At 45.6% G+C, this 144,179-nt stretch overlaps 1 protein-coding gene across 1 annotated transcript; it reads left to right on the top strand.

The window, feature by feature from the left end:
* Window positions 1-25,111: 25,111 nt before the first annotated feature.
* WNT3A (Wnt family member 3A) lies at window positions 25,112-111,984 on the top strand. Its single transcript, XM_052791595.1, has 4 exons — window positions 25,112-25,661; window positions 75,110-75,351; window positions 108,509-108,774; window positions 111,505-111,984. Exons 1-4 carry the CDS (start codon window positions 25,591-25,593, stop codon window positions 111,982-111,984), a joined length of 1,059 nt encoding a protein of 352 aa, XP_052647555.1. The 5' UTR covers window positions 25,112-25,590.
* Window positions 111,985-144,179: the final 32,195 nt, after the last annotated feature.

Below are 144,179 nucleotides of genomic sequence, written 5' to 3'. Positions count from 1 at the left end.
AGATCCACATAAATGAGTATTTCAACCCCAGACCATTTTCCAACAGTTAAATTAGCTGACTATCGGATATCACACAAATGGCTGCAAGCTGACATGCAAAATTCACTCCAAACTCTTTAAAGCAGCAAGTCGGATTGAGAGCCATCACCATTCAGGATTTCAGAGTCTCAGTAGTATCTCTTATTCTGATTGCTTGAACATCATGCAACTCTAGCCTTCCGCATCCCAAACTTGCACATCCCACCCCTGCGCCCTGTGCTGTCTGAATAGATCCAGCAGAGATGTTGTGGACCTCGGAGTCAGGTGGCCAAATTCTACTCACTGATGTCATTTTGGAGGTGTCTCTTGCTGGGACATGTCTAATATAGAGGATGTACCACTACTTTAAGTCTTGGAAGCACCTGGAGTCATCCAGATGAGAAGTCAGAGCTTGTCAGGGTCAAGGCAGGAGTCGCTGGGTCCAATTTTCTGATTTACTATATTCAGGCTATCAAACTGTGTAATTACATCTTGACCTAAAAATCTCTATCTCTATGTGACAGTGACAAATATGCATTTTAGCTGGTTAAGGGTAACGATTTCACTCCAAGCTCCCCTAATTTGACAGGAGTTTATTTCTACATGTAGTCTAAACTAAGCACCCACCCCCACTCTTTTGAGATGGTCACTTCCAGAGCATGATCTGTCCCTTCCCAGACAAGTGTCTATGAGTTGATGGAAGGAAACACCAGCCACCAATATGCTGGGGACATGTCCTTTATAACTACCCTTGATACATTCCTGTCCCCCTGAGTAGGATGCAACGACTTTCGTATCTGCTAAAACACACCGCCAGACAACCCAACACCGAGAAAGCCGCTAGATGAAAAAAGACACAGCTCAGACAATAAGGTCTAACAGACCATTCACAGGACTCCCCACAGCAGTCTTGAAATGCTTGTGACTAAGTATGGTCAATACACTTCAAGTCCACTTAGGAACAACGGCCTTGACTTCATGTCATCATCTAGGTTGGTAAGAGGTAATAGAAGAATGGTCTACAAACACTTGGAGTGTTTGTTCCTCCCCGGCGGATACTTGTCATTTGGGAAGTACTTCCAGCCTTCCAGGGCACGGATGGGTAATCTTTGAAGTAAAGGTCCCCTTCCCATCTGGAGAGGCATGCCAACACCACAGCCTCACTAGATGTTTTTGTCGTTAAGCAGTGAGCATTGCACTGGATGATGGGGAGAGGTCATGACGGCCAGGTTAGAGAAGAGGATCAGCAGTAGAAGTTAGTCCCTGTCTCCAGGGGCAAAATGTGGTTAACTCGCTTCCTAAAACCAGGGGAAATGGGGCAGTCTGTAGTTCCTCCACAAGAAAGTAGACTGAGATAAACACAGACAGCCTGAGCTGGCATGGATATTTTTGCCCTGGTTTCAGGCATGAGCTCGTCCACTTGCCCTCGTACCAGAGGTTTTTTGCTCTCCTGGAGGAGCTAATGGACCAGTGCCCACAGCCCAGCTACTCCAGAGGATCTCACTGCCTTGGCCGAAATAGCTGACCCTACTGTGGGCAAAGATTAACAGAGACGGACCTTCTTTTGCTCAGGGACAGTGAGGCAGAGCCTTTTCACCCTGTGGTCCTGAATTTGACCTGTTTCAGGACCCTATCCTCATCCCAGCACGGGAATCCACACGTCCTTCCTAGCAAAAATAAGCCTTGACCCGTCTCAGGCTTTCTGCTGCTTCGAGGAAGGATGTGTCCCCTCTAGAGAGGATCACAGGACAGCAACTAAAATGAAAAGAGGTCTCAAAAGACGACCTGTGAAGGGCAATGGAGGAATAGACTTGTTTCGTGTGGGGGAGACCGAGAGGTGATGGGGTCAGTGTATCTACTTGCACTGCTGGGAAAGGGAGGGAAAAAAATGCTCATCTAGAGAGAAGGCAACAACGGGCTCCGAATGCAGTGACACAGGCTGGAGTTAAACATTAGTGCGACCTGTCTGCAGGCCCGGCTGGCAGCAACATGGACCGGGCTCAAGTGTGAAGGGGTCACTCAGAAAACACCAGCCTGGGCCTCCAACCCCAGGAACCTGAGGACATCCAGCAAAATGCACCGATGCCCAGTGAGCTAAAACTGCCCCGCTCACCAAGACAAATAATTTAGTTCAACAAACAGTATTTTACTCAAGGGAGAAAAGGCAAAGCTAACAAGATAGAAAAGCAAAGTAACACACAAAATATCTCCCCAGCACAAAAAAATTAACCTATGTAAAATAAACATGGTTCACACCTGCCTGTCTGTTCCCCCCTGTTTTAGCTCTCTCCATCCAATGCCAACACACCCTCCGGCCTTTGGGATCTTGTCCCCATGGATGAGTGGTTGCTTTGTCTCTCAAGCCTTGGCTACCAGGCTTATGTTTGTTAGCTGGGAATCCAGTTAAAGCCTGGAAACAACCTGCCTGTGGAGGTCCTTAAGGGCACATTCCTGCCCGGGGTGGTTTGGGCAGATGCAGTGCTGTCTTGGGGCAGGGCGACAGGGTAGATGAAATCCCCAGGACCTTTTTCCAGTCTGTCCAGTTACAGCTTTGTGAGAGCCACCCCTTCCTTTTCCAAGGGCCCTAACTCATGCAATTCAGTTCAAATTCAAATCCCACCTCGTTTTCTGCTGACGACATCTGCAAAGCACAGAAAAAATAGGCAATCGAGCCATGCGTCAGTCATTTCTAATAGCATACCTGCCTGCAGATTGCTCTGCTGCTTCTTGTAGCCGGTCTCCAGTTTCCCCATCTCACACTTTCAAAGCTTGCTCTCTCTCCTTTGCACTGAAAGAGTGGAAACTGAAATGCACGGCTATTCCAGGGAAGAGAGAGGCTGATAGTCCCCCCAAGAATGCCCAATGCAGATCACTGCAACGCAATGCAAGTAACCAGTAAGTCTCTCCCCACCCAGGCTTCTCTTTCCAACAGATCCAAGGTGTTTGCCACACTAATTGTCAGCTAAATAAAAAGCTTCAGAGTTGAAACTTCCATTCCTTTATGATGTGATTGCTCTTTACAATGTCATTGCTGTAAAAGTAGCCTGGGTAAAGCTATTGACATTGATCCTCGGTGGTTTCCCTTCTGAATGTTCCTGTAGCAAATGGCTTTATTTTATCACTTCCTAAGTGCTCTACATGAGCTCTGGGGCTGACAGGTCTATGGCCAAAGACAAGACTGGCAGCAGCCCAGGGCAGCTCACTCGTAGCTAGCTAGGAGAGTGCTGGTGAGAGAGCTTATGCCCAAGAAAACAATGCAGGGGGTGGTGACCGACCTCCAGGTCCCAGTTGCTAGATATTCACCAGTTTGGCTGTTTTCTTCTCATTTGCCACTGCCTTTAAAGCTCTCCTGACTGTTGAAAGCCTTCGGATTAACCTCCACCTTGAAAGAGCCATGAAAGTGGGATTTGGCTCCACATTAAAGCATCTAAATCTTGGCGTCTACATCTGGAGGCACAATCCAGTTGGTTAACTGCAGGTACCTACTGCCATCTAAAATGCTCTGTGGGATGCTCACCAGCCTCCAGCTGCCACCCCACCTGAATGCAGTCCTCCGAAAGGTCCTATGTCCTGCAGGCCGGGCTCGTGTGGATGTCTTAGATGCCCCAGGGTGTCTCAGTGCTGGACACTTACATTGAGGCATCTGATTCAAGCTTTGGGGTCTCCATTTGAGTGGATATCTAGGTTCCCATTATAATCAGCGGAGATGCGATCAGTGGGGACTGTGGAGGGCTTCAGGCAGCCGTATGCTGGTATCTCTGAGTCTCTTGTTTATACCAGCATGAGGGAGAGCAGCCTAGACTGATGTCAGTGAAAGGGGCTCAGCTGCCATGGCACTTGCCACCATCACAAAACACATGGGCAATCACTCAGCTGATCTTGGCAGACGTGCAGCAGCTGCCTATCTCCTGCTTACGTGCCTGGACCCCGTCGAGCCACGTGGAATGACCCAAATGTAAGGAAATGTTACCTGAATTGGCTGGATTCAGCAAAGCCTTTTTCCAGGAGGTTTCTGGAACCCAGAGGTCCGTAAGTGGCAGGTTAACTTGCACATCATTGCCTGATGCCCTCAGCTTTGACCTGGAATGAGAAGCAAATTTTGACCTTGGAAGGAGCCACAAAACAGACTGACTGTGGTTCTGCATTTGCATCCTTCCCTGCCTGCCAGGGAGGTTATGGGAGCCCTGATCACTAATTTCCAGTTTACTTTATCTCCTCGTTGCTTTTACTGTCCTTCATATTCTGGCTTTTTTGAATCAGTGCCGGGTTTCCGAGGACGAGATAGTAGGAAAATGTTCTGCTGTGTGCACTGCAGATGCTGGATGCTCCAGCCTGTTTCTTTATGTTGCTCCAAAATAGTCATACCACAACACTGGACCATGTGCATGAGTCACAGGCTGGGTGGTTTGCTTGGGAACATTTGTCCAAGCTTTTTGTTGTTGCAAGAAACTAGTACATGTGTATATCTGGAGGAAACGGTCAGAGTATTTATGTATATGAGTAAGTAGTTTTTTGCTGGGCACTCTTATCTTCGAGTGAATTTCTGGGGAAAATGTAATTTTCCCAGAAGCCAGTCTGGGGCAGCCACCCTACCTGGAGGGGGACACCATGCAGGTAGCTGGATGTGCTTTGTGCCATGCTGCTTGCCCTCAGATGTAAAGAGCATGCTCCAGCTTGTTTTATCTAATAGCACAAATATTGCCACAGGGTCCTGGATCAGACCTCCGGTTGTTGGGCAAACACGGGCAGCATTGCGGCCAGCCTGGCATACACGAGTTCAAAATGCTGTGTGCCATTTAAAAATTGCTGCAGGCATTCCCATGTGATGGGCAGGGTTCACCCCAGGTTCATCCTGCAGCCGATTCCCCATCACTCATCTGCCCTCCCCTCCTCTCCCCAGTTTTGGTTATTGCTAAACCTCAATGCGGAGCAAGAGGGAAGCAATCTGCTCTTCCCCCTCGCCTTGTAAAGCTGATGGCACCGGACCAGAGAGGCAGAACCTGTCCCATGCCAGGGCACCCCAGGGGATGGAGGGGAGTGCATAGCTGCCAGCATGCAAGGGCATTTCGGCACCTGTGAGAGTGTGTGTGTGTGTGGGCATGCAAACCGCTCCTGGCCTGTAAATCATTGTCAGCGTTCACACATATTAGGCCATAGTTCAGGGACTAACCAATGAAGCATCCACTCTCAAACATGCCATCGTACCGCTGATTTACAAGCAGTCGCAGCACAACACTCCCAAGACGGTTCCTCATGCAAGTTCAGAGGGGTATCAGGCTTTGGGGAGCACGAGACACTTTCAGGTGCTCCTGTGGGCGAGAGGAGGTGCAGCTCTGTCACATTCAGATGCCTCACACATGGAAAATGCTGGTTTCACCAGCAAAGAAATGATAGAGCGCACCTACATCGCCTGTCAAGAATGAGCCCACTTGACCACCACATGATCACGCTCTCATTCTTGTGATTTGTGTGGGTAAGGCATGGGCAAAGCACGGTACACCACGGTCCATCGGCCGTATGCCATGGGTTTCCTTCAGGTTATCTACTGAGACATTTTGTGCTTCTTAAGCACAATGTTGATTGTTAACGTGAGCTGGAGCCAGGCAAACAGCAATGCGGATGGAAAACACACAGATCATCACGGTCAGCTTACATAAGCCTCTTTTAATCCCCTTAACCTTTTTATCAGCCCAGGTCTTCTCTTTCTTCCATTCCGACATTCTTTCTGCATCTCACGTCCAGGCCAAACAAGTGTCTCCCATCCATCTCCCCACAACGTCTGTCCCCACCCCTCACTCAGCCAGACATCTCCTGAGATCCCTTCCAACCTGAATGATTCTATCCTTCTGCAGCTGACATTAATTGCAGTCCTAACCCCCTTCGGGTAGGACAAGGTTTCCATGCACCACGATGGGTGTCTCGGTAGGTCTGTGCGATCCCACGTTCAGGGAAGGGTGCAGCAGTTAGGTTTTCTGCAGAGAGGAGTCTGCGTGCCCTTCGTTCCCTCCACTGTGGTGTGTTAAAAAGCCAAAAGGCATGTGCAGTTTCCAAGTGCGTGTTTCTGCTGGCCTTTGCTGTTGGGCAGATAAAAGTAATTCTCATCTATTTTAACCACTCACTTTAAATCCTCAAAAGTATGTATGAGTTGGCCAAGGTTTGTTGGCACTTTTAGTACAGGCTGGACCTAGTCCATCCTTCCTTCAGGTCCTGTCTTGAAGCAAAGTCATTCTGAAATTTGTAAGGGCTCACGCAACTGCAAGTTGCAGCAAAGCCTGGGACTGGCAGGCCAAGCTGGAAAGCACTGCAATAGGTCTACAGCAGCAGACGCTTTTATAATGAATGAAGGTTTAGCTGCTGAAGGTGGTCTTGATGCTGAAAGATGTCCTTGTAGTCTTGGCCAGCAGCAATAGTAGGAGCCTAGAACCTGGGAAGAGGCTTTTGGGTGAACTGGTTGGCCTTGAGAGAAGATGAAGGACATGGGGACTGATGGAAGAGAAGAACTAGGATAACACAGTATTAGTTATGGTGCAAAGTTTGGGTATTTTCTCCCTGAGAAGCCCAAGACTTGAATTTCCAGAGGGAGAGTGGGAATAGGTTTCTTCTTATTTTGGACAGCCAGGAAGACTCTTATCTCTAGAAGGTGGAAGGGTTTCTTTGAAACTTCACCTTCCCCTGTTCTGGAGGAGTGAATAAAGTTCACTCCTCTAAGAAGGGAGGGTTTCCTCAGTTGAACATTTATGTAAATCTGCGGTGTGCAGATATTCACAGGGCCTTATGGCATTGATAGGATGCCTGGTCTAACGGGTGCATATGGTGTACGTGCTGGGCCATCTTGTCCTGCTGAAATTTCCTTTCTGCTGGACACCAGTGCCACGTTCCTCTGTCTTCCTGTGATTTCTGAGCAACAAGAGTGAGGCTGTAAGGGGACACAAGGCTGGAAACAGAAATAATTCCACAGTGCGACTGGCGGTAACCCTGTAAAAATATAGGACTAGCACTCACCTGTGCCCCTGGATTACGGTTGGGTGACTCAGACATGCCCTGGGTTAAAACTGAAGCTTGTTGGGCTATTCTTTGATGTTGGGGGTTTTTTTGTTTGTTTGGGGGGTCTTTTTGTTCTCCACAGGACCTAAGTAAAATTCGAAGGTCCAGACAATTAAATCCACACACAGAATGGTAGCTAGCAGGCCAAAGCAAGTCAGAGCACCACTCTCTTCCACTTGGCCATTGCATCATGTCTAAGGGCAATTAATCAGCAGGAAAATTCTGCTGTGGGTGCCTTTATTTCTGCTTTTTACATGTTGAGGTCCTAATGCACAAGGGATCAAAAATGACTGTTGAAACTGGAATAAAAGAGGAGCTCCTATCTTTCTCTCCAACTAGTGTTTCTCCATTTTCCTTGCTTTTCCAGATGCAGGAGAACTGGGGTTTTCTACCATTCTGATGGATCTACTGCTGGTCCCAGATCCCAGTCTGGGAATCCTGTGATTCATGGGTGAGCACCTGACCTCTTCAAAGTGCCATGAGTCATTAAATTATTAATAGCTTCATTTCCTCAAGGCACAGAGAAGTCCCATATCACTACAGGAGGCAAGTTTGGGGACAGAGTGGGTGCACTGCCTTTGGCCCTGATGGGTTTGGAAAGCATTGGGAAAACCTCAGTGCTGTTCCCTGCTGAGCTCACCTGCTTTGGCAGGCTAGGAAAGCCTCGCTTCTCCTCTGAGGAACCAACGCTGCCCTCCAGTAGTTTCTCCAGGCTTTATTGGGAGAACCGGCAGGTTTTTATCATGGGGGAAAAATGTGGAGCAACAAGTGACTTACTCCTGCCTTTCTGCTGGTCTTTTGCAAAGGGAAGAAGGGAAGACCAAGCATCAACTTTTCCCCAACAACATTTCCTAGCCACATACATTGGAAGCCTTCGTACCACAGCCACAGGACCCACCTCCCTGTGGGCACTGGGAGACCCTGTGTCCTGGTTTCAGCTGCTCTGATGTTGCATGTTGACCTGAAGGTAGTAGGTGTGGAAATGGCCCCATCTATTGGCCATAAAACTGACCTAGAGCACAGGGACCTTCAAACCATGCTGAAATCACCCAAAACTGCTGTCTGCCACTGGGTAATGGCCATTAGTCTCCTGCTTCGCCCATGATCTCTGTGGGCTTCTCTAAGCATCGGCCAGAATGAGCAGATGTACATCTCCAGTGGCTGCCACTTAGCTGCAAGTGGAGAGAAAAATAGCAATTAATCTAAAATAGTCCTTGCCCTTGCCAAGCTGAATACACTTATTTCAGGTGCTTTTTCTCCTTAAGGAAGCGAGGCTTGGAGATGAGGGAGTGAAACAGTACAGGAAGAAAAAAGAGATGGCTTTTTAATATGTTCACAAGCAAGGAATCACCCTCTAAGTTCTGCATTTGTTACGTAGGAAGAGGTGAATCTCCAGGACATGGGCTTTGGCCAGGTGGGGATAAAGCTGCTCTTGTATTCCCAAAAATCCAGCAACCCGCAGGATCCCTGGGAGGTAGTGTCTTGGGGAAGGGCTTTAACCCAAGCTGAGGAGCAGGAGCTGCTGGGACGGGTGGGGATGCACCTGTTCCCACATGCAGCTCCATGGAGAACCAGTGCCATCTTCTGGCAAATGGGACCTTTCCCAACCTAGCAGCATACGGCCTGGGAATCGCTGGCCGGTCAATACTTAACACCAGATTTTAGGGTCGCTTTGGCCAGGGAGGTCTCCAGAAGATGCACTGATATTGGTTGTATTACTGTCACACTTAGCCTCATATTACAGGGGCATTTTGCTAGGCTGTGTGCAGATGTAGAATAAAAGGGTGTCCCTTCCTGGAAGAGCTGGAAATCCACCTCTTTTCCTTGTTATGTGATTATACAAGGATGTGCTAGCCCAGTTTTGGACTTCTCAGAGACAGTGTGATGGAGGGCAATAACACAGACTCGCTTTGACTTTCACTGTGAATGAGCCAGGGACTAACTGGAATTTCAGTTCTATTTTGCTAATCCACTGAGAGTGAGGCTGAAATTTGGGGTCTGAGATGTGGCTTGGGACTATCCTGAAGTAACTCATCTCATGGGAAGCTGAGGATGAATAGCTGGGAAACAGACCCCTTAAATCACAGGCCTTCCTAGAAGTGGGTGCCTCTTACGCTATCAATTAATTTAATTACTTTAACACTCTGCTGAGTGAAACTGTTGAATGCACTTTTGTGGCTCAGCTCTAGCTTGAGTGGAAGGCATGACTATAGAGCTGAAAAAAGTAACAGGTGCATAAATCCCCCCCAAATCACCCTCTCCATGGATAGGACAGCTTTGCTGAGGATATGAGCAGCTAGTTGAAGTCCCCAGAGATGGCAGCTATTAAGGATATTTCAGTGAAGCGCATTTTCCCTTCCCACCTGCTCAAGAAATATCAAACCAATGGGCAATGAAACACTATCTCCATGTTTAACCCTAAATTAGCCTCACGTACCTACACATAGGCTTACAGGTCGCTGACTGGTCATCTCCCTTCCCACCTCCCCTTGCAATTGCCCCTCAGGAAGCCAGAAAAGTTGTTTTCCAGGAGCTGTGAGCTCTTCCATGGGCACTAGATGGCAGTGACTGTTTACATTTGGCAGTTCTTGCCAGGTGAGGGCTAAGGGCGAGAAGAAATCAGTGTCACTTGGAGCAAAGGTTCTCAGCAAGGACATTTGGGTGGGCTGCGGGGACAGATGCTGACTGGTAGCCCACCGGGATAAGCTACCTAGTGAAACAGAGAAACTCCTTCTTCAGCGTTTAGGAGCAATTTTGGATCAATGCGTCACAGCACGTCAGAGCTGGGGGCTCTGCGCTCCTTCCCCACCTCTGGTCCTGGGTACCACTAGTAGCAGCGACAGCTACAGACTGCTGCCCACTTAGTGCTCTAGTGTGGATGGACTTAGCTTTGCATCAGCACAAGGCACAGGAATCCTGCCAGATGTTTACATCTGTAGCTCCAGGGGCTCTGAGAGCAGACGAAATGGAGCAGCGTGAGCTCGTTCAGCCTCTCTGCGGTACAGGAGACACAACGCTCAACCACATCCCTGAAAAAATCTTGTTTCCTTGGGACACGTGGGTTCACATCCCCTTCACACAGGTCGGACCTCTTGGCTGGTCTCTCGCCGGTGCAGGAATTGCAAGCAAAGCCATGGAGTTCAGCATGGCTGGTGCTGCCCAAAACCTGTGGGAATCCCCCAATCTCTGTCTTACACTAACAGCAAGGGAGGTAGCAGGGTATTTTGCTGGTGACCCCTTTTTCCCTGTGGAAATCCCACATTTGTAGTCACATTCAGGACACGTTTGTGGCTAATGGTTTGGGAACCATTGACTGAAAGGTTGCAGTGCTGTTCCGGACACTACCTGTGAGATGCTCCTATGCTTCTGAAGCCTTCTGAATTAAGGGTAAGTTTTGCCATACATCGTTCACCAGTGGAACTCATTGCTGCGAGATATTGAGGCGAGACGACTGCCAGTAATTTATTTCAATAGCAAAAGGGATTACACATTTATCCTCATTACAAAAGCATAGGAGATATAACAGCAAATGGGAAAAAACCACAAACCACAAAACATTGTGAGAAGGTGAGAAGCATTCTCATTCCAGGGCAGAAAGCAACCCATTACTGCTGTGTGTGAGCAGTCTCCCGCAAGATCATTCCCCAGAAGAGCCCTTAACTGGGCACAGTTTGTAGACAGCTATTAAGTGAGGTACACAACTAATCTGATCAATTATGGTTGGCCCAATGGTTGCATTCTCGCCATGTATATTTATCTCCTGAGGTAGAAAAGCCTCAGGTGATGTAAGGAAACCTTTGAGAATCTGGGCCTCAGGACACGGAGGAACATCTCTCTCCTTGGTTAACCACCATCTGACATCTTTGCAGAGCTGGGTCCGAGATGCTGAAGGCACATCCGAACATGATGCTTTGTCTTTCTGTTTGAACACAGAACATCAGTGGAGCGTGGGCATGCCCTCTCCTGAGTTTGTCCTTGGCTTGGTGTCTGGCACAGGTCTTTCCAGCTCTACAAGTGGTGGGGTTCCTCTGTGACCTCGAGTGGGCATCCCAGTGTCTCTGACAGTGCAAGAGACGGGGAGAAGAGAAGTCTGAAGCCATCTGAAGTCTCCTTCTCCTGGGGGATGGAGAGGAGGTGGGGGAAGGAAGGGATCTGCTCCTCATCTGAGAGCACTGCCCTTTCTTCTGCAAGGGCAGCACATGAGCACTGCAAGCCCGTGGTGGTGGCCAATGCCATACAGACAACCCTGGGCAAGGAAAAAAATGTCTTAAAAATAGGCTTTTTTGGACAGTTATAGAACATATATCCCATTCTCCAATTTCTCTTGAAAAACCTGAGACTGAGTTTTAAAAAATCATTAGAATCCAAAGAGCTATTGTAAAAAAACCTCCCTAGTCTGTCCCACAGAGTAAGGCTGTCATGGTGATCGGGCCTATAAGGGCCTACCCTAATAACAATGAGAAAATTTGTTTTTTTCACAAGATATGTCTCAAGGTGACTTTCAAGATGGTGGTGGATTTTCCTGTCCAAATCTCACCAAGTAATACAATTCTTAAAAACCAAACAAAAAGGGGATTGGCTGATTTGGTCTTGTTAATTTTCTAACTGAATAAAGGATTGAGATGGCTCGAGGAATTGTTTTACTGTAATTTTTTTGGGGGGGTGGTGAGTTCCACAAGCTTTTAATAGGAGCTGAGGCTGGACCTCACCGGGGGTACATGCTGGATGGGCATAGGACAGTGGGTGCTCATCTGGGATGGGGTTTTTTAATTTTGAATGTAATATCCATTAATATTCTACAATTACCCCTTGTATTCAACGAATGCTCATGTACCGGTATTGTGACTGTGGGAGGAAGAAAGAGAAATTTATTTGAAAGCTCACCTCCATTTAATCCGTATGTGTGATCAAGTGCCATCACTTTGAGAACCACAAAGCAGCCTCACAGATGCTAGAAGCCAGATCCAGTGCAAGCCAAGGTTGAACATCCTCAAGGGACCTCTAGAGAGGCCCAAAACACAGACTCCAAGTCATGCTGGAGGTGTTATTGCAACACTTCTCCAAAACATAATCTGGAATTATTTGATTTACCAGAGCATAAAACTGCTTTTTTATTTCTTCTGGGATTTTTTTTTTTTTTTATTTTAATCCTGCTAAATGCCTGTGCTGTCTTGTGGCAGTGAGTTCCTCAGTTTAATCATTAGCTATGTATATAAAAGCGTCTGCTTTTACTGGTTTTAATTTTGTTGCTTTTAATTCCATTGGGCTGGTATCATGAGTCAGAACAAATTATAGCTTCTTGACTGATTTCTATCCTGTTCATTATGTTGTACATCTCTTACTCACCACCCCTCAGCAATGAAACCCTGATATTTTTAATCTGCTTCTCTTCTCTCCTGGTCTTTCTCTTTTTTTTTCTATTTTGACAGAGGGTGACTGGAGCTGAATACAGTTCTCATATTTAGGCAATCTCATGAGGTACTCCTTGAATTATTCCCACTTTCTTCCTAGATAGATTCTGACTCCCTTTCTCTTTTTTTTTGAGCTCATTCCTGGACAGGGAGCTGTCCATCGAGGACAACAGCTTTTTTCAGAGCGGTGGCAATCCATGGAGAAGCCCCGCATGGTAACTACCAATCTAGGTTCTTCAAATGCAGCATCACCTGCTACCTGCACTGGATGTATCAGCCAGTCTCACTTGCCCAATGCTAATCAAACCCCAATTAGCCTAAACCATCACTAGATTTTTTACCACTTTTTTTGCCACATCCATAAGCTATTTTTTAAACTAATATGTTTGACTTGGATGGTTCCTTCTTCCTCCACCTTCTTTAACAGAAACTGACATTTTCCCTCCTGTCCACATGCTTTTACCTTTTCTTTTCCCTATTCTTCCCATGTCTTCATCTTTCCATCTCCCTCAGGAGAATTCAGTGTTTTCTTTCTGGTTTTGCTCTTTTTTTCTTCTGGACAGCTGCTGGTTTCTCCATGAGCTGTGCTCCCTCTGGACCCTGAGAAATCTATCCCATATTTCATAGTCCATGGTTTTGCCGTAGTCCTCAGTCTGAAGGAGGTGACAGGCCACCGTTTTACATCCAAGATGATGCAGAAAGCTTGAAAATGCTTGAGAAGCCTTTTTTACCCTTTGTTGGATGTTGTCCATGGTGCCAGGAAGATGTTGTGTTGTATCTGTTTAGGGATGCCATCGGTGATTAACTGCAGGGACTGAGCAATGATCGCCCTGTTTCATCATGTTGTCCATGATGGTCAACAGCATTGAGAAGGGTTATCAGGTAAACCCTAAAAGGCTGAGTTTAAAGTAGGTTCAAATGATGTGCTGTGGTGTTTGATGGTGCAAATCTCATGAGAGTGTATTTCCTCCAAGCATCCAAGGTAACGCTACATTTCTCAACCCACACAGGTCCAAGAGACCTCTCATTTTCTGCAAACCCTATACTGGAATAAGAGAAAGGTTTGAACCTTCTCTCGTCACCTACCTCTCCCTTGAAAAGCTGCCGATGCCCTTTCTTCGTCTGTAACCTTACACTGAGAAATACCCTCGGCAGCTTTAAACAAGGTCATTGGGGCCTTTGCTTTAGGGCATTTTCCAACTGCTTAACTGAGATGAGAACTTCCTTCTGTCGACTCTCCTAAAACTCACTGTCCCTTGTAACCAAGGGAGCTCCAGAGTTTGCCGTGTTCAAAACTGTGCAGTGAGTGTCAAGCAGACTTTGGTTGGGGAGGTGTGGCAAAAAGGCAATTTGGACAACGTGGCTTTTTGTCCTCTCCCACCAGCAGCCCTCCCACACCTTCCCTTAACTGGCCACACCGAGCTGGTGGGGACTTGTTCCAACTGCCCCTCACTCCCAGCTCTTCAAAAGAGCTTCAAGGAGATGTTAGAATTGCAAAGAAATGATGGGAGCTGCATGCAAATAGAATTTTCTTCAACAATAAAAATGTTTCCAAAAATTTGTGTTCTTTATGACCAGTCTTGCCTACCCCATCTGAATATACCTGTCACTTTCTCCATTTCATGTACTACTTCCCCAAATGTCTGTATCTCCTAATCAAGTTACCAAATATCTTGATGTTTGAAGGGATTTTTTGGTTTTCTTCTCAACACACCAGCTCCTGGAGTCATGCTGTTTTGTGCAAGCATACGTCAAGTTTCATGGTGGCAAAATATTTCAGAAAGCATCTTCCCCACCTATTTTAAAAGTTCAGAAACTATAAAGTAACTCATGGCTCCAAATATATTTGAATCCTCAAAACCTTACGAGTTCTGAGAGAAGAAAACAGAGGCAGAAAGAGCTGACTCCTGATGTCTGGAGTGCCAATGGTTTATTGCTCGATGTCTTCTGAATTTGCCGGTTCAGACTTGTGCAGCTTTAGCTCTGAGGGAGAGAGAAGGTGAGGAGAGGATGAAGAAGCATCTCGAGAGAGGACTCAGCAGCCATGAACTATCTGCAGGGCTTTCCTAGCAGGTGGCTGAGGATCTTACTCCTCTCCAGTACAGGCAGTATTACCACCATGGCCCAGGGATGGGAGCAGAGCAGTTCCTTTTCTAGCAAATGCAAGGTTGGGAACTGATGGGCCAAATCCTTCCAGGAGAGCCAGGGCTTTTGAACTGACTCAAATATCCCCAACACTCTGCAGCCCCTACTTGCCACAGGACAGTGGCCACCAGGTACCTCTCCCCTCCAGTCTGCCGGTCCCTGGGAAGTCCTGCCAATAAGTCAGGGCCGTGAGGAACCGATCGGAGCTCAACAACTGCCTAAAAAGAGAAATAATCTGTGTAGTGGGCCCCACTGCAGGCTCCAAGGTTTAACACTTGCCTTAGTAAGTAAAGGAATTTTCCAGACACTGGACCAGCTCATCCCTGGTGTGATACCAGCAGGGCAATGGCATATGTGTGACCCAGTGCCCTGTGAAGACCTAAGCACTTTTTCTACCTGACATGGTTGCAGAGAAAGAGTATAACCCTTTTTTCTTCTGAAAAAAAAAAAAAAATTGCACAGCTGCCAATGGGGCCAAGCCCTGCAGATTTTACTCCCTTCTTACTCCACAGAGCCAACGGGATTTCTGGGTAGGATCGAAGCCAAGTAGGGCTGTTAGGAGGCAAAGTTCTTCAAACCCTGTGATTTCCTTGCCATTCCCATGAAAAAACCAACTCCGGCAGAGCCCGGCTCTGCTCCCTTGCAGAATCCAGCCAAATACAACCCACATTAAGGGAGTTGCTCTACATTCATATTGAAAAGCGGATGCTTGCCAACGTTACGTGCCTTAAACTTCTTGTTTTAAACTCCTGAGCACTGGCCTGGGGAAAGGATTGTGTTGAGGAATATGTTCATACAGTGCCTGGCACTGGGGGGTTCTGGCTCATGACTGGGATTTGTAAGCAGCTCCTGCAAGACTTGTAAAGCGCTGTAATGCATTTGAAGTCTGGTTTCCTTGGGAAACTTGGTTTAGCTGATTATGTTGTGTGTCTCTATCCGCTCGTTTCCTCCCCTCCAACTTCTGAACCCCTCGGCCAATCCCAGCCCAATTTGGCAGAAAGATAAAAGTTTCAAGAGAGATTAAGTTGTATGAAAATAAGTGTACAGGTAAGGAAGAAAGATCTTAGTACTGCATTTCCCTCCTTTCCCCCTGGGAGAAAAGGGCTGCAATGTGAGCTCAACCTGCATTAAGCACCAGAGAGCCCACGTAAGAAGGGGGAAGGTACAGGGGACGCTGAGCATCATTAACACCGTTTCCCACTAAACTACTTGCCGCTTAAGCCACTTTGCTTCACGCCCAGGACTTGAAAACAAGCTTTTAAAGCAGCGTGAAGAATGGGAGGATCTGGGCTTAATTTTGGTGCTGCAAACCCGAGTTTGAGAGCAAACCAGAGGGATGCAGCCCCTGCTTTTGCTCCCGTACATCACCATGCTCCAAATCCTCTGGCAGAAATCCCTCCCTAGGGTGGCTCTTGGGTCTGTACAGCACCCAACATGCATCAATCACCCTGTCTGGGAGCACAGCCCTTCCTCAAATCATCCCGTGGACTTTGCAGACCCATGCACGGATCTTCACCATTGCTTACGCCGGAGCAAAATGGGCGCAAAGAACCTAACTCGTGGCATTTTGCCCCATTTTGACACGTAGACTTGCATGCTGGGCAAGAAACCATCTGCAGGTGTCACTCCTGCACATGAAGTAAACGCACCAGAAGAAAGTCCGGGACAGGTGGCCACCCGGCAACTACATTAAGACATCATAACTTTGACTAATTTGTAAACAGGCTGAAAGAACATCCACCCTCCCTGGAAGGGGGGGAAGTGTCTCTTTAAACCCTGGGGATATGACCTCTTGTCCTTTCTGTTTATAAGAGGGAGGGGAAGGGGAAAAAAAAGAAAGAAAAAAGAAAGAAAAAAAAAAAGGAGGGAGAAAGGGAGAGAAAGTCAGACTTGTTGCCGTGTTAAAACCTCCCCCCCACCATCAGCTTTTGTGATGAAAATGGTAAGGGACACTCTCCAGTGCCTGTTTTTTTCTCTTTGTCATTCAGGCTTTGCAAGGGAGAGCTCCTTTCTGTTTATTTATCAACTTGAATCCCTTGTCAACACCTCACTTGACTGAGGTTTTAGCACCTTGGTGGGGTTTTGGGGGGGGGGGGTTGTGCTTCTTTTTTAACTCTCTCAGCCAAATCTGTCCTTTTTCCTCCCCTGAGTGCAGGCAGATCTTTTCTTCCCATTACTTTTGCAAGAACGCATATTCTCTCGGCATGAGAGTCTCCTACAGCAAAACACCAGACAATGCCCCGTCCAGCCCTTGACAGCAAGAGTGATTTTTCATGCACGTGAGAGATATTGTTGCTTATTTCATTATTTCCCACTGCATGGCAAAGCTCCGGCCCAGCTCATCAGCCCTCCCACATTCCCCTATCACATACTGAGGAGGGCTGGTACCCAGTGCAATGCATCATGACAACTTTCCCATCGTGATATTTCATATTAAGCTGTTTTAAAATAAACCCAATGCCAAACAACCAAATAATCTAAAAAATCTTGACGTTCTGCACTTTTAAAACACATTAAAAAAGCTTTTGGAGACCCTGACCAGGGCACTATTGCAATACTAGACAGTAACAGGAATGCCAGTCTAGCAGATGCTCCTATGCTTTCAAATTGTACCCTAAGTTCCTAGTTACTAGTTTTGAAGTATCTTAATTAGCTTGCTCTGTGGCTGAAGAGAAGACACTCCAGTCTAGGTAGTTTTTCAGTCCAGTGCTCGTCAGCAGCATAGAGTAATCCCTGTTTAAAATGCATATTGATTTGCAAGCACAAGACTGAATCCCAACATTCATCTCGAGCGATAGTATCACTTCGGTTTCAAAGAAGGGTGTTATGAGTGAATTCACAAAGGGATAAAATTCTGGTTTCAATTTTAATTTTTTTCTTTTGTTTGCACCTGCAGCAGGAGTGTGGCTAGCCCTTTGAAAAGGGGTTATTTGAATTGTATGTTAGAATGGGATTAGAAAATTTCAGTATTAGTGCATAAATAACTGTTTCTGTTATTAATCTTTCTGTCTCACAAACATTTGGTTTTCCTCTCTTTTTTTTTCTTAATCCAATGTATATCCCCCAAAAACTCACTTCTATAAAGAAAGATTGGATGGAGCAGAGTAAAAAAATTACAATTTTAAAGCCAATCCTTATTCTGAGTGTGAATTTGGAGGGAATCTTCCCCAAAAGCCTTGTTCTGCTCCTGTGGTTTCCTTCTGAGACCAGCAATATTCCATTTGTCGTGATGCTCATTGCTGTACTGACTATTAATGCTGAGAACCACCTTGTTTGACTTTAGCTTTCTTGATTTCGGCATGTAGGTGAAGATAGCTGTCTAGGCAGTAGTTAATGAAAGGGGGGGGGGGGGGCAGAAAACAAGGACCCCCAAAGGACATTTCATTCCACGCATCGAAGGCACTTCACTTCCAAGGAGATGGGCTCCCTTTGGATATGTACCGTTCACAAGTTGTCATCCCCCTTTTAGATGCTGAGACTTGGCAAGATGGATGTCTCCAGAAAGGGATGCAGGGTTTGCCCCCAGGAACCAAAATACCAGACCCTAAAATGTTTCTCTCAAAGAAAGCAGGTGATTATTATTACTCTCGTGGAAAGATTTCATTGTGCTCAGTTATTAGCATCTAAGCCTGCATCGTCCTATGAATGGTTATTTGTATACATAATAGCAGGTTTGGGCCCCTAGAGATTATCAGCTTCCACTGCTGATTAATAGGTTTTTAATCTGAATCTCGCCTAGAGAAATTCCACATAAGCAAACACACATTACACACGCAGGGCTCAGGTTATGTATACATTTATTGAATTAGAGTCCTTAGGGGAAAACTTACACTGATCAGATTCTCCAGTTCCTGTTTTGGGTTATTTCCTCTATGTATCTGGAGTTCTCAACGTGCCAGAAAAGCAGGACTTCTCCTTACGTACTCAGGGAGTTAAGTTTGCCTTCAAATGGTCAGTTTGCCTTCAAAATAAATTGGGTTTCCCTAAATTTCATCCCGTAAGAAAGATCCCAACTTATCCTTCACAGCACTCATTTCTCAGAGGACAGTCTCCACAAAGTGACTTTGCAACAACCAGGCAACGGCTGGTGGAGACCACCTGGAAAAGTCTTCCTCGGCGTCAGCAAATGGACCTACCGAGCAGAGCACCGATTCCTCTTGCCACAACCCCGAGGGGCTGGGGGAGGCTCTGTAGAAGATGGTTGAAGGTGACCAACTCAGCGGGTTTAGGAGGAAGGGACAATGAAAGGAAATGTTTATCCGAATATAGACACGGCACTGACTTCTCGGCTGCTACTGCTGTCTGATAAAACTAGATACGCATGCTCGGTTCCCTTCTGTTGTCATTTATTAGGGGAGGTTTGGGTGAAGCCCGTGTTATTTCTAATTGCCGACATCACTCTCAGAAGATATTTTGCCTGCCTGTGTACCTACTCTTCAGCAGAGCAGAAGGCCAGGGGAGCTGGTGTCCCCACCTACCCTGTGCTGCTGAGTGTGCAGGGGACAAAGAAATATCTGCACGGTGGCACCGTCCCAGAGCACTGATCGCTCCTCAGCACGCATGGAGGAGGCAAGGGAAGAGGTAGCACCCACAGTTCATGCCTCCACCTTCCAAGGCAAGACCTTACCATCCTTCTCCTATATCCCTATGTCCCCACCAGGGACAGAGAGACAACCCCTTTCCCCATCTTGGGTTCTGCCAAGTCTTCTGCCGTGGGGAAAGGAAACCGGAGCCCTGGTGCTACAGATCCTTGTGCACTGGCCTCATTTTTGGTTGGTGTTTTTTTCTCTCCAGGTTCGTTCTCCTGCTGTACCACTAGGTGGGCCAAAGCTACACCGGTGAGAGTCCTACCTCTCCTGCAGAAGACAGGCGCCTGCCTGATCCCTGCTGGCCAGGGGACAGCCAGCTGAGGGACAGAAGATGGAGTGAAGGAACAGGGAGAGGTGTCAGAGAGCCCCAAGTATCGCCCTGAGTCTTGCTGTCATTCAAGCCCTAGCAGGAGAGGTGTTCTGTCCTAAAGACGTGACCATCGCAGGGAGAGCAACCCAGCTGGGACACGACATATGCCAGTGAAGTCACTTGCCAAAAGTCACGTCACAGACTGGTGGTAAAGGCAAGAGCAGGGCCCCCACCACCAGTTCAAGGCCTGGCCTTACCACCTACTGCCTTTCTAAAGCAGCTCACTGATGGCCAGGACATGCTCTTTGGAGCCTGGTATGGAAGAAACAGAGGCAGCACCAGTGCCTGCAGGTAATAACTGGAGGGACACGCAATATGAGAGAGGAACCCTCCTCAAATAACATTTTTCTCACCCAAGGTGAGGTCCCAGAAGATCCTGTATATAGAAGTCCAAAGGAAAGGATCATCACCCGTGACAGATCTGCTCTACTCTACAAAAGGTCTGGCACATTGCAGTGCAGCTCTTCGGGTGCTCTGCCTCTATTAAACCAAAAGCCATGGCATGTATCTGATCCCTCCTGCCCTCCTGGGGACATATGAGTACTGGATCTTATGCTTTCAGCCATCCTCCATTTCTCTTACGAGCACTGTGATCAGAGGATAACACCTTATATAGAAATGTTTTGATGGGAATCCAGCAGCAGCCAAAATCCCAGTCTGCCATCGGCATAGAATGACCCAGGCAGATTGAAGCCATAGCCAAAGGTGGTTTAGGCAGTATCAAATATACGCTGTTCCCTTGCAGTTGAGGACATCTCCTTGCAACCTAAAGAGCTGAGAACCCACCCTGAATGTGCTCCTGGTTTGTTCATTGCTGTCAGTGCCTCTTCAGAGCCCATGGAAGAGGCAATGGCCTGTAGGCATCTCACCCAACTTCAACTATCTGAAGATTAGGCACCAAGTCTAAACTAGATCCCAAACAGAGAGAAATGCAACTCCAGAAGCAATTCACCCCACCTACCACAGACTAGTATCTACAGTGGGCTGAGTTGCTCAAGTCTCCACTGTACCATAGACCACGGATGCGGCCAACATTATGTTAGTAGGATTTGGACAGCTGTAGTCAGGCAAGGCGAAACCCATGTTATTAGTATACTTGGCACATTTCTAAAAGCCCTCTCCACCTCCAACATTGGACCAACCTCCAGTTCTGGACAGCAGTGTCCTTTCTATGGTAAAACCAGCTGATCACAGAGAGACCTGTCTTGAAGAGGGGACACGAATTCAGCAGCAAAATCCGTCTTTTCACCAGTTCTGCCACTGAATCACATCACGAGCCAGCCATTACTCATCTTCTGCCTTCTTCTCCACATCTGACCAGATCAATATTAACCTACCTTGTCGCTATTTGTACTGCTATGACTCCTGGTGAAGATGTACAGATGACATGGATGACACGGATCTAAGTCTTCAGCAACCTTAAAAGGCACAGAAGTAAAATGAAAGAGGGAAGCAGAATGACATGCCACTGGCCAACAGGCCTGTGGCAAAGCCAGGCCTCCAGCAACCCAGCGCCAAGGCATCTAGGATCCCAGCAATTATATGATATTTTCCAAATATTAGTGGAGGTTTAGCACTCACAGCATGTTTTGATGTCTGGGTCTCCAGATACCTGTAGCAATTCCTACATGCTATTGGGGTTCCTCACCAGGGCTGGCTTTAGGGAAGGTGGGTTACTAAGCTGCGTGGTAGGGATTTACTGGTGCTCCCAGTATCACAACGTGCCACAGTATGGGCTTCTTGGCATAGAAGGCAAAACAGGCTGTGGCTTTCTCACGCTGCCATGGTGGCTGTACCCAACCATGGAGACCACTGTTCAGGGAGTGATGTGTGGGGCGGACAGTGAGTAAATTGCAAATGGGGAAGATTAACCATCTTCCAGCAAGAACTAGTTTCAGTTGCAATCTGCAAAAGCAGATAATGAATCAGATTTTACTAGTGGGAATTCCAATATTAAAGAGGGAAGGGGCAGAATGCACTTCTGTCCTCCACCAAAAACAAGCAAACCCTTCTGCCCTGCGAGGACCCTTCCCTGGCTCTGTGTTTGCTCTCGGCGAGGACGATCTTCCCATCCTGCAGCCATAACGAATCTTCTCCGTGTAGGGCAGAGGGGGTAGGAGAGCAAGAGAAGTGACACACAGAGTATTTGAGAAGTGTGACGGGCTGCACTGCCCCAGTCTGCCTGCCTTCCTGCCTGTCTGGATCCCTCCAGACCTCCTCCCCTTGCCCCTGATCTCTTTACATAGACTTCTCTGGGGTGGAAGCACCCTGGCCGTGCCTTTTTCTGAACATGGGCGAGAGCAGCTGTTCCCTCTTGTGACTAACTGTACCGTGAAGCAGTCATGTTTCTAAATCCAGCTCTATTTACACACTCAAGTGGGCCCTGAAGATGCCAGCTGGGCCATCCCCATGAGTAAGCAGGATAGGACCAGCCTGCAATGCCTTCATCAGGCATTCCAAACCCATGACGATGTGGCCTGCTCCATGTCCTCCCCATCCCCTTTTCCCCATGCCAGCTTGATAACTGAAGTTACCCCCCTCCTTTCGCAGCAGGCTTATGGGGGCTGAGGAATTGGCCCCATAGCTGCCAGCACGGTCAAGACTTTATTCTCCCTTCTGACAGTCAGGGTGATGGACCTTCACCTCCTGGGGAAGTCATGAACCAAAACTGGTCTTTACTTTGCTGGTGTAAGGATGGGCACGGTGGAAAATCTGTGCAAGGCAGGTTGCAGCTCCACCAGGACCGAGACTTGGTGTCTACCCCTGAGGATTCACAACCCTGCAACGTGGACTTCCCTCAGAACTTCTCCTTGGGCTCTGATGAGCGATGCCAAGAGCAAAGAAGCCAAAGCCGTGCTGCTGTCACCCCACCGAGGGCCAGATCCTGCCCATTGCAAAGCGCGTATCTGAATCCATGTCCAAATATTTGGAAGAGGGCTGGAAACCGTCGGACCAGCACAGATGAGCTTAGCCAGGTTTTGACATCAGGCCCAAAAACCAACTGTTGGGAGAAAGCGCTGCAGATTTGGGCAGGCAAATGCCAGCAGTCCCGCATCCATAAAGCGCATGGCAGCCTTTTTACTGACTCTAATGGACTGCAAAATCTGGCCCTTAAAAGGCTCCGGTTCAAAGGTAATGTTGATAATAGATAACTAATCTACAGTAGTGTTCCTAGCGATGGGAACAGCTATTATACACCCGACTACCTTTTTATCAGTGTAATTAAAAGCAGTTGGCGTCAGAGTAAGTAGCAATGCTGCCCGCTGAAGAAATCAATACGATCCTGCTTGTGTGTGCGTGTGCGTGTGTGTGTGCCTATGACAAAGTGGATTATCTCCATCCTCCCCAAATAGCAGCTGCAAAGCAAAGAGGAAAAGGGAGAGTGGCTGAATTTGTACCTTCAGGTAAAGTTGCCTGGTGTTTCCTGGTAGGAGGGGCAGAGGCTTTGGGGGATGTTTAAATCTCTCCCCAGGAACAAAAGGAGGGGAGATTAGCTCGACCCCTGGAAGGGATGTGTGTCCTGCCCTTTCCTCCCCCTCCATCCCTGGTTTGCCGGGACCCCCACGCCCGGGCGGGCGCTGGTGTCTGAGGGTCTGTGTGTGTGTGTTTGTGTGTGTGTGTGTGTGTTCCAGTCTGCAGTGTGAGCAATTTCACTTGAAAAGACAGAGAAATCCCCTCCTTTGAAAGTCTCAGTGTTTGGTTCTTTCCAGTAATGCTATAATTGGATGGGATTTTCTCTAATACAGAGGGAAAGTCCTTAAGATGATTTTTCACACACCACCACCCTCCTCCTTTTCCTCATCCTACCTTATGCAATAAAACTCCCTTCTCCCTCTCCAGCCTCTTTGGCTCCTCTGGGGTGGGGGAGCTGCTGAAGGAGGTGGGGGGGGTTGGATTTAATACACTCGATATAACTGCAGCATCAACACCGTGGGGATTTGCTGGGAGAGCCGGAGAGAGCATCCGTTCCTCCTCTGGAAGCGAGTGAGCAGCCGCTCAGATCAACCCGAGCTTGGCTACACGGGGCGATTAGATCTCGGAGCACTTGCCAGAGCTCACATTTGCAATCACTTGTCATCCAACCCTAAAGAAAATAATCAGGGCCCGACCCCTGCCAAATTCCCAATGATTTAAATATCCCCAAATGAACTGCATTTCTAGTATAATTTCACTAGAATGAATATATCTCTCCATCTAGCTAAACACAAACATATCTTTATATATATGCATATAAAGCTCTGTGTGTGTAAATAGAAATATTCCCTACTAAGGGAAAATATATATGCAGTTCTTAATGAGAAAGAAAAAGCATTTTGATTTGAGCTAATGCAAAGTTGCAAGCCTTCCTCCAACAAAGTCATTAAAAATTGTACCTCTCTTTGTTCCGTGTGAGCCACAGAGATTTTCTGATTCACAGATAAAATTAAAAAAAGGCAAATAAATAAATAAAATCTCATCCAGTGTTCTCTCTTTCCTAAAAAAAAAGGGGGGGGGGGGCAAAAAACAGCAAAAAACCCAACAGGCAGCAGCCACAACAACCAAAAAAACAAAAAAACCCACATAAAAGAGAATCATCGTTGTTATTCCAGGGAGAAAACATCTCCTAGCTCATCCAGTGCCTCCATCCCCTCGTTTTCGCCTCTCCAGCCCCCTTTCAAATGACCCAGGGTAAGGGGAAAGCCTGTCAGCTGGGTGACACTTGCTCACAGATACAGCAAGCTTTAAACAATATGTTCCAGAGGAGCAGCAAATCTAACCGCGTACCCAGTCTCGAGGAGCTACATCTTTATAATAATACTAATCATGATTTTTTTTTTTTTTCTTCCTCATTTCCACCCCACCGAAAACCTGCAGATTTTTTGGAACCACGCGATCCACCCCAACTCACCCCCCACCACCGCCACTGAAAGGAGAGAAATTGTTACAATATGTAGAGAGAGAAATTAAAAAAGAGATCAATTACTAGTGCCCTGTGGGGTGGATCTGGTGGATGAAGTCGTTTGCAGCAGCGCCTTCGCAAAGTCCGGGGCTGGGACTCCTGCAAATTGTGAGATGATCTGGATGAGCCTTATTGAGATTTGCATGGAAGAAGTTGATTTCTTAGCAGATGTCTTCAGTGGAGCTCTTGGATCGCTGGCTGGTTGGACTGGTGGGGAAGGGGTGTGCGTGTCTGTGGGGGTGTGCGTGTCTGTGTGTGTGCGTGCATGTCTGGGTGTAAATCCTCTTTTTTTTTAATGAAAAAAGGAGGAAAAAAAAAAAGAAAAAAGAACCAACTGAAAGTTTCTAGAAAGTTAGTTCAAATGCGTCCCGACCATCACTGTGAGGAAATGGGGATTTGAGAAGAAGACAGAATGGCAAGAAGGAGCAAATGAAGAAAATAATAATTTAAAAAAAAAAAAAAAGCTTCACACTTTTTCCCCTTTTTTTTTTTTTTTTTTTTTTGCATTTTAGTAGCTTCGACCCAGGGAGTGAAATCCGGGCAGGTTGTTATAGCTACCCAAATCCACAGGGGTCCCCCCTGTCTATTTAAACCCCCTAAATCTTCCTTCCCCTTTTTAAAACTACATTTTATCCCTTGGCTTGTGGGCCAACGTGCCCCCTAATGAGTATTAAAACACTATCTCCTTGCAATTAGCTCATTCCTGACTTCGCGCTCCTGATTGACAGAACAAGCCAAAGCATCAGAATTCTCCCTTTGGCAATAAGTGCTGATTGGGTCCTTTTTAAGAGAGCTACTTCAAACTTTTTTTTTTTTTTTTTTTTTTAATATTTGCCTTCAGTGTCTTGGCTGAGAGAAGAGTTTTTTACCTCTCTGAGATTTTTTTTTTCCTTGAGAGTAGTAGAGGAAGCAAGAGAGGATTTACCTGGTCGGGTTGAGTTCACTTCATTTGACTTTTTTTTTTAAATTATTGTTATTATTATTATTAAAATAATCATCCTGCCTCAGAAGAAAGGAAGGTTTTTGGCAACTCTGGTTAAAAAAAAAAAAAAAAAGAAAGACAACTTTTCATCAATGGCCTCTTTTGGATATTTCCTGTTTCTTTGTGGGTTGAGTCAGGCTCTGTCAAGTTACCCAATCTGGTGGTAAGTTTTATTCTTCTTCTTTTTTTTTTTTCTCTCATTTTCATTTATTTTTCCCCTCCTCTGTTTTCTCTGCAACCCCTGCGCTTAAGATGACTTGAAATTCTCCTTTCGTTGCCACTCAGCTAAAGAGGTGGGATTGTTCCAGCGCCAGCAAGTTCTTAGAACCTGCATTTCACCTCTTTTATTTATGCATTCACTTTGTTTATTTTGACTGGGTTATACCTGATCTCTCCTTCTCCTACTGTAAAAGAGAGAGAGCGAGCGAGAGCGATCGGAAAGTTATTTTTTTTTTTTAAGTGCTTTGATCCTCTCCTGTGAAGAACAAAAGGCGCTGCCTGAATTAAAGAGATAATGATACAAGTTGACATGAGCATTTCAAGGTGATTTCGAGCTAGTCAGGTGGAAGGAAGGGGGGGAAAGGATGAAAACTTTTTTTTTTCCCCCCCTTCGCTTTAAGGAATATTTAGGGGGAAAGAAAAAAAAAAAAAAGGAGGGAAAAAAAAAAAAAAGGAGGTAAGAGGAGGCTGAACAACCTGGGCTGGTTATGGAAAGGCAGAGCAGGGAGCAGAGACGGGGCTGGGGGAGATGTGCCCGGCGCTACCGCGGAGCTGCCCCGCGCAAGATCGGCGGGGACCTGCGCACCCCCCTTCCCCCGGGATAACGCACTTTTTTCTTTTTTTTTTTTTTTTTTTTTTTGGTCCGCGTTGCAGCTCCTGGGGTTTTTTGTTTGTTTGTTTGTTTTTTTCTTTTTTTTTTTTTTTTTTTTTCCGCGCTTTGCACCCTACGCCTTTAAGAGGCTTTTCTCTCTCTCCCCCACAAAAAAGCAAATGGTGCTGGGTAAGGCATGTAACTGCAAGATCTGCTCTAATTACCCCCGCGGAGGTAATTGGGCTCAGGGAAGCCCTAACGCAAGGAAGGCTCCTGCTCTGCAGGCAGCCGGCGGGCGAGCGCGTAAGAAGCGCGGAGCAGAAACCGCGCGGCTTTACGCGGAGGCGCAGGCAACCCGGTGGAGCTCCGCGCTTTGCCTCCGGTTGCGCGGGTGCGGACCCCGACACCCCCCCCCCAACCCTCGGGTAAAAAGCTGCCAGCTCCGCACCCGCGGAGGTAGAAGCCGGGTTGCGCGGACTGTAAATAACTCAGAAGCGTCCAAAAAAAAAAAAAAAAAAAAAACCAAAACCAAAGCGCATGGTAATTAATTATTTTTTTTTTTTAAGTGCGTTTAATCTCTGCCTTCCCCCCCCCCCCAACCTGACGAGGGGTGTTAGCGGGGTTCAGGTCCGGGCGGAGGCGAAGCGGGGTTCCGCGGGTGCGGTACCTCCCGCCCGCGGCCGCGTTGCCCGGCGGTGCAGAGGTGAGGGTGTTGAAGGCAGCCTCTCCAACTATTTCAGGTATGTCTGAAAGCAGGGAATTCGTTGGGATGGGAGAAAAGCAATAAAATGCAAATGGGTTCTTGGGAAGGCAGGCAGAAAGAGCACCTGGACGGGAGTCATTAAAAAGCAATCTTTTATTCCCAGCCACCATCTAACTTATAATTAGAAACTCTGCTTGCATTCCTGATTGGAGAAGGAAACGCATTCCTCTAATACCAACAGAAATATTCCCTTGTCACCCACCGAGGGGAGAGGAGGGCAGTCCGTCGTGTCCCCCCCCCGGTCCCCGCAGCCCCGGAGGTGCGGGAGAAGCGGCTGTCGGGGGGGGGCGGTGGTGGTAAAAAAAGCCAGGGAAAGAAGAACAGGAGGTCTTTTTCCAAACTGGGGCTTCAGGTGTGTGCAGGGGGAGCGTAGGGGTGACTTTGGGGGGGTTGGGGGTTTTTTCTTGCCCCCCCCCATCCTTTCCTTTAGCCGCCCAGCGGTTTGAGACGTTTCTTTCGCAAAAAGAGCAAGTCCCCCTCAGGCCATGGAAATGCAAAGGAGGGTTTGATTGGGGTGGGGGGCTCGGAGGAGAGGCCGGGTGCTGTGACATTGGCTGCCGAAATTCCCCCTCACCTCCTCTCCACCCTTTCCCTCTTTATTTATCTTCGAGCGAATTATAAACCCCATGGCTGGAGTTGGGGGACAGCCCTGGAGAGGGGTGACTGGGGGGCTGCAAGGGTCCCTCGGTGCACATCCCAGTATGGGGAGGGCAGTTTCTTTTCTCCCAGTCTGCTTCCAAACCAGCTGATTTAGCAAATGGATCATGCTTCTTTATTCTAATTTAATTTTCTTCTTTTCTTTCTTTTTGGGCGGTTTTGGTCAGTTTTGATTTTTGAAGGGACTACAGAGAGGGCCAGGAATTTTTTAGTCTGGTAGTTCAAGTAACAAACATCTTATCTCAACCATCTCTCTTTAAAGCCTCCCCTATATTACCTCATAGTGACTTGATGGCTTGCAGCAGAAAATCTGTAATTTACCATCCCCAAATTGTGCCCCCTACAAATAATAGTTTCTAATTAAAGCGTAAGCTCATCCTAAAGCACACAGAGCTATGGATACTTACACTGCTTTCAGCTTCAAGGCAATTTGAGCAAAAGCAGGGACTGAGAAACGATATTCTCCTGTAGGTTTCGGTTAATTATCCTCCCAAAGGAAAGAAATGAGGGGAAACATCAAGTGTGTATTTGTCAGGGGGAGCAAGTGGCATGTGTCTGTTACTGTAATTTCAGTCTAATTCTAAAGAAACCTCCTTACCTGGCTGAGCTGTTTAAATTGCTGTTCCCACCATGGTATAGGGGCACCTGTTTAAAATCAGGCCACGCAGTGCTGGATGGGCTCCGCGCAGACCCAGATGCGCGGTACCTTCGGAAAAAGTTCAGTGGAGCAAAAGGGAAAAGATCCCCCGGAGCAGTGATGCTCCCGCACTCCGTCCACGTCCTTTCAGCAATGATGGGGGGGGAAAGCTATGGAGGCTTCTTAAAAACAGAAAACTCCCAAATAACATATTTACAGGGAGGGATGAAATAGGCTTTAAAAATAATGGTTTAAAAATAATAGAAGAAGAGGGCGCCGGTTCCCATTGGGACTGATGCGGCAAGTTTTTAGGGATGCGCTGGCGTGATTTGTTGTGGTACAGTAACCCCATGGGACCTTCTCCAACGCAGCGCAGCATTGCGCCGCTCAACCTAAAGGAGCTACTGGTAGCAGCAACAGGCTCTTCCACACCCAGGGGGCCAGATTAAGAGCAAAAATGTGGGTTTTCTTTTCAAATGTTGGTGCTGTTCATTTTTTGGTTTGTTTTTAAAAAAAAAGAAGAGACAGGAGTGAGTGAAGGAAGAGTTAGGAAATTCAGAAGCAGAATTCATGGGTGGGGGAGGTTTAAATGTAACCTGTGCCCTGTCCCGTGGGGGTCTGGGGTCCATTTGGAGTCACAGTAGCAGCACGACCAAAATTAAAACTTTTTTTCAGCTAACTTGCACTATCTTGGCTGACTGCTGATGGAATGGGAAAAGCATTTTATTTTATTTTTTGATTAGTGGCATGAGGCCTGACTTGGTCTGAGGACAGCCAGAGTGCAGAAATGATTCAGAAGGGAGAAGGGTTTGGTTCAGCAAGAAAAAAAACCAGCAATAAAAATTAGCGCAGAGCTTCAGTGCTGGGGATCTTAACCTCCTGTAGCCCAGGAAGGTGGTACTAGGGGAGATGGTCACAGGAGGGAATCGCTGGGCTGCATTAGAAGTACAGGCAGACCTCTTCACCGTGGGAGAAACCTGCTGGCTGGCATCTCAAACGTTGTTCCTCCTGGGGTGCGAGGCAGCTTGGTGCATGTTGAGGGATGCAGATAGTTAAAACATGTGCCTGGAGGGGGGCTGGAGGAGGACATCTCTTGGGAGGAGATAGGCACCGGCTGGGACCTCACATGGTGGCATCCCTTTGGGCAGAGGTGTGTGTCCCTTCCTCTGTCCCGTTGGTCGTGGGGGAGCTCCTGTCTCCTCTGCTGCTCGCTGTCACACCTGTAGCACATCCTAAGTGGGGTGGGATGAGATCGGCCCCATAACGAACTGGGCAAGGAGACGAGCCATAACCAGTAGTGGCAGAGTGAATGCAGTGTTACTGGAGATGCCAGGCTGGTGTTTGGGAGGTGGACGTGAAGGATGTGTGTTAGGAATATTTTCCCGGCTGTGACCTGTGGGTGCTCTTGGCTTCTTGTTGCTTATTCCCCTCGACTGGTCACAGCAGCTCTATTGGTTGAAGCATCCATGTAGGATGAAGGTGGCCAAAGCCCATGATATCCTGCAGTAGCTACTTTACAGCCCATGAGGGCTGGAGAAAGCAATCTAAAAGATCTTTCCATCTCTATTTTTTTTGATTCAGGAAATGTAAGTGCGTGGGAGCAGGGTGGGAGGGAGCCTTGCCAACAGAAAGACAAGCAACCCAGTGGCATTACTCCCGCAGCACGCAGGTGCAACACTTGAACGTGTCCCTGTCAGAGTTTGATGGCATCACCGCAATAAGAGCACTGCATGGATAAATTCCTGGCTTGTGCTCTGGCTCAGGTCTCTCCTGGGATCTGTCCCCCTCGGGGCTGGTGGAACAGCCCCTGATTTACACTGGGGTGGGTGAAAGCCAAGCCAGGTTCTGGATCCCATGAGAAACCCGCTTCTCCTTTTGTTACAAATCCTGGAGAACCAAGCTGAGTCTTGGCAGGCACCGCAGTTGAGAAAGCAAACCTTAGGTTTGGCAGAGAGCAACCGTGTTAAGTGAGAGATGATCATCCCTCGTTAGCCAGGAGGGAGGCAGAGCCATGGAAGGTCACCCAAGGGACAGCGTGAGCCATGCGCGTTGGCACCAGAGCTCCTAAAACAATCTCTAGAGCTCGGAAATATGAATTGCATCTACCCACTTCTCCTCTGCTCGATTAGCTGGAGTGGAAGATTTTGACATTTCCGAGGCGATGGCATTCATCCTCATTGCCTCCGCTACTGCGGCGGGTTGCGGTGCGATGTTAAAGAGCTGTTGTGCTCCTCTGCAGAGGTGGCTGCATTTCAGCCGTACCCGGTGCAATCCCTGTACATGCAGCCCTCTCCCACCCTTGCCCCAAGGCTTGGGAATTGTCTTTATATACATGTATCTACGTTACAACAGCATCTTTCATGGCCCTGTTTTGCCAGGCAGCGTGTAATCAAGGAATGATGTTTTAGCCTATTCTCAGATAACAACTTGCCCACCAGGTTGGATTTTCCGGAGCACAGCGTGGGTGATTTGCACCCAAGCAGCAATGGGGATAGAGGACAACTGGGTCGAGGGGATCTTGCTGTGTAGGTGTAAGTGGTAAGAAACAGCCCTTGCCTGGTCCATGCATAGGGTACAGTGTGCAAGGGGTAAGGGAAGTATTTTCCCAGCTCCTTTTTTTTGTGGTAGGACTGGAGAAACAGATTCTAATGGTATTTATGTTGCTCCTGGCATAGTCCAGGCATGGAGGAGCTGTGTTGGTGGGATTAAATGACTGGACCGAGATTGCACAAGAAGCCTTTCTCACAGCAGGAACCGAAAATTTTGCAAGGTCTTTGCAAGAAGCCCCTGTTTCAAACACAGGGAGGGTGGGACACTCCCAGAGAGCACAGGGTGTGCTGAAGAACAGCCCTCATCTGCTCAGATTTTAGACTCATTTTATTAAATTGTGTGGTTCTGCTACATATTTATTGCTTTTTTTCTTTCAATTTTAAGAGGACTTTATTATTTAAGTTAACCTGAAAACCAGCAACTTGATATTCAAAGCATTGAACGAAGGCATTGCTTCAAAGAAGCAAGCCTTTCCTAACTAAGATAAGGAAAAGTGAATTATTTTGCTCCCCAGCCCTTTTCAGGCAGCCCCAGAGGCAAAATATGTCCTTTACAGACATTTGAACACCTCTAAGACTTCTCACCTGAAAACCCTTGAGCACCTACTAACATGGCTTAAGCTCTGATTATGTGCCCAGGAAGGGAGAGGATGTTTTTTATTCCTATTTTGCAGTTGGGTAAGCAGAGGTAGAAGAATTTAAAGGCCCTGCCCCGGACCTTGGAATAAACCTGCAGCAGGGCTGGGTGTAGCATCGAGACACTCGGTTGTCCGGTTCACCGAGGGAAGTCAAGTCTTTCCTTCTTTCTAAAGACCTTTCTGCACAGGCCCCATGTCCTCGGGTGCTATTGCAGTGCACAGCACCAGGGCAGGGTAAAGAAGTGTCTGCTTCAGGGGCAGTAGACATTAATGAAATTAATGAAAAAGGTGAGTCCTGTTCTCCTCCCTGAGCTCCTGTGCCACCTAGATGAGCCATTTCACTTGTGCACATGGCATTTCTTTTTCCAGACTCAGCTCTACAGCTAGGCCTGCTGTAGGTAGAGTAGTTGGAACAGGGGGATGGCCATAGCCCTGCTTTCTGTTGGCCAAAAAAGACTTTTTGACTGTTCCCTCTAAAGGGTCAGGCTGGAGGAGCTTTGACTTTTGCTGTGAGTCTGTGGGCTCTCCCAGGAAAGAAAAGTCAGGGATTACTGATTGTGCCAGGGGAAACGAGGCTGACTCACTGGAGTCTCCATCCCAAATCTATGGGATCCCTTTCCTGCTTGCATCCTGCTTCTTGCAGCTGGGATGAGCCAACTCAACTCCAGCCCTGCAGCAATGCCGCTGCTTTTCCAGACAGGGACTGCCAGTCTCTGCACCTCTTCCCTCATCGCTAGCGCTTAGCACGGGTGCAAAGCAGCAGGGAAAGGAGGCTGTTCTGTGCCAGGCCTCCCGAGGAGCGCGTGTTTTTGCTTTACGTGTATGGGAGAGCAAGAAAAGCCCAACGGGACAACCGTGACTTGATGCGCCCACTTCCCCCTTGCTCAGCATTTGCGCTTGCGTTCCTCCCGCGCATAATTCAAATAGCCCGGCCGCATTTCAAAGGGTTTTATTGGGCGTAATGACAGCACTTCACAAGCATTGCACAAGCGTGTCACAGGGGAAATCCTCCGGGCTCTGAGTCACAGATGCTCCATTCGGACAGCTGAGACGAACGCAGTTTGGCTGTGTGATGAGCAGGCAGTCTCATCCGCAGGGCCTCCTGCGAGCAGGGATGGACCGGTCCTACTCCCACCAACATCCGTGTTGAAATTTCCTTCCCGGAGCAGGACTGGACTCAGGATCTTACTCTGGATACCAAAGGAAACCCTGTGGGGCCAAAGAATGCAGCTGGGAAGAGGGGAGGTGGAGTGTGCAGGGGGTCTGGAGACCATTGCTGCAAAGAAGGGCTTTCTGGGCTCAAAATAGGCACCCACCGCCTTCTGGTGATGTGGAGCTCCGTGCTTTCTGCCCAGTCAGGTGGTGGCTCATGCTGGGGTGATGGTGCCAGTTAAAACCATTGAAATATAGTGGAAAGGAAGGGGAAATAGCAGGGGGGGAAGTATTGGCCAGAGCACGTATGTCTTGTCCACATGTTCAGCTAAGGCTGGATGGAGCACAGCCCCAAGGCTGCAGCAAGAGCTGTTCCCATCCTGTCTCACTAAACCCGACTCTGCTTTGCTGACTCCACTGAGAGCCAAATGAAGGCCCAGGCTCCGTAAGAGCCAAGATAGGTCAGTAGGGCTTAATACCGAAAGGAGAGGAATACTCAGGAAAGTCTGAAAGGGCAGGAGCCCTCCTATGATATAACCACCAGGGCTTTGCTGGATCAGGCCCAGGGTTGGTGTTGCAGAAGAGCTACTCCTGAAAATGTCTATGCCAATTGTTTCCATCTAGCCTGGGCCATTCATAATTGCTTCTTTCCCCTTCTGTCCCTTTAAAAGTGGCAAGGTTTTCTTTGAGTCCTGTTATCATCTTAGCACAACATGTAAAAATTCATCAGTTCATCAGTTCACTCCAAATTCTACCGGCACTCGCTATAAAAACAAGGGGAGGGAAGAAGAACTGATACATTAACTCCCTTGTTCTGAACTCCTAACATAGGGCACTGCTTTTAAAAACAGCCTGCAAACCAGGGGAGAGTGTTATGCATCACAAAGATGTTGTTTGCCTCTTTTCCTTGTTTGTCACCTGCATATTCACAGTCCCCTTCCCACTTGGATGTTGCTGATACCCAGAGATGTTTTGCATTTGTAGAGCCTGGGCCATCAAAGGAGTTCAAGGTGTCCTTGGTCTTCTCATCACAGTTTCTGTTCTGGTATAAATAATAGTCAGTTATGCTTTGTAGAGAGTCACTGGTAGAGTGACAATTCTTAGCAGGGATGCTGTTACTCTTTTCCAACATGGATATTCCTCCACACTCTATTGGTGTGAAATGCTTTTCTCTTTTCCTTTCTCACATCACAGGCCTCTCAAGGCATCCCAGGTGTCCTGGATGGTCATTTCTCCTCTTCCACAGGGGCTCTGTAGGCTCAAAGTGTGTTGGAGCAGGTTTGTCTAGAAGCCTTGGAGGGTGCCTCAGGGGTTCCTAGAGCTCAGATCATGGCAGACCCTCACATTTCTGGCCTGGCCTCATGTCTATCACAGGTTTGGAAACTCTCCTGGTTGCCATGCATCAGCCCTAGTGTTCAGTTAAGCCTGCCTTCCAGGAAAGACCACTAAGCCAAAAATGAAGATGCCCAGGTTCCCATCAGGAGCCCATGCCTAGGTTCTACTTCCAGTTAAGGTGCTTGATGGCATTCTGGTTGTCCTCAGAGGCCTGGCAGGGATTGTATACAATCCACTGATGACATTTCTCAGCAGCAGATGGAGACCGGTCAAGAAAACCCTAGAGCATCTCAGTGGCACTTGATGCCTGTCTGCAGGCAACTGAGCAAAGCCTTGGGGTGGAATTCATTTTACCCATTACGTGTCTGCAGTTTAGATGTCTCCATCCAAGCCAGGTGGTCCTGGTTCCTCTCATTGTTGGGGAGAAATGGGCACTTTCTTATGGTGCAATTCATGTCTCGGTCCTTTGACTGAGCTTGACTGGTTAAATCCTCTGAGACTACGGAGGAGTTAAGGCAACCAGCTCAGAGACATCTCCACCACTGTCATCCAGGTTTAGTCAGATTATACCGAAGACAGAGAATCCCCTTTGAGAGTCTGCTCATTTACCTATTTCCTAGCTGTTAAAATATGAGCTCTAATTCCTATTGCCTGGCGTAATTTCACATGGCTAAAATCAAGTCATGGACTTTTTCTCCATCTTCTTCCTGTATTTTAACAAGCTCCGTAGTGCACAGTGCTCATTGGTGTACTGGAATGGGTGCAGCCATGGTATGCTATTGCAGGAATGTGCATGCCATCCAGGCAAGTACTGAAAACCTCTAGGCCACCCCTCTCCTCAGCAAATTCACACCAACTTATAGTTTGTCATGTCTCAGCGTAGCTGCTGAAAGCCTAAGCAGTTTGACTGTTTTGCAACTTTTTCTGTAACATATTTAATCCTGCCTCTAATCCAGCATGCTCCAGAGCACAAATACATCCTCCCAGTGCTCCTTATCCTCAAACACATCCAGAGTCTCCCACCATCCTCCAACCATGTCCACAAGTCACTGAGTCAAGCTTGTAATAGAACTTCACCTCAAAACTTTTTAAAAAGAGATATAAAATGGCTTTCTTGCTTCCCTATCATGACAGTTATCTGAGCAGAGGACACAGTCACTCCTTTTGATGCAAGAGTTGTATTTGCATTTCGGAGAATTCCTCTGACCTTGTTTTACTTTCAGTTCTCTGAAATCAAACCCTTTTCTCTTTTCCCAGCCTATAGCTCTTAATATCACTTTCCAGATTTGTATTTCCTCTATATTTCTGTTGGAATATGCGGGTTTATGGCGGAGGTTACGCACATTCAGGTTTCCAAGGAAGTCGCTGTTATTCAACAGAGTGTACGTTGTGGGACGGAGCAGCGAGAAAAGGCAGAGCCCATCTCTGCTACAGCCAAGCCTGTGAAATGAAGCCAAACAGCACTGAGCAGAGCAGGAGTTTCTTCTGATTCCAAAAGGGTGCACCTTGTCTAATAGAGATATTTACTAAGGGGTGGGAAGGCAGGAATGAAACTCCTTGAACAGTTGCCAAGCCTACCATTCAGTTTGTCCCTCTGCCCCCAGAAGAACAACAATAGAGCCTGTTGCTAGACAGTGTTATGTGGCATGACAGAAAGCAACTCTAAATCTTTTGCAGGCTGAGGGACACACTTAAGGGAGCCTTTCCATTTTTTTACGAGCCTACAGTAGCCAGGAAGAAATGGGACAGTCTAAGCTCTTGCTGGACAGATTTGTAGAATTTAGTGGGAGACCCACAGGTCCTTTAGAGGCATAAAAATCTGCGTAATGCTGGTTTTGGGGAGATCCAGGTTTGATTCCTATCCCATCTGGAGGGAGAATCATCTTGCAACTTTAGCAGTCTCTAGCCAAGTTTCCTTCAGAGTTATTGGCGAGAAATAAGATGCAACTCATCTGACGTATGTTAGACATTTACTTTCGGATGAGATGAATCACATCCCAGCTGTGCCAGTTTTCTCACCATTGCCTGCAAGAGGATCCTGGATGACTAGGTCAGACTAAGATATCTCCTTTTAGACAGATGAATCCAGATTCTTTTTTTTTTTCTTTTTTCTTTGAATACACTCCTAAAGGCTAGAAGCATCTAGGCATTTTATGATCTACCTAGACATGTAGAATACTGAAAGAGGATACTTCCATTGGAACACCCTTTTGAAAATCCTGGTGGGTGTTGCTTTACATCTTTAGTGACCGAATTACCTTTAAAAAAACATTACTTGAAGTCCTGGTGTTGCATTCCACATATGGATAGAATAGCTGAGCAAAAATCCCATATCTCAGAAGGATGTTTGAAGGGAATTCTTATGAAGTATCAATTTCTTGCACATTCTTCCATGGGAAGAGCAGCCTGGATGCATTTGTCATGAAATAATTCGCCTTACCGATCCAGACCAGGAGAGCTAGGTACCTCATTTGATCCTGCACACCAAGTGCTGCCTCTCCTTGTGGATTGGCTTTGTAATGGTGGTAGAGAGCTGTCCTAAAGGCTCTGAGAACAGTACCCCTCTGAAGATGTGAAGATGGACTAAAGGTGTTTTGAGGTGTGTGTTGATATTGTCTATTATTTTCTGGCAGTGAGGGATCCAGGGACTGGGAAGCTCAGTCCAGCCTAGCTCATTCACCAGCTGGCTTGAACAAAGTCTGCTGATTTTTTTCAAGGCCTGGATATGCTCCCATTTACAAATAGTGTAAATCTACAGAGAAAGAAAGTGGCAGCCTGATCTCCAGGGCTTGAAAGCTGTTTTGCTGCAGCATTAGCAGAGGTGCGGTTTGGTCACCATCTGGAAAGATTTGCTGGTGGAAGTGCTCAGAGAAAACAATAAGAGACTAAAAGTGGAAAAGGACAGAAGTGAATCATAGAATCATAGAATGGTTTGGCTTGGAAGGGACCTTAAAGATCATGTAGTTTCAACCCCCCTGCTGTGGGCAGGGATACCTTCCACTAGACCAGGTTGCTCAAAGCCCCATCCAACCTGGCCTTGAACACTGCCAGGGATGGGGCAGCCACAACCTCTCTGGGCAACCTGTTCCAGTGCCTCACCACCCTCACAGGGAAAAACTTCTTCCTTACATCTAATCGAAATCTACCCTCTTTCAGTTTAAAGCCATTACCCCTTGCCCTATCACTACATGCCATTGCAAAAAGTCCCTCTCTGGCTCTCTTGTAGTCCCCCTTTAAGTACTGGAAGGCCGCTCTAAGGTGTCCCCGGAGCCTTCTCTTCTCCAGGCTGAACAACCCCAACTCTCTCAGCCTGTCTTCATGAGAGCCCTCTCCTATGGGCTCATAGGATCAGCCCTCTGATCATCTTCGTGGCTCTCCTCTGGACTCGCTACACATCCTTATGTTGGGGACCCCAGAGCTGAACGCAGTACTCCAGGTGGGGTCTCACCAGAGCAGAGCAGAGGGGGAGAATCCCCTCCCTCGACCTGCTGGTCACACTGGTTTTGATGTGGCCCAGGATACGGTTGGCTGTCTGGGCTGTAAGCGCACATTGCCAGGTCATGTTGAGCTTCTCGTCAACCAACACCCCCAAGTCCTTCTTCTGAAGTGCAAGACTATGTAGACACATAATTCTTGCTTTATGCCTTAGACTTATTGACTGCATTGCTACAACCTGATCAATTAACTGGTTTTATTGAGCTGCCCCTTGTTAGTGGATTGCAGTGACTGGTCCATGAATACACTTAGCTCATGCTGAATGTGAGGAAAAGCGAGTTAGCTCTGTTGCTTTTATTGAAGTGCTTATTTCTCCTCACATGTTGTAGAGAGAAGTTAAAGAGCACAGATTTAGCTGTCAAACTATTAGACACCTTAGGTTAGTTGAGCTGCATCCCACTGTAGGTTTGCAATAATAGGTATAACAGATTCTACCATCATTAAATCATTCAATCCAGAAACCATCTTATGCATCCTCATGTGCCCCAGGCTGGTTTAAATATACCTAAATCAGAATTGTGAAGAAGTAATGGATATAAAAAGTAGTTAGCACTGAGTCATTACTGACAGGAATATCATCTGGATAAGGAAGGAACTTACTGGATCACAGCCTTTTTCTAACAGGATGGGTCATGGATATTAGTGGATTGATTACAAAACCTAAAAGTCACTTACTTACAACAGAAGACTAAGGGCACAGTGGGAACAAGTTTTTGCCTGAAAGAGTATACCATCCAGACAGATGGGGCAAACAACTGAGTTGAAAGAGAATAGATAAGACACATTAGCAGAAGATTGGGAATCAGACAGGGAAATGCTAATTCAGTGGCCACTGAAATCCTTGATGCAACTTGCCCACAGGCATAAGGGAAGTCTGTGATAGAAACGAGCATTGAGTCCATCTGTCCTGCTGACGCAATGTGTCGTCTCAGGCTCCTGGTGAATGAAAGGTTCAAGCTCAGTCATAATACAGTGTCTTGTCAGTACAGCTTTCTAAAAGCTCCACTAAAATTACAATTAAACTGTCGTGTTTACCAAAACAGTCTCCGAACTGTAGTGCAGAAACTAATTCAAGGGTTATACGGTCTAGCATATATTTACAGCCACAGATATAGTGGTGGTGTCTTGCCACCAACAGTGATTCTAGGGTTGGCTTCTGTTGCCTCTGACACTGGTACTCAGACAGAATAAATTGAGAAATTCTGTCCTGCATGTAAGGTCCAGAAATAGGGCAATACAGGCTCTTGTTTGGATTCTTGCATGCAAGAACCCGGTTTTGTCCATCTCTAGTACAAGAAGGGTAGGGCAATATGCAAGACCTTGGCTATCTAATGATTGCAGCCTCTGTGATAAACCAGGGGAAAAAGATAACTCAGGGGCTAAAGCACATGCTTAGGACAAGGGACCTCTCGTCATATCCCTTCTTTACCCTCCACAAGCCTAAACAAATAGCTTGGTGATCTGGACAGATGAGAACCAGAAAGTTGGAAAACAAGACAGTTTCCCACAGTCTTTGGCGGAGGCAGGCCACACACATCCCATTTCAATGTACAGTTTGGGGTCATTGAGCAGAGCCTGAGGTACAGGAGGAAAAGCTGTGCTGGACTTACCTTTGACTCACTGTTTCAAAAAAACCCCAACACTGGGGTGAGGATAACAGCCAGGGCAGCTGGACATACGTGAGTCAGTACGACAGAGACCACGAGTGAAGAGTTTAGGTTTGTTCACGCTATCTAGAGATGTACATAATGTTTACGCATTGCAGCCATGCTGAGCAGGATTCGTCATACTCCATCTCAGAGCTGGACATCTCATCTGAGGTAGTCATCTAAGCTCCCTTTCTAGTCAATGAATGAAGGCTGACACTTCCTCACTATGATTCATCAGACCTATCTTTGATGTCAATCTTTGGATGCAATGACTCTCTCTGCAGCAGCCGGTCTCTCTATGTTGGTGATCAAGAGAACCAAAATGACTAGTTGGGTGCCTGACTTCTGGATGAACAGGGTTAGGTCAAGTGCTCTAACTCCATCATGCCCAAATCCTTACGTTCAACCTGCCCACAGCTGTGGGACCCCATAGACAAGGAATCTGTATTTCTGCAAAAGTCCATCCTTTTTGGTTTTCTGTGGTGCTAGCCTACAAAGCAAAGGCTGATTCAAGAAAAGTGCCCTTGCAGAAGCATAATTTGTGAAAGAAATACTCATTTGGACTGATCTTTGTAACCAGCAATGAGCTGCCAAGCGGAGGTACCGTGACAAAGACCACCCTCATGGCCAATCACGATTCTGAAATTGCTGCAGCAAAAGTCACCAATTCATATTGTCTTCTCCTGAGCTTGAGATTTTTATGGTTCTGCTGACCTTGCTGATAAGATCTGTGCAAATTTATTCACACACTTGTGCTGTCTAGTCCTCAAATTCCCAGACTGTTTCTGTTACTGTGAATGAGGAAGAGTTTGGCTTATCTCAAATTTCCTTGATCTTAAAGATGTCAGGAAAGATGCCTGGGATTTTCTTTGATGCCAGAAGGGTATGGTGGCATCAGTATAATGGAAGAGTGAGAGAAGTGATGTGAACATCCCTCTAAACTGCCTAAACTTCAGGTGTCTACATAGGTTTTGCTATTAAAACTGTCTGGGTGCTAAGTTAGGCATGAACTTAGCCTTAGGCACTACTATACTAAGTTAGACTTCATTATTAATATTAGGAGAGAATAGATGGAGACACCTCAGGTGTAATTTATGTGATTTTCAGCCAGTGTTGACCCCCTTCTCTGTGAAATTCAGGCCCTTCCAAAGTGTGTTTAAAATGCAGACCTGTGATTGTAAGGGGAGAGCTTGTGCAAAGGGACTGATGTCCCTCAGGGCATGTGCTTCTTGGCCCCGGAGGGCTTGGCAGGCTGGGGGCAGCGAGGGGCTCATGGAAGGGCTCTCAGGTACATTGCTCCTCTACTCCATCTCTTACAGCTGGTTTCTGCATGAACCAAGGCTTAAGCAATCCTGCTGCCTGTCTGTTTGTCCCCGTATTGACATTTGAACCTATCATCAGCCCAATGAGCTTCATTTGGCAGAGGTTCTCTAAGGTATTCGATACCCACAAGTCTCACAAAAATGGGCAGTTAAGTAGAGGAGAGGCTGCAGTGTGCGTGCATATGTGTGTGCGCAGCGTGTGAGTAAGCCTGCACATGTGTGTGCATGCATACTTGTGTGTGTACAATGTTCCCTGGACATCAGAAATCCAGACAGGAGGACGGAGAATTCAGTGCTCATGACTTTTAGTGCCCACAGAATAATTCCTTGCTCTCTCTTTTTTTTTTTTATCCATCCATTCATCTTGTGTTTCTTCCCCCTTCCTTCTCATTTTGACTATGAGATTCGTGGGAGGAAGGAGAACACGGAGGGTGTGGGCCATGCCATGAATCTCTTGACAGTCATATTGCGTTGTATGACTGAGGAAGAGATGAAGTGAGGGAACCTTCTCGTTAGGGTCAAGGAGGGTGGAGGGCTGCAGTTCTTGGAAGGTCCAAGCCACAGCTTGTCTCCCATACGAGGACAACACATACCACGTGTCCCTCACCTGGGAGGCACCTGACAGCATGGCTGTGCATTACAGGCATTTTGGTAGAGACTCACAAGATAAAGTGAATGAGAGCGATGACGTGTTTGTGAGAATGGCCAGCTTGTGTTTTGTGAGCACAGGAGCAAGACAGCTGCAGAAATACACCCACTTCCCTGGTGGAATGGTGTTAGTGGCTCCCAGTGACATGTCCCAGAAAAGTCCGGTTAATGACTACTTTGAGGATTCTTTGGAGAAAAGAAGTACCTATTATGAAGGAAGGTAGTTATATACATATATAACACATATGCCTATGTATATGTATGAATATGCATAGACAGGTGCATGCATATATCCCTCTCCTTAGCTTTAGCTTCTACTCCAAAGACAGGTCAAACTCAAGGGAAATCTTCCCTTGACTTCAGCAGACTTCGGAGCAATCTCTTTGTCTCGTGTCTTAGACTCTGAGCTCCTGTAGGTCTTGATCCTGCAAGTTGCTTCATACTTTGACTCTGGGCCAGGAAAGTGCTGCTTAGCCTTGTGTTTATCCTTAAATATCTGGGCAGTTTTGTTCATTTTCTATGCACAGGCACCAAGCTGGGTCACACAGGTTGAGATCAAGCCCGAGAGCAGGGAGAGTCTTTCCTGTGTTGGGCTGATACATAACACATTATTATACATGCTATCAGGGCCATACAGTAATAATGTATGTAAATTACAGGCATATCTCTCAGTCCCATCTCCTATCCCATTGCAGGAGAGAGAAGGAACCCAGTTAAGGCTTGTATATATCTGACAACATGCAGCAAAACCTGGCTAGGTGCTGGATGGGGTTTTGGGGCATGCAAAGGCAGAATTGCAGAACTTTTGTGTGTATCCTAATGGGCTTCAGCATTTGCAAAATCCATTCATATACTACCTATCCTGATCTGCACCCAGGTCTCAGACACTATGGGTGTTGAGAGCTTCTGCTCTGAGCTCCAGAGGTTTCTGGCTGAATCCCCTGTGTTGGCCAAGACTCAATCAATGTGAATAATTGATTTGGTAGTTCTGTGGAACAGTATAATCTGTTGGCTAGGGTGTGCTACCGAGATTTGAGAAACTTGGGTTCAAAACTCTGCTTCAAATCAAGCCAGAGGAAACTTATGAAGCTCTTTTTCCCATACCATGGGTAAGTGCCCTAACCACTAAGTTGCTGACTATGAGTATAAAGGGGACATTGCGTCCTCTAACTTCATTTTGAGAATGGCACCTTAGGGGATGGGCACATGAACAAATTACCACGAGGTAAGTTAGGGTGTGAACTAATAAGATGCCAGTTTTTCTGTGGTAACTGCCCGTGTGAATGCTCTTACCCTGCAATAAATAGAAGATGGTTCATATATACCAGAGGGTAAGAACATTCACATGGATGTTCATATGGCTCACACCCTGGTTTGACTCCCAGTAACTTGGGTCTGTGCCTTGAATCTCAGTAGCCTTGAGAATCCATCCTGAAAAAAAAAAAATCAAACTCTTCTGTTTTACAAAACGTCCAAGTCTGCCTTTTCTACATTTCCAATTATAATTATTTTAGTGCATTTTTGGTTTGCCAGAAATTATTTGCTGAGCTTGACTCCACTGCACTGGTTTGGCAAAGAACAGTTCCACCTGAGATCCTTGCGGCCAGCTTTAGCCAACATGGGCAGATAGTCTACCGATGCCTCACAAGCTTTACCTGCCTCCTAGTCAGAGACCTTCTGGGCACTGACATAATGTTAATATCCCCATTTCTCACAGCCAGCCCCTGAGCCCTGAAGAGGTTTAAACATGTGGAGATATGAAGTTAGGCACATAAACCGCTATTGAGCCATGTGGAGAAAAGGTGGTGTGGTTGTGAGATGAGCAGGGCTTGCAGGTTGCCTTGAGGTCACTGGGTGCTCGACGCTTTTACATGCACATCCCATAGGCCTGGGAAATGGCCACAGAGGAAGGCAGCAGCTCTGAAGAGAAGACCTTGATTTCATTTCTTGGCATACTGGTCTGGGAGCCTTCCAGGGTTGCAGAGATAGACAACTTTGCCTAGGAGCAGGCTGAGCATAACTGTGCGTAAGCCTAAGTAACTGAACAAGGGAAAATGCCTTTAAAATGTTCCAGAACTGGACCCAATGTTTCAGTCAAAAAAACCCCCCACTTGCTTATGGGGTGGGACCCTGTCTCATGATGATCCCATAGGCTGGCTGACTCAAGCTATCCTGAGGCATCTCCTTTCAAGTCAGATTGGGAAGATTCAATTCATCTTTGAGAAACTGTTCCCCCAACTGGGGACAAGTCTGTTTCGAAAACAGGGCTTTCTCAGAAAGTTTGAGGGCACCTTCTGTTTCCAGCATACAAGGAGTTATATCTGTACTCTATTTGGTGACAGCACTCTCCCCTAACAGACCTCTGGATGGAATTCACTCACTTAATTTTAGCCATGTAATGCTTAAGTATCCAAGCTAATCATCTTACCTCCCTCTAGAAAGATGGGCATCTTCTGAAGGAGATTCATCCTTCCTGAGATAGGTATCTTTTTAGTGGATGTGATGAATCACTGTCTGGAGTTGCCTATCTCTCCATCCACTCTAGAAACAGCCTAAACACCTACCTTTTAGACAGCTAAAGTTGGGAGGTATGACTGAGTGCCTGAACACCCAACAAATGTCATTGATGTGATGCCAGTTGGTGTCTGGAAGGTTTTTATCCCTATTTTAAGAGTGGCTGACGAGAAGCCTGAAGTGTTTGTCAGGTCCTTGACCTTCCTTGGTGATTTTGCCTGCAGATAAGAGGTAAAAGACCCAAATCCTCTCTGGTGCAAACAGCACAAGTCTTCCAATTTAAATGCATAAAAAAGCCTGAAGTAGATGCTGCTTTGCAGAGTTACTTCAGGAGAAAGAAAAAGCTTGCCATTAAAAAGTGAAAACTGAATGGGAAGGCAGGTCTACTCCAAATACCAAAAAGGCCTCAGAAAGAAGTGCGAATGACCTCCCTTCCCCTGGAAAGTGAGTTTTATATTCTGTCCTGAGGTAGAAGCAGAACCTGCCAGTTTTTGGCTTTGGGGTGAAAAACAGGATGTTAATCAGGGGGCAAACTTAACAAGGTTCAAGAGGATTTTTCAATAGAAAATTTCAAGGCAATATTTACAGAGATATTCCAAATATTCAGGATTGTCATAGTTAATGACAACAAATATTTGGGGGCTTTTATTTCTGGGCTTAAGGTGACATCTGGCTATTGAAGACCAGAATAAGATTCATGCAAGGAAACCATGTTCCACAAATGTCCTGTGCAGGGTACCTACATTTCCTTCTGGAGCCACTGGTTCTGGCCACTCTAGTAAAGGGTTACTGGCCTCAGGGCTGCTAATTCACATTATTCTATAGGACTGGAGCATTGTTACCAGCCTGGTGTGCAAAGTGCTAATCCATTTATGGCTGCAATGGGGACACCAAGATCTCTGCAGAGAAAATAGAAGCAATTTTTCATCACTGCACCCTTCAGAGGGTAGCTGATGGTTTATGACTGGCCAATGGTTCAGTATAACTTTGACAATGTTTTGGAGAAATATTAAGCTGCGTTGCCAACAGTGTGTGCTAACCACGCTGAAAGGTGATTTAAATCACCTCTCCCTCTGAACTTGCTGTTGAATTTCTTGTGTCTGTGTATGTGGCTCACGAGAAGGGTAGGATTCATTTTAGCAAGCTTCTGGCATCTAAAAATTAAACATCTAGTTTATGGCTTTCAGGTAGGCTCCTTTTGTAGGGACTAACTCCCCCAGAGGCAATTCAGCCCACCTATCCTAGACACCTATCTTAGGACAGAGCAACTTGCTCTTCTGAGGCCCTGATCCCTCTGTTACGAGGACAGAGGGGACCTAGGTGATATCATTAACTGGATTCCTAACTTTTAGGTGGCTACAGAGAGATGAGAGGAACTCTATTCCAGGTTACCAGCTTTAGCGTGAGCATTGGTTTCCACCATGAGCATGTGTGAGATTTCAGTCCTGGTGAATCGAGAGGGTTTTTGCAAATCTGTTGAAGTCCTGCAGCCTGGAGAACCTGTTTAAAGCTGAAATGGTGTGAACTGGCACGGCTCTATAGCCTAGAGGATGGGGACCGCAGCTGACAAATATCACACCAACGGTATTACAGTGCAGAGATGAAATATGAGGTCATTGTGGCTAGGAAGCTACGGAAGCTGCCTGCACAGTGTTATGGCTTGAGAAGTTTACTAGTACCTACACGTCTTTTCAGAGTCTAATTGTGCTAACACTATAGCAACCCTGACTCCAGGGAAGTTTTTAACCAAGCTATGAATCTCTGGAAGCTTCCTTCTTGCTTTGCTTCAAACCTCTATAGTGAGAAAATCTCTGTCTCCAGACTGATTTCATAAGCATAAACCTCGGCATTTCATTAGGCTTTTGTGGATGTGTATTCAGATGAGGCAACCTGGAAACGGGGAGATTTCCTCATAACATCCTGAGCAAATGAGAGATGTCATTGCAAATAATGTGGCTTTGCAGAATACAGGTCTGGTCTCCGCTGACCTTCAAAGTCCCATGGCTTTTTTTTTTTTCTTAATGCTGATTATCCCATTCTTACCGTTATGGCAAAAGTGGTAACAATTGAATTACTATGTAAATGCAAAGTTTCAGCTTTGCAAAATTTAAACAAAATTGACCTAATTTTTCACTAATTGAAATATTCATCTACTTTCCTGCAACTCCACTATCTCTGAACACCCTTCCCTTCACTTTCCTGCTCTGCACCGTGTTTCACCTAGGTTTTGAGAAACTCTTTCATTTGTCGGTACAGTGCGATCCATGCAAATGCATTATTTAGGAAGTCCGAGGGAATGGTGGGAGTAGCAAGCTCAGCTCTTTAGCATAACACTGGTCTGTGTTTCCAGGGCTTTCTTATAAATACTGAGAGCTTGGTCCCAGAGGTGACAGGGGACCCCTGCAGTCCTGGATAAATAAGGTTTAATTGCAAAATACTCTGTGCAGTGGATTCAGTAAAGCCAGAATTAGCCCTATTGGATATTTTTGTGTGCAGATGTCTATGTGTATATGTCTCAGTCTGTGAACTGAGTCCCATCCTGAGAAACTTTAGCATGAGGTGATTGATAGTTTGACCCATTTGAAAGTCGGTCTGGGATGTAAGGCTCTATGGGCTCATTTCTTAAGATGACAATGAGGATTTCACCACATTTTCCCCTACTCATCCAAACAACTTGTATTGGACTGAAATGCATTTTGGGGAAGAGCTTTCAGTTGTGATCTTGAAGCTGTCAAGAGGGAGGGAGAATCCATCGTTTCTCTTAATGGACTTGGTCAGTTGGGGACTCATCAACTTCACCGTGCTTCAGGTCTACATCTGAGATGAATTTGGCTGGTTTCAGTGAACCATCACTGGTTCCCATTTCACTGCTAGACTGAAAAAAACCCTTATGTAATCCAAGTATCTGGTTGGGAGTTTGTCCCCTGCTAAGTCATTTCAAGAGTGCCTTATGTACCACTGGAGGTCCGGGAAACAAGGGTTTCTGTGTTCTGTCCTGGGCTTGGTGAGGTGAGCAGGTCTTCTCTTATGTCGAGATTGCTGCTGAACATGTCTATCTTCTACCTGGGCAGCAGACAATGTAGATGGGATGGGAAAGGGGGGAATGGTCAGTGTCTCTCTTGAAAGATGTCTCTTCCAGCAGCAAAGAAGTTGTGTTTCTGACTTAGAGCTAGCTGGACTGTCATGGTACCTCTGACTAAGGACCTTCAGTGACCTTTGTTGTTTCCTGGCTCAGGAGCAAGAGTACTATTAAGTTATTTATAACTTAATCTATTTGTAAGAAATAAATGCATTTTATTGTTTTTTAGTAGGCACAGCTCTGTTACAAGGGATGCTGGCTGCCTCTAGTGAAATAGATTTGTTGCTATTTGATATGAGTAGCTCTTAATGTTTTAAGCTGGAAAAAGATTCAGAAATTTAGGGGTTCTTTTTATTGTTACCACTGTTAGATACTTCATTTGTGCAAAAATGGAAGGTTTTGGAGGAATACGGACTGACGCCCACCATGTCGTAGCACCTCCCAGCAGAGAGGGGTATTGGTGTGACTGCTCCCTCTTCTTAATACAAGTTTTAGTCAATTTTGTACTGCCTGAGGCTTTAGCAGAAATTAGAATCCAGGTCTAAGGGTTTGCCTGTGTGTGGAAGTTATAGCAAATTAAACTCATGATCGAGTTTCTGCGGTGCAACAAGTTACCACACATCAGCTGACCCTTGGTAACTGTCTGTGTGCTCACTGCTAGCCTGCAGCAAGTGAGGTAATTAGACTTTGCTTACCCACAATAAAAAAGCGTTAATTTAAATCACATTCGCTAGCATTTGCTGTAGGCTAGGAATCCACATATGTAGGATTGCTGTGGGTCAACTAGCACATAGTAATTTGAGCTTCACTTGCTTGACCATGAGATTGAGCCCTAAGCGGAGATCTGAATTTATCGTGCAATGGTGTCTGTGTACTGGTTCCTTCAGGAGGCACTCTAGGACATCCACATTCAGATATCTGCAACAGAGACATCTTTTTCTGTCTCCTCTATAGTCGATAAAGAGGAGAAATGGATGATTATAGTGAGACATTTTTCTCGCCCTAAAGATGTTAAAAAAAAAAAATAATTAAAAGAAAACACATTGAACTGGACCCTAAAATGGCATATTTCTCCTAACTGCTGAAAAGGAAATCTAGATGACTTGCTCAGATGTAGACCTCTACATTGCAGATGTCATCAGCTGGACAAATGTATCCCACCTCCCAGTGCACACTGAGGGATCAATTTTGTTTCAGGCCATAAGGGTCCAGTGCCATCCGAGGGGCCTCCACCTGCCCCTCCAAAAGGGCTCAGGTCTCCCAAAAGTCCTGCTGTGTCATATCTGCCAATCCCACAAGCACATATCGCAGAAACTACGTGCTGAAAGTGAAGTGACATGCCCCCTTTCAGAGAAGGAGTTACTTTTGAGACATTCCAATGTAGATTATTCAAATGCATGTACTGTTGACTCTTTGTATTTCATGGTTCGTGAGAAATAGGTAGCACTTAATGTATTTACAATCTAGGTTGCTATGCGATGGTGTCTTATGTAGGTAAATCATTAGTGATATCTAGACGTGTTCTATAAGTGTATATGATGACTCAGAGAACTGGAGATTCTCTGCAGCAAACAACTCCTGTCTTAATTTGAGCCAAAATAATAGGAGAATTGGTCAAATTCCAAGGTAGCTGGGTACCTGAGCCCACGAGAGATGAACAGAGAGGCTAAGAGTTGAAGAAATAGTGAACCAACCAAGCAATTTTTTTTTTTAAAAATTAGTATCTTTCAATAACCTTTACAATGCTGCAAGTTTCCTTCCCCAAACACAGATAGCCCTTTCTGTAATCTCACTTTTGTGATTCCTGATTTCTGGTACAATCTGAGCAAAGAAAAAAAAGGAGGACTTTAGTCATATGGTGTACATAGTGATTTTTCAAACTGAACAGTAATAGTCCTCACTGAGAGCTTGATACATTTGGCTAAACACAAGTGTCAAAAGCCATTTGAGAAGTCCCTGGAGTCGGTGTGCTGCTCCAGAAGGGTATGGGTCTCCCATAGGTCCCATGTCATATCTGCAAGCCTTGTGTAGGTATCTCGTATAGGGTCGTTCATGCAGAAATATTTAGGCAATTGAATTGATTCCTGAGCTTCAGATTCAGATATTTTCATTTGGCTTCCTACAATATAGACATCAATGCCTAGCTAGTTATCTGAGTCCCATACAGTCAGTGGAGATGTAAGGTTCCATATAGTTGTGTATGCAGAAGCGTGTGGTGGTATTCGGGATGCTTTCTGTCATCTGAGGTATCCACATGCTTTAGAAAGGCAGGCTGGAGCCAGGTGGATACTGTAAAGCACCTCAAATGATACTCAACACACCTATGCTTAAGCAATTGAATTCCACCCTTAGAATTCAACAGGTGATAAACTAAGGAAAAAAAAAATCAAGATAATTTCAAGCAGGCATATACAATTTCTCCCAAAAGGCAGCTGTCCGCAGGCTTGCTTCAGAATGTCTGTTTCTCAGCTAAAAGTGGTATTACGTAAATTATGAACTTTTATCCTGGTCATAGGAATGATAGAGGCCTGTTAGTCTGGCCATGGAGCTCTTGACTATAACAGGACATGCTGGGAATCATTGATCATGGAGTCAGTGGGATGTAACATGAACAAAAAAAAGTAACTGTCCTGTGGTTTTGTTCAGTTAATTTGGATCAGGTTTAGCCTATGTTTGGGGAAGTGGAAGTTCACTTTGCCAGCATATGTATGAAGATGAAGGAAGACCACAGTTTCCAGAATCTAGTAGTCTAGCACCAGTCACCAATTTTAAAATAACTTTACATACTTTTCACTTTCAAGAGTAATCCAGTAGTACTGATTTAGATCTGTGTCTGATTGCTGTTGAAGAAAATTAAGATGTTAGTCTCACCTAGAAGGATAAATTGTGGTGTTGCATAGGATAATCTTGAATTTACTACCACAGCAGCTGCACTAAAGTTAGACAGGTGGGTTATCAAAGCATTTAACTTCCTTTGGGATAAAAAAAATGCATCATCTTCAGATGACTGATTGCAATATAATTGCTGTGGCTCAACATGTTACCAGCCATCAACAGCACCACAACACCTATACATGACCTCAACTTAATCTAATGTCAAGGCGAAAGGAAGGGACTTAAGCCTGTATGTCTCCCAGTTGGCGTAGGCTAAGAGCACTCGCATGGACAGTTGCAGCAGCTCTGCTGGCAGGCAAGAACTTGTCAATTATTTGATCTCATTCATTGTGTGCCAATACCTTGCTTCTCGTCACCTTGGTGAGTAAACAGAGGGAGGTAGAGCCCCTACCTCCACATTTATGAAAAGCGTTGCCATGTCAACGTGCACAACTTCACATAGATAGACGTGAGCAGATCAGCTATGCACAGGCATGCATCCTTCAGCCTAAGTGTGAAATGCAAGGTGACGGGAAAGAAGAACCCACATGATCCACTGCACTGAGCCCTTGAATTGAGTTGATATGATGATATGGCTCCAGAGTGAGTGCACCTGGACTACTGTATTTCATCCCATGCTCATGCCAGGAAGATGTTGACAAACTGGAGGGTATTCAAAGAGCCAGAGGGCTGAAAGGACTGATGCTGATGAGCAAAGATTAGCAAGTACTAATCTGGGCCAAATAATGATATGATAATAGCCCTCAAACGTTAGTCAGGTGTATACAGTAAAGGAAAGCAAGGAGGAATCGTTCCACAGGGTACTAGCGGGCATAACTAGGAGAAGGAAAGAAAAGGGGATACCAGTTAGATATCAGGGAAAGCAACCTGTCTGGTATTCTAGAATGTCAGAGTGTAGAAGAGTGTTTTTTAAATGGTGGAAGTATCACCATTTGACTTACTCAACACGATCCCAGGCAAGTCTAATGAGAATTTGTGATGGAGGTTTCTGTTTTACAAAAAGGCTGGGTGGAACCAAGGTAAACCAGTAATTTTTTTACGGAATTCAGTGAAGGCTTATCTTCGACTGGTGTGAATCACTATAGCTCCCCTGACTTTGGTGGAGCTGTTGCAGATATCCGAAGACGAAGAGGCTACTGAAGAGCCAGAATTCAGGATATGACTGTATGGAGTCCCTAGGCAGTAATCTGTGTACTCAGCCTGAGGACTTGGACATTCACTTATTTAGATGTAAAATGATGAAATTGCCAATTTGTGGCTTTGTGTACCAGGTATAACATAGTGTGTAAACTCATAATTTCCTATTGACTCCAACAATTTGCTGTGGCCAGGTTTGTGTGCCTTCACAGTGTTAATCATGAAACATATCTTCTAGCCCAACAAGTAACTCTATTCCACAAATAGGATTCTTCTCACTTACATTATGATAACTCAGGTGTGGTAGGTGGAATTGCCTCCTGAAAGTGCTTTTTTTTCCATCAAATTTAGTTGGAACTGGATGAGTAGGTGAGACTAGACATCTACATTTTACATGGCTAATGTTAGGTGAGATGGGTCCTACCTGAGCTGCAAATGAGCATTTGAGAAGCTCCAGAGTGTATGAGAACAGATAATAATTTGTCAGAGACTCTAAGCTAAGGTCAATGCTTTGCTTTAGATTTTTCATAAGTGAAGATGAAGTGAAGGAGTGATCTCCTGCTGTGTGCTAGAGTAGTACCTAGATATTCCCCTCCTTTGGACACACTCTCAGTGCGAGATGGTCATTTTCTCATCTTCCCAGTCTTACAGAGTGTGTAAGGGCTGCACCTATAGCAGATGTAAAAAGACTCACAAGATCAAAACTATTTAAGCGCTGTGCTACTTCTCTCTTTAGCACCCTGCTGAAAAGTTGGGCAACCAGCATGCTCGTGCAGTCAGAGTTGGTGTTAAAGAAGAGGGTCCTCACAGGACATGTAAAATGGCCAAAGGAATGCATCTATATGGCGCAAAGAGTCAGAATTTAATGACTGACTTGACAAGATACAGATAGAAGAAGGGAATATGTAAATTGCAAACTCATCTGTGCTGAAGTTCCTGTATCCTATTAGTTGCCATCAATGCTTAGATCACTGTGTAAATGTCCAGGTATGCAGCTGGTAGGAAGGAGGAAGGGTTTTGTCATCACAGTCAAAGCGGGATGAGTATCTTTAGAGACAGACTGGCTGCTAAATGCCTTTAAGGACCTGAGTCCTAGTTTTCTGAGGGTCCAGGAGTGCTGCTGTTCGACACCACCTGAGGATCTGTCTTCCCTCAGAGGTGATAGCGATCACCGGATTTCAGCAGCGTTGTCATGTTACATTATGTACTGCTCCAAAATGCCTTGGGATGAGATTTATACAGAAAGCTGCAGAGGACAGAGTCTGGATGAATTATGTCTGCAGTGAGTTCCTTCCAGCTGAGACAAGCTCGGGAGCAGAATCTCACACTTCCCATCCAGCTGGCGGCCAAATACACGAACAGATCCTCCCCACCCCTTCTCCCAGCATTGGCTGGACTTCATGGCTCATGTGCACATTGCACAGAGACCCTCATGGTCCTTAGGCGGTAACTATTAGGTGAGTCAAAAAGGGAGCCTCCACCCCGTTGGCCGAGCTGTGCTGAACTTGTCTCAGCTGGAAGTCACTGTTTGCATATTTTACCATAGCTACTGAAATATGATTGATTCCAGGCTGAGGCATGACATGCAGGTTCCTAGCTCATATAAGCAAATTTGCCTAGTGAATTTGGATTGCCTCCCAGTTGCTGAATTATCCAAGAGAGATATATTTTTTTCTTCACCTTCGTGATGTTGTATTCCAGGATCTCGGGTGCACCAGGAGCCAAGATCTCAGACACCCAACATTTGGGTCTGAAATAATCCTTTTGCTCAGTATTGGCCTATCAATCCAATCTAACTGACCTAATGCCTCCTCTCACAGCCCGAGGTAGAGATTGTGTTAGGCACATGGCAGGAATTCTGCCATGCAACAGCATTCCCCAGATTCCTGGGTCATTAAACTGCTCCGAGAAGCTCCAAGGTTATTATCAATTATGTTAGTATCTAGATTAGTCCCTGCTCTGTCACCTTATCAGTAACAGAGTCGTAAAATTGGCCTTTGTGACTCTTATCTCTTCACTTTGATCAAATCCCTGAATCTTGATTGTACGCTAAGTTGATCTTGTCTGCACTGTATGGGTACCCAAGAGCAGTTAGCTGGCAGAAGCTATGCATGAGACTCAGGGTGTAAAAAGATGACCAAGATCCTGCTCTACTTTATCCAAAGCCCTGGTAAAGCTTTGAAGCCAACTCTTGCCAGGAAATACTGCTTTCACTCAAACCAGATTAAAGTGATGTGCATACAATGAAGGGAACGTCCAAAATGCCTTTCATTTACCATTCGTCAGGAGCTGAGCGCCTGGGTCAGATGAGGACAGTCTGTTCTGGACTTGTTTCTCCTGGGACAGTGTATGTGCCAGTTCTGGCCGCTTGAATCCAGGCTTTTTCCCAAGGGGCAGCTTGAGCACATGATTCCTTACCTGTCTCTGTGAAAAAGAGAAGAAATAGCAGAAAAAGCAACCTGAAATTGACATTCTCAAAAATTAGGGTGCTTGACTTGACTGTCCCAATGCTTTCTCCTCATGTAACCTTTAAAATAAATAGAAACAGAAGCTCCCAACTGGTTTTGAAGGGGACCCGATACAAGAAGACACTAAAAGTATGCAGGCCACACATAACAGTGGCTGAAGAGAGTTAAAGTATGAGAGCTCAGGACTCTTATCTGCATTGTATTTGTGTGATTGTCTTGAAGGTCAATGTCTGGTCAGGACTTTTGCCTTCAGCTCTGTGAGGTCTTAGACAACTGTGGGCTGCTGCTTCTCTGGGTTCATCTGAGCTTCCTCTCTACTTGTGCTTTGCAGGCTGAAGTTGGCCTCTTGGCCATCATTCAAGCAGAATCTGTAATAGAAAGAAAAGGTGAAAACATGTCAGTTAAAATATCCATTGTGCAAAGACACAAACATTCCACCTTGGTACTCTCGTTTCCTAACTCAGGCTACTGTATCATGCTTCTGTTTGGGCTCCCCTTTAAGCCAGCTTCAACCAGCTGCAGAGGCAGAGGTTTCCTAGAGGTCTCTTTATTGGAGATGTCTACTCAGCAGTAGTCTTTGGACTACATGGATCGGGCTATGGATCAAACCTTCCATCTAATGTAAGTGTGTGATGTGCCCACTTTTGTCTATGACTTCTAAAGTATCCCCATAGATCTTTGCTGCCTTAGTAACTGATATGAAGAAATAGTACCCTCAGTAAACAAATTTTGAATTAAATCCATAAATGGATGATTATGGTTGGCAAAGTAGATCTGAATATAGATTTATTGAAAGTTTTACCTGAAAGGTTTTTTTTTGCGATTTTTTGGTTTTGGGGTGGTTTTTTTTAAACATTTGAAGATTTTCATGCTTTTAAATTCTGAAAGTATTAATTTAAAACACAACATTAATTTCTTCAGGGTAGGGTCCGATGTAACAGCATCTGACACAGGAAAGCCTGGGTCATGCATGGGATTACTCACTTTCATTGCATTAAATCTAATCCTTATGAAAACTTTGGTTCAGCCAAACACTTAACCACATGTTTAAGCACCTGGGACATCCCGTCCTTACATACTTGCTTATGTCTCATTGATCCATAGCTCGGCTGGGGCATTGGGTAAATTCAAAACAAATATAATTGACCTAGGAGTGAGAGGAGGAAATGTCTGGCTTCCCACCGTCTGCCCTATCTAGTAAAGTGGCTTGAAAAGTTGAAAACAATAATCCACCAGTGATCAGACAAGGCTTTACTGGAACCGCAGAAAACAACTGCGTTTGGCGTTGGTCCGAAGACTGCAAGGAGAAAACATTACAGTTGAGGTGGGGCCATTCCTACATAGAAGTGAAGCCTCCCCCACCCAAAATAGTGTTCATAGGTGCTACAGTGACTTGGAAGTCAGGTTTGCATACTCTATCATACTTAGTGTTAAACGGTTGGTTATAGGCAGAGACATGATGTGCATCTTTGCAGCCCTTCTAGAAAAAAATACATTCAGTGATCCATCAGCGACCTTCTGTTCCTGTGGTTGGCATGAGACTCAGTTTACCACTGCAATATGGCTCATTTATTAATAATCCATCATCTAAATGTTAATGTCCTTTGTCTTTAATTCCTTAAATACATGGCTGTTTTCATGAATGTGTATGGTAATAGTATTCCCACTTCACAGATGGGAAATTGAGGCAAACCAAAATGCCTGATTTGCCTCAAGTCCACAGGGGATCTTTTGTGCAATGAGGTATTGAATCCACAGTCCTCTACCCGTGCCTTAATAACTACGCCATCTTCTCTCCTAATTAAAGTTAGTCACTGATATAATTGATCCATGTGCATGCTGAAAGGTTTATTATCTCAAATCTAATGTCAGCTCCATTAAGGACAGGTTCATAAATCACCTAATCTTTTGTTGTTGAAGGTTCTCCATCTCAAACAAGGGGGCTGTGAGGTTTCATTAGTCAGTTCTTGTGAAGTTGCTATCTGTGCTTAATCCAGAGTCATGAGTCTGAAATTATCATTCTTAAAGTAAAACAAAAAAAACTGGGGAAAATCTGCTGCAGTTCTGATTGGCAGTGTTTGATGATTAAAAACATGATTCATCCAAAAACAACCCACGCCTTTCAGTCTGTTCCCAGAGCTCTGGCGCCAACCAAATTCTGGGTACCGAAGAGACATTTCTGTCCTGTCACAGCAAGCAGCATAGAAATTGCAGCAAGGCAATTCCTTTTCTTCTGCTAGCACAGGGTGTCTTTCACAATGATGATCCAAACCGAGTAGAGTATCACTTACAGGGAGAGTCTGGGGTGCAAAAGCCTTTCTTGAGCAGGATGCTGCAGGACAATGGAACGAAAGGGCCACGACTGAGATGTTTCCAAACAGCGTTTTTAGTTTAAGACCTTTGCTGATAAGTGATTAGATGCTCTAAACAAAAAGGTGGTGCTAAAAGGATCAACAGGGAAAGTCAGTGCTGAGTGGGAACAATTTGCTGGTAAGAATCAACATCCTTATTCCTGTAAGGCTGAAGAAAGCTGGTAATTTCAAGGCATAAATCCCTTTGAGGCTTGCCACATCCTGGTTTCAGCCAACGCTGGGATGGGTTAAAAGCAGGAGGGGCAGCATTGTAAAGCCATGATCTTATCCAACTCTCATCCAACTAGCTATTTATATGGTCGTAGATATATTACATCCCATTGTCTAAGGCAGATCTTGGTACTCAGCCCTTTGAGGGCTTGTGGTGAATGCTCCTCTGATCAGAGAATTTTATAGCACTTGGTGATAGGGGACTTTATGGCCTGAAGCCATGGACCATCTTGGGCCTGATCATGTCAGATTCCTTACCTAAAACAATAAGGAGGTTGAGTCACTACTTGGGTGGGAAGCCTTCAAGGAAATCTTAGTATGATTCTGTCTCTTCAGGACCATTATGACCATGATGTCTGAGAGCTACACCTGGTCGCTCCTTTGTCAGGTCTAATAACTTGTATTGGAGCTAGAGCATTTAGAAAGCTCTTCAAGGTGGCATTTCCTAAAATTCCTGTAGTTCTCATTCAGACCACTATTCTTAGACCTTAGAGAAACTTATTGGTACACACTATGGCATCGGAGATCAAGAAAGTAATGAATAACTCAGGTCAAAACTCTAGCTCTCTCTGAGTCACCAGAAAGAAGCTTTGGAAATACTCAAAGCATCTCCTGTATGCGGCTGACTTCAACCCTGCGTCTGCTTTCTTCCTTGTCTGTAAAGGGAGGAATGATGTAGCAGCTAAGGACTGCAGATGGTATGAATCAGTTGTTCCTCTCAAACATAGTTGTCTTTCTGTTTCTCCGGGCCTCCTCCAGCTTTTCAGTACATCTGGATGTGGTATTTTGGTAGTGTCCTCACCAGTGCCGTGTACAGAAGTTACACCCTCCTCCTCAGTCTTCAATCTCCTAGCCAGCCCTGTTGTGCTCAGCATTCACATCGTGGGGGTCAGTCCCCAAATCCCTGCATCCTCTTGGAGCCTCGACACGGCTTGTGTCACTCCTGCAAGCCTGACTTGGCATCTGGGGCATGAAGATAGCTTTAGGTGGACACATCCTGATCCCTCACTTTGTGCTGCTGCCCTGTCGGTATCCTTCCCTTTCACTCCCCTGGTGATTCAATATCCTACAGACTTTTTCAGTAATGATGTGGCGGAGGTTTTTTTAGACCATTGGTAAGACAGTTAAATAGCACCGAGATGATCTCAGAGAGTTTCAGTTAGAAACAGCCCCATCTGATGACGATTGCCTAGCAGAATGATACTGGAGAGTTGTCAGCTGTGCATCTATTTATCGTGTACTATATTGATCCTATATATTACCACTTTGAATTCTTTATTCACTCTTTTTCTTTATATTCTGACAAGAATGCTATACCAACAGAATTACTTTTATCACCTGTGTTTAACAATCTCATTTAAAAATTGTATGAAATTAATTTTCCATATAACTGTGGTTACTACCACTAATTATATTACAACTCTTTCATTCTTTATGGGTTCAGTCTTGTATCATCCATTTCCCTTTTGGGCCAGATAACAGATTTACAGTTATCCATTGCTCTTTAACAACACAGTAGATTCCTAACCTATTTGGCATTCTCTTGTTTTCTATCATCACTTCGAGATTTATTACAAATGTTAACAGCAGTTATCCAGAAATATCCTAGATTCCCTTCATTCTTTATCTCCTTGTTTATCTACATATGGTTAATATATTATTAGGCACTATAAATGTATGTTTGTGCGTGTGAATATCTCTGTATATTCTCTAACAACACATTAAACAATTATTTATTGGTCATTCTCATGTTCTTAGCACTACTAGTCATGGATTATTCACTGATGGCTTCAGCTTCCCTTATCACTTATCTGCCTTACTTAGTCCTAATTTATGTTTGCTATGTTCACAATTTCCCACCCTTCTCACATTGTTTTTGGGTACACGTGGAAATGGAGTGAGTCTGAGATCCATGGGCAGTGCTATGAGCCGATGGATGATTTTTAACCTATCCCATGGGATTTCACGTACATTATCATTTTTTTTGTAAGAGCAAAGGTGTTCACTTGGGGATTTACATTCACTTTACCTAAACTTCTCATGCCACTCCACCTGGACAGACTTTTCTTTTACCCTCCCTGGCCTGGACTGTAGTTCAGCGCTTATGTGTCACAGCCCAGGTAGAGGCATTAATTTCTCTTTCCTGCGTACAGCCAGGAAATGTGTGCATTCTTTTGCCATTTACCAACCCAAAAAGCTTTCAAAAAAAGTTTAGAACTCTCCCAGCCCCTCTCAGTCAGTCTGTTGTCATTTCACATCTCACCTTTCAAGATCTTTCCAATTATTTATTAATTGCAATACATTAGCAGTTGCCAGTTCCGAGGAAGTCGAAAGGCTCCTTGTCCTAAGCACCGTATGCGCATACAGCAAGAGACAGTCCCTGCCCTGAAGCGCTTCAAATCTAATCTAAAGAGACAGAAAAAAAGGTGGGTGAAATGAAGAATTATTAGTATGGCATGATGTTAGCAACTCCTTACCCCAGATCCCTGGCAGCTTTCCAGCCCCCAAAAGGGACATGACTGCAGATACCTCTTCTCAAGGTAAGAGTAACGTAGGGGTTTTGTGGTGGAAAGTTCTCCACCCTGATTTTGCCACAGAGGAAGCTTTTTTCTGTGCGTTTGACGTACTTGGAGCAGAGCTCTATCAGCGAAGAGGCAATGGCAGCGATCAGACCTGTGTGCAGCTGCTAAAGGCTCTCCCACTGCTATGTCAAAAAAAGCCACATTTCTGCAGCTGGGAAATTCAAGGGAGCATTCCCCTTCTCCCTGCTGAGATTTGACATGTGTGGACACAGACAAGGAGCAGGGTTTGCTTAGGCAAGGCACCAGTGCTGACTCCTGCTATTCTGCTAACTGCTCTTCATTTTCTACTTACTGCTGCCTCTCATCCTACCTCATTCCTGGCCCCTTTTCTCTGTTTCGTTCACCCCTTCATGTCCTGCCTGAATGCAGACAATGAGCTTTCTACAGCAGGAATCGGCTCCTTGACATTTCTCCATCAAGCTCTTAACACAATGGGAGACCTAATCTTAGACTCAAGTTCAAGGCATAATAGTAATAATTATTGTTATTATCATTATAATAACAATGATGGAAAGATTTAGAGAAAGCAGGAAAAAAAATGTTGCTAACAGCAAGGGAAGATTATCCTGATCCTGGAAAGAGGTGTGTATCAGCAACTTTTATTCACCAGATAGATAGTCTTCCTCTTCCAGTGTGGGGTGATACTAGAGTCTGGGAGCTCTGGTCGTGCTCTGTGACGGAGCATGTGCTGGAAGCGGTATGAATGGGTCGATGAAGTTACAAAGAGGTGCAAGAAGCCGTTTTCCTAAATGCAGGTGCACAGAAAGATGGGGAATGGACTGCAGGCATCCATCCAGGTTCATCAGCAGACAGTGGCCCAGACCTCATGCAGAGAGAGGTCAATGTTTGGCCACTTATGGGGTACGTAGTACGGGGTTAACAGCCAACATGGGCATGTAGGGCTTTCTCCCTCTCTCTTATTTCTTCTGAGCACACCAGATAAATAGCTCGAGGTGAAGGCCTGCACATTCTTTATGAAGCAAAACGTGCTGTCGGTGTAAGAAGGCGAATCTGTGGCCCGGGGCACCATGTGCAATGTAATGTGTCTCGAGTCCCTTGCACGGGCTTGTTTGAAATATGTGTCAATAACACCAGCAGCAGCAGCAGCTTGCTGCTCGGAAAGTAAAAGGAGGTTAGCGTGGTGGGGAGCTGAGGGGAAAGCAGCATGGGGTGGAGGGGAGGTAGGTCCCCGTCCTCCTCTACGAGTCTCCTTAAACAGTGCAAACCTTCCCCTCCTCCCCACCACCAACTCCCTCTTCAGTTGGTGAGATCACCCTCATTAAAGCGAATACCCGGCAGAAGCACTTCCAGGAGAGATCCAACATATTTGCTTACAAACTCATTTTTCAGCAGAAGGAATAAGTGATCTCTTGTAGGGAGTGGGTGAAGCCTCTAATTATTATCTTTAAGGAAGTAAACCAAAACCAGATCAAAAATTATGGGGGACTGACTGTCTTCCCCTTCTTGCTTCCTATTCTAGACAGGATTCAGGTCTCACTGATTTCAGTGGAGTCAAAATTAGCACCTGCAAGGCCCACATCTGGAAAGCCATATTCCTTTCGCACAAGGCTCTGCACCGTGGTCTGTGATTGCCACCGCTGCCACAAGTGATTGGCTTCAGCAGCGCAAGCAGCTCTTACCAGCCAAGGTGGTTAGCACATCCCTAGGGGAACTGGTAGATCCCCCATTTCTGGATATCTTTGGATTGAGACTGGGCACCTTTCTGAAGGAGGTGATTCAGCAATGGCCAGTGGTATAGAAGAGACGAGCTAATGGGTAGCCTATCTTGGAAAGTATATACGCTGATGAATCAATGAGATTACGATGCTGTTGAAGAGAAACTAGACAGAATTCCTAGACTTTTGTGATTGCCTCTCACCAGTTCCCCTGCCCCAGTTGAGGAAAGCTATCTCACAGGGAGGCAAGTGAAGGGAATGGTGCTGAATCTTCTGTTCAGAATTTTGTGTCCCAGTGAGAGTTCCCCTGTCCTGGCTTGGGCTACAGTGGAAATCGCTGGATTTGGGTCTCTGTTGCTGTATTTGTTATACTTCCCATGGAGGGGGTTCCTACCTACTGCAACCCCCCTTCTCCTTCCAGCAAGTCTCTCTGGAGCTCCTCCAGAACCAGGTTTTTGTTTGGCCAAAGGGTTTGGTACAGGTGAATACAAACCTCCTGCTTATCACCTGACCACATGATCCTGAGTTCAAGGTGGAATTCATCTCACTAAACACCTACAGCGTCAGTAATTCACATCTGAGGTATAACTCTTTTAGAGGCAGTGGAGTCCAGTACATGACAACTTCATATTGAAACAGATATCTAAACTAGGCCAGATTACTTGTGTCCTAATTGTGCCTTCTTCTTTCCATTGGACACATGGGAAACGTAGGATGGCTAGCTCAGGTCTATGCTGTAGCCTTCTACAGGGTATTGGGCTGAATCCCACCCAGATGAGTGGGCCACATCAAGGCACCCAGAATCTTCTGTAGATTGCTGGTGGTACCCAAGACACTCAAGTAAGGCTGGCAGCTACCACATAGGTCCTACAGAAGAAGACCTGTGTGGCAGCTGAGAGCCAGGTAAGATTCCTAAGCATAGCTGGAAGGCTGTGAGATGCCAATGTACAGTCAACAAAACTGACTCTCCCATGTCTTGAAATACCTCCCCAGTTTGGGGAAATTTGACCCACCTACTTCTGAGCTTTTGATTTCCAAACGTTATTAGTCATTATTAGTGAAAAAAAAAAGATGTAAGAAAAAGTTCCTTGAGGGCACTCGAAGTTTCTGGTCGATGCTTTGGTGCACTAGAGCAAAGAAATTTTAAATTGTGCCTCCACAGACAGGGATGTGTCAATAGGTGTGTCTCTGAGTGGGTACACGCAGGAAGGGAAGGGAACAGAAGGCAGAAAACATCTGATGGTGGCATCAAGGGAAAACATTTTCTTGTGTTCGTGGTTTTGCTTCCGTTGCCATTTTCAGCCTTGCAGTTAAGGAATAGACTGTGTCTTCCAACGAAAGCTTCCTCTTTGCCCTCCTAGTTGGTTATAAATGGGCTAATGTCCTGTAGACAAAGTGCTTAGAAACATTTAAAACCCTGGTATCTTTATGCTGTCAAATCTCCAGGTGTTCCTGCTTTGTGTAAAACAGATGATGCCTTCTTATTTCTAAGCTCTGAACCTCAATGATAATATGTGAAACTGAGTTCCATTAATTAATTAGTTGAGCATTGTAGTAAAACCCGGAGCTGTGCAGGACCTTCTAAGATAGAGGTTGTAACACCTGTGTACCACTTAATATGTTGTTCTTGTAAAAATCCTTGAAAACTGAACTTTCTCTTTTCCAGGCAATATGGGCAGTGGGAAATTTCTTTATTTCTTAATCAAAAAAAGTTACCAAAATTCTGAATTATTTGTTCAGTTAAATATTTCTGGCCAGTCAAAATATCTCCATCGTATTTCTACTTTTCAATGTTCTAATGCATGCAGGACTATAGTAAAAGATTGTAATGCTAAAAGTTGTTTCAATGTGGAAAATAAGCTACTTGTGCTGCAACAAAACATGTCATTTTTTTACAGTAAAAAATAAAACCTTAGCAGGTTAAACCCAACAATGGCCCAGGTTTAGTGTTCCGTATACTACCTGTGCATCAGGGAAGAAAACTGCAAAAACAGACAAAAAGCTTTTGGGGGGCTTAGGCTATTGAGGACTTCAGCACTATAGCATCCAGAGCTTAAGGTTTTGATTAAGGGAATATTCCTGCAGACTTTCTGTCTCTGACCCTGCTACGAAAGGCATCGTTAGATATTTAGGATCTAAGAGCATGGGAAAGCTGAAAACTGGAGAGTGAGCAGTCTGGTTGATTGGTCCTGCAGCTCTTTGGTGAGACAGAGCTGATTCTCTTGCATGAATGAGAGCAGCTTTCTGGCAAGCAGTGAGCTCCTGCTGCAGAGGGCTGCCTGGTCCCCGTGGCTACTCGGGCTCCTTAGACCCCAGCAAAGTGCACAGGTTCCACGTGAGATCTATGGGTTCATTTGATTTTCTCCGGTGGAGCTTCCTTCCCACAGCCTCCCATTGTCACTGATCAGATCTCCTGTGAAACCTAATTATTAACATTGCATAATCCCCCAGATACATCAGTGCATCAGTTCTGCAGGTAAATGAGGAGAAATCCAAGCTGGAAGGAATCCATCTGCTAAGCCGAGTGACCCTGCAGCTTTATTATTATTATGAAGAGGAGGGCTCGTCTCTGGTTTCTAAAGTAAACACAGGCAGTATCTTGGCAGAGGAACATGCAGCAGAAAGCTGGGATTGCTTTCCCAAATTCTTGGCCGCTTCCCTCGCTGCATGTTAAAGCTGGTATCTTTGCCTAATAGTGATCACCCCTCTGCGAGCTGATCACTATCTGGCAGCCTGTCTGCATTTCCCCAGCCACTTTCAGAAAGAAATCATTAAGGCTCTGGTGTTGCTCAGAGAGGTCTGCAGGTGCGGCTCCTGGCTGCTGCCACCCTGTGAGAGTCCTTCTGCGGGAGACTTCTCGCCCCAAGCACTGAGGGGTCATTTACCCTCACCAACCAGGGCAAACGAGCCCATCGCTGTGGTTATTTGCTCTTCACCCAGCATCTTATTTCATCCTCCAGGTCAGAGATTTGGGTTAGTTTCTCCTGCTCCAAGGACAACTCCCTACCCACTTTCTTCCCTCCAAATCCTACTCCTCCTACACGCTTCCTCTCTCTCACCCGAGTTTCTTCCCCGTCCATCAGCCTGACCACCGCCAGCCTTTTTTCAGCCAGGCACTGAGTCACCAATCGCACTGAGAAGTTACCAGGGTGGAGAACAGTTATGTTTTTCTGAGGAACATCAAGGCACTGCATCTGCTGAGTCACTTGGAGAAGAAGCCCTTCAAGCCACGGCTCCCGGTGTGTGAACACCCAACTCCGGCAAGTTTAGGGAGAGGAGCCTGGAGAAGAAAGCTTGGTCCTTCTCTGCGTTGTTTGGTGATGCACACACGGTGCCGTAATTCTCCAGTCGTGTTGCAGGAAATCAGCCCACGTCTGTTGCTTGATCGCTCAAAAGACTGGCAGAGCTTTTCACCCAAATCACTTTTTTTTGACCAAGAGATCTGGAGACCCTTGGAGTGGGTGGCCTGTTACTTAAGAGTCCACAGAATATGGCTAAGAAAACCAAGCTGGTTGTGAAAATTCACATTACATATATATAGGTCTTCCTATCTCAAAACCAGATTATTAAACCTTGGCTTAATGTTAGGTCATTGCCATAGATGTAGGAAGCGAGGGGTTTTGCTTAGCAGCCCAAGAAAATTAAGCTGCCTTATGGCTGAAACATCCCTGCCTGTTCCATTCACACCAGAATAAATTTTGGGCTGAAGTAGACCCAATGCATCCATTTCAGTAGACAGGAGGTATCCGCAAATGATGGTAAAAGTCAGTGCTGTAAATCAAATTAAATCTTTCTCTGCTTTCTCTGCAACGGGTTTTATTGCTCTTGTTATTCTTTCTGTTGTGAGAGATGATCTTTGAGAGAGAATTTTTCTCTCTCTCAAAGTGTATACAAATGCCAGGACGTACACTGGCATTTTTCCTGTACCTTTGAGCGACTCATCAGTCTGTACCTCCTTAATTTTACTGAGATCTAGCTGAAACATGTCAAGGAGCCATGAGGATTTTTTCCCATGCAAAGTAGTTTCTTTGCAAAAAAAAAAAAAAAAAAAAAAAATCCAGTTGTTCCGTTGCAGCAGAAATTGCCATTTCATTTTTAAAAATAGTTTTATAAGCAGCAAAAAAAGTCTGAGCTTTTGTCTCATGGCAGTCTTGCAAGAGTTCAGCTCTAAATAAGAGATGACTTCCCTTTTGGTTGGGGTGTTCCTCATGGCCTTCCTCCATGTGGATTCTCTGTTGTCTAATAACAGGTCATCTTTTGCTGCAGCCCTTCCAAAACAGAGGGAAAAAGAAGTTAAGGAGGTCTCTGCCCTCTGCTGCTTTTCATTTTTTTTTCTAAAAAGAAAAATATAGACCTGAAAAGCTTCAGTGTATTTTTGGAGGAAAGTTCTTCCCTGACCACCTCTCATGTTCCTTTCCCACAGATGTTTGGACCAAGGTCCAGAGAAATATTCTCCTTAGTCCTAAGTCCATCCTGTGTACAGAAATGGTCCTCAAAGAGGGTATAAAATGTATTCATATCTATGTATGACTTCAGAACAGTTGATTCAGTATTGATCAGTGCTTGAGCCTTTCAGAGGGATCGAATGAGATGAGTCTTGTGACATTTCAGACCAAAGGAGGACCAGATTCTGTGATGAGTGGTTGATATGAAAGGAAGCACAACCATAATTTACTGCAAAGTACTTAAATGGTATTTTGATGGATAGTGCAGCTAGATGAAAAGCTCTTTCGGGTTTGGGATCTTTTTCTTTTTTTTTCAGTTCAGTAGTTCAAAATGCAAGCATCTTTTTCATGGTTGGAAAATCAAGCATTTGATCAGAAATTCTTTTTCTACAGAAATCAAAATACTTCACTTGAGTTTTGAGGTTCTGAGTATTTTAAGATAAACATAAAACATTTTTACACAAAGTAAAATTGTATGCAAGACCACCTTCTATAAAACTGTAGTTTTACAATGGTCAGAAAAACTAAACTTATTCTGAGTGCTTGGCAAATGTGGCAAACTACATAGATATGTGAAAAATACTCAGAAGATTTCAGGGTGATTATATATATATATATATATATATGCATTTTTATGGGAAATAGATTCATGTAAAAAAAAAAATGTGCCCAGTCCTAATTGGCAGTTTCAGCAGAGTAGATAAACTAGTGTAGGAGTTTGCTCTTCCTCAAATGATCAGGGTTTGGAAACAGTGACAATGAGAAACGGCAAAATTCCTGATGCAACTGGAACTGTGCTCTGGGTCTAAAAAGGAAACAGTCCCTGAGATTGCTCAATCAAAACCTCTAATTTAGTATTGATAATTTAAAAAAAGCACACAGAAGTGTAACAGAAAGTTCCTTACTGACTGTCTTAGTTCAATAAAAGCCCTTAAACACATGCTCAGTTTTAAATATTGATTACAGTGTTAACTTGAAGGACAGACTGAAGTGCTTTTCTAAATCAAGGCTTCCTGCATTTTCCTTAACAGTATTTTATGACCAGAACAAAAAGCAGTTGTAGGATTCATTAGAGGGAGAAGGGAAAAGAAAAAAAGAGAGAGAGAGTGCAAAAGGAAGGAAAAACAAAGAGGAGGAAACTTTATGGCTCCGTAAACAGCTGTAAGCAATGTCTCTGGTCGGGTCAGACCGGTCTGAGTTGACAAGGCAGTGTCTCCAATTATATAGCATGCTGTAGCCTGTAAAAATGAAATCAATTTGTTATTTTTCTGGGAGAACATTATAGCGTGAGTTCACACATTTGGTGAGCCTGATGACTCAGTGAAAGCCAAAGAAGGAACGCGCAGACGTGTGTGTGTGTATGTGTGTGTGTGTGCACAACTGAGTGAGGGTATGTGTGTGTGTTTAGCATGACCAAATGCATATTCAAAATACATTGTTGGAGGAAAGGGCGAGAAATATAAGTAACTTGCTGCATTAGAACAGCGGACAGTGAAAATCCTGTTGTTCTTATAGGGTTACCTAAACACCACAATGACGGAGCTTTCCATCCATGGTTCTCATTTCAAAATTGGCTTCATCACTAAGGAGTTTCAGGATAAAATTCCCCCAAGCACTTAAGCACTTAAGCAATTTAGAAGTCCAAATCCAATCTTCACAAGGATCTGAGGTCTTTGAGCCCAGTCCTCCAAGGTATTTAGCACTGACATAGCCCAGACCAGACCTCAATTCAGGGGGATGAGCTTTAATGAGAGGTTTGAAACCACAATACGTAATTTATATTGCTGATCATTTAAAAAAGATTCAAGTTGGGATGCTTTGGGGATGGGGGGAACTAGGAGGGTGAAGACTAGCCACACTCCTAATTATTATTGAAATTCATAGTAGGAGTCTAAATATCTTTAAATACTGTAGGCATTTTTCATTGCCTAATATGTTGCCTTCTCTCTTCCCTCCATTCCCCTGATTTAGCACACCAGACCCAGAAAATTTGATCTATTTTCATCTAAAACTTGATTCCAATGCCCAAGATATAGAAGCATTACACTGGGTAGAAAGAGGCAGGTTCTCTCACAGGCCAGCCAGTCGTTGCATCGCAAACACACATACATACATACTTTCCATTTGTCATGAAACCCTGATGGGATTAGGCTGGGAGAAGTCAGAAGTAAGGCAGCAAAGGTGTTTACATGAAACTTGAAATTACTCTTCTTTCATTTGCAAGTAACTGTTGTTCCTCGTCCCAGGTAAATTTATCCATCAGCAATATCATTAGATGAGTTCATTATAACCACGAGATTTACAGCTCTCATAAACTGCAGTGTAGGTGGCAGATTAAAATGTTAAGGCTTATACATCTCTAATACCCTGTGCTGCGATCCTGGCAAATCTTATAAGATAAATGGAGCTGGATGGAGGCAGATCTCAGCACGAGACCTCCAGGGAGAAGCCCCAGATGTAGGATGTGGTATGGAAACAACATCAGGGTCAGCGTGTCCTGGAGCCAGGCTTGAAAATATGGTTTGAGGGGCCATTATTCTGCTGGATGGGTTGTTTTTCAGATGACATGTATAACAGAGGCGTTAATTGCCCAGGGTAATTAAAGAGTTCCTGAGACTTTTTGCAAGGCACCGGGTTGTTAATACTCATATTCTCTCCTCTGCTATTCTGTTCCATAGATCCTAAGGGAAGACAAAGTCAAAGAAACATCTCTTGCACTTAGAGTGGAAGGTGCTGAGTGTTGTGGTGTGCCTTAGTTCCTGTGGGAATTCACTGTCCTGGCCAAACCTCAACTCAGATAATTACACTCTGCTTTCTTAGCATCCACTCAAAGTTGCCATTGAGTATGTTATTTTCCAAATCCAGACCCAAGCTACTATTGGGTGTTATAAATAAGCTGCCATGGTCCACGTTAGAGATAGCCGCCGTCTATCTCTCAGCAAAAACTTTCCTTGGTGCCGACTTTTACCAGCCCTCCGGGAATTTCTGAGATTCAGCAAAAAAGGGTGAGATTCCTGGTCCCTACCTTTAGCTTGCTAAAAACAAGGTGTCTAGTTTATGCTCATCACTTTTCCACAGCCAGTGCCGCCTCCTAGGCAACTCCAGTGATTCAGCCCACCTATCTGAGGCACCTATCTTAGGATGGGCTGAATTGCCCTCTGGAGATGCTGATCTTGCTCCACGGACTCTAGTAGACAGCTAACTTGGCCAAGATGCCTAACTTTTAAATGGTCAAAGTCGGGTGAGATGAGTCCCACGCTTAGAGATCCTCTGATGAAAGGTGCTAGAGAAATACAATGCTGCATCATCATCACCATCATTATTATTAATGCAGGGCAAGGGTGAGGGAATTATTCATGGGAGAAAAGTTACCTCCATGCCTGCGTGTTTGCAGGATCAGACCCAGCCGCAAAATTATGTACATACTTTCTGGGCTAGAAGGAAAAAGAATTTAAATATAGCTCTTGTGCTCTACTTTAGGATGAAATAAGAGATATCTAACAGGAGAAGTGGAAAGAACAGTTAATCCAGTGGGTTTCAGTCTTTTTTTTTCCAGATTGGAAGAAAAAAATTCTGGAAGGACAGACACCTGTGCAGTGAATTTGATCTGTCTAACAACAGGCTTAGATTTCTTAGTTCTTTTTGTGAACCTCTTAAGAATAGTCTGTCGATAGCCAGATGCTCAGAGACCAAAAGTTGAAGACTCCACAGCAATCAGTGTTACAGACACTCATAATTTCTGAATTAAAATATGTCACTTCTGTAATTAGTGTTAGACTGCTTAGGCCTACGTTTGATTAGTACTGGGCAATACACAACCAAAAAACCCACCCTCAAACTGAAAAAATATTTTCATGATAATCAGTTACTTGATTCATGTCTTCTAGACCTAAACCTATTGCGTTGCTGATCTATATTAAGGTGGTTTTCAAATTTTCAACTAGAACATTGATTAAAAATTTCATTATTGTCCACATTTTGTAATTGCTTGGGTTTGGGACAGTCTTAATGTCACAGAAGAAAAATCACTTCCATCCAGCAGGGACATTAGTTAGCAGAATGATTTCCTTTTCCATTTAAAATGATGGGGTTTGGCAAGTTCCATTTCCTTTGTTTCCATTCTAAAGCTTCTCCAGGTTTTATTTTCATTTTCTTAGGAAAACAGAAAAATAATCACAACATATGCTAGAATATTGGTGTTTTTCTGTGAAAAAGAATGCCATTAAATGAATGTAGATTTATTGATTTTTCTGCCTGTTCACCCACCTGGCCTCTGGTGGTTCAACTCTATAGAAGAGTTTCATGCAGATTGGGAACTGATGTATGCTATGGGAGTATAAAAGAAGACACAGTAGGCTCAGCTACATCTCCTACGCCTGGTCCCTAGCTCTGGTTGAGATGTTCTGGAGCATCCTTCCCAGCTTCCAGTTGTCCTTGTCAAGCGGGCACCATAGCTCTTCAGTCATGTATGCCAGCCCTGTGTGCTGAGGGTTTGTGGGTACTGAATCAAGGCTGACTTACCGATCCTATCCCATGAGTCTCTTGAACATTCAGGTGCCATTGGCCATTCACAGCAGTCTCCAAGTTTTGGAAACTTCACAGCCTCCTAGTAGCTCAGTTCTGCCCAAATGTGTTTTCAGGCATCCTCAGATGCGTGAAGCTCATGCTGCTCAACCTTAGCAGCCCATGGGGGATTATGGGTAGGGCACCCAAGAGGGCCTAAGTCTGATGCTGTAGGATGGAATAAGGGCTGCCCACTCATCACTTGCACGCAGCTTCCCTGTGAGACCTTCTGGCCTAGTACGAGGAGATGTGAGACAACCCTTGCTGGGTTTTCCTTATAGCCTGACGTGACCTATGAAAACTTCTCCAGCCGCCTTCTTCATTTCCATATCTTAGTATCATAATACCAAGGCTGTGTTCTAAGCGTGCATCTTTTTTAGATAAGCAGCTCTGCACAACTTGTCCCCTTCTTCATAGTGTGACTAAGATTCATCTCCAAAGAGTTAGAAGTGGCAACATCAAGAGGCAAAGAAAATGAGTGAGAAAGGAAAAGAGAGTGAGGTGAGCCTCTGGAGATCTGAACAGATTATGAGGAAGGATTTGGAGGAGGTGTGACATCCTCCTATTAGGGGATCCCATGCAAAGGGAGCAGCATGGAAGAAAACCTAGGGCATCTGCAAGTGAACATAAATCCCCTCTATTATAAGCAGGTGGACATCCTTTGACTTAACTTCTGCAGCAGGACTGACTGCCACCTTGCATCTGTATAAGACAAAGGGAACAAAGTCACTCCTATTGCTGTTCTCAATATTCAGTGGCAACTTAAGCTCTCTCTGGGTCTTATCCTGGGTCATTAGACAAGTTACACTCTTGCTGTACAACACTAATAAATGCAGTTGTTTTACCTGTGATGGGGACCCCAGAAGGACGTCCGCTGAGGAAGTTCTCAGCCACACTTGGAGCCAGCAAGAGGCCTCTCCAAGATGAATAGCAAAATAGAGCTCCTACAGGGTTCAAGAATAACAGAATTCAGGAAGAAGCAAGTAGGTGTACGTGCCTCTACCTGCTGCTACTGATGTGTCAAGGACTTTTGACAGCCATACTGAGAAGGTAGGGACCTTGAAAAGTCAGTAGAGTGGTGCTGTACAGCGAGGTCATCCAAAACTGAAGCCTTCTCTTTCTCTGAAAAAGCTATGAGCATATATTTCCTGCATATTTCTTCCTCATAAGCTGGCTGGGGTGTCCATTCCAAGAGGGAGGGTACATGTAATTTTTTAAGAGGGTGGCCAGGTACTTATTTACAACGGCTCTGCTGAAGGAGCAGATAGATTGAGATAAGGGAAATGAAGAGCTCTCTAGGTGTGTTGGCAAAGAAAAAATTCTCACTGAAGGTTGAATTAAACACTTCAGGGCATGCAAGGCTTAAAGATAAGCCAAGAACTTTGGCTGTGGACATACAGAACAGTGTTTTCATGGCTCCTCCTGAGCTAATGGGAAGAAAAAGCTAATTGGTTTGAAAAGAACAGCTCTTTGACCCTTTCCCTTGGTTCAAACTTGAGTTGTACCTGTTCTGGGGATGAGTGTTTTTGTAAATTTGAGTGCTTCATGAATTCTCCAGTGAAAAAGAAGAGGTTGGGGTCAATGCATCCAGGAAGTGTTGGTGCTTAAGAAATTTGAAGATGATACCTAGTTAGACCACAATAGATAACACCTGGCTCATTTCTTGACGCCGCATTTCCAAAATAACCCACATGCAGAAGACAGTTTAGAAGCAGATCACAGAAGAGTGGAAAATGCAAAATACAGGTTTAATCATTGGAAACAGTGAGGAAAATGAATTATAGGAGCTACTAGTGAATTGAGTAACACTGGAATGAGATTCTGATCTTTATAGACTTTCCCAATGTTTTCTACAGGTTTTGGCTGTTGGGTTGTTGTTGTTTTTTTGGGGGGAGGGAAGCGTTGGAAGGTTCATATCTCATGACCAATAAAAATGACAGGAAGCTGAAATAACTTGGTTCTCCTAAAGATAAATTGACTTTAGAGAGAAGGAGAAAGAAGGAGAAGACCAAAAGAGGGTGCTCTGATAGATGTTACCACACTCCAGAGTCTGCAAGTGAACTAGGAAGAGGACAGTGCTTAGCTATGTTTAACAGCAGAGGCACTGTTCGTGGCAAGATGTTTTGAGATTCCACCCTGTATCTTCAGCTGAAAGTCAAGTGACTACACACTCCTCCATAAAATGCCAAATTTGCATTACACTGTCTCAGTGCCTGATGACGCCTTGAGAACAAGACTCTTGCTGGAGATTGTCTTTTGCAGATTAAACTTTCCAGACTGTAACATAGATCAAAGCAAGGTGTGACTGTTTCCCTACTGTATTGAGAAGGGAGCAGTGTGAAAAGCAATTAAAAGTATTTCTACATGTTTTTGGTTGTTTGTGTTTTTTTTTTTAATCTTAGATTATCTTCCCAGCAATGGAAACGAATAGTTGAGGGCACCAACCTATAAACTCCTTTTCCTATTTTCACTCTACCACTGTAGTAACCACCAAAAAACAGACAGGCATGAGTTTGGCTGTTCACATAAATCAAAAGTTTATGAGACTGGAATCCTAAAGCTTCATCCAAGTCCTATTTAAATAGCTCAAGAAAGTCCTCCTGGCTTCACATGATGGATGGAGCCTACAGCAGGTTGATTCTATCTCAGTGGACACTTTGTCTTTGGTGGGAACTAGATGGGACACTTTTGAAAGCTTTGGGAAGGATGCTAGTGACTCTAGTTGATGTGGGAACAAGCTCTACAGATGTTTCCACCAAAGTTAACTTTAGATACTGCAAGTAGCCATCCTGGACTCCTTGTATAGTGAGTGACTGAACCACTATTCTCTGAAAGATGAGTCAGATCAACTGAGTTAGTGCTTTTCTCTGGAGGCTTCAATGAAGACATCTGTCTCTACCCATTGTTTATAGAGAAAAAGACCACTTAGCTCCTGAGCCTAAAGTTAGCATCTGTGAATACCTCCTAGCTCCCAGTCCTCAGGGGGTTGAATGGGTTGAGATTTGGAGATGTAGCACCCTAAGACTCCGCATTCCCAAAATGGCCACAGGGGCAACACACTCAACAAGCCCTCTGAAGGCTGAAACGATGTTTTAGGTGTCTTTAGTCCAGAAACTGTGATCCAGTGTTTTGTATATAACTTAACAATGAAACAAAAACATACGTAGTGCAGTCAAAATCAAAACACCCTTTGGCTTGGCATGGGCTCTATTTCACAGGTGCTTTTCTGCCACTAGTTATTCCCTGAATTAATCTAAAGCTTAGGAAAACCCACATCAAGCCACTCAGATAGGGAAAACAAGTTAACTGGGTCCTTTACTTGGTCTTCTCCTGTGGGTTCCTGCAGGCTCCTGCAGGAACTTGCCTCCGTTCTACAGCTGAGCTCTTTGCATGGGCTTCAACACAGCATTTAGCTTTCCTGGGTGGGAGTTCTTCAGGGAACTTAGCCATCCCAACTGTTAGGTATCATGGCATGATTCATGTGGAGACTTTTACAGTGCAGACATATCCCACTCAACCAGTCACTCAGGCTGTCTTGATAGCCTCGCCAATACAGTCAATGGAGGCAAGGCCATGATTCACCTCATCCCAAAGCAGACGTCTAAAATGGGGCAGATAAATTGTGCCCTAGAGGTACCTGTTTCTCTCCACTGACTGATTACAAAAGCAGGCTGGGGTGAGTAGATCAGCTGGAGATGTCCATGTTGCAGACGTCAGAAGGTAGGTGAGATGGACACAGTTCCTGGTCAATGTAAGCTCCCTTCCTCCCTCTTTTAATGCAAGGGAAGAGAGATGCTCTTCCAGAGGGCAGTTCATCTCCCTCCTTAGGGTAGGATGAATTGTCTTCTAATGTTAAGTGAGATTTATCTTCTCCCCAAATTGCAGCTGAGGTAGAAAGAGGCATCTAAGACTAGGAAATTAGCTGAAAATCCTTTTCTTTCCCAGGCAACTCCTACCTTGTCCACCTAAAGTTCATTTACTGGAGGGCACGTTCTCAGGTGAGCTGATTATCTAGTTTCTAGACTCCTACCTAGAGTCATTTGGGATCCAGAAATGGTTGTTCCTATGTCTCACTTGCCTGGAAGGGACTGATTTGTAAAGCCTAGTCTATGCACAGTTAGCAAAGCCACTGAGATGTCGTACCTGACCATCTGAATGTCCATCTCCTTTTCACTTCTGTCCCCTCTTGACCAGGTACCCGCCAGGAAAGGAGCTAACTGGCTGCAAGGACCCTTCTCCCATAAAAAAGACAGACACTTTAAAGCATTTTTTATCTAGCCTAGAGAAGTGCTAAAGTCAAGATAATTTTCTTGTTAACTCCAGCAATGATAGAATTCTTGTACTTTTTTTCAGTCAGAGCAAAAGAGTGAAGGCATATTCCCTGACTGCCCTGTTGATAATTCAAACACACCAGGCTGTTCCCAAATGAAAACCACATAGTAAAAATGAATGTAAACAGAAATACACACTGCCCAGGCAGGTTTCTGTTTGTCATTAATTCTGAGCAGAAAAGTCAATCAAAAGATTTAATTAGAAGAAAAGGAAATTATACTCTAAAAATCCCTTCAGTTTTAGTAATCAAGGTTATTATTAGAAGCACCAGTAAAAACACTAAAAATCTATCTAATTAGCTACATATCTGCTGATCTCTCTGCATAGCTGACTTGTTTGTCTCTAAGGCTTCAACCAACGTATTGGTTCATGGACACTCCTTGCAACAGACTTCCATTTGGCTGTGCGCAGAATTTGCACTCAAGTTTTGTTGGGGTTTTTTTAGTTTGTGTTTTTTCTTTTTATTTCACTCTCCTCACTTTAACCAAAGCAATTCACAGATTGATTGTCAAAGCAGACTTTCCACATCCTTATGACAATACAGCAAAGCTGGCATTATTTTGTGAAAATACAGCCCTACTTTTGAAAATTCCCAGATTGAAACTGGTGTGAAAGTAAAGTGAAAATGTGCTAAACTAATATCCGGAAGGACACCGACAACCATTTTAACAATTCGTTTTTAAAACACTTCAACCTGATTAGAAAGCACCAGTATTAAGCTTTGCAAAGCACATGCTTGGATTAAGCAGGTGTGGAAATGCTTTGTAAACAGTAGAAAATCTTTTCTAGACCATACTTCCAGGGTTGTTACCAACATGCCAGGCATGGCTCCCAACTTGCACGCACCTTTGCATGAATGTTTCTAGTAACATGAGTACAGTTGTTCACACAGGAGAACAGCGTTGGTATTAGACCCATATTAAGCCATAGGAGAGTTTTTCCCCAAGTCGTTTGTATTCTAGCAGGGCTACATTTCCATCCCCTTTCCTCTATAGCACAGGAAATTTAACTGTTTATGGTAGTGAATTTATATAGCACTCCTGCAGCATTTAGCTCAGAGTTGGGTTTTTTAAGTTCTCAGGGTCCAAACTGCTTGAGTCGTTAGGGTAAGTTCCAGTTGGTAAAGTTCAAGTATATAGAGCACACTGTTGAATTGTATGATGGTTGTCAATTTTTGGTGTTCCCCATCCAAAGACTTGGCGCGTGGTGTCTTCTACTGTTGGTGTTATTACTTTGTATAGCTCTGAAAGTGCTTTTGACTGTCTAATCCGTGGGCTCCCTCAGCTGCCAAGATTTCCTATAAAACATACCTGTCCTTGTATAGGTGTGCTTGGCTTTCAAAGAAAGAAATATGGGTTTGACACTCTGGTTGCAAAGAAAACTAGCTGTATGAGCTGAGCATCTTTGGGAAGAAGCAGCACAATGATGGATTAAGGCTTTGAGAGGATGAAGAAAAGGGAAGGAAGATATTAAAGGTAGAGTTGCTTGCCTTGTTGGGTCTGTAGGGAACTTCAGGAGAGAGATGATGTTTTTTTGGGAGGGATGACAGCACAAAGGATGTTTTCTGGCGAGGGGAATGCAGAAGAACTGAAGATGTTCATTTTCTGTCCCCTTTCTGTTGAACCAAGTACAAAGGTGAAATCCAGCCTGACAGAATCTCTTTTTCCGTGTTTTTCTTCCAGGTCCTTGGCAATTGGTCACCAGTATTCCTCCCTGGGGACTCAGCCCATCCTATGCGGGAGCATCCCAGGACTGGTACCCAAGCAGCTACGCTTCTGTCGGAACTATGTGGAGATCATGCCCAGCGTAGCAGAAGGGGTAAAGATTGGGATCCAGGAATGCCAACACCAATTTCGAGGGAGGAGGTGGAACTGCACGACTGTCAATGACAGCTTAGCCATCTTTGGACCTGTGCTAGATAAAGGTGAGTGCAGTGCTGCGGGTTTGGCGACAGCAACATCCATGGTGGAGTAGCAGCAGAGATCTTGAGAAACCTACTGTGAACTCCTTCGCTTCTGATAAAATGTCATGTAAAATGGGCTGCTGGAGACTTGAGCTTGATAAAGGAGATGTGCGACACAGGCAGGGAAAATTTTGTTGGCCCAGGACCCCATCCAAGCAGTTCAAACCTGACCCAGAAGGTCTTTTGTACAGAAAAGAAGATAATTAAGCTTTCTCATAGGAATAGCAAGTACATGTGTGCCTCCCCAGTATAAGTTGAGTGGTTACCCACCACCTCCATTTTACAGCCAACATCCAGTCACAGGTAACCATAATTTCTACCTCAAACCTCTACTGGGATTGTATAGGTGACCCAGAGAACTGGGAAGTGCCCCACTTGGCAATGCGCAGAGAGTAAGGTCATCTCTGACCCTGCTTGGAGCAGGAGGTTGGAGTAGAGACCTCCCAGGGTCCCTTTCAACATGAATTATCCTATGATTCTATGCCCCTTGGAAGGAACACAAAGGATTATTGTGTTTTCAGTGGTCAGGCTGGACGTCTGGCTCCTTTTCTGACCCCATGGCATTTCATGCCACATTTTCAGCTCCCTCGACAATTGCAGAGGGGAATTGATGGGCTGTTGGGGATGGTTCCTAGGGGCTGGACTTAGATAACATCAGTTTTGATACCTTAATGGGATACAATGAAGATCAAAGGCCTGAGGAAATCGCCATCAATTAATGGTTCTGCTTTCATTGGTTATGAAGGTGGCAAATTAAGACAGGGTGCTAATTCAGGCAACTAATTCTGACACAGCACCCATTGATATAAGTGAGAGCTCCTAGAAAAGTTTTGCCCTAAGTTGTTGAATGCAGTGGGATTTAAGCATCTGGCTAAGTCTGAGTATCTGGTCTTTTCCCCTATAAGTTGGCAGGAGCTTATTTTAGCCCATAAGAACTGTTTTATCCTTCTTTGCCCTTGTAGTATGCCTTTTAAAGTCCAGCCTTCTCCTGCTGATCTCAGTGAGTCTGGGTCAAGCTCTGCCTTTTCCTTTAGCACAAAGGGGTTCATCCAAGAGGCAAACTCACTTTGCATTTGATTCCTGCCCAGATCGTAAGTCCAGGTGCCCTGTGCAGAGCTGTGCAGGAGTATGGCTGCTTTCTCTTAGGAGAGCACCAGCAGAAGAGGCTTGGGAATCCTCTTTTCTTTCTTTCTTTCTTTCTTTCTTTCTTTCTTTCTTTCTTTCTTTCTTTCTTTCTTTCTTTCTTTTCTTTCTTTTCTTTCTTTCTTTCTTTCTTTTCTTTCTTTTCTTTCTTTTCTTTCTTTTCTTTCTTTCTTTCTTTTTCTGGTTTTGCAAGAGTAACAGTTACAGGTTCCTGATAGTCTGAGAGTTGGAATTACTTTGTCTGGAACAGTGGAGTAGCACCGTTTGACCTCGTATGAGAGAGGAGGGAGCATCTGGGATAGTTTCAGGGAATCTCCTGAGTTGGTGTATGTAGCTGATCTACACCCACCTTGGGGCACGTTCTTCCAGTGCTTGCCATCTGGAGATCAGGGGTTTGTTTGTTTTTCCCCTGCTTCATTACTCAGAAGATACTTGGGCATTTCCTTTTGTGTGAATTTTGAAAAATAGGGCAGCCAAGAGAAAGCAAAGCCTTGATTTGTATCATGGCAGGGCCTCCACCAGTGAAAACAGGCTTTTTACATGCACCCAGCAGGAGAATGGGTGGTTTCAGCTGGTGGGGTTATCCTGTTCGAGCTGGGGAGCTGAGGCACCATATTAATGCTAGTGTCACTATTTGGGTTTAGCAGTGAGAGATTATCCCAAAACAATTACACCTGTAAGATCTGCAGTGTGGGGTACTTAAGCTTATATCAAAGTGTCATACCACAATGTTTTGCATGCAATTAAAGCACCCTTTCTGGGTACATCACTCCTGGGAGACTGCAGCAGTTGAATTAAGCCAGCACAGCCAAACTGAGTATTTCTCCCATAGTCACAAGCCCAGCGTGACCTGCCCAAGACCATTCATGGGCACAGGCAGTAAGGGAACCAGATAACACAATTTCTTTGCCTTGTCATGAGGCTGGATGTCCTCAAGGACACATGGAGTACCTGGTGCTCCCAGATGGTCTTGGATTAGATGCTCCACATCTCCTGTAGCAATTATACCCCGTACATGAGGAAAGCGATCCTCACCTCCTTGCTGACCGAAGGAACTCCGATCCCACGAGCTGCCAAACACTCTTATCTCACAGCGATGTCGACACGAAGGGTCTGTCCCTGCTTGAGACTGCAGGCTTTCGGTAGCCGGGCTCAGGGAGGGAAAGAAGGCTGGGACGATTTCATAACTGAAGAATGTTGTTCCTTGAGGGAGAATCAAACCACCCTTCAGTTTTGCTTCACCTACAGCAGGAGGGGGGAGAAAAAAAACAGCTCAGTCGCATTCTTGTGCGGCAGATCCCCCAGGGTAAGAACATATTTGAGCTCCTACCCAGAAAGACAGAAGGAGAAAAGGAGAGAAAGAAAGCAAACAAGCAAAACTCTGTTTTGTAGCTTGGATTTTAAGTCACCCAAGATCTAACTGCAGCTTCTCATTTGAGTCAGTAGAGACCCCAGTCTCCCTCAGCACAAACCAGCATAGTCACTTAAGCAACTCCCTTTTACCTTACACTACTATCTGCAATTCTTTCATTGAAAAGGACCGATTTTAATGCCTTCAGGAAATACATTCTAGGCCCAAATCTCACTGAGGCCGCCTCACTGTCTGGGCTGCCCTTGCTGCTTCGGTATCTCATTGCTAATTCAGGGCTAGGCTTGAGCTGTGATTCAGCAGTGCCAAAGTGTCACCAGACTTTGGTCCTGTTAAGAGCCATATTCTGATATCTCTTCTAAAACCTGACTCTTTTTCCCCATCAGCCTGTTTATGGAAAGAAATCCCACATGTTTTAGCTACAACTATATTTATGTATATTTTCTTTTAACATTTCCATAGCCAGGCCTAATGAATCACATATTAATCAGCAATGGTACTCATGAACTCGGCTACAAGGGAATGGTGATGTTCTGGGGATCCAGACCTGCTGTTATTTGGAGGCAACACTTGACAGGCTTGGCCCTATGTCCTTCTAGCTCTTCATATGTCACTCAGGACATATGAACAGCAGAAATCCCCCATCCTATCCAGCTAGTAGATTACTGTTTTTCAGGCTGTGGAATAAATGTTCCCCATTCAAATGGAACAGTCACGTTCCTCGCTATGCTGTGCTACCTGATTGGGGAACGATTCAGGCATTAGCAGGAGGTGGAATTGCTACGGGGCTGTTGGAAGAGGGGTGTTCTCCTCCTTTGTGGTCTTGGGAGCATAGGAGCAGCTGTGCAGCTCCATGGAGAAACGTTCAGCTAGGTGCCACTGTTGGATCTTTCTTGCAAAGCACTAGAAAATAGGTGTCTCAGGTACCCTAGACTACTGGGAATGCAAAGAACAGGATGCCTATATAGGAAAAGAAGTGGGCCTGATCTCTTTCCCTCTACCTAAACCTAGCTTTCTGTTTATCAGTCATATATAAGAGGCTACCATTCATTTTCTAGTCTCATTTCTAGTTTCCCAGAAGTTCAAATCTCAACTACTGGACAGTGGAAGGAACCCCTCACTTGAACTTTTCTAACAGAGTAATTTCTAGAGGAAATAATTTGCTCTCGTTTGTTTCTTCACCTGTATTGTGTGAAGCTGTGGAGCAGAACATGGCCATAGCCACATGACCTTAAGTGATCACCTTAGTCACAGCTCATGCCCAGCCGCTTACCTGAGAGGTTTGGCAGTTTGTAAGGCAGTTGCTGCATCTTTCAGTTTCCCAAGGACAAGGGAAGATTTTTGAGTTGCTTTTAAAAATATACAGGATAAAACTTTGGAGGATGTAGTAGAGGGACATGCCGTCACTAACAACAGAAAGTGAATGGTGCAACCTAACAAGCGTTTTCCATCTCAAACTTAAGTGCCATTTATTGGGAATTGTGTCTTTCACCCTGGTTTTAGCTTTTGTGGACTGAAGACGCTGTTCATGTTTAAGTTGTGGTGCATTTGATAGTCTCTCAACGCCGTACGAGCTCTCTTTGAAACTCTTCTGGGCAGAAATATGAACCAATCTCAAGAGAAGTAATACAATAAAAGCTTATCATGGCCCTGTCTCTTTAAAGGACCCCAGCACATAATTAAGTCAAAATAAAACTTTCCTCCCTCTCCTCCCCCATTCAATAAAAGTAAATTACCTCAAACTATTTAAGCCCCCAGTTCGTTTAAATTTAAAAAGGGAGCCCTTGTCTATCTATTTCTTTCACTCACTCCCACCTCCTTCTGCTAAAGACTGGCTGGGGCTTTAAACCTGCCAGCTGGACTGAGAAATGGTTAATAGTTATTGTGGAGGAGCAGCTTTTAATGAACTATTGAAGAATGATACATTGATGGAGTAATGGGAGTTTAAGTCGCTCTGTAATGAAACAGGTTCTCAGCGCGGACCCATTGTGGTGTAAATACGGCACGTCTCTCCCACTGTTTGGTCAGGACTAAATAGCAGATGCCAGAGGGGGGTCAGCTTATGGGGTCTCCGCTTTAGTTAATCAATCTGATTGGATTAGGGTCACTGCGATCCCTAATAATGTCAAAGGTTACGCCAAACTGGATTAAATGCTTTGTTGGGGAGGGCTCAGATTCTTTCAGCTTTCGCCGATGGGGCTTGTTTATTAGAGTTTAACACTCATGCAACCTTGGGAAGCCGCACCGTCCCTTTTTGTACGTCGGGGCGTTTGCCGGCGTGCGAGGGGGTTTGAACGAGCTGGGGCGGGTGCGCGCACGTCCCGTTGCTTTGTCAAGTGTCTGCGCCCGTCGGATGTGCCCTCTGAGGACATATATCAAATTCCCCACTGGACAAATGAGAGCCTAATGGGTGATGCGGAGGCTCGGGGGCATAAATTCATTCCGGAAATAATCGTTGGCTGTCGCCCCTGCTAGAAGGCAAATGACGAGAGCCACAGAAGCGGTAGAGTGATCCACTGTTCGTGCCCCCCTGAGTTAACCGCATTCCTGTCCAGTAAAGAGATGTCCTTTTTGATACAGCTCCTGTTTGTGCGGTTCCATTTGTGCAGAATGAGCATGGAATGAAATACGGAGTATTCGAGACCACATGATTGCTTCATTATTAAACTGGGTAGATGTCTTGCCTTCCAGCACTTCCAACTCAAATCAAGCTGGGATGGGGTGGGGTGGGATGGGATGGGATCTTCCTGTCATCTTATCCAGGGAGACCATGAAGCCTAAAGAATTTCTGTTACCTTCACTCATGATGTTCCTGCAGATGACACTGTCTTATAGACTTGGCAGAGTGTTCTTCAGAAAATGATACCAAATAATCTCTTTGAAGGCTACTTGGCAATGGAAAGGGGCAGCAGTAACAGTGTGTTATTGGCAGAGATATGAGATCCCTGGATCTCAAATGCCTTTTTCCCTCCCACAGTATTGCACACACTGCACGTTTATAGCCTGTCAGGACTGTCAGATCATCCAAGCAGACTACTTGTGTGATGCAGACTGGAGAATTTCATCTCAAGACTTCTGGAATAAAACCAAAATCTGGATTTGACTATGACATCTGTTCCCAAAGGACATCTTGCATTGACATACCACCAAAAGATAGACAATCTATCTACCTCCCCTTTTACAAGTCTCATTTCTAATGCGACATGGCTGTGGTGTTGACAACTAGCCACTGTATTTTTCTTTGCTACATTCAGAGTAACTCTTCTAGAACAGAGCATTTTCTTTGCTAATTACATTTTATAAAAAGTTAAAATTGAGGCCTGCAGAAGAGCAGTGGGTCAGCAAAATTTTGGGTCCATTATGTCAGACAGCGAGACAGGTCGAGGGAGTTCCATTTGATGCTGGGGTCCTCTGGGGCATGATTCATCTGATGTATTCTAGACAGTTAGGATTAAATTATTCACACCCTGAAGTTTCTACATCTCTCCATCAATCACTGAGGGAATCCAGGGAGACCGGCTCTTGATGAGAAGATTCCTGCTCCCAGGGACCTCATGAAGGGCAGAGCAGGCATTTGCCTAGCTCATGAGAGATGTGGGATTCAAGCCACATCCAGTTTCATATGGGATGCTGCGCGCTGTTACCGTTGCAGCTAGGCTTATTTTGGATTAGGTTTATTTTGCAGCTAGGCTTATTTTGGACTTTAGATGTTTTGGGGATAAGCCCCATGTCTTGTCTCTCTCAAGAAAGCCAAAATGTAGCTGTGTTCATGGGTTGACTCTTTTGTCCCTGCTACTACTCTGGATGAGAAAGCTCATCTTGTGTCTAGTGAAAGGAGTTTTTCCCTGGGTTTAGCAAGAACAGAACAAGACTTTTAAATTCAGTTGTAATACCTCAGAGACACAAGTCTCCTCCGTATTTTTTTCTTGCTGTGTCGTAACAATATCGCTCCACAGGCTCTCTGATAGGCCTGATCTCATCTACCAAAGTTAGATGTCAAAATCTGAGCTAGTCACCCCAGGCTCCCTTTGTAGTCAGTGGAGAGCAATCGGCATCTCCAGAGAGCAATTCATCTGACCTATCTTAGACACGTATCTCAGGATAACATGAATCATACCAAGATGTTTATTTCTCTCCATTGACTATAGAGGGAGCCTAGGGCTACAGGCTCAGACTTCCATGTGTACTTCTTAGAGGCCCAGCTTGGGGGCAAATAGTTCCCACCCCCCCGTCTTTCTCCTGTTAGAAAGCAGTCCTGACATCCAGCCTCTGTTGGAGAGGCCATTTTACTAATGCAAGAGCATCTCACTGAAAAGGATCTCCTGGACCACTGAATTCAGGCTGTTCCTTGCTACTTCAGGCATAATACCATCTCATAATGTCTTGCATGATTTAAAATTAATATGTTTAGCAGACCTCATCATATTTTCCTGATGGCATTCTGGCATCTCAGTTGTCTCTGTGCCAAATGCTTCCCCCCCTTTCTCTGCCCTAGATCAGACTTCTCCACTTCTGCAATAAAGTAAGGCATGAGCAGAAAGCCACAAGATACTGATCCATCCAGGAGGTTAGTTACATGTAGGAGGTACTCTCTGCTCTCTCATGAAACTCTTCCCAAGAGGATCTGATTTCCAACCACACCCCGTCTACCTCTCCGCTAATGGCAATTTGGGCAGCTGCCCTGGTATCAACAACGGAGATCTACAAACTCTACCCTGTAACTATGGGGAAGGAAACTGGAAGGATCAGGATTGAAAATGTGACTATGCAAGCTCCACTCAGCCGTCAAGATGCATAAATACTGTAGGCCAGAGATTTGCCAGTGCTGCTGAGAAAAAGACTGGCAGATCCTGGCTCAAGACAGAAACATCAGTTGTGTTTAGTGTCAGTGGAAACGGAGCTTGGAGCTGGGGATTGCTGCAGGGGATGAGACAGTCATAAGTACCAGCATATTGCTCCACTGCCTGAGTCCACGTTCCAGCCCACAGGTACAGAACAGCCCATATTCACGGTTGCAGCATTTCTGAACTGGCTTTTACGTAGCAGCAGCTACACAGGCTTTTATGCAGCAGCCTCAGAGAGGACATGCAGTTTGGGGATGTCTAGATGAGCTGTAGCCACATCTCTGGTTTGTAGCCCACATCAGTACTGGGAGATTAGCAGCTTCCACTGAGCCTTGGCAAGAGCTGCAAGTTGCAGTGGCAGCAAACAGAGATGCTGAGGAAACTTGCCAACGTGTTAGTCCCTCAGCCGTTGGGAGCAGGATACCAATGAGGTGGCAGAGGAGCTCCTTCTGTTCCTGCTGGAGCTGCTGGTGGGGCCAGGTCACCATCAGAAGGGGTCACTTCAGCCTCTTGTGACTTCAGAGATGTTCAAGGGCAAGCACTGGGCAGCCCTCTGGCACACTGGGATAGCACCCAGAAGACTATGGTTAGCATCACATCTTGCTGCATTTGCCCCTCCAGCCCCAAGACAACCGGAGGCTGTGCGTGGCCTGCGTTTGGTGGGCTCAAGTGTTTTCTGGGTTTCTTAGTGAGAGGCTCCGACCTCATCACCTCTCCACCTGTAAAGCAATCGCGGGATAAAGCCTGGCTCTTGCGCATCTGTGCAGTTCGCCAGAGATGAGGCGGCCCGTGTAAAACAACTGTACACAGCCAACACCCAGACACAGGCTGCAAACCCGGGAGAGCAGTGATGGTGAAAAAGAAATGGCAGCAATGCCAGGAGCCGATCCTGTTTGCTTTCTGGGCTCCCTCTACCTCCCGCTGCACCAACCCTCATCTGTCAACCCTGACATGGAGATTTTGCTGGCGACTAAAACATTAGACGGGGGATCAGGGAGGGGAGAAGGAACAAGACAGCCCGTGGCTACAAAACCGGTGGCGTCTCTCCCTGCGGCGGGAGGCACTGGAAACTTCTGCCTCGGGCAGCGTGCACAATGCGACGGGCTGGCAGGGAGCGGGCTGCGTGGAGTTATAGATTTATTTCCTTCCCTCCCCCTCGCCTCCCCTTCTTCCCCTTTCCCTGCTGGGTACGTTGCATTCCCCAACTGGGCTCAGGCTGATTGCAACAAGGAGCTCCCTCTGCCGCATCCCAGAGTTGCCAAGTCCAAGCGTGGGAGCTAGCCCTAGACAAAAGGGAACAGTAGAGGGAGCTGATTAGCATCCCTTTGTCCCGGGAGAATCCCAGCCCCAAATGGGCCCTTGGCACACAACAGGCTGCACAAACACACAAACACACACACACACGCATGGACGGGAGCCAGGGAGGGAAACGGGGACGGAGGAGGCTTGGTCGCCTTCAATCGAGGCACTGGGGGGGAAGGGGGACGCGGTGGGTTTCGCCCCTAAGCACCGTTATGGGATGGGTCCTAAACCGGGGTGCCCCGTCTTCAGGTCCGCAAGGGTGGGTTTTGCCGGTTGAGGAGCTAGACGTGTGTCTGCCCGCGCTCCTATGTACCGAACAGCCAAAACAAGCAAAGTCTTCTGACAAAGAGGGATCCTAGCCCGTGAATGTGGCTTTTCTTCCCCGTGAGATGTGTTATGAGCTGGCAGTGCTGAATAGACATGGGGATTTTAAGGCCAGAAGGGGCTGTGGGATCATCTGGTTGGATTCCTTTATAACAAGCAGAGAATTTCCTCCTATCCCTCCCCGAGCAGATATGACATGGCAGCAAGAGGAAAAACAGGGTATATAAAAACACTCTGCATGCTTCTTTCTGGGCTATGGGCTTGCACGGCAGTGGAACAGGGCTGTCTCCTGCAGAGCAGACAGGGCAGACAGCCAAGGCACTTTTCGGCAGGAGATACGTTAACATGCTCCCTGCAAAGGTCTGCTGCAGGAGGAAGCACGTGCCTTGATGGATCAACTTCTCTCATTCCTTGCTCTCTCAGCCCCATCTTTCAGGGAGCACCTCCTTCAAAGGAAGGAATCTCTGGTCATCCAAGATGATCCAAAGGCTTAACAAAGAGGCAGGGCTCAGCCACCAGGAGGGGGAATCGTTCAGAAAGATTGTTATGACTGTATTTGGATTTCTGTTGTGCATGTGAACGATGTGCTCATAGGAATGATTAGGGCACAGCTGACTTAAGACTGAGCAATGAGGACAAAGCAGGAGTAAGAGGAAAGCAGGCTTTTGGGGGCTTCAAAGTCTTGGGAGATGCAAAGTCACAGAATCAGAGAGCTTCATGGGAGGCAGCTACCAGTAGGTAGGGACTTCCACTGCTCCAGTGTAGGCAGAGGTGCTGCACAGAAGTGGCATTTTTTGGAAAAACAGCATGAGATGGGTGAAGCCAAGGTAGCCAAGGACTCTGTGAAGTAGACCCCAAGACATTAAGCAGAGAAGTGCACGGTGCACTGTCTCCTGCTCACCTTCAGTGAGTTCCTATGGGTCACTGAGATGCTTCTGGAGAGTGTTACCTACAGCAGAACACTGTAAGATGGGCCCATAAAAGAGGGCTATAGGTATGTCGTAGTGTGGATATGCTTTAGGGAAGGACTTGAAGGAAACTGTCATGGGTTTGTTTTGTTTTGGACAGGCTTTTTTAGGAAGTAGAAGGCAACATGGTGAACCTCAGGGAGGCTCTGGAGCTTTGGCTGCAGGTGACCCTAAAAACTGATGGCAAAGCACAGACAGAAAGCCAGAGAGCCCACCAGATCCTGGAAAACAGAGCCATCCACATGGCCTGAGGTGGAACTCAAGAGTGGGTACAGGTCATGGGTGGAGGAATGGAGAGTGTCTTTCACTTTATTTCCTCTTGAATCATCTCAACCTTCCTAGAGAAGAAAAACAGTTTACAAAGCATACATGTTATCTGGCTGGCTTCTCCAGACCGAGCCTGGACCAGTGATAGGGAGCAAGGCAGAAAAAAGATATTCTGGTTCTGACTCTGCTTTTCACTGTGATGGAGACAGTGGAGCAGGTCCTCCTTCCTCTTCATCTCCATTTCCCACGGAGTACACCACAGAAACGACTGGATACTTCAAAGAGAGTGATACCAAAGTAGGTCAGATGTAGGGCCCTGCAGCTCTTGCAACATATTTTAGGTAGTTTTATTGGCCTACTTATGACTGTTGCTCTCAAGTTTGATCGACAGGGCAGTAATGCTTCATGGAACACTTCCTGGTAGGCTGCAGTTCGTTGACTAAGCATCTGGCACAATTTCCTCTCCATTATTTCCAGGTGCTAAATCACATTAAATGATAGCTAATAATTATGGTTTACCCTTTCCTAATCATGCTACTTTCCCAGGGAAGCTGTTGCCACAGGGATGCTGTGGGAGTGTGAATGGGTGGGGAGGGCACAAGGAGATACTTCTGTTCACCCGGAGCCATAAAAAAGTTGGAGACCCCTTAGGCTAGGCACGCAGGATCCAGCCTAGGAGATACTATATCTTGTCAAAAATGTATTTATTTATTTTCTGGGCCAGTTTTTCATCAGAAAAGGCAGCTGTATCAAAATGGAGATGTTTTGCAGGACCCCCTCAATTTCAAGGCAAAAATGCACAGCTTTGGCTTTCTTGTTTTGTTTTGCACCTTTCAGATAGTTTCATCTGAGTGCTTGAAAAGAAGCCATTTTACTTCTTTTTATTTTGAACATGAACTTATGTCAAAATAGAAAGTCATTAAACTATTAAAGCACACTTCTGTACCTTTAATATTTTATAGAATATTGGAGTGTTTTGATATTACTGAAGCTGAATGATTTTATCTTGTCAAACAAAAAATTCTGCTGCTTTTCCATCTGATTTTCAGCTTTTAAAAATAAAACAAAACAGAATTTCCCATAATATTGTAATTTGATTTTTTGGTCCTCCTTGCTAGCCTTAGGCATGACATACTCTCCAAATTCCTTCATTCTGACAGGCTGCCTAAATCCAGATTAACTAAGAGTGAAGTATTAGCAGTGCTCTGCTAAGGACCCCTCTAAATTCATAAAGCAGCCTTACAGCTCTATAAAATGAGAGCTGCAACAGATAAGCCCCAAATCCATGACTCATTCTCCCCTGTTATAAACACTGAGTCCTGTCATGAAGATGCTCCAACAGGAAATTGCACAGATTCTTCTCAGAGAAGAAACAAAAGGTGGAAAAGTATTTTAGTGCTGTTGATTTTGGTGGAGAAAGATGTTTCTGTTCATACAACATTTTCAGTCTGCTTTCCTAACTGAATTTCGGATATAGATGCCTTGGCAGATGAATTTGAAGACAGAGATGTATCCTGAGAGAGATAGATGGGAGCTCTGTGGAGCTCAGCCAGTCTATGTTAGATGTTCAGTCTGTGCCCAGCACAGCAGCACTCTGGTGAGATTTGTAATTGAAGTATCATCTGTGCCTAGCATCTGAAATGAGGAATATTCTCTGTATTTAGCCTGCCTGAGCACAGTGTCCTCTCAATCAGAAATTAATGTGCACTTCACTTGCACCTGAACACATCAGAGATGCCTTAGTGAGCTTCTGAAGGCAAGACCCTGGCAAATAATAGGTTTTGTAAAGTCCTGTTTATTGCTTTATTAATTATGATCCTGGTCCAAACACATTCCCATACCATGTCATTGATCCATGTGGACCAGGAAAGAGTTGAAGAAGATACAAATGTCTTATCATAAAATACTTTATACTTCCATTGAGCAAGACAATCAAGTCTTGCCTTCTTCTGTTGGTTCTCAAGAGGTCAGGTGGACACTGAAGCTTTTGAACTTCCCAGCCAGCAGAAAAGCTCCATCTTGGTTTTCAGTTCCATGTTTCCAATGTTTGTCCCAAGGCTTCAGTAAATATATCAAATAATCAATAATCAATATGTAAGAATAATCAAATGCAAGAGTTATAAACTCTCCCTAAAACCTCCTCTCTTCACCAAAGCCACCAATGACCTTCAGAATATTCCTGTCCCATCAGTCATTAATACTTTTGTTCACTATTCATGTTAAGGGTACTGTGACTTCCCTGAAATCTTTAAATCAACCCGAGTTACATCAGTGGTTTTTCAAAAAGAACAGAGAAAGAAAAGTGAAAAAGGTGTTTGTTTTGTGGGTTTGGTTGTTGGGTTTTTTTAAGGAATCCAAACATATCTCCATGTTTAACCTGACTTTTCATGTAGGTACTTTATAAATGGATGACACTCTGCTTGAACAGCCATACTCACCATTACAACTCTGGCACAAGTCTCATACACTGGTGCTAGCTACAAGGTAATAGTTATTCAAAATCTGCAGAATTGGAAAGATGCAATTTAAAAATATATGTATCAGCATTATAGCTCCACTGGAAAAGAGGCTGTAATCACCGGTGTTGCAACTCAGTGAGGTCACTGCGTCAAGCACTCTGAACTATTAACTACACGTATTTGCCTATTTTATGGGGTTGACCACTAACGTGGTTGACCAAAAGCTGAAAGTATATTAGGCTTTCCTAGCTAGGGCTGGGTATTCTGTTATTTCAGAGGCTTGGAGCTGACTGCTAGTTTGTTAATCCAGGGCTGCACCTTCTTTTGTGAGGTTTGTGCCTCCTGATGTTTTAGACTTTTCTTTGGTTCCACCAACCCTGCCAGAAGAAGAAGGGTGTTCTTTATTTAGAGTGGGCAACTGAGCCAGTTAGTCTGGTTTAAAATGACAGAAGAGCTAAGCTTAGTACTGATTGGGATCAGACAGCTTGGGATGAACCTCAGGGTGGATCTTCTCTCTGTGACCCACACGTGACGTACATCAGAAAGTCTGGTGCAGTGGTGTACCAGGACTACCTCAGAGGATGATGGTGGCTCCTCTGGAGCTGGCCTGGGCAAGCAAGCGACGTCCCAGAGTAATACAGCCCAGCGATACTAGGCTTCTAACCCCCACGCAGCATGGCCCTACTGCTAACCAACCGCATGCCATAGCCGGGGCAAAGAACCGTATGCAAAACTTTGGCGAGCCACGTGTGATCCAGGAGCTGCTGGGGAGCCACTCCTGCCCTAACAGCTTGAACTTAGGCTACTCACCCAAGCCAATACCCAAACCTGCCTTGAACTTAAGCTACTCACCTGGACTGATACACAAACTGCCTTGCCTTAAGAACTGGTTTAACCCAACTTATCTAACTGACATTAACCAGTCTGGGTGAAGTATGTGTCTTTTTTGTGTAGGGCTTACCAGCTGGGAGCTCTTCATTTCTGTGCTTGATCTCTAAGCAGCTCTGTGAGACTGTGTGAGTCTGCAGATCATGGGCATTTTGCTTCTTAAGTTAAATGTATTTACTCAACAGGACTTTGGGCTCCAGAGACTGGCATGTTGCACTTAACATTAAAATAAGGGCAAACACAGGCCCTGAAATTTGAAGAATCCCTGCAGTTCCTCAGCAAAATCTCTCCTCTCTAAATGAGATGACGTCTCCAGGGTGACGTGGAAACTCGTTTTCAGCTCTGCTTTGCTCAGCTCTGCTCTGCTCAGCTCTGCTCTCAGTTCCCGAACTCTCTGCAGGTTTCCACCAATCCCCCAAATTAGCACCAAAGTTTATGGTGATGCCCATATCACCTATGCTTATCCAGAATAGAAGACCAAACATGCAGATTAGAAGAAAAGCATGCCAAAATCTTCACCATAACCAAGAAACATAGCAGAAAAATTGTACGTATTCAAGAAAGCCAAGAAGATGGTGGGACCTGGGAGTGACTTAGGTGCAGGAGATAACATTTCTTACCAGCATTGGCATTGCTCCACTACAAGATAGGATTGGGCAGTGTATGGGTGACCCAACTTGAACAGTTCCAACTTGCTGACTGCCTTCCATACCAGGAGGTCCAGCAGTGTCTACAACACCTGAGCCCTATCACTGGTCACTGGTGACATACCCAGCGTGGGAGCCATGGCTGAATTTCTGAAGAATAACACTCTGCTCAAGAGCAACAGTGTGGTCTTCAGGAATAAGCCAGGAAGCAAACCTGATTTCCTATAGCTCACTGATAGCTTTCGACCCTCCCCAGCTTATATCCATTGCCAGCACATGCAAAGGCTCCATATCCCATTGCCAGCTGCTTAATCCATTCCTTCCCGCCCCACTGTCAACACAATAATACCCCACTGAGGAGACCCACCCACCAGGAAATCCCCCTTTAACACCCTGCAAAGGAGCAGCCAGATTTGTCTCTGCCGCTGTTCTGGAAAACTAAATGAGGACTCATCTGCTCTAATCCCCTCTTAAGATTTCAAGATGAGGCCTGTGTTCGCATATTAGCATATCTAACAGCTCTTGTGTGTGCACTGCAAGGCTGCTGCTCCATGGAGGTAAATCACGTACCAGCACATACATCAGGTACCCTACTATCTCCCTCTGAAGACATAAATGACTTAGTCTTTGCAATGACCTCATAAAAATGCCTGAAATGAAGACTTGGGTTAAATGGGCTTCGAGATCTTCCTGAAGAATGAATCTCATGACTCATCCAGAGCCTTCTGCTAGAGAGTTTGGGGACCGCTCCTTACGTGTCATGTACAGCATTTCCATTGGCCTCATTTTTGGCATGGCACCTGTGACTTCCTTGGTGTAGGTGGGAAACAGGCACTCCGGTTTGAGGGAAATTCTGAGGTTTCTGCAGCTTCTTTGCACTGGAATGACAGTGAGGCCTTTCAAGATGTTCACAAGTCTTGAAAAGCCTTGGATATGTCTCAAAAACCTGTAGGCAGATGTCAGCCATGGAGAGGCTGAAGTTTTGGGGTGAAGGTGTCTACTTGGGATGGGGGTGACTGAACATTTTGGTCATTGCTGCTCTTGAGGCTTTGCTGTTTCATGCTGAAAGGCTAAAGTTTGTTAGGGAGCACTGGGAGTGTTAGGGAGCACAAGTTTTTGTGGCTTGTGGTGGGTGACAGGAGGCTGGGAAGGAATAGGGAGGCCAAGGGCCACCATCAGCACTGACTGGCGTGGCGCCGCGTTCTGAGTCAAGCAAGACTTCTGTTTCCTCAGTATTATACCACCCACTGTGTGCTGTGCGTAAAACACCCAGCCTTGTTGTGGGGAGTTGGCCTGGGCAGACTTTTGAACTGAACCACTATTACACAGTTACCTGAAATTGCTGGAGACTGAACTTTCTGACCGAGGTTGTGAATCAGGTCTGGATGATGCTAAACTGAAGCCTGGGTGATTTGATCTCAGCCTTTTCCCAAGACCCAAACCAAGTTGGTCCTTTTAGGATAAACAAATTCAGACATTTGCTGTGGGTTTGGGGGCCGTGTTTTCCATCTAGCTCCTTCATTTTTGTAGTCCCTGCCTATCTAGAAGCAGGAAATACTAATATATCTGCTAAGCTCCTGAATGACGTTGTCCACTAAAGAGACTTGTTGGGCCATGTAACAGGCAAACCCGAGAGTTTTTACTCCTCCCAGCTAACTTGGGAGAAGCATCTATTTGGAGGGATTTATTTTCAGGCCCATAACCGTCAGAAACTTTGTTTTGCCAGCACAAATCCCAATTCTCCTTGCCATACTCAGTCCTGCAAGCCTTTTTCTGGCAAGTCTGGAGCTGCACTGAAGACGTGAACCATTTGCATGATTAAAGGTTGCAGGACCAAGCTGATTAGAAAGATTCAGCAAATTCTCCAATCAGAACATTAGCACAGATCCACTGGGTAAGGAGCTGGCTCTGGGTACGTAGTTGGCTTCTCCTCAGACTAACTTCCACTGGTTTCCACCGAAAGCTGGAAGTTCTCAGCTTCTCTCAGGACTGATCTCTGCACCTGCAGAGTGAATTCCTGTAAATATTGTTGCGGTTTTGGTGGCTTTTTCTTTATAATATCAAAACCTGCTGCTTTGATTAGAGATGGGGGGGGGTGCTGAAATCTGACAGTGTTTTCTGGCATTTAGTCCCTAATTGAAATATTCCCTTGGGGTATTTAAAAAAAAAATTAAATTGGCCCAGATATTTTTTTATGAATAACACTTTAATTAAATTTTTACATATTAAATGTACATCAATCGAAATAGTTAGACAAATAGCATGAGTGTTAGTCATGTATAAGCAAAGGGATGAATCAGTCGAAGGCTGCGTATGTTACAACAGCCTCTCCCTCTGAGGGCACATGTGAGATGCTGAAAGGCAAGGGAAATTAACATGAGAGATGGAAGCGAGTGAGAAGAGGGAGCATAGAAAAAAAGGCCAGGAGAAAGGCGAGGTACCCAGTGGAATTAATAAGGTAAGGACTCCCTCGCTTACGCAGGCATAAGTCATGGAGTCAAGGGAGCTGAGCTCTATTCCCAGCTCTGCCGCTGATCTGCTACGCAACTTCACAGCATTACTTCATTTTCCTCTCTTCCTTGCACTTCTACCTCCTCCTTTTGGTTTGCCCAGGTTAATTTGACAAGTTCTCCTCCATGTCCACTTCAATCGCAGCTGGGGTACTGGGGCTAGACTTTAGGAAGAGCGGTCTAACGGTAAGGGTAGTGAAGCATGATAGATTGCCTGGGGAAGGGGTGGGAGCTCCGACCTGGGAGGTTTTCGAGAACAGGTTAGACAAACATCTGTCAGGGATAGTTTAGGCAGAATGAATCCTGCCTTTGGGCAGAAGGGTAAGAGGTCCAAGTCTGATATCTGTGATTTTTAAGGTTTTCTGGAGCAGGAGCTCAGCCTGCCAGTGCATCTAGATATCAGTTTCATGAAAAATAACAAGAAGTGAGGTGTCTCATTAGAGAAAGTAAGATTTTCATAGGAGAAAAATACTCCTATACCAAGATGCACCCCTAATTATGCTGGCTTAACTTTTTTGCCACTCCCACTGAATTATATAAAGGTTATTCTGATTTACGCCAGGCCAAGAGAAGAATCAGGCCCCATGTTGTTCTGCTGATGGCCAAAATATATTTTTTACTTTACCCGATTTATTCAGTAACTGATTTTCAAAGACATTTCCTAAGGGTTCTTGGTTGTTCTTTTTTTTTTTTCCTGCGCTTCACATATCATCTATCCCCACTCATACATAGGGCAGCAGCAGTGTTGCCACCGAGGGAGTTTACATTTAACAGCAAGAGAGGAATCTTTAGCAGTTCCCATCCCAAGAGACTGCAGGATGCGTAGCTTTGATTTAGTTGCTGTAAGATAGGCAGGGATGAAAGCGATGTGCACTGTCAGTAAACCCTTAAGGTACTGGGTTCCTCCAGCAGTTTGGCAGATGCCTTCCACTCCCACTAAAGTCACCGAAGACAGTGTAGGCAGAACAGGTCATCACCCTTCCTCACCCCCGCCAAGTGAATATGCTGGATAAGGAGTCATGAGTTGTTCCCACCAACTCTGGAGTGCACACACCCATAGCCATGGGGCATGGATGCCCTTTAAGAACCTGTAGCAGAACAGCAGATGCAAAATCAGGAATAACATCATGTCCAGTCGTCAAATATGAAGGCAGGGCTGACATAAGAGCAAACAGGCATTTGGTGAATTAAAAGCAGCAAGAATGCGAAGTATAAGCTGGAATTGCAAGTTTTCTTGCAATCAGGTTGGCGAAGCTCTGGAAAAGCCTCACAATGTGAAAGAGAAGAAGCAAAAATACTGTAATGACATATAGCCTGAGGAAGGGAATGCTTCATCAAAGGAAATGTTATCATTTGGCTTAAAATGGGTGAACCCAAAGACAGAGATCGAAGCTGGATCAAAACTCACAGCACCTGCCTCTTCTTCCTACTCGCTCACAGCCCCCGTCTCTCTTTAGAAAGACTCTAATCCCTACCTGGAGGTTATTCACATTCTGGGTGCCCATCCTTTTCCTTGCCTGGGAGGGCAAAACCCATGTGCAGTTCAGACTGGAAGAGATCATCTCCATAGGAGAGAGCATCTCTGCACAATTCCAGCTCTGCTCACCACGAGGGCTGACGAGTGTACGGCACGGGGCTGGGCGAGAAAACTGCATCTCTGTAATTAGGTAGGTGGGCGTTATTTGAGTTTAAGAAACCTGGGCAAAATAAGGTAAGCACCAGATTAATGAAATTGGCTTGTCTTATGAATACAAATGATGACTGGTTGAGAAAGTTGTCTGGAGGTGTTTGGTATCCTTTGCTTCTACAGCAGGTTTGGGGGTTTTTTTGAGGTCAAGTAGCTATCTCATGCCGCAACAACTGTGCTGCAGTTCTGATTATGGGAAGGATCACGTAGCAGCAGGAGAACTGAGTCTTGACAACATTATACACAATTTTGAAATTGTTTTGGGGTCACTGGTGCAAAAAATCTGCGTGGCTGAGTGAGGAACAGAAATCATCATGTCTGAGAGCTTCTTGGTGGGCATCAGAGAACCCAGACCATTCTCCTAACCCAGGTTGGATGTTCCAGCTGAAGACAGCTCACTCCTTGAGCTAGCTCCCCGTCCCTGCAGTAAGAGCATGTGGCACTTGCACACACCACAGGATGAGAACTGCATGTCACCCACTTCACCAGTGTGGGCACGAGGCACGTGGGTGGATGCTTGTCCATGACAAGTAGCCCATTCACATTGGTGGGGGCAAGGTAGACACTGTTTGTGTGTGTGAGAGTTTCACTGTTTTAAATCACCAGTAGATACAAGTTATGGCTATTTTATTGTTGATATTATTATTATTTAACCCCTGTCTATCATTTGAGTGAAGCTCATGGAAAACCTCCATTTATCTCATTTCTGTGGTCTTATATTCACCGAGAACTCAAGCTCTGTGTCATATTCTGGGTGTGACAGATTGCCAGGTAGTCTCCTAGCCTAGTCTCCTAGTATTCACCTTGCATGTTTTTGCTCGCCTTCCCAAATCAAACTGATGACATTTTCAGTCCAGCAGGATGACAGGCTATCTCTTCATAGTAGTTAAATGAACTGTTATTAGGACATATGTGCAGTAGAGGGTGAGGTCTACTTTGAAAGCATTGTGGTGCAGATCCTTTTCTTCAATTTTTAAGTACTAGGACTCATTTTTCCATGTCTGGGACCAACACGAGGCTGATCACCAGTTCACAGACTTGTCTTAGCCATACTGTCAATGCACAATGGTGTAAGGAGGGATATCTTCATTTTTTTCACTTTTTCTGTTATGATTATTCTGATCGTGTCTTCCTAGGACTGAAAGATTTAAGGGAATGCCTCTTAGAACATGACTGTTGGTCATAAGAGTTCCTGCAAAGGCTTGGCCATAAAAAATCTACGCATGACAAAGTTCAGAGTCTGCACCCACTTGACCAGCAGACGTGTTTATGGAGGGTAGAGCTATTTCCTTCAGAAAAGGGTAATGTAGTTCAGTTCTTGATGTGACTGTTTTGGTTTGGTGAGCCAGTAGATTTGTTACTTTGCCCACCCTTAGAAGATGCGCTCCTTGCTGTAGTGTCCTCGCATGCACTCCCTCCGTGATGGACAAGTACAGAACTGAATACAGCTTTAAACAAGTGTTCAATATATTTAGCTCCCTTTTCCGCTTGCAAATTATACAAGAGCTTCAACTATAATCAGAATATCTGTCATCCAAAGCTTATCTGCTGACTTATAATTGCTTGTAAATCATCCAGTCTGTGTCCGGGGCTTTGCAATTTTCTTATTCCTCTCTGTCTAAATAGATCTGCAATCCCCGTTGCTTTAGCAGCTAGCTGCGACCTGAAGTGCTTGGGATTAGAAAGCTGGAAGATAATGACTGCTCTCCGTTTCACAGGTGGGCAACTGGGGCAGAGGCAGGGCAGATGAGCTGTTTGGAAGTCATGCTGTTTAGGACTGAGCCCCTTCTCCCTCAGGAAGCACAGATCCAGCCTCCAAACCATGCTTCCTCACACGAGCTATTTATAAAAAGTGGCTTTTGTGCTTTGGGAGCTGCATAAAACTTTTCTGCCTCCCCAAGTGGGTGAAACTGAAACCCAAAAAGATTGCCAAAGCCTGCTGCAGGGGGGTGAGCAGTTCCCCCAGCACCCAAAACCCCCTCCCTTCTCCAAATTGAGCCTGTAAAGCAAAAACTTCTGCAAGCTGAAAAATTGCTTAATTGCCTCAAATTGATTCCACGGTTTTATTAAGATATTTTCCCAGCTCTATTAAGGTTAATTATTTGTATTACAGTAGACTCTGAGGCCCCAAGCAGAGATCAGGGCCCCATTGTGCTAAATACTGTACAAGCACATAATAATAAAATCACTCCTTGCCCCAGATAGCTTACAATTACGTGGAGAGCTGCAGTGGAAACATACCACAACTCATATGAACACCTTTTAGGAGAAGCTAGCATGGATTTCGAAAGCCAAAAGGGTCCCTCGTGAGAGCCTGGGCTGCTTTCATTGTGCATGCTCCCGGCAGTCCCGTTCTTCTTGCTGAGCTCCGGTGGGAAAAAATCAAGGGAGAATATTGATGTACAACTGACAGAGGAACCCCTCACCTGGCCCAAGGCTTCATGATGGGAAGCAGGGGAAATAATAGAGAAGAGGAAAGAAAAGTGGGGAAAACAAAACAGGTTCCAGTGCTGCTTTCCCTTTCACCTTTTGTTTGTGCTTGGAAGCTCGGCTGCGGGAGGTTCATGAGGGAGCTTGTTTCCCCGGGGATTTCCAGCCTCATTTTTGCAGACACAAAGCGTTCCTCAGTTTAGGTAAACATTAAGATGAGCACCCAGCTTTCAGCTAGCCTTGCACCCGCTGCCGCTGCCTTCCTCCGCTTCCCAGCCGGGGCGAGGAAGAGGAGCAAAAATGCAAAAGGGGAACCCTACCCTTCTCCTTCCCCCTCCTCCCACCTCACTCCACAGCCAAATCTCTGCGGCTGCATCTCACCCACGCGTGGGAGATACCGTTTATCGAGGGGTCAGCACTGCGGGAGCTTTTTCGCACCTGCAAGCGAGTGGGGAGAGTTTGGAGACCTTGAAGCCTTGCTGGAGGTGATGCTCGGGGCTAGGAGCGTGGCAGGTTTTGGATGAACGGCCAGCTGCTGATTCAACCAAGGGTGTTGCTTGTAGCCCGGGAGCTTCTGAGCTCTGGGAGACCCTCTGGGGATGCTCAGGAGGTGCCTTGCAGAAAGACCACGCATCTCTGCATTGCCCACCTCTGTCTTGTGCTTTTCCCAGCATCGCAACCCGGGGTTGAGAGGACGTGAAAGGCAGCAAACCGTAGCCCAAAACCAGGGGAAAATCCAATTGTTTCCAAACACTAAACTCAGGACTCAAGCAGAGCAGGAACCTCTGGAGATAACGCCGGTGTCTGTGTGTGTGTGTGTGTGTCTGTGTGTAAAATGGCCTTGCAGAATCCCCCAGCTTTAGCAGGGCTTTGAAAAAGATCTGGGTGGTGATTCAAAATCCAGGTTATGACCTGTGACCTTTGGATGAGAAATTGTTGCCATTTAGGATGTGTTAGGAGGTCCATCCTTTTCATCAAATGCGTGTTTCTTCTTGCTGCGGGAGGCAATCACACCGGTATATCATTAACTCGCAGAAAAGGAGGCTGTAAAAGAAGTTGATGGGGGACCTTAGCCCACACCCTGCTGGGGTCTGCTCAGAGCACAATATCCCAGCGACCATGAGATTAAGCTAAAGAGAAAAGTGAAAATGCTTTTCACGATTCACACGCCCTTTAGATTGTTTTATTAAACCATTTGAATAGGGATTTCCCTTTCGGCCGACAACGGGGCCCGGCCAATGCATAGTTCTAGGTTGCTATGACTTAGTTGGTGCTGGCTAATCACAAGTGAGGGCAAATTTCATATAAAATATCTCGGGCCATTGTCAACCTAATGCAGCGTGACAGTGCCAGCACAAAGGGGGATTCATTCACCCCAGCAGGTAATAAGGACGATTTGCCATACCAACCAGGCAGTCTCGAGGGGGGCTGTCAAATACGATCAGAGCAGCGAAATGGAGCCTCACATTCCATTCTCAGGTGGGCGAAGGCGATCCTTTTGTTCGACCATGTTGCTTCTGATAACAGAATACAATTTTTTTTTTCTTCCCTGTATCCTATTGACCAGCGGGGCTGTTTTGCATAGCAGTCTTTGGGGCTTGCCTTTTTTTTTCTTGCCTTTTTTTTCGAAGCCAGAAGGGACCCCAATGATCCTTTAACCTGGAACGCACCCCAGAGAATTTCACCCCAGTCCTTCCCCGCTCCTTTTCCGCCTTCCCCTTTCATGAAGGACTCGGTCCTGCCACAATGAGCACGCTGTATCTCTGCTAATAACCCCCAATTGGCACACAGCTTCCTTTTGTCTAGAGCCTCCCAGGGACATCGGGTCTTTGGGGAGACGAGGGGTCGGGGTAATTTGAGGCAGTTCGAAGGGCCGAGAGGACCGAGCTGTTTCAGGACTCGAGACGACGATGAAATATTCAGAAGAAGGCATTTATGGGACAGCGGGAGGGGGGGGATCAGACGCCGAGTGTTTCACACATGACCAAGCCAACAGAAAGACAGATAAAACGTGCTTGCATTAAGCAGGGTAGGTAGGGAGACATACATGGTAATGATTAGATCGACAGAGAGATAGGGCGATAGAGAGAGAGATAGAGGGATGTTTGCTTTGCAGGTATCAGACTTGGGTTACTGATACCAGACCGTCCTGCTGATTTGCCTATCTTGGGGGTCTGGTTACCTGCGATCACCTGGGGTTATTTTGACAGTAGCTAATTAGCAAAAGCATTCCAGCCCTCGACCCACCCTCTGCTCACACGAGGGCTTGGAGGGAGGCAGGGAGCACCGGTCCTGCTCCCAGTGCCGCGCACGAGGCTCCCGGGCTGCTCCGGCATCTGACAATCTGGCTCTACCTGAAACAGGTAGAGCCTGAAAGGTTTGGAAGCGTGAGCACCGCGCTGGAGGTCGCAGCTCTGTTGTGCTGGGTGCAATGATAACCATAAGCAACCAGCAAGAAAAAAAAAAAAAAAAAAAAAAGAAAAAACCCCGTTGTTCAGATGTTTTAGGGGAACTTGGCCTTCAGGATTTTACAAGCTGTGTTAATCCAACCTCCTTCAATCCAACATTCACTCTTATCTGTATCGCCTTCATGTTCCCTGGCAGGAATTGCCCATTTAATAATTTCCCTCCAATGATCTGAATCACAGCTAATCTGATCAAATGTCTTTTTACGGCCTTTCATCTTCCCAGGGATGTGTTGACACTAGCACGCTGGTTCAGAGGAAACAAGAACTCAATCAGAACTTCGTTCAAAACACAGATGGGACCCAAACCTAACCTTTCCTTCAAGATATGCAAAAGTGTGGTTAGCTACTTGTTATTATGCTTTGCATTTGCATAAGTCTTTGCATTTAGGGGCCTGATTTTTAAAAGGATAAAAAAGTCAAACAAACCCCGGAGCTGGATTTTGATGAGAAACAGTGCAGAATCAGCTGGGCATGGAGCTGGCATGGCTCTCTGTGAAGAAGGGCATAGGCTGTGGCATCACGCAGAGCCCAGCACGGATCTGAGGGGCAGCTCCTGGCTGGCATCACTCGCTGCAGCGTGGGTTGCTCCGAAGCTACATTTCTCCCACCGCTGCATCTGCTCTTGGAGCCACCCCGTTTCGGGGTTAGACCTGAAAGCCTCAATTACCTGCAGCCCCCAAGGACTGCTGGTTTTGCAAAGCAGGCTTCCCCGGGCTTGGAGATAAACCCACTTGGGAAATGCTGCTAAAGACAAGGGGAACCGAGACAAACCTACACACCAGAAAACGGCAGCCGGTGTTTGGGTTTCATTGGTGTACGGCTCCAAATCATCCAGGTCAGTCTGTAAATCTACACTGAGACTGTAGTCTTACAAACAGATCTTGGAGGAATGGATTTAGTGATCCTTCTGCATCCAAGGGATCCCAGGCAATGATTTAGGCTCTGCTCTCGTCCGAAGGATCCAATGCAATCATGCCCTTCTGGACAAGATTGATGCGGGTTTATATAGCTCTGGACATGTCTTCTCTGTGCAACTCAGAGCCGCTCTGGAGGGTCCTGGATCTACTGCCAAGACCTATAATGGCTCTAAGCCCAGATGAGGTGCTGATAAGAAAGTATCCGTGTCCACACAGCTCAGCGCAGAGGCAGCTCAAGGTACTGATGTTGTCATGGAAGCATAAGCATCACTCCTAAGGGGATAAGGCGTCATGCAGTACTGGGTGAGGAGAAAAGTCCTCCCTTTTGCCCTTCTCCTCTGTAACATTGTAGGCTGAAAGGATGCCCAAAGCTCAGGCTATAGAGTGTAAGTTGAGCTTTCTGTCTCTGTCCTCTATGGACAGTATGCCAGATGTGGTCTGTGGTGTCAGTCAATAGTGATCACCATTTGCATGAATTTACGAGTGGGGTTTTTGTGCCATGATATATGAATTTTGTCCATTTTTGCAAATGGGGAAACTGAGGCAGAATTTTGGAGTCGCTCATATCCAGAGAGGGACCTTGTGCAGCATTTGTAGCCCACTGGGTGAGGCAGCCACCCTGCTCTGATCTTCTTAAAGCCTCCAGAGTCTTCTCAGAGTAACAACAAGGACTTCCTGACTGATGCCACTGTGATTGAGCCGAAAATCAGAGCCAGGGCACTTGGCTGCTTGGTGTTTAGACTTGGGAGTGACACCAAGTAAAGAAATGAAAGCTTTAAAGAAGCTCGGGATGTCTTCCTAAAGCTTTGACTTCCTAAAGCATTTTCTAATACACCTAGTATGAAGACAGCGCGTGCTGTCCAATTTGGGAATGTGCTTTGTGGAATGATTCACCCTCCCACCAGGAAGCCTGACTTGTCCCCTCCTTTTATAGTCCTTGTGTTGAGCACATCCAAGGCCACAACTTGCTCTTCTCCGCCTTTCCTAATGGGTAGAAGGTGCATCTTTGAAAGCAAACAGCAAGCGCGGTACAAGGATCCCCTTTTAAGGGGTAAGGGGGTAATTGAGGAGCCTTCGGTGCCAGGCCAGGAGATGCTGTTGCAGGAGACCAACATGTTGAGGTTGGTGAGGATGGGTCAGGGGAAATATGAACACTGGAAACAGGGGCCTCTCTGGAGAGGAGCTGAAGGAAGCTTGAGGCTGAGCCAGACAGCTTATGTAAAACCCTTTCAGTTGGTTTATCTGATATGGGATCCTCTATTGCTACAATCAAGAGGAATGTGGTGAAACTGAAGCTCGCCTGCCTCCAAGGCCGTGAGAGCCAATATTTTGTTTCCAACGTTCCCAGTATTTTCCCCACAAGCAATGTCAGGCTCACAGCCGCCGTGACACCTCTGTGATCCTCCTCCTCCTCCTCCTCTACGATGGGAACAACGCTTGTTCCCCTCCAGCGCTTGGGCACTGTCTCTGCAGCACGGATGGATCTGTCAGCCGGCATGTGCCAAGGGGTTCCCTGTTCTCCATCTTCACCTGGTGCCATGCCAATATTTAATAGTTCTGATTGGCAAACGATTTGCTTCTTTGTGATCATAAAAAAAAAAAAAAAAAGCCTTTTAACATTTTTTTCCCACCTTCCCTCCTTCTTTCCCTGAGGAGAAATATGTCCTGCGCTCTGAGATGTGACCCTTCATTTCTAAGAACCATAGAATCATAGAACGTTTTGGGGTGGAAGGGACCTTTAAAGGTCATCTAGTCCAACCCCCCTGTGATGAGCAGGGACATTTTCAATTAGACCAGGTTGCTCAGAGCCCCATCCAACCTGACCTTGAATGTTTCCAGGCATGGGGCATCTACCACCTCTCTGGGTAATCTGCTTCAGCATTTCAGCACCCTCATCGTAAAAAAATGTCTTCCTTATATGTAGTCTGAATCTACCCTCTTTTAGTTTAAAAAACCATTACCCCTTGGCATATCGTTATAGGCCCCACTAAAAAGTCTGCCCCCATCTTTCTTATAAGCCCCCTTTGGTACAAAGAGCATCGTAAGGTGGGGGACATCATCCCTGTGTCCTGTACCCTCAGTTTTTGGCTCTGAGGGATCTTCTGGTTGGCAAGTTTAGCACAGAGGCCAGGTGGTCTGAGGGACTGGAGTATCTTCTGCTGGTATCTGGGACAAGCAAGGCTGCATTGCTGCAGGTGGTCCTTTCTTATCCCGCACACAAATTTCAGGGCCAGCAGGCAATGCCGTTCATGTTAGTATAAGCCAACAGTGACGTCTGCATATGTTTTTGCAACTCCTGTGAGCTCTGACTCACCAGTCCCGTTGGATTTCACTTCTGCTATTCAGAAAGTAGCTGTGCCTGCAAGGCTGTCAACGTGAGCCTAAAGAAATCTGCTTCTCCTGGGGATCGCCATCTACTTAACAACTGACGAGGCTTTGGCTCAAGGCAGCTCTGAGAGGTACCTTCAGAGCTGAGGGCTTCCTCCAGCCTTGGCTTCAGCGTAGCTGCAAATGAGGAGCAGGCACTGACTTTTACACCATCAGTGCTTCAGCTCCTGCATCCACGGTGAGGACCATTTGGTATTAATCTTTTCTGGCATCCTTTTACATCCAAAGTGGTGCAACATGGCCTTTCATTCAAGCCATTCTGGTTTAGCTTTCACCATGGAGATGTTTATGGGTGTCCCTTCCCACAAGAGAACGACACAGCTTTCCTCCCACATCTAGGTAAGGGGGGTCTCTTGAGGGATTCAAGGAGGAAACCACGGTGTGCTGATAGCAGCTGGGTAGTCCTCTCTATACTACAGTCAAAAATTCACCTCACCTGAGTTAAAGACTGGGCTTCCAAAACTCTCAAAGCTCACTTCACAAATTCCTCAGCACCTTCCTTCATTGGACAACACCCTCCTCCTCTGCGATCCCCATGATGTCTAACCTGCAAGAAGGACCCCAACCACAGTAATCAGGGGGAAATTGAGCTGTTAGGACAGTCCCCCAGTGTAAGAGGCAGGGCTCTGCTGACTCTAAATACGAGAAGCACTAGTCTGCCCCCAGTTTTACTTCCAGTTTCTTTGTTCTTGGGGTTTATTTAGATTTTTTTTTTTTTTTAATCCAGAGTCAATGTAGTGTCAACTGTTGTGCAAATCCTAACATGACAGCTGTGGGTTTGTATCCCCTCGAGCCAAGGAGGGAATTGAAACCCTTTCTCACACTGCCTGGGTACATGCCCTACCAGACAAAGGTTGGAAAGACTTTACATCTTCTAAGACATGGGTGTCTAAGTGTCTCAAGTAGCTGACACAACCGGTAGCTTTCTCTTGTCTTTTAGCTTTGAAAAACGAAGCTCAGAGAAATCAGCATGTCTCCTCCCCACAGTCCTGCTAAGCAGATAAGATATTTTCTCCATTTTACCCCAGTTGCTAAGTGACTCTCCCAAGAGCACTCAAGAAGTCTGCGGTGTCCGAAATTCAAGGCTTGCAGCCACACCATTGCAGTGTCTTTCCTAGTGTGGAACAAGGATTAGGATCCTCTATTCAGGAGTAGACATGGTGGCTGGGAGGGGTGACTAAGATGTGAGAACTCTCTCCTTCACTTTCACACATCTCCAGGAGCAATCTGGGACAATTCTATTTTTTTCCATTTTGTTTATACACTATCCAGCCCCAAAAGGCATTAAGTCCGTGTTTCACTCCAAGGGCCATGTTTCAAAAAGGATGGTGACAAGGTCCTGGGCAGTAAAGGGTTGTTGGCATGGGAAGTTTGTCTCCAGAGAGCAGAGTCAGTAGCTGTCCTGGAGACATCAAGGTTCCCTTTGGAAAGGAGCTTCCACACCTTCAGGAGGACCATCTAGAAAAGTGGCAAGCTGAGTGGAAAACCCTTAAAGCAGGGTCCATGTCTACTGCTTTGCTATCTGTTCTCCAACTGCTGAGGTCTGCTTCCTTCCTTGCAAGATGTACAGCCCAGAACCACCTCAAGCAAGACATCTCCCTTCCTTCCTGCCTGCCTCCCTTCCTTTATTTCTTTTTTCTTTTTTCCATTCTTTCTTTCTTTCCTTCTTTCCTTCTTTCCTTCTTCCTTTCCTTCTTTCTTTCCTTCTTTCCTTCTTCTTTTCTGTCTTTCTGTCTTTCTTTTCATTCTAAGGCTGCACAGATCTCACTGCTTTCTTTTAAAGAGCAGTCAGTGGCAACAGCAGTGCCCTCTTTCTAAAATAGCACCTAGTTCTTCAAACTGTGGTCCAGGACACAGGACTTGCAACTTCAGCTCCCAACACATCTGAAGGTGGGTTGCATTGCCCCGTCCCAGGAACCTGCTGTTACCAGCTGGCCACTGTGCAGGGAGGAAGGAAAGATTTAGGCTGTCAACAACAGGGCTCAGTACTATGGTATAAAGGTGGTAAAAAGGGACTGTAGCTTTTTAAGACCAAAATAAACCATTATGTTCATCCTTCTACATAGTCCTTCCTCCCACGTATCTGGGATATCTACCTGACCTGGAGTTAATCATTTAGTCATTCAGAGAAAGATTCAGGGAAAATAAGTCACTGTTTGGGCAGAAGAACACATGAGAGTGGGTTTCATACATTAGACAGTTCGGATATTTATGTGGTTATTCATTTGCCTTCCTCCTCCCACAACTTGATGACCCTCTGTTTGGCTCCAACACCTTCTGCCCACGATTCTGAAGACATCACTGAATCGAACATTGCAGAGTCCTGAGGAGATAAGCAGGATTGTCCTCAGGTGTATGGAGGAGGAAGCAGAAGCACAGATTGACTACAGGATTTGCCCAAAGTCACATAGAAAAGCCCTGCGAAAGCAGGAAATAAAATCTTAGGTCACCTCATCCTCAGGCCTCTGAATTCTCATATTGATGCTGCTTGGCCGTGTCTTTTTGCATCCCAAGATGCTTCTGCTGCTGAGATAGGGTGGTCAGAGGTGTTTTGCCCAGGACATTCAGGCTCTCAGCTTCACAGACAGGGCTCCTTAGGAAACAATGTCCAGCAGCGACCAGTGACTTGGAGACGTCTTCATTAGTGGGCAGCTACAAAGCATCCCTAAAGGCCCTCTGTAAGTCTCAGCACCTTTTTCACCGATAGCCAACCCCCCCCAAAAGGGTCCAGAGCAGGGTGCCTTGAAGCACCAGCCATCCATGTCTCCAAGCCCTGCAGGGAAACTCGGGAGCAGGCAGGAATTAAACAAGCTGAAGCCAGAGCTTTGGTGACCTTGTACTGCACTGAAAACAAAGTGGTTAAAATGCTCTTAAGTCACCATCCCCATGAGGTATTAGTCCCTATTAACCTTCTCTTGCCAGATGACTTTCCTGAAGGTCTCTTCAAGTCATAATGAGCTGCTTGTCTCCTGCTACCAGAACCACCCAGAGAGGAATGAGGCGACCTGACAAATATACTGCACTTTCCTGTTATCTTTGCTAAGTCTCTTGCATTTTTATATGGCACCTTAATAACCCCTCATTTCCATTACAAGTGCATGCTTTCCTTCTGCTTATCTGTATCTCTATACACTCCTTCTCCATTCCTGCAGCCACACCGCCTCTGGCTACAACCTGGGGAGCTCTTCAGAGCTCGGCCGGGTCAGGTCTGCTCAGTAATCCGAGGACAGTCCTATAACTTAGGAGGTGGCAGGACGTGATTCACGCGATGGCACTCTTCCATCTGCGTCAATATTGAACTCGGTGCCTTAAGTTAGGGGTAGGAGATGTAAACCCAGTGCCCTAATTTCATGGAGTCATTAAGAGATCGGCTGCAACTTTCTCAAGAGACAAACTCCTAACCTCAGTGCCCGGGGCCAGATCTCAGGTTCTTTGCTCTGCCTGCCTACATTCCCCAGGTAGTTACGATCAGATACAATGCTATTTGCTTCCTGTTGTGTGCTGTTAAGTGGTGGCTGCACTCCACCCCTGGGGTGGCTGCATTTCAAAAGCAGGGGAGTGATTACGGAGTGTACAGGCTGTAAAAGGCATTGGGCTCTTTCTGGGAAGAGGAGAGCTGAGTATAATCGGTGCTTCTTAAGGCAAATCCTATCAATACCTTCCTGGAGCTGTAGGCTTTCGGTAAGGGCTAGCAACAGTGGGAGTTTAGGTAACGGACCTGGGATTTAGGACTGGGGATCTACAACTAAAGCTGTCCTCCTGTAACTCCTTGTTCAGCTGCAACCAAGTCCTGGCAAATGCAGAAAATCTGCAGACCCTCTGGCTGCATTGCCTGAAGCTCCCTGGGTTTTGGTAAGCTCTGCACCTGTATGCACAGAGAAGCACCTCTGTTCTGAGCTAATGGCTCCTGCTGAAGCCCAGGTGGGTGAAACCCATGACCTGTGGACTCCTAAGCCAAGGCCACCCCTCTCATACCAACACAGGAGAAGGTTTTTCTGCACGAACACCATGGATGTAGATGCTTTCTTTTCAGTCCCAGCACGGCAAGGCTCAGGGGCTCTCCATGGCATTTGCAAACATCAGTTCAGCACCTACAGCACCTTCCCAAATAGCCAAAGGCCTGGATCACGTCTCTCCTCCTGAGCAGAGGAAGGGGTGATTCCCAGGAGGTGAGAGCTAACCTATCCAAGCAAGATGCTTTAGCCCCTACAGCTGTCAGATAGAAGGGGGAAGAAGAAGAATAATTATCATCTTCCTCTCCAGTCCATGGCACAGCAGTATATCAGAGGGTTTCAAGATTAGTTAGGCCACAATGGGAGGAGGTGGAAGGTGTGTCAGGTATTCTCTGGTCAGGCTCTATACCCTCTACCTCCCTAACAGAGGGTAATGGCATTCAACCCACCAGCTTATCTGACTGGCTTCTACGAGAAGCCTTTGCATTTCACAGACCCCGGGGCTGGTCATCGATGTCCTTGGAGACATCATACAAAGCTCCCCACCCCCAGGATTTGGCTTCTGGATCCCATCTGGGCTTAGGCAAGTGCAAGATGCCAAGTCCCCAGTCCTGTTAGAACTCGACTTATCTGTTCATTCTCAAAAGCTGAGCTTTCACACAACTCAGGAACTGCATGGTCACCATTTGCAGGACGCTGGGATCCTCCAGGCTGGACAGATGCTGAACAAGGGGTTTTCAAAATCACATTGTGGAACTGAGGGTTCCTGCATTTTCCTTTTTTGGTTCTAGCCCTCAGTGACTTACTAACCTCACGATGCGCATTGACAACACGTTCCAGGACATTGCTCATACCTTCGGCTTGTAAGTTCATGCACATTATTTGATTTGCATATTGTTGTATTTGGTAGTCTTCCCAAAGCGAAGCGGTGCTGCACAAGTTCTTGCTTAAGCCTTCAATCCAGCCGGGACTGCTCTGCAAGCATGCAGTTTTGATTTCTCCCCAAGAACATGTTGGCTTTTTCGCTTGGCATATTAAACTCTCTCTGCGTTAGTAAAGCCTGGAAGCATCTAGAAAGTAAAGATTAAGCCAAAATGCCTGGGGAAAGCTCAGATCAGCAAAATATGGTGCAGAGAAGGTTTGAGTGGTTTTGAGTAGGCACCTTGTCAGCTGATGCAAAGCTCAGTAGAAGCTGGTGAAGCTTCATCAACTAAAAACCTGACCTTCTACCTTTCTGGATCCATCCATATTTCAACACTGTCCTTGCCTAATCATCTGAAAGGTTATCAGAGACAACATGCTTTCTTGGCTAACTGGTCTATAGGCACGAGGTGAGCTCATGCAGGGAATGCTATAGAAGGTTTAGGGGGCCAGTTATCAAAATCATTTTGTCCTCTTAGAATTGCCTCAAGGGTTTGAGAATAGCCCTGTTTATGATAAAAATGCCATTTTGCTGAAGCCAAAAAGCATTGCAAGTTTTCTGAGGCGTGGTGTTGAATTCCAGGGTCATTTCTAGCGAGTGAAGAAACATAATGAGACTAAAACTGGGTGGGGGGAGGAGGGGGGGAGATAAAACCTGATATTTTTGTATATTCCTCATTTGCAAAGCAGTTTGAAATGCTTGGGTTTCATTTTGACACAGTGTAGAAAAAGCACTGGCATCCAGGAAAGCCAGGCTAATGCCGAGCTGCCCTTCCCCACCCAGCTCCAGCTAGGATGAAAGTCTATGAAGGAAAGTCTTCACAGAGACTAAGGCTCCTCAGTCCCTAACCATGACTTCTTTTGGCTGATCCCACCTACCATTCTGAGGCAATGGGTAGAAAAGGAAAGCTCATTTCCAGTCCCCTTGGCAGGGGCCTTAATTAGGTAAGTGAGCAAAACTTTGGATAGATGCGAGATACCATATATTGGACACTGTCTCTAAGTGAGCTAGACAGCCTAGGAAAAAGAAAATGGCCTCAGGATGGAGGGTGGGGATAATGTTTAGTTTACATAGTGAAGACTGGGGAGTATCTGGCCATGCTGGCATTTTCCTACCTTCCAGCCATGAGCAGCTCTCCCAGTCGAGGGAGGAGGAGGTACTTTACCTGGTGCTGGTCCCACCACTAAGAGTGGAGGCTGTCATTAAGTGTAGACCTGCATTTTCCATATTATGGGAACATAGCCCAAATTCTATGCCTCTGAAGCCAAGACTGCAATTCAGGGTATGGCTATGTGGTGCATTGCCTGCAAAGTAGCATATAGTATATTCTATATGCCACCTGAAACTCAGGTTTTTGTTTTGTCATGACCCTATCCTAAGACCTTAGGATGACCTTAATCAAAACTTCTTGGCTGACCTCAGCGGCCTTAAATCAAGCCTAGTCCTGTCTACACAGGAGCTTATTTCCTAGTATAAGAAAATGTCTTTGGAGTAGGTCCAAGCAGGACCACAGGGAAAAGGAAAGTTTCTTGACCTTCTGCCATGCCCTTGAGAGAAGGTGTTCACAGGGCTGGTCAAAGCCACGCGTGGTCCCTTCACTGGCCACTATTCATTGATTTCTCTCTTTCACAGCTACCAGGGAATCAGCCTTTGTCCATGCCATTGCCTCTGCTGGAGTGGCTTTCGCGGTGACCAGATCCTGCGCCGAAGGCTCGGCCACCATCTGCGGCTGTGACACCCGCCACAAGGGCTCTCCTGGGGAAGGCTGGAAATGGGGGGGCTGCAGCGAGGACGTGGAGTTTGGAAGCATGGTGTCTCGGGAGTTTGCGGATGCCCGAGAGAACAGACCAGACGCTCGGTCAGCCATGAACAGGCACAACAACGAAGCTGGAAGGACTGTAAGGACATTTAGTTTCACCTTTCTCGATCTCCCTTTAATCTTTTCTTACCTGCCGTAATGAACAGTGGGAGGGAACTGAGGGGAATAACCAAACATAAATCTGGGCAGTTTTACAGCATGAAACGATGATACCTGCCCTATGGTAGTTCTCGTCAGGGCGGTGATCAATGTACCCGAGCTATGAAAGCTGTAAGTAAATTCACCCACCTGGATGTAAATGTCTACCTTGGAGTCAGTTGTCCAGACCTCTTTTACAGAGAATGGATCAAGACAGACAAGTCTAGGACGGGATTTCATCCCAGCTTGAAGAAAATATTTGAAATAAATAGCTCAGTTAATGATGCCCTAACTGTGCCTGTTCCCCTCCATTGGCTGTAGGAAGAAGGTGAGCTGTACAGCCAGAGATGTCTGTGCTGTAGACATCTGAAGTTTAAGAGAGATGGACCAGGGCTTATGGGGAGGATTCACCTGCTTAAGCAAATGCGTTTTAGTATAAACTGAGATATCCTGAAGTATCCAGCCTGTCCTTGGGCTGCTACTGGGAAAGACTGTGTCTCCTGCAGTCCTCTGCCATCTTGGGACTGATGACTTAGACACCCCCGGAGCTCACAAATGGCATTAGATGTATGTGTTTTGGCACGTGAATCCTAGCTTGAGTGCAACTGTCCATTCCCCAGGGATCACCACTCTGCTCTGTAGGCTTGAGGGTGGGGAAGAGCAGGAGAGCACTTCCACCACGTCTCTTCTCGGCATTGTTCTATTTCCCAGGGAATTTTTAAAGAAAATGAGAGGCAATGTGGCTCTGGTACCTCCTGATTAAACTTGGACCATGCCCCAAAGCCAGCTAACGTGTTTTCACTTCAGTCATGGAACAAAATGTATAAGGGAACAGAAAGCACAAAATCTTGCACTCATCTCAGTGACTGCCTCGTACATAGTGAATCTTTTCCGTAAGGTGGAACAATCCCAACAAGAGAACATTCTCTTTTTTATCTCGAGAATAGCCTGTAAATGCCAGAAGAACATAATCTATGGGAAACAATTTGTGAAACTGAACCACAAACCTCTTGCTAACGGAGAACACGCTGCAGCTTCTCTGAGATAACAGCATTTTTTCTCATGTAGTAAACTTGAGATATAGCTTATCCCTCAGTGGAAAAAAGATACCCTCACTGTAGTCAGAAGAGATTAATATGGTCTTGTTCCCTCAGCAGAAGGCCTTACACATATCTAGGAGGACATATGACTGTGCAGTGAGCTATAGCAAAGCCACCACATGTGCTAGGAAACGAGGCAAAAAGGACTGTGGAGAAGCTGGACAGAGTGGAAAGGAGGGATTTACCTTAAAATGAAAACCCTTGGAAAAATTGAGCTTTGAGCAAATGTCCCTGTGATCACAGGCCTGCAGAGGTCTTTTTACCGTAAGTCTTGTTACTTGACACTGAGTTATTTTTGGACGTTTTACAGATGTCAAAGATTAGAGAGCAGATGTCACACCATTATCTGAAATCCTACTGTTTTATAAAGCACTAGTTTTTTCCACCCTCACCGTACCAGCACTCATGGGGTAGTTCTTCCAGGCCTCCATACTCAAGTGTTTCCAGCTAAACCTGAGCCATAGGCAATGTTTCATATTAGTTCCCATATGAACTCAAACCCTACCACTACGCCAGAAGCTTTGATTAAGTTCAGCATGATTATATGAACCAAACATTTTGTGGTTCTCTCTCATCGCTAATTACAACCTCCTTTGCGGCGGGTGATACTCCGTAAATAACACAGGAAAGCACCTGGTGAACACCAAGGTGCTGATTCATGGCAAATCTTTTGGACTCAGGCTGGCACTAGTCTGTTCACGTACCCGGAAATTTGCTGATCAGTCTGAAAATGCAGATTATCAAGTAAGTTGCATAAGGCTGTCTCCCACCTCAGAATACTGGAGGGCAACACCTCTAGAAACCTTTAGACTAATTTCATAAGAGTTAAAAGTGAATATCAAACTTTTGGGATCAATAATCAACTTTCCATTTATTCCAGGACAGTGTTTTATGTTGAAGTCTGAGCCTTTCAAAATCAAAAGTTGGGCTGCTTTTTTTTTTTCTTTGAAACAGTTTTAGAAAAATCATAAGCCTGGCTTAAAAATAAAAATATATTACTTTTCAGGTTTCTGAACATAGCTGCAGCAAGGCTAGAACCTTGTTTGCTTAAGTAAACATGAAATATATGTAAAAGATAGAATTCTGTGCTAGATGGTGAGCACGTTTCATATTTGTTTAATTTCCAGTGGAATAGCTGTATATTTCATTTACAAAGACATTGTTTTAGTAGGTTTGTGCGTTCTTCGCTTCTCTGCCTAGATATGTCTGAATTGTGTTCTTGGGCGATAGTACTGCAATATTCACACATGAACATTGATAAGGTAGAAGTTAGTATGCACAGAAATCTCTTCATCCCTTAGTGAAAGCACTTGGTAGATGCTTAAAGTTGGAGTGGGAATTAGAGATAGTCACTGAAAACAATAAAGCTGCAGAGGTTTTATCTGCCTTAGACCCAGCATCTGTGCAGGGCATTGGCTGGAGGATAAGGTGATTTTTGTTCACAAGTGTGTAAATATGTCTATGAAAACACTGCAATTCTTTAGGAAATCATGGCTAAATACCAGAATGCAATATGTGTTTTGATCACAGGCTAATGTCTTCTTCTTTGCCTTTCCTCTGCTCTTTTTCAGTCTATTATTGAACTCATGCATCTAAAGTGCAAATGTCACGGCCTCTCAGGCAGCTGCGAGGTGAAGACCTGCTGGTGGTCTCAGCCAGACTTCAGGGTCATCGGTGACTACCTCAAGGACAAGTACGATAGCGCTTCTGAAATGGTGGTGGAAAAACATCGAGAATCCCGTGGCTGGGTCGAGACCCTCAGGCCCAAATACAACTTCTTCAAGGCTCCAACTGAGAAGGACCTGGTTTACTATGAGAACTCACCAAACTTTTGTGAGCCCAACCCTGAGACAGGTTCCTTTGGGACCCGTGACAGGATCTGTAATGTCACTTCCCATGGGATTGATGGTTGCGACCTTTTGTGCTGCGGCCGCGGGCACAATACAAGGACTGAGAAACGGAAAGAGAAGTGCCACTGTATCTTCCACTGGTGCTGCTACGTCCGCTGTCAGGAGTGCATACGAGTCTACGATGTCCACACGTGCAAATAAAGCAGGCAAAACCCTTCGCTGGGCTCCAAGTGGAGAAATGGATTTGAGCCTACTTCCTCTGAGGTTGCAGACATGAGAGAAGTCTACTTTTTTGATAATAAAAGAATAAAAACTTAAAAAAAGGCTAAAACTGGTTGGATAGAATAGGTCTAATGACTTCTGGGCTATCCCAAGGTACATCTGGCAGTCACACAAGTTACGCCCAACGATGCCTCCTGTAGGAGACAGCAGTTTTTCAACCAGCCGACAACACAGAGCTGGAAAGAAGAGCATTAGCAAAAGCATGGATTTGCTCTGCTCTCACCCACCTGAAGTGACTCGTGTGATTAAGTGTCCTTTGAAAGACTTGCATCTTCCTAAGTATCTCCTTTTCCCTCAGCCAGGCAGAGGCTGTGTTGGACAGCAGCGCTAAGCTTTCCAAGATCTATCTACATACCCAAATGGCCAGACTCTGTGTATAATATGAGCAACAACAACAGCAGCAAAAGAAATAAAAGCAGATAAATTAATGATTTAAAAATAATGCAAATACTCTTTTGCTTTTGCCCTGGAACCAGACTAGTCTACAAATATATAATAGAGCTGTAGAGTGGGCAGGCTCTTCGCATGAACTTTGTAGCATAGTAACTTCTGCCAAATTTGACACAGGATTCAGTGACACCTGTAGAGAGGGAGGGAAGGAGAAGGAGAGGGAGAGAAAGAGAAGGAACTGCTGATGGTTTCCTACAAATGCTCTGTTGGCACACAGGTGATGTGCACGGTACGGAAAAGTTCAGTGCCTGATATGTGAAGTGAAGAGGACTCAGTGCGTGCATTGAGGAGATAGTCCCACGAATGGAGATGTTGCTCCAGCTGTGGCCCAGTACATGGCTCAGCCAACGAGTCTTCCTTGGAAACATGCAGTGCAGAGCAAGTTTCCTGGGGTTGGACACTCGCTGCTAGATGTAGGACATCCAGCTCCTCAACATCCCAGCTTGTTCCCGTAGAGGAAGAAAGGGAAAGTGTTTACCCCTCCCGCCTCGTTAGAGAATGCCGTCACCAACAGTGGAAAGTGCACTTAGTCCATCCGCTCTCTGCACCTCATGCAGGCTTCCCCCTGGGCACTTAGCAAAAGCCTTAGACCACAAGTCTGTCGGGAACATGACTCTGAAGGACTGCTTGTCACCCGTTAATTTACATGATGGTGAACCAACCCACCACCACCCCTCCCCACAAGCTGGAACAGTTTCACGTTGAAGCCAAATTTTGTTCCACACCTAATTTCTACAGCCACCTTCTTGGGCAAGTTTGGACACAGAGCCAAATCCCAACTTCACAGTGCTGGCCCGTCTCTGCTGTTCACCTCTGACTCTCGGTCTTTGCATGCTGCTCTACTTCTGATTTCAGATCAGGATTGCCAGTTTACAGAAACGGCTCTCACCTCCTCTGTGGGCATCAGGGCTTCCTTCAGCCACGTGGGTATCAGGCGTGAATCTCAGCCCATCACCTTGGTATTTACAGCACTGTAACTCTGCCTGAATTATTCCTGGTTGATACTGGCATAAATGAGTGGTGGATCAAGCATGGAGTCGTAGCCTGTTTAGCCTCAGATGCACTTGTCCTGTGTCCTCTTTGCCTGACTCATACCTTTGGGTTCCTAACTTGGGAAAAGGACAATGGATTGACATTTTTTTCTTCCTCTTCAGTACAAGAAGGGAAATGGGGCATGATCTAACTTCCAGTGACCCATACGAGTCTTTTCATGACAATGTAATCATGGCTAGCTCACACCTGGACGTCTATGTAAAGAAATCGGAGTGCTCTTCTTTCCCTGCATGTCAGCTTATTCCCGGGGAACCAAAGGAGGGAGTATGCAGAAGAGGCAGGGAACAAACTTAATCCCATCAGAGAGAAAACAGGAGGAAATGATGCCTCCAAGGGTTGACTCTGAGTCATGGCGTCTCCTGGGACGACTCTTAGGCTGGTGCAGTTTATGCATCACCCACTTGTCTCAGGGCTGTGCCAAAGGGCACAAGCAAGCTTTGCTTATTGATGGAGGCACTTCTATCAATGTTCTGCAAAAAAAAGCTCCAATGAATGAGAGCAGAGATACAGAAGGGAAGGAAGGAGAGAGGAAGAGATCAAGAGAGACAAAGAAAAAATGGGGAGAAAACCAATCAATCCTATCTGTACATGTAAACTTTGCACCCAATAGATGGCCACACACCAACTTGTAGAAAGCAATAGATCACTAAAATCTGAGAGAAAGATGGACCAATTAATGGATGCATGACTGATTTTTGTAATACAGTCTGGGAGAAAAGGAAAATCTGATCATTATGGCAAATAGAGAAGGAAGCCACTGCAGGAGGAAACTGCCACAATAACCAATATTCAAACACAAGCTGTCAAGAAAGTAAATGCTGAAGAAAACCACATATGCAGTAGAAGACATTGATGAATAGGAAAAGATGGGACAAGGGAAGATACATCTGATTTACTTAATATGATGCAGTGCTAGCAGTCACAGCAAGAGATGTTAGACACATCCCACCAGGTACTTCTGTCAGTGAATGGTGCCCCGACAGCAAAGATGCAAATCATTCCAGGTCACGGTCCCTGTCGATCCATTGACTTCAGCAGGGTCACACCCACAACTAATTTTACCCTAGTATTTTTAAGCAAGGTGGTTTCAAACTCCTTCTTTTATACCATACCAGTGAAGAAATGGGTTGGAGGATTTGGCTTCTGTGCATGGGAGCTGGACTCTGACCCCAGCCCATCCACAGCACGCTAACATCCACCCTTTCTGCTTTTGCACCAGAACCCAACTTTTGCACCAAACATCACTAGCAGGTGAAGCTCTTTGGGAAGCACGGGGGAACAAAAAAACCAAACTAGGCATTTGCTGAGCAATTGCCTCTTAAGGTAAACAAACAGATTTTGACTGCAGCAGTGGAATTTATTTCATCTGGCCGTGTCATCTAGTCTAAGCTATTTATCTAGTTTTCTGCTAGGATCAATGGCAAGAAACAAATGAGTCCAGAAGGTGATTCACTATAGCCTAGGATGGTATCTAAGCTATATTTGGTAAATTGCCCTCTGAGCGTACCTCTTTCTTTCCTCTGACTTTAGCTGATGAGCTCATAGTGATGATGAGCTCTTAGATGGGTACAGTCTGATGATGTGAAGTCCACCATGAGTCAAGGAGGTGAAGCTACAATCTGATCATCAGCTGAGATGGGCTGGAAGTTGTACTCCTTCATTCAAAGCTGGGGTCAGGCTTGAAACGTCTCAGTGGTTGGGGACTTCCACCCCATTCAAGGGATTTTTAATGAAGCCTATGCATACTTGTTCAGTTTTATTATGTAATTAGTCATCCACCATGATGATATAACGTAAGGGGTTGAGCAGCTGCTACTAAAGTCAATCAAAAATGCCTGTGTGAATTCTGTTAATCACCCCAAGTGCATCTGAGGGTCCTAGTCCTGGGTCTGACTCTGCCCGCCCATGAGGAGGGAAGAGAGAAAGCCTGCTAGGGGTCTGGGAACATGCCGAGTGCACATGGTAGGTCTGCGTCTGACCCCATGGCTTTGGAGAAAGGACTTGGGCCATCGCTTCCTAATAGACATGAATTCAGGAAGTATCTTTGGAAAACTAAGATCCCGCTCCACTGCCTACACTAGATGTCTCAAGTCAGGGTTGCCGCTGTACTGGTATGAAAGATGGAGTCAAAGATGAGTGAGGTGCCATCCCTCCCTATACATCAACATGACTATACTGGGCCTCGTTTAGGAGATGGTCTAAATACAACCCAGAGCTGTCTTCTGCCTCAGGTTCTCCCATGCTATGAAAAAGGTAGGGGAGACTTAGAGTTTCACTCAATAATATAAGCGTCTGTTGACATTTCAGGTGCCCTATAACATCCTATTGGGATCCAGCTGTTGCTTCAGTGACATAGGACTCCCACAAGTCTTAAACCTGGGCAGATGTGTCAGACACTGTAGGGCGTCCAAATGACATGAGATGCCTATGTGTAGACAGTTGAATTGTGCACTTGTCTGGAAATGGTTTTCTGTCAAAACTTCCCCTCCACCCCAGTTGAGCTGGGTAATGCACCAGTCCATAGTCAAAAGGAAAAGATCATTTATTTCCCACAAATGGGAGCTGGCCAACTCAACCTCCATGATCCATGGTGCTCTTCCCTTCAGTCTTCACTTCTGATGAGGTTTGTCCTCAGGCAGATGGTTTGTATCAGGGATGTGTCTGGCAGTACCAGGGAAAAGAGAGAAGATATCATCCAACCAAGTAACACAGATGTAAAAAATAAAAATAAAAAAGGAACATAATTCCATCTTCTTACATGCTGCTATCCAACCTTTCCTTTAGCTGAACAGATGGGTTTGATGGGCCCCATCAGTTCCATATCCAACCTCATTAAAGACAGTGGAGTTACCTGCAAAGGGTGAATTTGGCCTCATCTCTTTTCTTTCTGTGAAAGAAATGGAAAGTTTAGGAGTTTTTTTTTCTTGTTTTGGTTAGTTTTAGAATTTGGGGGCTTCTCTTTCTCAGAGAAAAGAAAAACATGGGGAGGGAAATGCGTGACATTTTCTATTACTTGAGCCTTGATGTATCTCTTTTGGCTAAATGTCATGCTCAGCGTTGACAGTCTTCTCCAAAGCATTTTGAAGTCTCCAGAATTGTTTCCACTCCTTACGAGGGACTTCATGTGCAGAACTAAAGCAGTCAGGATTTAATCTTGGGAGGGGACTGCAGAGACAACCACACCACAAAATGCAATATGGTACAGAAATCTCAGAGTCAGCGCCAACCACATCAGCCCTGCAGACAGAAGTGCTGTAGTCTTAGCTGAGCATTGCAGGATTTCTGTATTAGCAAACCTCAGAGAGCAATTTCTCCTGCCACTCAATCTGAAATATTTTTGGTGTTTTCAGTGCATTCAGATACATTGCCACAGAGATGTCCATGGATTATAATACATTTGTCATGTGTGTTCATATCTTTGTCATGCCCCTATTCTTAAATTCAAATACAAGAGAAACGCTATGATCTTTGGGTCACTTTTTTAGCTTCAAAGAGATGTTTCGGTGCTGAAAAACTGGGGTTTGATGTTTCTGGGGATATTCAGGGTTACAGCATGAGCACTCTGCAGGAGCTAGGAGTTGTGAATCCAGTCCTAGGTTCTGCATTATGGAAATTACTCCAGGCTTCCCCTGATGCCTTAATGATATTGCTTTGGGAAGATAAAACAGGGCCATGAAAAGGCACCAAATTAAACTGCCCTGCAGACACCAGCCATTGCACCTGGTTAAATAGGCTGCCCATCGGAAAATGACTCCCAGCTCTTCCAGAGACCTGCTCCAGAGCTGAGGCTGCTGAGAAGGCAATGCTCTGCCACCAGTGGCATAGCGAGTGAGTGGGATGTTCGCTCAGATCTATCAGTTGTGTGCCCAAGCAGCTGTTTGGATGAGAAGCTGTAGAGAGAGCATTAAACGATGGGAGAGAAGGCAGGCTGGGCAGGAGGAGACCCATCTCTTCTTCATAGCTTTATGTCTCCTATTTTATACCTCTCTCCAAGCTAAATCTTGGCTGGTATAGTAGGGACTTCTTAGTATGGGAGGATCTCTTTTCTAAATTTCCCCTCTCTCACTGGGCAGGAGCGGTGGGATCTGGCTCGCTTTTTGCTGAATTGTTTCCTTCATGGTTTAGCCCCCCAATCCTTATGTTTCCTGCCCTCTCTTGCGTGCTCCAACAAAAGCTACTGATCTGCAGTTTATTGCTACTCAGCAAGGGGACAGGACCCTCCTGCCTCAGGCCTCCATTGACTGCTGCGGGGTGCAGATACTCCTGTGCTCTCCATTTTGAGGAAGGGGTGTTTAGTCCTCATTCCTGACCCTTCCAGTATCTTCGTGGACTTGGGCAAGTCATTCTGCTCCCACTTTGCTGCACTTCCCGGAGGTGTCTTTGGTGCATTTCCACCTTGGAGGGGGAGATTTTTTCAAGCACAAACAAGAGGCCAGTAGTTAACTCCCAGGCAGTGGTACGTAGGGTGGTATTCAGAATACAAAGTGAGATGCTTAAATGCAGGTATCTACATGTGAGCTGGGTGCTTAAGCTCCCATACAAGCCCAATGATGGGTTCCATTTGCCTAAACATAGCATCTAGGGCTGAACTGAATTATTGAAGATAGGTATCTAGAGCCATTTGGGATGCTCCAGGGTACCCCACTGGCTTCTAGAAGCTACTCTGGAAGAGTGTGGGCTTTCCTTAAGTCCCATGACATATCTGCCAGCTCCATGCAGATGCTTCAGAAACTCCAGGGCATCTCAGATGGCAATAGATGCCTGTGCACGAGCAACTCAGTTTTGCTCCTAGTCAACAAGCAGTGGAGGCTAGAGAACAATTCAGCTGGCCAAATGTAAGTGGCCACTGTAGGGCAAGCTGAACCACTCTCCAAACTCCACTGACTGTGCTGACTAGATCTCCATCAGACATGGGTGGTTAAATGTCTAACTCACACGGAGACACATGTTTGTGGACATCTGCAAGTGCGTGTCTTCATCTATGAGCTGGATCCCACTCCAGATACCTAACTTTCATGTTTTTAGAGACTCTAAGATGGAAAACTGTGCATGGGCTCAATTCTGCTCTCACTTAAACTCACACAAATCAGGAGGCATCATTTCCATAATGCCAGACTTACAAGTGTATCAAAGGGAGCAGAGGGTGGACCTATTCTGTAAGAATAATTATTTGAATCCACTTTACTGACTGGTATGTAATATATTTGACCCCAAGGGAGCATCTCTGCTCTTCTTGTTGGTGAGCACATAATGAAAATGGACAAGTCCCACCAAGTCACCTACAGGCAAAATCCTGCTGTTAAGTGAATACCATCCAGATAGAGAAAGGTCCTGAAGCACAGCAGTCACAAGGGTCTTTTCCACAAGACTTGGTCTCCTCCTCTGCCTCTGTAGACCTTGCTTTTCTTACACATGTTCTGTGGACCAAGGGAGGTCTTGGACAGCCCCGCGTAGAAGTGGAGAGTGGGGAAGGTGTGAGGAGATGCTTTCCTCATTTTCCTTTCTTTTCCAAGTTTCTTCTTATTATTTATTAGTATTTATTTATTTCTCACTATTCATTCCACTCCACCAAAAATCCTGAAGGCATGTCTGCTACAGACATAGGCTAGCAAGCAACCGAGTATCCCCCATGTTTTTGAGGGAAGGGACCATCTTGTCAGAGCTCCTTCCCAACATGCACTTGCCACCCGCTGCTACCACTTGGAAAGCACAAGAGGCCTGAGTCTTTCCAAGGCAGGCTCCCAAAACCTCCAAAATCCTCCTGTGTGTGATGAAATCCTCCCCACTGAAACCCTGGTTCCCACCAGTGTGCTTTCCTCCAGACCTGGTTGCCCCACTGCCCACCTGTCCCCCACTGACTGCAGCTCAGCCTTACGCCTCTTAATCTTGGTGGAGACCCACTCGATCTATCTCTTATGGCATCACTTTCTGTCACTCCCAGGACAAAACCTGCCCGAACAAGACCTGTCGTAGCTTTGGACTATCTGACGAGCCCACAAGCAGTGTGGAAGACATAAAACACAGACCTGTAGCACCCGAGGGGATTCCCCCATGGTACAAAACATGCTTGTCCGGCAGTCAAGGACAAGTATCTTCTTGTGGGTGGGTTTTTTCACTATTGCTTTCCCTTCCCACAGACTGTCTGCCTGATTACATCGCCTTCTTCAAAGCTACATCACTGTCTGTAACCCTTCCCCAGCCTGCCCCTGCCCTCACCCCACCTGAGCACCCCTTTGTACAGATTGCATGTACGATACAACCTGAAATTCCAAAGCTATTGTACAAAGTAGGATTGTCACCTTTTTTTCCTCAGTATTTTGTTAAGTCTGATGATTTTTTTATGATTATTTATTTTATGAATAAATGTATATATTAGTAAGAGTATATATTTGCGGAAATAACTCATCGGGACAGTGTTGTTGCTCTGCTGTTGTGCTTGTGACCTCATTGGCTTTTACCCTATTTTCTACTGACAGCACACTAGCGATGTCTTGTAACTGTTTTTTGTTACCAGTTAAGTTTGATAGATGTGTTAACTTTATAATGAAAATTAAAAAAAAAAAAAAAAGCATTAATTTCAACCTGTGTTTGGGTATTTTTCTCACAGTTCCACAGTTCTGATGGGATGGTATTTCATATCACGGGATGAAATATAGCTGGGGAGAAGTAGGGAACAAATACATCTTCTTCTTTTAGGACTGAAGTTGTGTGCTTTGGAAGAAGAGATGCCACCTGAGCTGGCACCATTTAACCCATGTCCAGCTGCTGTGGTAGGTGACAACTCAATTATGAGTGAAACATGTACACTTAAACTGCCACAAACCCATTTCTCAGCTGAGCATCACTGGGACAGTGACCCAGTTTCCCTCCAAGAGTCCAGCTGCGATGTGGAGAAAGGTGGCCGAAAGACATGCATCTTGCTTCAAACATGGGGAGGGCAAAGCCCAACCATGCAGCTACTCATGGCTGAGAGCTGGTACATGGTGAGCCACTACCACTTCAGCCTGTGACTGCTATAAATATTCTTTCTCTGGAGCAAGAAAAGCCCTACAGGGGCAAAACGTCACTTTGCACAATGCCCCTGGAAAGCTCTAAGAAATTTTGTGTTGCTTGTGCCATTTCCTTCCATTTTCTTCCTCTATTAGTACATTATGTTGGGAGCTTGCTGGGCATAGTCATGCAACCACCAAGGCTGTAATCATGCTGGAAAAGTGAACAGATTGCAGGGACCAAGCATCAGGATACAATTAGGGGGAGACACTGCTGACAGGCAAGATGGGGGAACCCATGTTGTCCCTTTCATTGGAACCTACCATGGCTGGCTTTCCATTGCACCAAGCATGGCCTTTGTGCAGAGAAATCTGCTCTCAAAGAAACCCTGTAACAGCCTTTCCCATTTCTCTGTCCTTTTAGTGAGGAAAGGTATCCTCATGAAATGGGTTCATTTGATTCAGAAAGCAGCACAGCTTCTCTTCAACACTTTCAGTTTGACTGGATTGGCTGCAGAGGTGATGGGTTAGTTGCGGAGGTGATGGGTTTGCTGGAGAGGAGACAGCTGCAGAAAGACATGGCAGCATTTCCACAGGCTCTGTGTCTGTTCACCTCCCACCCACTCAGACCCACAGGTCTTCTTGTGGCCTTTGCCATTCACTTAGGAGAGATTCAAGCCACTCAGCTTCATCCCTCATAGACCAGGTGTCTCCTCTAAGCTCATCCTTGATGACTCCTTTATAGCCAATGGAGAGATTTGAGCCCATCCAAAGATTTATCGCGCTTATTTAAAACAGACCTTAGCTGGTATAAATCACCTTCCAGAGACATCTGTTTTTCTACAGAGACTCTAAATGAGCACACCTATAAACAAAAAAATCACCTTTCCTATGAGAAGGGATTGGGAGGCAAGTAGCATACTGTGATGCCCCAGTCAAAATATCCCCCCCGCAAACACACATCCACACCTTGCTTTGAATGACACAGGTCAAACACCATGGAGAGCTTTCAGCATACCGGACTCAGCATAGTTTCCAGAAATAAATGATAAACATTCTTATTAAAGAGCACTTGAGATAAGCTTGTTTGTTAAGCTGTGTTGCCTGCTTCACCAGGTTTGAGCAAGAGCCCTTTTTTTTTTGGCTTAAAGAAGAAAAACTAAGAAATGAGTGGACATGTCAGTTGCTCTTACCTTATACATGCTATTAACCCTTACAGACCCTTTTATGAAGAAAATCTGGTGTTGATAACTCATTGCTGCCCCATGACCTGGACTTTTCATCAGTAGAGAAACTGCAGAAGTCCTCTCATTTGCAGAACAGTCCTTTTCCCCTCTATAGGTAGGTAGCACAGCCTAACTGTGGTCCCATTTAGCCATGGCAATGGGCTTTGCTCATGACAACCCAGGTCGCAGAAGTCACCAAAAACTGTTCCATTACCAAGTGACAGCTATTTGATACGCAAAACCAAGGGTCTAACCTCATTCCCAAGCATAATTTAAGGATTGATGTGCACACAGGTCTTGATGCAAAGAGGTAATTAGGCACCTAACTTCCTTGTAGTCAGCAGAGTTGAGAGCTCCACGTTTCTTTGAGAAACAGTGCACTAAATTTGGCTGAAGGTTTGGTTCCCAGCAAAAAATCGGTACTGACTACCCTACTCCCAAGCAAAACCGTGGCCAAGTTCACATGCCACATTGCTTGTAGTACTACATCATGTCTCCTGACTGCTTTCCATGCACAGGCTTCCCAGTCACATACAAACAGTAACTCAAACCAGTCTGGGATGTGCCAGATCCGTAGCACATGTGCAAATTGGCCTGTACATGCAGAGTGAGCCCAAGGCTTCTGAGAGCCCCCAGAGTCCTTGTGCACGAGTCTGGTGGAACCAAACCACCCACAGTCAGACAAATCTGCATGTGAACAAGGCATCCAAAGCCTCCACAAACTTGCAGACTTGCCACACAGGCTTCACTGATCACAAGGAGTGGGATTCAACTCACGGATTCAAACACACAAATGTAGGTGCCCACAGAACCACAAATAGGCATATCGATGCCCTCTAGGCATTTCCATCTGGAGTATTCTGCCTGTCCTCCAGGTGCTGTTCCAAAACCACCACGGGTCTCCTGCAAGTTTGTGTCATGTCCAGCAGCTCCAGGAAGATGTCTTGGATACCCCAAGACATGTCAAAAGGCACTAGACACTTTAGCCAAGTGAATTGAGCTCAATTTGCCTGAATTTGAGGTCTGACTTTCAAGTTCCCCTTATTGTTAGTAAAGTCTAACGAGGGATTCATTACACCATGAGGTCTGAGTGCTGCCTTATATCACTTAGGGCACCTGCAATACCATATGGGCTTGGCATATATAATGCTACAGACCCTTTAGGAGACCATGTCCTTCTGGATTGGCAGGGGGATACCCAGAAGATTTACACTAAGATACTGTAAATGGTACCAGATACCTGTGTTTAGGCAAGCACATTGAAAATTCAATCTCTACTGGTTTAATGGGAGCTTAGACTCTCCGAGCACATGTAGGCAGCACACTACATATTGCTGCCTAAATTTAGATGTCTTAATCTGCAAGTTGAATCCAGCTTGAGCAATCAGTCCAATACAGCATCCTTTGAAGCTGCAAAAACCAGCTGAAAGCAATTCCTGACCAGCAGCTAACCAGGCCATAAAGAAATAAGCTGTGATCCAATATAATTTGAAAGCTTTGCCATCTCATTGCTACCCAGCCTGGCTTTGGAATTTGCTTACTGATCTCTTTTATTTGCAGGTGTGGATTTTTTTTCCCCATCGTACAGTCATTTGGAGGCACATAGCCAGATTTGCATTCCACAGGGCTACAATCCGGTCTGGGATTTGCCTGCGAGTGTCAACAGGTGAAGTGTTAACTAATGAACTTGGTGGTAGTGTTAAGGTGAGGTCAGCTCAGTTTCTCTGTGAGTTGGTTTCGTGCAAGGACAGCAAGGTTAAATAGACTTTAACAGTGATCTAAAATGGATCTGTGCTCTGGACCTGCCCCTCTGAAACCTTGTTCCATTCTCCCTTGTTTGTGCACATCGCAACACCCTAAATTTCATCTGCTTTCTTGTCAAAGAAGAGGTGCAGCAAGGCTGTGTTGAGTATGTCTCACCAAGCACCTGAGCTCTGAGAAATAAAGGGGCTCTATGATATTTTTTCCTGCGATATGTGAGGCCATGGTCATTCTCAATTCCGCAGCACTGGTGTGTGTGGGAAACAGCGGTGGTAGTGCTGCGGTGCCAACTTGTTATAGTGAGAATTTCTTTCATGCAGGCATCCAAGGAGAGTCTTGAACCTGTTTTTTTTGTCCTAATCAATGCTGTTGGGTTATGCAGGCAGTGTCTTTCATCCTGGGAATACCAAGGTCTTTATGCAAAATGGGATAGCTTCAGTGAGAAAAGTATCCCACAACAGCCACACAGCAAGGACAACTGGCAGCATATGGAAATCCAAGTGCAAGCCTCCCCTCCCTATCAGACAGAGACTTGAACCTACAGCCAATATCCTGGCTGAGTCACCAGCCATTTCTGAGTGACTGATAGCTCCAGTCTAGTCTTGAGCAACCTCACCGGATTCTGTTTTCAACAAACTGCTGCTTTCCAGAGGAAAAATACTTCCTCTGAAATTGCTGCTCCCTCTCTGTTCCTCACACCACTCCCTCACAAATGATACACATGAATTCCAAGTGCTCTCAAAATTAAAGAAGTAACTTGGGTCCCACCCAGTCTGTAGACCCAAGTTCACAGTAGAGACTGCACAGTAGCCTTTGGCTAGTCAATGTGAATGAAGATGGGTGAGTTTTTTGACAAAGACTTATCTTTTTGCATGTAGACTATGATGAGACACAACCCCTTCAAACATCGAACGGATGGTTTTATCTTCCACATTGCTAACCCAGGCCAGAAGAGCAGACTGGACTTTGCAGGAGATTTCTCTCAAGCACGCTTTCTGCAGTGTCAGTTGGGACAGTAGAGTGTCTCAATGAAGTGGAGAGGGCAGGACAAGTAAAGATCCCTGAAGTGGGTAAGGGAAGGACTTTGGCTGATATTAACAGCTACATCAATAATCACACTTGTTACTGGTTCAAATGTGGAGTGGGAACACCATCCCCCAAGCACGGCAGTCACCGAGAAGGAGTTTGGCACATGGAGGGCTGGCAAGGAGCTAACCTTTAGACTTGTTAATGAATGACAATTGAGTGGTCCTCAAGAGTTTTGAATAAGTTCCCTGGCTGCCGAGCTGCTCTTACAGGCTGGCAGGGACTGCTCGACACACCTCACCTTAGCAGCAGTTGTTGTTCCTGCAGGGAAGAGGAAGGTTACACATTAAAAAGCAGCAGACACTCCAAATTCATATGGAATAAAACACAACCAAAAGGCTGGCTGCACGAGTTCGATGAATTATTTTTTCCTCCCCTTTAATTAGAATGTTTCGATATCTGAGGAACACAATGAGATCCAGGTGTTATTGTTATTATGATAGTTTCAGTCATAATCATACTCCTTGTCTTGTGATGGCGTCTCTGGTGCTCATCACGGCTGAAGACCACTCAAAGCGCTAGGTGATGTACAAGTACAGAACAAGATGGTGGACCCTGTCCTAAAGAACTTCCAATCCAAGTGATCTGTTCGTACCTAACCCTCTTTACATCCATCAGTGATGCTGATAAATAAAAACAGCTCCTAGCCATTACTGTAGGCTGCCTGAGCCAGTTTGCCTGTAGACACAACAACCATACCCAAGGAGGCCACAAAGTTGTACATATCAAACAGATGTCTTGCAAGTCATCTGAATGCAAAAATAACATCAAGTTATTAACAGTAACAATGTCTGGCTTAACTAGAGAAAAGTGAGGTCCACCTTTTAGCATCATTTATCAAACGTGTCATGTCAAGGAAATTACTTTTTTCACTTGCGGCTTGGAATTAGTACAAGCCAATAAAAAAGTTACAGTTCTGCTAGCTCACCAAGCATGTGGTTACACTTTGCTGGCATAAAGAAGGTGGGAACTGCCCTGTAAGCAGAGGCCATAGGGTGCAAGCTGGCATGATCTGCAAAATAAATCCTTGGAGAAGCCAGGCCTGGGGAGAAAACAGGGATGAGAGGTGAATATAGAACAAATATCCACCATTTCTTATAATTTTAAAACTAGGAGATATCCACTGTAAGTAGCAGGTTGAAAACAACAGAAAAGAGTGTTTCTTCTCATGGGATGAGACAGTAGAAATCTCTTCTCATGGGATGTTTGACAGTAGAAATCTCTGCCACAGGGAGCTGTGGGTATGTAAATTTACCTGACTTTAAAAAGCAACTAGGCAAAATTCACTGAAGAAAAATGCATGAGGATGTTTTACACTCAAAGATACAACTCCTCAATCAGAAATCCCAGCCGGGGGTTGCTGGGAGTTGGGCATACACCAGTGGAAGTATCACCCTGTGTTTGTCCTGTTCTTCTACTCTTCCCCAGGCACCTACTTTTGGCCTCTGTCAGACACAAGAGACAGGGCCAACAGAACCTGCTGTCTGATCCAGCAGAGCTGATCGTATATTCATCAACATGTAAATGTCCATGAAACAAACTTGGGACAGACTAATATTCTTTCTACACTTCAGGGGAGAACAACTTTCAGGAAAAGGGTGATTTATTCCTTCAGTCTGGCTAAAAAAACTGAAGGCAGTGGTCATTTCACCTAACTTTGAAAAGATTAAAACTCTGACAAATCTTTACAGCCAAGAGAGAGAACGGGACATGTCCAGCAAGTGATTTGCATGACCAACTTTGGGTGTCTGTTTTAAGAGATGAATCTCCCCCTAGGGGTGACTCTCCTCTCCCTTGACTACAAAGCAAGCCTGGGCTGACTAACTTGGACCTGGGCATCTAACTTTAAGAGGTGTAAATTAGGGCTGATGAAACCCTCCCAAAACTGCAAGCCTCACCTCAAACTTGCAGCAATCTCAACTGTGAGGTAGAACGTAGAAAAAGTACAAAAAAAGGCATTAAACACTAAAGAAAATGCATATATATTTCAAAATGTTTTTTTATGGGCTAACTACATTTTGGCACCAAAATTTCCTTTGAACCTCCCAGGTTTACATGCCAACTCCTGGCCCAACAACAGTTCTCCCTGAGAAGTCTACAATGCTTTTCATAAGAAGGAAAAGCTCTTGATAATCACAGGAGATGAAGAGTGAAGGCCACTTCTAACCAGGGAGAAACCTGTAGCTGAAGACACCAAAACAAACTTCATTTGTGACCAAAAAGTGGCCTTAATGTCTGTCCAGACCATGAAAAAATATATCCTTAATGGGAGTAATCTGAACAGGCTCTATTCAGCTGCTGAAGAAGCACAAAAAGTTTGAGTTGAGTCAGCTGGATTTTGACTCTGTGGTTACAAGGAATCTAGGTAGTTCAAGCCTAGCACTCATCTTGCTAAACCCTCCTTAGCAAGGAGTCTTTCAGAGTATGCCAGCGATGGTGAGTGGACTCCTCTTTCAGATCCAAAGTTGTAAGAGCTGTTGTCTTTTCAATTCCCCAAGAGAAGGGCTTCCTGTCAGATTCAGGAGATGGTTGTAAACCTGAATTGGGGGTGACTTTGAAGAGTAAATTTAAGGGGCTGTAACTCTGCAAGGGCCACAAACTCAACTCATACTGCAGTTTGGAAAGAAAAACATGAATGCACTGTGGAAAAAGAGAAAATGCTTTAGGGCATTTCATTCTTAACCTGCTGCAGACCGACTACTAAGCAGAATAAAATGATCTATCCCATTGGGAACCAAAGTTAGTCACAATTTGTGAGGACAGAGGAGGTTGCACTTACTTATTCCAGGTCCATGATCTCTCAGTGTCAGAAATGTGCAATTTCCCCTTTTGTTTGGAATACTCTAAAATGTCAGGCTGATATGATGGTCTTTAACTGTATTCACAAAATAAAGAGGAGGTAAAAGTTGCTTCAGACTCCAGATTGTTTCAGTATAGGGTATCTGCAGGATGAAAAGCTTGAGAATCAGCAGTTTGGAGAAGCAATGCATGTTGGAAATGAGTCCTTTATAGGCTTGTTCTTCATGCTCTGAATTCACGGTTGGATGTTCTTCTTTGACTGCTCCACTCCATCTTAGACACTCTCCATTTTGAAACCCCTTCATTAAAGGCCTTCTCTTCCATGAAGCTCCTCTGACCTCCTAAGTGACCTTCTTTGTACTAATCTTTCAACAGTGCTGCCAGGTATAGCCATGGGCAGACAAAAACCTTTGATTTACAAAGCTCCAGAGAATATTTATTCTAGTCTCCTCAACCCAAGGAGATGCATCAAAATCCACCCCTGAAGCAGAGTATCTGTTGAGATGGTGTAAAGCCAACTCCAGGCAGAAGATGTTTAATAAAGACAAGAGGTAGAAACTGTGAATGAGCATTTTTCAGTATGACTCGAGTTCCAGTTTTGTCTTCCTTGTTCACCAGGGGAGCATGGAGGGACATCTGGTGGCTGAATAATTTTCTGCAAGCAAACACATCCTCTCGGGACGTGTCTTTGCTAGGGGGATGTCTCAGGAAGAACGTGTACCTTCAGAGACGCCATGCCATTCAGTTCACTTGAAGCACTGTCACGCACCGCCACATCTCCCACTTCAATAACAAATCTGCCATCTGTTCATTGGGGTAAAAAACGTGCTAAAAGTGTGTCTGACAAGACAACAGATCTCTTCTTGATGCCTCAAACACTGGATTTCACTGGAAGCTGCTGACAGAACTGAAATGAACTGGACATAGCTCCCACCTCTTACTCCACTGCGACAATGGTAGAATGACTGTAGAGTTGAACAGGGGCAAGTCTAGGACTGTAGCGTTTGTATAAGCAGCCTCTTTTAACCAGCATATGCAATTCCTTTTGCTCTAAAAATTCTATTGCCTACCATTTGACGTCAACAGTCAATACCCTGGGGAATGCACATGAGCAGTTGCATGAGCATTGTCCTGGTAGAGGACAATGGCCAGCAGGTGCATATTGTCCCCTACACTGCAGTGCCACAGTCACAGTGTTCAGCTATTATGTTCAAATAGAGCCTGAATGCCACAATTATATTGTCTCCATTGTGCTACAGGCTATACAAACACAAAAAGGCTCAAATCTCAGAGAGAAGTTGCACAGCCTTAGTGCAGCAAAAGTGTTCAATGTAGTTGGTGCTAAGGAGTCTTCCTGCAAGAATGGTCTCAAGAAAATGCTTTTTTTTTTTTTTTTTTTCTATTATGGCACAACCAAAGGTTGGCTACTGTGCATGTACATAATGATAGGCATTCTGTGCCCCACAAATGTTAACAATAGGAAGGATAAATAATGTGAAACCTATTTACAGAAGAGTAAATGTATCTCAGAGGGGGGCTGCAGAGAAACAGGGAATGCAAACAAAATCTTATGAATTCCTGTCCTGGCTTCAAGCCCATATCTCTCATCCCAGCCCTCTCTCTGCTCTCTCTCATTTCACCTCAGAGGACATCCAAAGGGTAGTGATCAATCAGGTCTTGATTTCTCCTTTTCTGAACAAAACATTGGCAAAAAGATGTTTTTCTCCCACCAGGCTTCATAAAAAGCTCTTCTTCTGCACTTAGCAGCAGAGGTTCAGGTGGGGCAGAGGGTTGGTTAATCCTTGCAGACCTCCAAAGCAAAAGCTGACTAAAGAGAAGAGTTACAGCATTTAAACCAGCAGCTGGAAAGTAATCCTACAGAGGTTAATAATTCCTCTTAATCCTCCACTGCATGACTAGTGTAGAAACCTTCTCAAGATCTTTAGGTGTTAGACCTGAGGCACTGATGGAGAGGACACCTTCACTCGTTGTTAATCCCTCCAGACTCTGAAGAGTCACCAGCATAGGAAGTTGTTCTGGAATTGTCTACTCATGAGATAAAATAAAAGTCAAGGAAAAAATTACCAAAATAAGCTTCATTCTGCACTGTTGCCCCACATCACATTGTTTTCCCATGGTTCTTGGCACCCCAAGAACTGAAGTACAGCACAGAGCTGGTTGACTATCACTATCCCTATTTTGCTATGGGATTTGCTAAGGTACACGGATCTGTAATAGGTGCTGTGGGCTGTAAAGTACCCATCACCAAAAGTGCTCCCATAGTGACATGCACTCCTTGCTCATCCGTGTTGGACAAGGTTTTTAGATCAGCACTTCAGTCAGGTTCAGGAGGCCAAAAGTGACAGCACAATGATGGACCGACCTATTCATGAGGTCACACTAGGCATCAACAGTAAAACCATGACAACAGTTCTCCATGGAATTCCACCACTATTTCTTTTGATGGTGAATCAACACCTACAAAAATCCCCCGAGTCAATTTTGCTTCAGGTAAGTCAGAGCACTTCCTCATGCCAGGACCAGGTTGGTTTCTTCACCAACTGTAGCTCAAACTCATGGGTGCAAGTGCAACTCTCTCCTACCCGTGATGCCTCCCAGTGGTGACATTTGATTTTGGTTACCGAGCATACAGAAATAGGGATGAGGTTTACTGTATAGGTTGCCTTCTCTGAACTGCATGCCTTCACCCACTATCTGTCAAAGCAGAAGATAGCAGATGTCAGGATAATTAACCTACACTGCCCTTCCAGCTTTGTGACCACAGCATACAAACAGCTTATGCTCTTTAACGTATTTCTGTCCACATCTTCTCTATAATGGAGCAGAGTGCACTTATCTTTATTTTACAAATGAGGAGCAGAGGCACAAAGAAACCAAAAGACAAGTCATTTCACCTGATTTTGGTCCTCTCAAATGTAGGTCTCAAGTCTCTTGCTGCCCTCGGGAGAGACAGATGGGCATGCCTCGCTCTGCAAAGCCTGATGAAATAAGACTTTGATTTGCCACACCTTGAGCTTCCAGTCTCACTCTGTCCCTGACATGGATGGGATAAATCACTTTCTAGACAACCAGATCTCTCTAACTGTAAAGGTGAAAGACTGGCTTGGATCAGACATTAATTTTTGATAGATAATGTGAGATGAGTCCCACATCAAATAACTTCCCCGATGTTGCACAAGGAATTGCATCACAGGGATTGAGTCCCCTCATCCCAAGGGCCAGTCTTTCAGCCTAACCCTTGTAAGACGCCTTTCGGCAACAAGGAAAAACGTTCGATCCACGTATTGAGTAGGGAATCAGCCTTGCAACACACTGACCTTGCAGTCCAGGCTCTCCAGAGCTGTCTTGGGACAGCAGCCTTAGGAACTGTCTTTCACAGAAGGCCAACCTGTACAAATGATTGTAGCTGGAAAAGGCCCCCAAGGTTCATTCTGAGCACAGCTTCATGAGATAAGGCTCAGCGTCCATCACAGCTAGGAGGCTGAAAACCATTTACCACCACAGGGCACAATCTAATCTACCTACTTCATTTGTCTGATCTCTCCTGATTTTAACTAATCTAGATGAGAAGAAGATCTTGTGTACCTGGAAGCACATCTCTCTACTCCAGTTGTATCAGATGGCCTAATAAAAGATATTCCCCCTCCCCACAAACTCTGAGTGGCCTATATCCATTGTACCATTGATTTTCCCCTGCATTTATAGAGCATCTTTCACCACAAGGCCAAGGGCCTGATGAATTTCCTTAGCAATACTTGACTAGAGGAGAACATCCTCACTCTCCTCTCCCCCCAAAAGCTGCTAAGATTCCTCATTTTTCATCAAAAAGTGGTAGAAACCATGCAGGCATCTGGGGTAGCTGGCATGGAGGCCCTGTGGCTCAGAGATGTGTTCTGATGCTGCCTGAACATGATGTGTTATTTTGTTTTATCATTCCCCATGGGTTGCACATGGTTATCAAAACAGAAGCATCACCTCCAGCAGGGATAGGATGGATGTTTCTGCAGGCAGGTCACTACCAAGCAGCGGAGGCCCCTTTCCCAGCTGGAGCCAAGGACGAATTGATCCACTTAAACACATATTAAATCCAGCATAGAATATGCAGGTGGTGGGACCTGAGCCACACAAAAGACACTGCTTGGCAACAGCGTGGGGAAATTCATGAAGGTGGTAATTTCTAAGAAGCCCAGATATACAACCGAACTCAGGTACAAAGATTTTGTCTACAGGTGACCTGCTGGCATCTTAAACCTTTATCACGGGGACTGCAACGACTGTTATCTTAGGTGTGTTCCCCCCTGAAAAAGCAATGTGTACCCTGATCTGAACTGGTAGGATGAGTCCCACCCCTGTCTAAGAACAGAAGTCACCCGAAGAAGGATTTGTTTCATCACCACTCTTGCAAATCTAGATTAAGCTCTTTTGGCTTTCCTTCTAATCAGCAGAGGCGCAAATGTTTACACAAAGCAGTTTGCCCACCCTAAGACACCTAAGACAGCTGAGACCAACAGCCTCTGGAGGATCCTCTCACCACATTAACTGTAGAGAGAGACAAGGTGGCCAGCTCACACTGGCCAATGTATTTTAGGCAACTACATTTTAATGAGGAATACCCTATTTTTGCTGGGTGCATGTAACTACGTGATGCTGCAGATAAGAGCATGATCTGAGCATGGCATTAATGTGGCCATATTGCTTCTGACTCTCCTTATATCAGGTATCTCTGTGCATTATCATGTGCTGTTCTACACATTTGCGTTTCATTTGCAAAATAGCAAGTGCTTTCCTAAACAGGGTAATTAATCTGGAATAAAACCTCTTTCCTCTGGAATAGTGACACCATAGAAAGCTAATTCTAAAATAGCTATTCTGGTCACATTTGCCATGAAGACAAGTCCTAAGGAGATGTAAAACTGGCACCACAGACCTTAGCTTCGTGTCCCCTGTAGTGAATTTCTCAAAGAATGTCTATTGTCTTGCTTGCCTCTGACTGAGAGATGATAAAACCAAGGAGCTGAGGGGAGCACAGAAAGGAAAAGCTCTGCTGTGTAGAAAGTATTGCATGTTGCATGGGAAATCTGGGCTCTTTTCTGGCAAATGTATTTTAATTGCCTCCTTTTGTTTACAGGACCATTTCATGTAGCATACCACAGCACTGCCCTTGCCAAACAGCCCATCCTCTCCAGTCATTTCCTCGCTAAAATTATGAGATCTGTTTAAAAATCATGGCATCTTAGAAATAGTTCAAGCTGGATTCATGTAATTTATCTTCTGATTTCTGAGTCCTTGTGGGGATTTTTCTCAAACCTGGTTCTGAGTGCTAAAAATTCAGGGAAGAGGTTTTGTTACTTTTCAACACTAAGAAAAGTCCAGATATCAAAGGTCTGCAGTGTAATCATAAATTACCATAAGCAAGAAAAAAATCAGCCAAAAGGCAGTAATAATTCAACATTGCACACAAAGATATATACAAAGTGGCACAAGTGACTCATTCATAATCATATTTGTTCATCCTGATGTTGATGTAGGTAGAGGAGGCACCTTTTATAATTCATGTCCAGTGAACACTGCAAACAAACATATGCAAGAGTCTTTGAATTAAACTATTACACTTTTCCTAAGGTTATACAGAGCCTTTTTTTACATTGCAAAGAGCAATCTGCAAGCGAAATATGCATCACAACAGTGTCAGTGGAAGCTCTACAAACTCTCACTTTAATGATTACCAAGTAATGATGACATTATGATTTGCATCAAAAAAAAAATATCTGTCAAATTCTCTTCTGCAAATTGTCATCCTTAACCAGTATGTACTTCAGGGAAAGCAGTCAGAGGCTCTGTGCAAGGGGCACACGCTGAAGTATAATTTATTCCAGCAAAATTCAGAAGCCATCCAAAATGAAAAACACATTTGCATGAACGAACAGCTGAATAAATTCTGGCTGGGAATTATTTGCTTGCAAACTACTCACAAGTGAAAAAGAAAGAGCTAGATTTGTAGGATTATTTTCTGCTGTGCTGGGTCTGCCAAGCATGTCTTACTGTCTTTGCAATTTTCCCATCATCTCTGCTGTTATATTCTGTTTATCCAGGATGGTCCTTATGCATGCGAGTAGCTCTGTCGATTTTAGCAGGAACCTTGCATGAGTAAGGATTACTTCTGGCAAGGCAGCCAGAAAAAGGTCTGATCCTCCAGTTATCTCCAGGCAGGGACCTTTCATTTTTAAATTGTTAATAAAGGGACGTGCGCACCACCGGCAACCACCACCCACCTCTTTAACAAACTTAACTGTGAAATTGGATCCTTCCCATTTAGCCTGGATTTGCCTTTGATGCAGTTCCAGAGCTTAGGTTGCCTTATTTGCCTTTAATTTTCTAATCCAGGCATATAGCCAAGTTTAGGACACATTGTCTCCTGTATTACAGTATCTTCAGCACCGTCTGAGGCCGTTATATGAGCATCCTACAGCTCGAGAATAGCTCTAATGGATCAGACCAAAAGTCCCCTGAGCCCCAAAACTTGCCTCCAAGAGCAGAAAAAAGAGGACATTTCGAGATGACCACAAGAAACAGGACACTTTGAGAAGGATCCCTTCTCCTGCTGACCCTCCTCATCTGATCTCCAAGCTTGTGAAGAAGAAGGCCGAGTGTTACCAGGATGAGACATGTCCTTGAGAAGGTTTTGCTCCACCCAACCCCGTTGTGTCAGTCATCCCTGCTTAGCCCCATCCAGGTGTTCCCCCTTCATCCTGATCCAGATGTCCCAAATGGGGATGCTGAGGAGTGGCTGTGGGGTCGGGAGTAGGGATCACAGTGGGAAAAGTCATGGGGCACCTGGTGGACTGTGCAGGGTGCTCTCTCCTGCGTATCCACAGGAGGTGGCTGTTCAGCGAGGTATAGGTGACATTTCTGTATGATGCCTGAAAATGGGCAGAGAAGGATCCAAGACACCAGCCACTCGTTCATAGTAATGGAGATGAGGTTTGGCTAACTAGGAAAATGGGTGTAAGGCCATGAGCTAATGTCTATGGGATCTCTAGGATAGGGTAATGCTATTCTTTAGAAGGGAATTTTCTTATCATCTATCCTGAAAGATCCGAGGATGTCTTTACATTTGAAAAGGGCCAGGAGCAACATTACACAAAGGTGGTGCAAGTGTTTTTCTGGGACATTGCACCATGATCTCAGATGGAAAGCATGATGATGCTCTGTCCTTCCCCGAAGCAGACAGCTGAAGAGGAAACATCCTAGGGTGGGATGGGGAATAAACATCTTCTCCAAAGGAAGATAATCAACAGCTTCTCTGTGTCTGGCTCATCACAAGACATTTTAGTGTCTTGGGCTGAAGTGTAATATCCACCTACACTGGCGGTGACTCACCTGTGAGATCCCTCACCACTAGTAACCTCAACGAACATCCTCCATTCTTCTCCCACTGTTGTAGGTGATTCAAGCAAGCAGGGGTGGACTTGTCCTCTTGAGGAGTGCCAGGAGAACAAAAAAAACCAACCTCGCGCACCTCCATCCCAAGCCAGCGTTATGCCAGGGATAGACAACTCTATCCCTGGGATTGCACAAAAAAAAAGACTCAACTCGAGAAAATACCAAAAGAATGCAGCGCCCTCCTCCTCCTAGCTGGCAAGGGAGCCCTGCATACCCCCGCCTTTCCCCCAGTTTAAAACATCTCAGGCTTCCTGACTGAACTTGGCTGAGGTCTAAAAACATGAATAAGCTTCCCCTGTCTGAAAGCCAACTGGCAAGGATGGCTTGGATGGGACCCTCCGTTTGTTACGGGAAAAATGGCTGGTCCAGTTCTCCTTGTTAAGCGGCGCGCTGCTGGTCGGGAAATAAAGACAGAAGGTCTGTTTGTAACACTGAACACACAATCCCTTCCAGCCTCAAAGACACTGAGGCGGCAGAAAATCTACCCTATTCACCAAGATGACCTAGTTCTGTTGTCAATAGGTTAGAGTGGAGCAAAGTTGAGGGAGAATATCCTGATTAGAGGGATCTCCCACAATGGGACAGTGAGTACCCTTTTGTCCCTTAATTTTCACCCCCATACCCTAATACCGGGCTTGCTATCAACATTATAACTCTTCGGGTTACAGGCTCGTCCGGTTTATATCCGCCTAACTCTGCTGGCGTCAAGTTTACACCAGGAGCAGATCCGGCGTCGCGCTTTGTCACCCCGTCCCTGACGCCAGCTGGCTGGTATGGAGGGGGTTTGTTTTGATGAATTTTATATTTTTTTTTTTTTATCCCTTCTCCTTCTGCTGCTCCATTCCTGAGAAAGCCTTGAAAAGGTGGCAGTGGCTTTGCCTTCCCCACACAAAGGATCTGTGGCCGTGGACTTTCGTCCCCCCTGCAAAGACGGGGTGCAGCCAAGCTCCCCGCACCCAGTTGCTCTGCAACTTGGAGAGACCTGCAGCCCAGTTGGGTCCGACGTCCACGCCACAGCCGGGGGCCTTTTCCTCCCATCACCGAGACAATGCTGCTCCTCGACGCATTTAGGATGGGCGCATGCAGCAGAGAAAGAGCCAAGAAAAGATATAGCTCAGGAATGGAAAGCTACTTAGTCCCTAAATAAAAGAGGAGCAGAGTGATTAAACTGCTTGTCTATATCTACCCTGATGGATTGAGGATGGACAGACAGACAGGCAGACGTTTCCTTTTTGTTCTTTAATGACATGACAATGCCCCAATTAAATACTTTTCTAAATTTAAAATGCATAGACATTTAAAAGCATGACACATTATATAGCCAGCCCTCTGAACAACATACTAATGATTTATTAACCGCTAATAAATGTTAAAAATAGAAGCTTGAAAGAAAATGTTTCCCTTTCCTCTTCCCCTTTCTGGTGGTGACTGTTAATAAAGGATTTAACCACCCATTTTACATCCTGTTTAAAAAAAGAAGGGGCTTTCCTGATAACAGATGCCCCTCTGGCCAACTGGCAAGGAAAAGGGGAATGTATGAGGTATATAAATGTATTTCAGAGGACAGCCAACAAAAAGAGGGAGAGGGGGAGAGAGAAAAAGAGAGGGAGGGAGGAAGAGGAGGAGGAGAAGGGGGGAAGGCAAAAAAAAAAAAGAACCTGAAAGGATTAGAAATTAAAAAGAAGGTATTTTGTGCTGAGCTAAATATTATTTTGTTTCCATTGAAAGGGTTAAGAAAACAAAGACAGAGTTGACAATTTCTCCCGACTGGAAGCTGGGAATGGCCCACGGTGGCACAATGCTATTATTCTTGCATGGGCCCATTCTCACTGGATTTTCCACAAAATCTTTAATAATTTGATTCTTTTCAGCCTCAGCAGCCAGCTGAGCTCTTTAAGAAACAGTAACAAAAACCCAGAGAAAAACCCACTACTGAGAGGGGAGCTTTGGCGGAGAGCTGAGCTGAAGCCGATTAGTTTGGCCTGAATAGAGCCAGCCGGGTCCTCGAGCTCTTGCTCAGCCTGGAGTCCTCTGTTTCATTCATTGCAGTACAATATCACCACCAGAGCCCGGGCCTAGACACTAAATTACACTATTATAAAACTAGATTGATACACAAACTTTCCCTCCCAGGCTGAGTAGGGGACTTTTTCAACAATGTTTTTTTGGGGGGGGGGGGAGCTCAGGGTCTATTCAGGCGTTTTGAAGTATCGCCATTCATATCGAGCATATCAATTCTTAATGGTGCCACACACACAAATTGCAAACACGGGGGATACAATCCTCCGGGTTCCCCGGGGGGGAGGGCTGTAGGCGCGAGGCGGAGGCTTGCAGGGGTTTTGTCGGGGTTATCTCCCCGAAGACCCAGCAGGACTGGAGCCTTTCATCGGCTGGGGCCGGCTCGCATTGTCCCCAGGAATTCACGTCGGAGCGGTGACGGGTCTCCGGCATTAAGTGGGAAACGCAGACGTTTGACCCTCATCTGGGCATCCCCGAGCGTCACCTCTCCCCGGTCCTTGCATCCCCCAGATGCACCCCTTGGGTGGGAGACAGATGCACTTTCTAAACGTGTATTTTGGAGGGGAGGGAAGAGAAAAATAAACATCCTCGAGGTCCCTTTTAGGGACCCTCCTCTTTCGTTTTGCAAGGCAAGTCTGGATTTGGCCACACGTTCCCAAAGACCATTGCAAAGGCTCCCGAGAGAGAGTTGGCAAAGTTGATTCTGGGTGCAAGTGCACAGCGTGTCTTTTAACCACATCAAACCTCAGCAGCTCAGGATGGCAAAATCTCATTAGATCACAGAGCCCTTTCATGCCCAGGGACGAGCCTTCACACTGCTGCTTTTTTTTTCCTTTGAAAATTACTAGATCCTTCTTTAGGAGAGACAAGGGTCCTCAGCAAGGAGTCCTCAGCATTACCACCTTCTTCAGCCTGGAGGAAACCTCCTCCTCATAACACATAGCTCATTTCAGGCTCTAAAACATGAAATTAGAAATGTCACTTTGAAAAGAAGGAAGTTTGAGGAGGGGAGGGGAGAGGGAAGAAGTGATCTGGAAGAAGGAGTGTTTTACATATCAGAAAACATGCTACATCAATGCATCCCCATCCCATGCACCCTCATCCTCATAGACAGCCCTCAGGTTGCAAAACACCGTCCGAATATACAAAACCCAATGTTGTGCATGGAGAGCTCTGCATGAGCCTCCCTATATTAATTTTCTGGTATATTTTTGGATGGGAGCTACATGTCTCCATCCATTCTTCTGATTAATCTTTCCTTGGGACCTACCTTAATCCCTGCCTACGTTTTTTTTCTTGCCATCACTGCAATCATTTTTATTAAAGCAGATGTCATTAAAAAAACAAAAAAAGGAAGGACAGGCTTTTTGCTGATTTTGCCTAGGAAATATGCAAGGAAAAAAATCCTCCTTTTTCTTGCCCGTGCTAGTACTCATGGAATTTATTCTCCCCAACTTTTTCGTTTCTTTTCTGAAAGCTACATTCATCAATGGAAGCAATCTCACTCTCCTCTGCCTCCAAACCTCAGGCTGCCCGAATGCTCTGAATATATTAAATGCAAGACAAAAAGAGCAGCAACCCAACATGCAAATTAAATTAAAACTTACTCTCCGCAAGAGGGAAATAAACAAACAAACAAAACCCCCACAGCTTACATATACACAAAGAGGATAAATTAAGAGAGATTTAACAGTTCTGAGGAATTTGGACTGTTTTCAATAGCTTTTCTGAATGGGAGCTGTTACATGACATCAGCACCAATTCTAATATTGGTCATTTCTGGAAGAGAGAGCTTTTCACAAATCATTCATTAACCGGAAAGTCTTTTGAGTAGTTTCCACTTAACATATTTTGGATGCTGCAGATAGGCCATAATAAATGTCAAAAAAGTGAGTCTTGGCAATTATTATCAATGCTATCTTCATAATCTCAAAGCAATAGTGGGGCAAATTTGGTGCTTGGCTGCACCAGATTCCTAGCTTCGGAAACCCTCTAATTAAGATGGCACGCTTACGAAGCGACGGCAGCACGACAGAAACCGTGGTCTGCTCGCCGGCGTCGGGATCCTACGGCTTTGTGTTGACCTGCGTGTGTCTGTGGGGAGGTTTTATCATGTGAATGCAGAGAGCGTGCTTGTGTGCGTTACGTGGCCTGTGTGGCTGGGAGTGATATGTAAAACTGAATTAGGCCAGAAGAAATAATTAACATTGCAGCACATGGAGGAATGACCCTAAAACATCTGAAAGCTGTGGCTACTTGCAGAGAGAAACAAAGGAGCCTGAGAAGAGAAGAAAGCAGCAATTAGAAAGGAGAGAATGAGCTGGGGTGTTGAACCACAGGTCTGTAAATGGACACAAATTGTCCTGATTTTTTTTTTTCCTGCTTTCCTCACAGGGATGGTAGTTTCAGGAAAAGTCATATAGGAAGGATTATATCAGCCCTGCAAATCTGAGGGCCAGGGTCCAGTCTCTGCATTTTAAGGCTGATGCAGGTTCCTGTATGTTAATCAAATCAATTCTGATATTCACCAAGATCGATGAAGTAGGTGTCTGGGAAGTAACCAGATATTTTCTTTCTATTCCATGTTTTTTGGTCACAGTACAATCGCAAATTTCTTCTCAAAATCAGACATCCCCCGTGCTCCAAAGGCTCTCTGGTATCAAGACAAAAATCACGCCTAGCGAAAGGCAGAGAAAGAGATGGCTGAGAAGCGGCTCATCAGCTGTTTGGCAGCAGCACAAGCTTCCAGCCCGGCGAGAAAGCAGCATCGCTCCATCAACGGGCTGGCTCCGAATCAAACGCGTGAGGCAGCTTCCTCCTCCGAGCGGGTGACAGACAAGGAAGTTGGGAGCAGCGCCTCGGCTATCGAAAAATATACCTCGACACCAAAAACGACTGCGTCAGTTCTCTGATAGGGAAGCTGATATCCAGCCTGGGCCGTTTCCAACCCACCAAAGACAGAGCTTGCACTTCAGCGGGGAAGAGGATGGGAGAGAAAGTGGGAGACAGGCAGCAGATTGCTTTGATGTTGCTGGTTTGCCCAATAATTAGGGTAGGTACCCCAAAAGACTCCAAAAAGGGAGGAAAAATAACCCCCCACCCTCATGATGTCCCTGCTTTGGTGCCCATCAGGACAAGTCTCTTGTCTTTTGCTGACAAAATATGCGTTCGCGAGCAGGTCCCAAGCTAATACCAGCTCCACCGTAGGGAAAGCCAGCGGTGGGAACCAACAAGCACAAGGAGGACAATGCGGGACTGATGTAAACCAAAGGGTTTCACTCTACAAAGAAAAGCAACGGGGGACTACGGACAGCCCCCGTGGGGGATGGGATGCCAAGCAGGAATGTCTTATGTTGCCCAATCCCCACCACCCTCTGACACCCAACTTCCCTGGCAGGGCATCATCGCGGCAAGCTGGATGAGTGCCCGGAGAGGGAATAAGGGGGCTATTGTGGAGATGTGGTTCAGGCCTGGGGCGGACGCGGACTATCTGCGTGTGTCATGCCAAATTGCTCAGCCACCTCCCTGCCTCTTGGCTCCCCTCTCCATTCAATGGGGTTCACAGCACAGCTGTCCCTCCAAGGGCATCCTATGGTGGTAGGGACATTAAAGCTTCAGAGATGCTCCCATGCCAAAGTGGCTGTCTACATTTATGCCTTGATGTGCAAAATTAGGGTTAGTTGTTAAACACTCCTACTTCACCTCCCTATACCCTGAAACATGAGCATTTTTAAGCCCTCAGAGGTCCAAGCAGACCTTCAGATGCTTTTACCACTCCTCTAAATCACTTTATTTCTCTTTTTGTTTCTGTCTTTTTTTTTTTTCTTTTTTTTTTCCCCCCTTTCTTCTTTATGACAGCACAGTAGTGTCCTGCAGCAAGGAGTTCCCCAGATGGGGACATTACACGACGGCTGTGCATGGCTTGCATTGGGTTTGCATCCCTTGCTTTCACTCTGATGGGAACCCAGGTGATCCATCCTCAGCACGAACGCTCGTCATACCACAGTTGCACCTCTCCTTCCCAGCACGAACGGATGCTTTTCCCAGCCTCATTTATGAGCTGCAGCACTGCAGCAAGCCAGGTCGTGCCCTGCACGAAAGCCTCCACATCCCTTTAGTCTCCAGGAGGCTGATGGAGTTGAGCAAAGGGCAGAGTGAGGCCCTAGGGGTGCTGGGTGGCCCCGTCCAGCAGGCAATCAAGACTTCTTGTGTGACTGCTGGACCGAGCCTAACCGAGGTCCCAGACAGCTTCTTCACACCACCACCCCCACACACCCATAATTTCTTTTTTCTCTGCATTTTTCTGGCATTTCCTAACGTGTTTTTTCTTGCGTTACATTTCTCAAGGAAGGCTGCCTGATGAGCAGCAAATCATTATTAATTCCTCAGGTATTTGCTCTAATACAATTAACCCCCTGCACACCGCACCCCTGGAGAACATTGCACTTCCCGAAGAACCCCCCAGTCCCCATCTGTCCCCACCACCTCCACAGTGGTGACCAAAACCCAGTCCATGGACCAAAAAATGCGTGAGAGAGGGATCTGCTGCTCTCCCGGCAGCAGTCGAGAAAGACCATTCATGTCTGCTGGACATGGAAACTTAGAGACACTGTTAAGAGTTTATCTTCATTTTTCCAAGGTTTTTAAGTGACAGTGTCCCCGGCTTCATGTCCAAAAAGGTATTATCTTGCATTGCCTTCAAAAGGAGGCAGCTAAACTATTTGGAGGGTCTTCCAGTCTAAACAGTTGAGGAAAGCCAAGGCCGAGAGTAAAGTCCCTGTTTCACTTCTGGGGAAGCTAATGCAGTTAGAGAAGTGACATTGCCAAGCTTTTGTCTAAGCCCGGACTATCCCTTGTTATCTTGAGCCCTGCCTTATCCAGGTGCAAAAGGCACTCCTTTAGGGTTCCCTGATAATAGGAATATAGTTCTTCACCACTGTTGGACTGCCTCTTTTCTACAAGGTCTAAGGCTTTCTGTAGGAAATGTCTCCAGGTATCCCTCAGGAGGACATTTTCATAGGAGTTTTCTGAGCACCACAGAGGGAATTTTTTTCACTGCCTACCCCTGCAAGGGGCTTCGGTGTTTCAGCCTGTCATTGCACCAGGGCAAAGAGGGTGAATGGTGCTGTTAAGAGGGGAAGAGGTAAGAAGTAAGAAGAGTCCTGGAGATGGTGGTTGGAAGATACGTCTGGAGGCCATCCTGCCATTCCCCTTCCCAGTGTTAGAAACAGCATATGGAAGAGTTAAAAGTCAAGTCTGCAATGAGAATAACCCACACTGAAATAGAAAATGTCCGGAGGTCTGATTCCTCTCCTGCAGTGGGGTAAAAAAACCCAGTGTAATGCAGGAGGGGAGAGAACTTAAAGCCCTTTCAAACGAAGCTGCATTGCAGCTCCCAAAGTTCAGGTCAGAGCTGTGCCTCACCACCCTGTTTTGCCAGAGGAGAAACTGAAGCAGGGAGACTTGCTAGAAGAAGACACCAGCTGAACTGCATGGCACACAGACCTGGTTGCTCACATATACTCTTCTGAAATCACCCTCCACCCAGGAACCTGAGGAGTTGCTGATAAATACCTTTTTTACTGTGGCAGTTAGAGCAACCAAGGCATCTACCTGGTGCATGGACCATCAAATCCTTCTTTCCCATGGCCAGGGGTAAGGACTCAGTAGGACAGCAGAGCTACATGTCTCCATTGTCTGGAAAAGAGCAAAGAAGCAGAGCAGCCCTAATACTTTCCAGCAGCCACAGCACTGAAATCAGGTCTTTAGAGAGCAGAGCCCAAATTACCTCCTCTGAAGGAGAAGGTCTTTGCAAAGCTGGTTAGCAAATACCAACTTTTTCTCAACAGCATCCAGCAATTCCTATAGGGAAAACGTAACAGTAAGGAATATTCACTCCAATGTTAACACTCTGTGAGAGGAGAAAATCATACTCTAGATCTGGCCATTTGAATTTAAAAAAAGAAAATGTTGGTCGGGGGAGCCACGCCCGTGATCTGAGCCAAAACCACTGAATCAGCCTCAAATTTGGGCCTGATCCCTCCTTGCTCCTGCTGCACTGGGAAAATAGCTCACAGCCACTTTGCTCCAGTGGGAATAAGCAGACAAAGAGCAGAATCAGCCCCGTGCCAGGCTGTCGACCGGGTTCCTAATGCACCAGTTTTGCTGCTCTGGGTGCTTGGCTGGTGAATCAGGAGCTACAAGGCAAACTGGGATCCCTCCAGTTCAACCTCCAGTGGTTCAAGAGTAACCCAGCGCAGGAGGGGGAAACCCAGTTGCCGGCCCCTGACTCCACTTACAGCCAGATTGTCCTCAGCTCTGCAGCTCCTCATGCAGCATTTCTTGAGCTGCACCACTGCAAACCGGAGGAAAACGGGGATTGTCAGCCCTGCCTGGCTGCAATTTGCCTAACGGGGACCCTGCCCCAAACCTGGGTATCATCTGCCGCAGCAAAAGGTGGGGAAAGTCTCTGTGATGACCTGGAAAGACCGAAAGGATGTAGGACTGCCACCTCCTCAGCAATGTGGATTTGCTCCAGCATCCCAGAGGGAAAAAGGCCAGCCCTGAGATAAAGGGGCTTGTTGACTTTTAACACCACCTGGGGGTCGGGTGGAGGGGGAAGGAACAGAGAAACAAACCCAGAGAAGGAGGAGGAAAACAAGAGGTTTATAGCCTGCCTTGAAAAGACCTAAAAAAAAAAAAAAAAAAAAGAGTGAAATTCTTGACTCCCCTCACACCTATTAGCCTAGGAAATGGTGCCCGGTCTCCGCTGAGACCTGACTGAGACCAAAGGCAAGTCGACCTGTTAGCAGGTACTTGAGAGAGGGGCTGCTGGCTGGATTGGGCTGGAGGCGTGAGAAGCCCCCCCAGCCTCCCCCATTCAGGTCTTCTAATGACCATATAAAAGGGTTGGGGGCGGCTTTCAGAGCAATCAGTTCCCTCCGACGCATCCCCACACACAAAACCCCACGGCCATAACACCGCTCTCCCCCTGCCAAGGCGAACAACCCAGAAGGACGGCGTTCCTGCATATCTATACGTCCCTACCGCTGTGGTGGGGGCTATTTGAACTGTTTTCCCAAGCTGGGGACATGTCACACTCCAGGTCGAATAATTTGGCCTTTGATGTTGGTGAGCATCGCAACATCGTGCAGGGGCTGTTTGGGCAGCAGCTGGCTGGTGCATCCCAAATGTATGTCCCCAGACAAAGCAAACCCAAACCACAAGTTTTGTAGCAAAATTCCTCTTGCTTTCCCGCAGACAGGCT

Source organism: Harpia harpyja, chromosome 1, assembly GCF_026419915.1.
Source record: "Harpia harpyja isolate bHarHar1 chromosome 1, bHarHar1 primary haplotype, whole genome shotgun sequence".
NCBI classification, from domain to species: domain Eukaryota; kingdom Metazoa; phylum Chordata; class Aves; order Accipitriformes; family Accipitridae; genus Harpia; species Harpia harpyja.
Note: the sequence above shows the minus strand (reverse complement) of the source record. Positions and strands in the feature narration are given on the sequence as shown.

Coding starts and splice junctions, on each gene's coding strand:
- WNT3A (XM_052791595.1), top strand. CDS start 25,591: ATGGCCTCTTTTGGATATTTCCTGTTTCTTTGTGGGTTGAGTCAGGCT. Junction 25,662..75,109: donor TCAAGTTACCCAATCTGGTG/GTAAGTTTTATT, acceptor TTTTTCTTCCAG/GTCCTTGGCAATTGGTCACC. Junction 75,352..108,508: donor TGGACCTGTGCTAGATAAAG/GTGAGTGCAGTG, acceptor TCTCTTTCACAG/CTACCAGGGAATCAGCCTTT.